Source organism: Budorcas taxicolor, chromosome 21 (assembly GCF_023091745.1).
Source record: "Budorcas taxicolor isolate Tak-1 chromosome 21, Takin1.1, whole genome shotgun sequence".
In the NCBI taxonomy this organism is placed as follows: domain Eukaryota; kingdom Metazoa; phylum Chordata; class Mammalia; order Artiodactyla; family Bovidae; genus Budorcas; species Budorcas taxicolor.
Genome location: NC_068930.1, coordinates 62,416,499 through 62,556,109, shown reverse-complemented (window position 1 = coordinate 62,556,109; position 139,611 = coordinate 62,416,499). Strand labels below are relative to the sequence as shown.

Here is a 139,611-nt window from a genome sequence, read left to right as displayed (position 1 = left end):
TTCCAATGAGTCAGCTCTTCACATGAGGTGGCCAAAGTATTGGAGTTTCAGCTTCAGCATCAGTCCTTCCAATGAACACCCAGGACTGATCTCTTTTAGGATGGACTGGTTGCGTCACCTTGCAGTCCAAGGGACTCTCAAGAGTCTTCTCCAACACCACAGTTCAAAAGCATTAATTCTTCGGTGCTCAGCTTTCTTTACGGTCCAACTCTCACATCCATACATGACTACTGGAAAAACCATAGCTTTGATTAGATGAACCTTTGTTGGTAAAGTAATGTCTCTGTTTTTTAATATGCTGTCTAGGTTGGTCATAACTCTCCTTCCAAGGAGTAAGCGTCTTTTAATTTCATCTAGCTACCATCTAGTGACAAGAAATTCAGAGAAACAAATCAGCATGCTTCTGTAGGTGGCAGGTGTCCCTCATGCCTTGAATTCTCCAGGAAAGTGGAGCCAATACCAAGTGACACCAAGGTGGGGCTCCTGCAAACTCTCTGCTCTTGGCCCCATGGAAATCATCTCGCAGTGTCTCAGGGAAACTGCAGCAGGATTTGCTGAAATGTTTGGAATTCTTGTCCTAAAGCTTAAGCAGGGGTGCAGGTGGGGGACAGACAGCGCCCTGCCTCTGGTCCCTCCTGTCCTCCTCTGGAAGGAGGGACAAGGCCCCTATTCCCAGGACAGTCACCTGTCCCAAGCAGCGCCCTCTTCCACCCCTGATTCTGCCCCTTCTTTCATTTCCTGCCCTTTGTCCTCCCACCCCACCCCAGCTTCACACTCACCGTCACTTTCCCCTTTCTTGTCCATATTCATTCTTTCATTCAAATCATATTTACTGAGCTCCAGACCCAGGACAAGGAGGCTGACAAATGTACTCTTTTCATGAGACTTATTCCACTAGGGGTCAGGGACAGAAAGAAGCAAATGTAGTAATAGCATTTAATCTGTAAGTGCCTACATACCTCCAAACTAAGGCACAGCAAGGGTAAATCACTCCCCGAAGGTCACAAGTAAGGTTTCCAACCCAGGCACTGGTCAGAGATCCTGCTCTTAATCGCCAACCTGAACTGCCTCCTCGGTTGATACAGATATGAGATTAGGGCTCTGTGCCATATGTCAGCCAAGGGAGGATGCTTTCTACTGTAAACTTGCCAATCATGGGGAGCAGGGAAAATAAAGTTCCTGAGAATTGCAGGTGAATTTTTATCTAAAATTGTATTCATTTAGTTACACTTGGCTGTGCTGGGTCTTTGTTGCTGTGCGTGTGCTTTCTCTACTTGCAGAAACAGGGTCTACTCTTCAGAGCAGCAAGAGTCGTGGGCAGGATTCTCGGGGCAGTGCCTTCTCTTTAGCAGAGCACGGATGTAGGCGCGAGGGCTCAGTAGTCGGGGTGCTTGGGCTTAGCAGATCCATGGCATGTGGAATCTTCCAGGAGCAGGGATCGAACTTGTGTCCACTGTCCTGCAACTTGCACTCTTCAATGCTGAACCAGCAGGAGAGCCCGGTGAGTTGTATCAAATGGAGGACTGTGGATTTCAAACATATGCAAGAAGAGGATTCTGAGAGGGAAAGTCATGCTCCTGCCCAAAACCAGCCCATGGCCTTCAATGTCCCATTAGCAAAGTAGTGGAGAAACCACAGCTAGAAAGAGACTGACTCACTTCCTCCTTGGACTCTCGGGGTTAGTTATCATCCATGGTGGGACTATTCAGCTGCCTGGAGGCCCCAGACTCACACTGTGCAGAACTTGCCACGCTGCTCTTCGTTCCCAGACACTTACCAACCAGGATAAACAGGGACCTGGGCAGAGAGGAGGGAGGGAGCACAGGACTCCACCCACAGCATCCAGGGCTGTGGGCACTGTGACCAGAGGTGAGTGTGGGAGGGGGCTCGAGCCCACCTTTACCATGAGACTTTGGGAGCGTCAGGTTTTGTCCTGAACCAGGATGCTATGAAACCTTAAGACTTCGACTGGGTGGGTAGTGAGCATCGGACAGAGATGGGGTGTTAAGAGGTAGACAGGATTCTGAAGGTCACGGAGCCAAGCAAAGTCATGATTAACTTCAAAACTGTTTTCTGAACAGATTAGCGGGGTGGGCTGCAAGCAGCCCACAGACTGTCATAGCACAGAGAGCAGGGCTGGGGCAGTAGAGAGGTGCCCGTCCCCTGGTCCTTCAGAAATCAGGAGAGCACTTCTGATTTTCTCCCTCTGTCTGTGAGAAAGATAGTGGTGTCCTTGGCTGTGCATCCTGTTTTCACACGGCCGCCAGGATGACAGCTAAAACCATAGAGAGCAGAGAGAGGAGCCACCTCTGACCTCACAGGGGTAGGATGAGGTCACTCTTAAGGGTCTCCCAGACCCAGGTCATTTCCGATTAGGTAGCACACAGAGGCTGCTCTGGCTCCTGGTCAGCCGGCTGGCATAGGCACAGGCATGGCTCCTTGCCACGCTTGTCCTGTTGCCCCCAGCACCCAAGGCAGGTAAGTTTCATTTCTCCATTTGTGCTCCTCCCTTGATACGACAGGGCCTGGCCACTAATGTCCTCCAAAGACACACCCTCTGAGGGCAGTGTCACCTCTAAGACAGGGCCAGCCCAGCGCCAGGGCACCAAAGGCACATGCCTTAAAAATAAACCATGCAGAATACACAGAGCCTTTAATACCAACATGACCTTTTGTCAGTGTACACTGAACAGTGTTTACTATATTCACATTTTGTGCACCCAATCTCCAGAACTCCTTTCACCAAACCCCAACATGAAATTCTATAAGCATTACACATAACTAGTCATTTCCTCCTCACCCCAGCTTCTGGCAGCCACAGTCCTTTCTGCCTCTATGAATCTGACCAATTTAAACTAATTTCCAAGTAAATGGAATCATGATGTATTTTTCTCTTTCTGACTGATTTATTTCAATTAGCATACGTTTCCCAAGGTTACAGAAATAAAAGCAAAAGTAAACAAGTGAGAGCTGATTACACTCCAAAGCTTTTGCACAGCAAAGGAAACTAGACGGGAGGTGAAAAGACAACCCTCAGAATGGGAGAAAATGATAAGAAATGAAACAACTGACAAAGGATTAATTTCCAAAATGTACAAGGAGCTCATACACCTCAATACCAGAGACACAAACAACCCAATCAAAAGTGGGAAAAAGACCTAAATAGACATTTCTCCAAAGAAGACACACCGATGGCTAACAAACACGTGAAAGGTTGCTCAACGTCGCTCATTATTAGAGAAATGCAAATCAAAACTACAAAGAGATATCACCTCACACCAGTCAGAATGGCCATCATCAAAGAGCTGAAAAGCAGTAAATGCTGGAGAGGGTGTGGAGACAAGGGAGCGCTCTTGCAGTGTTGGTGGCAATGTGAGTTGATCCAGCCACTATGGAAGACGGTATGGAGATGCGTTAAATACTAGGAATAAAAGCACCATGTGACCCAGCAATCCCACTCCTAGGCATATACCCTGAGGAAACCAAAATTGAAAAAGACACATGGATCCCATTGTTCATTGCAGCACTATTTACAATAGATAGAACATGAAAGCAACCTAGATGTCCATCGACAGATGAATGAATAAAGAAATCTTGGTACATATACACAATGGAATATTACTCAGCCATAAAAGGGAATGCATCTGTGTCAGTTCTAATGAACTCGATGAACCTAGGACCTATTATACAGAGTGAAGTAAGTCAGAAACAGGAAGATAAATATCATATTCTAACGCATATATGTCAGAGAAGGCAATGGCACCCCACTCCAGTACTCTTGCCTGGAAAATCCCATGGATGGGGTAGCCTGGTGGGCTGCAGTTCATGGGGTCACGAAGAGTTGGACACAACTCAGCGACTTCACTTTCACTTTTCACTTTCATGCATTGGAGAAGGAAATGGCAACCCATTCCAGTGTTCTTGCCTGGAGGATCCCAGGGACGGGGGAACCTGGTGAGCTGCCGTCTATGGGGTCACACAGAGTCGGACACGACTGAAGCGACTTAGCAGCAGCAGCAGCAACGCATATATGTGGAATCTAGAAAAATAGTACTGAAGAATTTATTTACAGGGCAGAAAGAGACATAGAGAATAAGCCAATGGACATGGGGAAGGGGCGGAGAGAGTGAGATGTATGGGAAGAGTAACATGGAAACTTGTTACCTTATGTAAAATAGACAGCAAACGGAAATTTGCTGTATGGCTCAGGAAACTGAATCAGGGGTTCTAGAGGAGTGGGATGTATCAACCTAGAGGAGTGCGATGGGGCAGGAGATGGGAGGGAGGTTCAGAGGGAGGGGATATATGTATACCTATGGCTGATCCAACCAGTCCCTTCTGAAGGAGATCAGCCCTGGGATTTCTTTGGAAGGAATGATGCTAAAGCTGAAACTCCAGTACTTTGGCCACTTCATGTGAAGAGTTGACTCATTGGAAAAGACTCTGATGCTGGGAGGGATTGGGGGCAGGAGGAGAAGGGGACGACAGAGGATGAGATGGCTGGATGGCATCACTGACTTGATGGACACGAGTCTGAGTGAACACCGGGAGTTGGTGATGGACAGGGAGCAACAAGCCTAGTCTGCACCAGGCGACCCTCAAGTCTCAAGGCCGGGTAGGCATGAGATGGGCAGGGAAGAGACAAGCGTTAGGAGGGAGTAAATGAGAGCCATTCCAAGACCTCGCTTTGGAAGCAGCTGGACCTGCACTGGGTCCTGCTTTGCACAGCAGAAATAGTGAAACAAAATTAAGGGTAAAACAACTAATTCGCTCTTCTTTCTTAAAGGGAAATAATTTGGTCATTTGCTTTTAGCAGATAATGTAAAATAAGTAAAATATATACACATATAAGAATATACAATAGTTACATATGTCATATAATAATGAGGAATATATATATATATATAAAAGTCTCAGGGGGCTTCCCTGGTAGCTCAGCTGGTAAAGAATCTGCCCGCAATGCAGGAGACACCAGTTCAATTCCTGTGTCAGGTAGATCCCCTGGAAATAGAGTACCCTCTCCAGGACTCTTACTTGGAGACTTTCATGGACAGAGGAGCCTGGCAGGATCACAAAGAGTCAGACATGTCGGAGCCACTAACTCTTCCATATATCAAGGACAAAAGAAGTAGTGTAGTAATACCACCAATTCTGTGAATGCCAGTGTGTCACCAAAGTCAGGCTCATCAAGGGTATTTCAACCCCTTAGTCGCAACTAAGGATTCCTCCCCTGGCACTGGTCAGAGATGGTGCTTTGATCGTCAACCTGCTCTGCCTCCTCAGTTATTACAGATATGAGATTAGGGTTCTGTGCCATTTGTCAGCCAAGGAAAAATATTTTGTACCATAAACCTACATGGAACAACAGACTGGTTCCAAATAGGAAAAGGAGTACGTCAAGGCTGTCTATTCTCACCCTGCTTATTTAACTTATATGCAGAGTACATCATGAGAAACGCTGGACTGGAAGAAACATAAGCTGGAATCAAGATTGCCGGGAGAAATAAAAATAACCTCAGATATGCAGATGATACCACCCTTATGGCAGAGGGTGAAGAGGAACTAAAAAGCCTCTTGATAAAAGTGAAAGAGGAGAGTGAAAAAGTTGGCTTAAAGCTCAACATTCAGAAAATGAAGATCATGGCATCCGGTCCCATCACTCCATGGGAAATAGGTGGGGAAACAGTGGAAACAGTAGAAACAGTGTCAGACTTTATTTTTTGGGGCTCCAAAATCACTGCAGATGGTGATTGCGGCCATGAAATTAAAAGAGGCTTACTCCTTGGAAGGAAAGTCATGACCAACCTAGATAGCATATTCAAAAGCAGAGGCATTACTTTGCCGACTAAGGTCCGTCTAGTCAAGGCTATGGTTTTTCCAGTAGTCATGTATGGATGTGAGAGTTGGACTGTGAAGAAGGCTGAGTGCTGAAGAATTGATGCTTTTGAACTGTGGTGTTGGAGAAGACTCTTGAGAGTCCCTTGGACTGCAAGGAGATCCAACCAGTCCATTCTGAAGGAGATCAGCCCTGGGATTTCTTTGGAAGGAATAATGCTAAAGCTGAAACTCCAGTACTTTGACCACCTCATGCGAAGAGTTGACATTGGAAAAGACTCTGATGCTGGGAGGGATTGGGGGCAGGAGGAGAAGGGGATGACCAAGGATGAGATGGCTGGATGGTATCACTGACTCGATGGACATGAGTCTGAGTGAACTCTGGGAGTTGGTGATGGACAGGGAGGCCTGGTGTGCTACGATTCATGGGGTCGCAAAGAGTCGGACACGACTGAGTGACTGAACTGAACTGAACTGAACTGAAACCTACAAATGGTGGAGGGCAGGGAAAATATAGTCCACAAGAATTGCAGGTGAGTTTTATAAAAAGGTGGACTAGGGATTCCTCACATACCCAAGAAGGGGAATCTGGGACGGAAAGCCATGCTCCTGCAGAAGCTCTGCCACTCATCCGTCCCATTAGCATGCAAAGGTGAGATCTACATGGCGCCAAGCCTGGGATGAGGGTGACTCACTTCCTTCTTGGACTTTTGGGGTCAGAGGTCATCTAGGGAGGAACTATTTAGCCGGCTGGAGTTCTCAACAGCCTCACTCTGTGCAGGGCTTCACACACTACTCTTTGATCCCCAACAGTACTAAGGAGGGTAAGCGGGGGCCTGGGAGGTGGGGAGGGGAGGGAGCAAAGGGGCTCCACTGTCAGCCTCCCTCTCCACTTCCATTGGGACCATTGTCTCTGTGACCAGAGCTGAGTGTGGGGAGGGGGCTAGAGCCCACGTTTACCATGGGGCGTTGGGAACCTCTGGTCTTGTCTTGACCCAGGTTACTACTGAAGTCCTGAGACTTAGACCAGGTGGGCAGTGAGCAGGGGACAGAGATGGGGTGTTAGAGGTGGCCAGGATTCTGGAGATCAGGGAGCCAAGCAAAGTCATTATTAACTTCAAAACTGTGGTCTGAGCAGATTAAGGGGGAGGGCTGGAAGTGGTCCATAGGCTGCAATGGGACAGGGGGCAGGGCTGGAATGGCAGACAGACGCCCCCCTGAAAGTCGCTCAGTCATGTCCGATTCTTTGTGACCCCAAGGACTATACAGTCCAGTGAATTCTCCAGGCCAGCATACTGGAGTGGCTAGCCTTTCTCTTCTCCAGGGGATCTTCCTAACCCAGGAATCAAACCCAGGTCTCCTGCAATGAGGGCAGATTCTTTACCTTCTGAGCTATGGGGGAAGCCCGAAATCAGGCAGAGCAGTTTCAACTTCACACTCTGTTTGTAAAAAGACAGTGGTGTCCTTGGCTCCAGATCCAATGTTCCCACACTGCCTCCAGGATGTCAGCTAGAGCCATAGAAAGCGGGGAAGCCCATGCCTTGGGCCCCCTCCTGCTAGAATTGCTGCCGGAAGGTGAGTGCCCTTGGGGAAGCTCCCGGGGGGGGTGGCCCAGAGCTTGGGATTCCCGGGTGGGCAGCGGGGGTCTGGGTTCTGGCCTGGGGGTGCCATCAGGTGCTCTGGGCCCATCAAGGCTCTTCCCCCTGGGCCTCAGCCTCCTGCTCTGTGCAGGCAGAACCCCCAGCTCTCCACTGGTGCTGGGCCTTCCTCTCTCTGTTGTCTCCCTGGTTCACCTCCAAGCACCCTTGACACCTCTCAGCTCAGCTTTCCCTGAGGTCCCCAACCTGCATCAGAGATCCTGGGGGCTTCAGGAAAGGGTGGAGGGGGCTGTGTGGGGTCTCTGTTCCCCCTTTGGCCCATGCCACAGTGTGCTCCCCCATTATTTCTTTCTTCCAGAGGAAGAAGAACCTTCCCAGTCAAGCAATCAGACCTCCTATAGCTCTTCTCCTGGGAAGCCACCAAAGAGACCACATCAGGGACCAGATGACTTTGGCTCTGACCCCAGAGATCCACCCAATTTCTACCATTATGCAGGTAACGCATCTCTGAGGACCAATCCACAGATCCTCACCCCACACCCACTGCTCAGCTCAACCTGCTAAGTTGTCAGTGTAAGGACAGTCTTCCTGATGGAATCTCTCTGACACACTGTCAGGAAAAAGCCACAATGTGCAGGAGATGAAATAAATGACACTCTAGAATCAGAGGGACCACACTTCAAGGTTTAGCTCTGCGTCTGACTTGCTGACTAACCCAGAGCCAGTCACTTGCCCTCTCTGGGCTTTTATAGGTTTGTTTTTAAGCACAGGAGTAGGATGAGGTCACTCTTAGGGGTCTCAGAACCAGGTCACCTCCAATTAGGTGGGGCAAAGGTGCTGCTCAGGTTAGATGCCTGACAGCCACCTGGCATAGGCTTGGGCATGGCTCTTTGCCAGTTACAGGTCACTGCCCATGATTTCCTGTTGCCCCACAGCACCCAAGGCAGATAAGTTTCATTTCTCTATTTGTGCTCCTCCCTTGATGCCCGAGGGCCAGGTCACTAATGTCCTCCCAGAACACACCCTCCAAGAGCAGAGTCACCTCTAATGTCGGGCCAGCCTAGGGCCACGGCAGCAAAAGTCACAGAGTTTTTCAAAGTCTTTCAGAATACACATAGCATAAAATTTACCAAAACAACTGGGCTTCCCTGGTGGCTCATATGTTAAAGAATCTGTCTGCGATGCGGGAGACCTCGGTTCGATCCATGGGTTGGGAAGATCCCCTGAAGAAGGGAGTGGCTGCCTGCTCCAGTATTCCTGCCTGAAGAATTCCATGGGCAGAGGAGCCTGGTGGACAACAATTCATGCAGTCAGAAAGAGTACACTGGACTGAGTGACTAACAAACACAACCGTTTTGTGTTCACAACTGAATTGTTGGTTTTTGTTGTCCGGTCACTAAGTCATGTCTGACTCTGCAGTCCCATGGACTGCAGCACGCCAGGCTTCCCTATCCTTCACTATCTCCCAGAGTTTGCTCAAACTCACGTTCATTGAGTCGGTAATGCCAGCCAACCATCTCATCCTCTGTCACCCCCTTCTCCTGCCCTCAATCTTTCACAGCATCAGGGTCGTTTCCAGTGAGTCGGCTCTTGAACAGTGGTAACCATATTCGTGCTACTGTGCCTCCCATCTGCAGAACTCTTTTCATCTCCTCATACTGGACCTCAATTAGACATTAACTATTGATTTCCTCCTGCCTCTTCCTGGCAACCACAGCTCCTTCTGTCTCTTTGCTCAACTAATCTAATCTAATCTCCATGTGAGTGGAATCATACAGCATCTGTTATTTTCTGACAGGTCTATTTTAGTTAGCATAAGGTTCCCCAGGTTCCTCATGTGTCAGAAGTTCCTATTTAAAGTTGAATGATATCCTCTCGGGCATCTATACCACAAGGTGATGATCCATGCATCCACTCATTGACACTTCGTTTGCTTCCCCTTGGCAACTGTGATTACTGCTGCTATGAACGTGGAGTGCAAATATCTCTTCAAGACCCTGTTTCCAATTTCTTTGGATCTATATCCAGAAATGGGATTGCTGGATTATATGGTTTTGTATCTTAAATTTTTTCAGGAACTGTCACTGTTTTCCATGTTTGTTGCACCATTTTATATTCCTACCAACAATGCACAAATGTTCCAGTTTCTCCACATCCTAACTTGTTATTTTCCATTTTTGTTTTTGTAATATAGTGGCTTTCCTGGTGGGTGTGGAGTGATTTCTCGTTGCAGTTTTGATTTGAATTTCCTAATGGTTACTGATATTAAGTATAGTTTTCTATTCTTGTTGGCCATTTGTGTATCTTTAGGGAAATGTCTATTCTGATTCTTTGCCCATATATTCTTTCTTTCTTTTTTTTGTCTGTGCTGCGCCTTCATTGCTACATGTGAGCTTTCTCCAGTTGCGCTGCACACTTGCCCATTTTTGAATCAAATTATTTTAAATCAAGTTTTCTGTTGTTGGAGGAATTCTTTATACTATATCCTGAATATGAACCTCTAAACAGATATATGTTTTGCCAATATTTTCTACCATTCTGTAGGCTGCCTTTCCACTCTGTTGATTGTGCCCTATCTTAGTGAATTAGGGCTGCTATAACAAAATGTGGTAAATCGGATGGCTTAAAAAAGAACAGAAACTTATTTTTCACAGTTCTGGAGGCTGGGAAATCATGTTCTAGGCACCAGTGGACTCTGTGTGTGATGAGAGCTCACATCCTAGAACAACCACCTTTCCGCATTAACCTCCCATGTTGGGAGGAAAAGAGGAACTCTCTTGGATCTCTTTTATAAGGAAACTGACCTCAATCAGGAGGGCTCTGCCTGCAAGTCTTAATCAGCTCCCATAGGGCCACCTCCTAACATCATCATTGGGCATTAGGTTTCAATATATCATTTTTGGGGGACACAAACATTCAGACCATAGCATGACTTAGGATGCCCGAAGGTGCACTTTGGATTAGTACTTCTTTCTTTGAACTCCTCCTTCGGTGCCTCCTTGATCCCAAGCCTGTGCCTGGCACAGGAGAAAGCAACAGTGAATGAGGCTTGGCCCTTGACCCGAAAGAACTCAAAATCCAGCAGAGATTTCAGAGAACCATATTGCCTTGTGGGAAATTTTATGGCAGCAGGAGCACAACTAATTCACACTTGGGAGTCTACAGGTGAAGGTGGCTGAGGACGACTGGGAAAGTATGCTCAGGGCAGGTTCTGGAAGATGTGTTGGGTGGCAGAGTCCTTAAAAACGTGCCTGGATTTGGCTGGCAAAAGAGTGACCATCAGGAGGCAGGGAGGTGGCTTCTATTCACTCCCTAGGATAGAAGCAGAAGCCTGATCATGCAGGGACCCCCTCATGCTCATGGAACAGGTGGACTTTAACTTATGGGCCACAGGGAGCGAAGAGGGGATTTAATACCTCCATTCTTCTTCCCTGTACCCAGCAGCCAACATCCTCTGTATTGTCCCCATCCCTGATCTTGGACAACAGTGGTGACTAGGATGGCAGGGGTAGAGCCAGAAACAGATTGGAGAGATGCAGCCACAAGGCAGAGATTGGCACCAACAGCTAGACAACGATGCTAGAGAGATAAGGAAGGGTCCTCCCCTAGAGCCTTCAGGGAAAGCCTGGCTCCGTTTATCCTTTGATCTTGGATCTCTGACTGGGAGAAAACAGGAGAGAATTAGCACAGTTCATGGTAATTCCTTCCTGCAGCCTCAGGAAACTAACACGGGCATGCGCTTTTATAAGCTGAAGGTTTGTAACAACGTAAGAGTTGGCAGGTGGAGGTTCACATTTTTAGCAATGAAGTATTTTTAAATTAAGGTATGCACATTGCCTTTTTAGACATAAGGCTATTGCACCCTTAGCAGACAAGGGTATAGTCTAGTTATACATAAATATAACTTGTATATCGACATAATTTTTATATGCACTGAAAACCAAAAAGTTCACATGATATTCCTTTTACTTTGGTGATCCGTACCCCGATCGACAGTATCGCCGAGGTGTGCCTGGACAGAGATTAAAAATCTCATTGTGTTTGATGAAACGGTGAAGGCTGTGTTAGTGTCAGAATCTGTAAAAGGAGGAGGTGAGAGTCTCCACGTGAGCGCTGGTCATTGATCATAGATAGGGATTTTTCGCTGGTGACCAGGTCTAGGGCAGCACTGTCTGGGAGCCCTTTCTGTGATGGTAAGCGTGTTCCTTGTGTGATCCTGTATGGTAGATGACCACTAGCCAGATGCAACTATTGAGCACTTGAGCAGTGGTCCATGCAACTCAGGAACTGAGTTTTAAGTTTTATTTCATATGAACTAAGTAAGATTTACCTTGCACACATGGGTAGTTGTTCCCATAGTGGTGAGCGTGGGCTAGGGCACTAGTCCCCAATATTTTTGGTTCCAGGACCAGATTCAGGGAAGATACAGGCAGGGAGGGGGAGGATGGTTTGGGGATGATTCAAGCACATTGTGTTTATCATGCACTTTATTCATATTATTTGTGGGTTGTGATATATAATGAAATCATTATACAACTCACCATAATGCAGAATCAATGGGAGCCCTGAGCATGTTTTCCTGCAACTAGATGGTCCCATCTGAGGATGCCAGGAGACAAGGACACCTGAAGTGTCTTACTTATGTCCAGTCTACCTTGTCATCTTTTGGTTACTGTTACTGCAGAAAACCCTGCTTCACAAAGATAGGCTGTCGGAAACAGAAGCAGGCTTTTCAGTGCTTTTGTGGCAATCTCAAGCTATTCTGCCTTGATTTTAATCTAGAACATATGGAGATTTGAAGTCATCTCAAACATACTTTCAAGGGCACTGTGGTTTGTGATCTCAAGCAGTTGATTCTCTTCTAGCAGGCACACAGTCAGTTCACCTGGCTTATGCACAAATGGGTCAGGGATCCATTCCTTCCCAGTCCAGGGGTCTTTTGTGGTTGAGAAGTAATGCTCAAACGCTGTTGGAAGCTGAAATAAGTGGACATGCACCAGTTGGGTGGAAAAGGCGATGGCACCCCACTCCAGCACTCTTGCCGGAAAATCTCATGGGTGGAGGAGCCGGTGGGCTGCAGTCCATGGGGTTGCGAAGAGTCAGACATGACTGAGCGACTTCCCTTTCACTTTTCACTTTCATGCATTGGAGAAGGAAATGGCCACCCACTCCAGTGTTCTTGCCTGGAGAATCCCAGGGACGGGGGATCCTGGTGGGCTGCCGTCTATGGAGTCACACAGAGTCGGACACGACTGAAGTGACTTAGCGGCAGCAGCACCAACTGGGAGAAAGACGACCCTGACCGAGCCTCTTTCCAAATCTCTGCTAATATTTGAAACATGTTAAAATTCCCAGTGTTCATTCCTCGCCTGCATAATTCCAGTTTGGCTCTAAATGCAGCCGCTTTACCTGGTGATGTGAACAGCTGTCATTCTCCCCTGAAGTGTCAGATTGAGTTCCCTGAGCAAGTTGAGTGTGTCACACAAGTAAGGATGTTTTTCGACACCTTCTGTGTCACTAAAATATGCGGCCAGTGGTGACTGCTTTTCTAAAAGAAATCCCTGGAGCAGCTCTCACAACTCAAAACTGCTGGCCAGTGATCTGCGTTTAGAGAGCTGTCTCATTTCTGTGTGTAAGAGAAGACGTTTGTGCTCTGCATCCATTTCCTCACAGAGCTGCATGAACAGATATGAGTTAAGGGCACGTACTTTTATGTGGTTGATAATTTTCATCACTTCCTGCAAACCGTTAAGTTCAGGTGACATTTTCCAGCTGGCAAACACTTCTCTGTGGATGACACAATGTGTAGACTCACATTCAGAGGTGACCACTTTGACCACTATAGTGAAAACCAGCATTCCATCCAGTCATGGCAGGCACTCCGTCCGTGCATATAGCAATGCAAAATGACCAGTTCAGCTTTCCTGATATGTAGTCATTCAGAGACTTGAATAGTTTTGTAGCTGAGGTGTTTGTCGGCAAGAAAAGGGCACGTTACACATTCTCGTGCACATCCTCCTGAAAAAATATCGCGCAAAAACAAGTAAAGTTGCCTTGTGGTCAGCATCAGTAGATTCACCAACCTGGGTTGCATACCACGGTGACTCATTAATCCTTTCTAACAGTTGGCCTCAATATGCCTGCTGTTTCACATGCCAGCTTTTGAACTTCAGCCTCTCCTAAAGGGGAACACGTGCCAGCTTTTGAATTTCAGCATCTCCTAAAAGTTCATGACAAATGACCTTAGCAGCAGGCAGGATCAATTCTTCACCAAAAGTAAACAATTTCTTACATTTAGCAATGCGGTTAACCACTAAGAATGACGCTCTCAGTGCAGATTCACTTGATAAAGTGAAGGCCTTCAATAATTGCTTCTGTTCTTCATGTTCACATTTTTTTTTATTTTGAAAAACCCCAAAGCCTTGTCTTTTAATGCAGGGTGCTTGGTCTCCATGTGGCAAAGCAGTTTTAAAGGTTTCAAAACTTCGTTGGGTAGCTGGTCGCCACGGATTATACAAAGCAGTATTGGAGAATGTGATCACCTGCTGCAATGAACTTGTACTTTAAGTAGCACTCTTGGTATTTTCTTTTAAATGTAGCTTTCCCTTCATTGCCCATCTTAGAGTCTTCTACAGTCTCATCATTGGGTCTTTCTCCATTTTCAAAGAAACCGTTCAGCAACATTTGCTTAAAAAAATTTTTTTTAAACTTATTTTGTCAAGGGTTAGCTTGTGGGCTTACCAAAACTGTGACTAAAACAAGTGCACAGTGCAGGAAAGAGGCAAGAATAGAAGTGGCAAATAAAACAGTGAGTGGGAGATGGGACTAAAATAAGTGTCGGATTCTGACTTCAAGCCTGCCACCAGATGCAGCTTAATTGGCCCTTGCCACTCACCGGTAGGGTTTTGATATGAGTCTGCAAGGGATTCATTTATTATGGTCCCTGTGCAGTCAAACCTTTCTGTTTGTGATCATCTGTGTTTGCAGCCTCTCCCGAGTCCTACCATCACCACCTCAGCTGCAACTCAGAGCATCAGGCAATAGACTCTGATAAGGAGTAGGCAACATCAATCCATCCCAAACACAGTTCACGGTAGGGTTCGAGCTCTTATGAGAATCTAATGCTGCTGCTGATCTGACAGGAGGTGGAGCTCAAGTGTTCATACGAACAAGAGGGAGCAGCTGTAAAGGTTTGGTGGCTCACCTGCCACTCAACTCCTGCTGTGCGACTGGGTTCCTAACAGGCCAGGGACCAGTATCAGGGTTGGGAACCCCTGGCTTAGGGTATGACCTTGGGTGTGTGTGGCATAGGATCCAAGATTCTTGGAAGTGAGGTGAGAACTGTAAGATCCGTTTGTTGAAAACATCCTCTGTGCAGAAATGGAAACTCTCAAGACAGGTCAGGTGTCCTGATGGAGAGAGATGTTGGTGAGCCAGAAGCTACAACCTTCCAGAAATGACTGGCGGATGGAGACTGCTTTTGCAACTTCTCTCCCTTGCCTGGGGCCAAGACTCTTTTTCGTGGGGAACTCTCTGAGCTCACTCTCACAGATCCTGAAATCCCTGGAACTGTCCCAGCTGTCCAAAATCCCTAGTCCCTGCCAGACCCAAGAGCTCTGAGCAACTCAATGTGGTCCAGGCATGCTCTGTCCAGTGTGGCCGGGGGCTCCAGCCACAAGGCAGGACATGCACAGGAAGCATGGTGCCTTCTAATGGGGGAATAAGGGATGCTTCCTGCAGAAAGTCACAAGTAGGCTGAGCCCTGCAGGATGGGGGGCTTCCACTCCAGCTGTAGCCTGGGATGGGCATAGGGTGTCTGGAAGATGAACAGACAGAACAGTCAAATATATTCCATTACAAAAAAGGAGCATGCTTTTCTTGATTTTTTTTTTTTTTAATGATACCAAAATGTGTTAAGTTCAAAGAGCAGCATGAAACCTTTTCAGGGCAGGTTCCTCTCCCCTCTGGAGCATCACAGAGCTCTGGACTCTTGTCCACCCTCCTCTGATTTCTGGAAAATCAGACTTCTCTGTAAAAGCAGAGGGAGCCACACAGGGCTGCTGTCTCCTGTGGTCCCAACTCCAGGGAACTCTTCTCACTGGGACAGCAGCAGAGACCCAGGGGAAGTCCAGCGCTGGGCACTCACAGGGGTTCTTTCTGTCTCCAGGCATGACGGCAGCTGCTGTGATTGGAGGAGGTAAGTCTCTTTGGGAAGAAGCTCAAGGCTCCATCTGCCCCTGTCCCTGGGCTCCTGGGAGCACCCTTCCTTGACCAAGTCCAAGATTGCCTTCAGCCCCAAGACCTGGGTGGGTAGGGCTGGGGTGGACTGGGAACAGAGGTTGAATTCTTGAGGTAACAAGAACCTAGCTAAGAAGGAACTGAAGGAAACCCATTCATAACACCCACTTCCAATCTCAGCTTCTCCCAAGTGCAGACTGGGATCCAGGCAAGTTGGAAGATCTGTCTGAACTCATGATTCCTCCCCAGAAAGCAGTGCCAGGGGCCCTTCCAAATGACTGTAAGGAATGTGTGAGCTGAGTTGTGTGGATTACTCAGAACTGCTCTGCCTACAACCCTCTAGTCATCCAGAAAGCCTAGTGGTTTCCTGCTGGGCCTCTGGCCAGGGTCCTCCCACACGGTGGCCAAAATTAAAGAAAATGAAACATTTCTGTCACACCAGCCACAGTCTCAAGTGCTCAGTGGCCACATGTGTCCACCGTGTGGTCGGCGCAGACACAGAAGGTTCCTGGCTGCAGAAGGTTCTATGCCTGCGCTGTCTGGAGATGTAGGGACCCTGGGGGGATGCTCACCGGTGGCCTCAGGGCAGTGGACAGGAGCTTCCACCCAACACCTTTTCAGAAGAGCAGCTCTGTCCTCATACTGTGGGCCTGTGGTTGCATGGAAGACACCAGTTTCCCACCCAAAGGAGACATTTGAAGACCCCTGCTTGTTTCAACTTTATTTCATAAAGGGCAAACTAAAGCCCAGGGAGGACTGCTGAAGCTTCCAGGGTCACAGGCAAGCAGAGTCAGGAACAGGCCTGGGTTCCAGGTTCTTGGAGGAGGATGGGCTGTTGGGGTGGGCATCCACCCAGTTGTGTCCACACCTACAGCCGTCCCTTGCCTCTGGCCCTATGGTCTGAGCGAAGAGGACCCCTCACCTCACCCCCCCAGGAAGATGTCAGGGAGGTCTGGCAAGCCTGTCCCTCGCAGCTAGCCCTGAAGTGTCTCTGCCCTTACAGTCGTGGCCGTGAGGGCTGTGCCTGAGTTGCTGGACACCGTGGGCTTCACCAGAACAGGAATCTCCCACTCCTCCTTAGCGGCCAAGATGATGTCATCAACTGCCAGAGCCAATGGGGGCGGAGTTCCCTCTGGCAGCCTAGTCTCCAACCTCCAGTCCAAGGGTAAGGGTCTCCCCGGAAGAGGCTGAGGAGGGCTCACAAATCAGCACAAGATTGATCCAGGTGCTAAAGAAGCAGACAGGCTTCTTCCAGCTTTGTGGTCCTCAGTGTCCCACTGGTCCTTTGTGTCCCCATCACTGTTCCCTCTTCTGGTTGGGTGTGGGGTGGTGGGACAAGGGGTGTGTCACTCAGGAGGCCTGCACTCCTCATCAACCCTAAAAAACCTGGTTAGGTGCCCACTTCTCCCCGAGCCCAGCCTGGTGCTGTGGAGGGAGGGGCAGCCCATCATTTCTCACAGGGTCTGTCCTGTCGCTGATGGACTGACCATCAGAGTTCATGTCCTCTTTGGGCAGCCATGCGCAGCCACCCCTCCCTGAGCAGATATCCTGGGGTCTCAGAAGTAGAGGAGGAAACAGGGGTGGGATGTTGGTGTCTAGGGCCTCCAGTCAGTCCTGGGGTCTCTGACACCCACAGTCTTGCGGGGGCTGCTGGGCCTGCCTGTCCTCTTGTGCTCTGACCTTCTCCTCTCCCCCAGGGGCAACTGGACTTTCCACACCAACCAACATCCTCCTGGGATCTGCTGGGGCACTTTTGGGGGCCTTGCTGTGGGATTCCTACAGCTCCTCCAGGAGGACCCAGTACTAAAGCAGAAAGAGGCTCCCATTCTGGAAATGACCCTCCAGGGCATCAGGATGTCAGTCTCCCAAATGACAAGTCCCCTGCCTCCCAAAATTCTTCAAAGAATCATAAGAAATAAAGTCGAGATGTGGTGACCTCAATAAGTGTCCGTGCTGCGTTCCAGGCAGGGTGCGGGGCACCTACGGGGCCCTGTGGGTGTTGGGTGTAGGGCAGGAACTCTGTAGGAATGAGCACCAAGCCAGAACAGGAAGCCATGTCCTTTCCCAGTCCTGCCACTCAGTTTTGACCCTGCGAAGATTGTGTCTCTTCTTTGAGCCTCAGTTTGTTGCTCTTCAGATGGGAACTTGGACCATATGTCTTCAAAGACCTCAGCCAGAGTTGCTAACGGCTTGGCCCTGGGGTCAGTTTGAGCCACTGACCCTCAGTTACCAGGCCCTTTATCCTCAGGCAGTATTGATCCCCTCCCCTCCCCACCCAAGGCTCTGGGTCTGGCTGTTTCATGACTCATCAGTAACACTGTCTGTCTGGCCTGGTGGCCTTTGGAGTGCTTCAGGTGGGAAGAGGATCTGCATTTCTCCAGAGAGCTCTGTCTCTGTTGTCTAGAGCTCAGTCCACTGGCCCCAAGTGAGACCACCCAGCACCTGCAAGGACAGACAGGTCTCCCCACCATGGGGCTCCCAACAGGCCGGTCAATGCAGAACACTCACTTCCTGGGACCCATTGGGTGCCTGGCCCTGGATCCAGTGCCAGGCTGTGTGTGTGTTAACTTGGCACCTGCAACCTGCCTGCCCATGTGGATACCCACACCAGGTTCTGGAAGACCTGCTTCCACTTAAACGTGAGTCTCTGATCCCAACCTGTTGGCTCCAGGACTCAGCCCAGGTCCCCTGTCTTCCCTCCTGCTCCTTCTCCACCGGGCTCTCTCCTTACGATGCTGCCTCAGCTCACTGCAGCTTCCAGCTGGCTTCAAGGGCTCCATCCCAGTCTCCTACGGCTGCAGTAGATTGGCGGGGTCCCTCTCAGCCCAGTGTGTGTAACACTGGACAAGCCTGACTCCACACTGGGTCTATTCCTTCAGCTCTAACTTTTGTTCTCTGTTGCCTGTGCTTAGTCATGCTGGCTTGCACCTTTGTAAAAGAACGTTTCCTGTAGCCTGAAATACACAGGACAGCCCATTCTCAAGGCTCTGACTCTTAATGATAGAAGACTTCTTTAAAAAGCTGCAGAACAGAGAATAAGGATTGTTTAGTTGGAGGTTTATAGGAACATTGTAACCAGACCTATGGGAATAGTACCAAGAACAAAGGCACCAAGAAGATTGCAACAATCAGCCACATCCCCTCTGCTTTTAGAATAAAGGAAGCCTGAATTCTAACTCTGGGAAGATGATTTTTTGGGACACTTGACTGCATCTTCTCAGTCTGTTGGTTTTCTGAATAAAGTCTCTTTTCATTGCCCCAGCAACCTGTCTCTCAATTTATTGACCCGTCATGTGGCAAGTAATATGAGCTTAGACTCCAAACAGGTGCAGTGTTGGTGGGCAGTTGGAGGAAAGCACAGATATAATGCAATTAAGAGACCTGTGGTCAAGGACAGAAATGAGCACGTTCCAGTGCCCTTTCAATGTACCTGTACAGTTCATCTCACTGAGAGCTGGAATTTATTATCCCTCCCTGAAGCCGGGCTGGCCTTCTGGAGGAAAACGAACACAGAGACCTAATGGAGGAGTCAGTTCTTTTTTCCCAGACAAGGTTCAGGAATGAGCCCAGCTAAGATTCACAAAGCCAGCCCGCTGCTGACTGCAGGTGTAGGAGGGAGCCCAGCTGAGACCAGGAAAGCCACATGCCTAAACTCCTGAACTGATGCTTCTAAACTGCGGCATTGGAGAAGACTCTTGAGAGTCCCTTGGACTGCAAAGAGATCCAACCAGTCCATCTTAAAGGAGATCACTCCTGGGTGTTCATTGGAAGGACTAATGTTGAAGCTGAAACTCCAATACTTTGGCCACCTGATGTGAAGAGCTGACTCATTTGAAAAGACCCTGATGCTGAGAAAGATTGAGGTCAGGAGGAGAAGGGGACGACAGAGGATGAGATGGTTGGATGGCATCACTGACTTGATGGACATGGGTTTGGGTGGACTCCAGGAGTTGGTGATGGACAGGGAGGCCTGGTGTGCTGCGGTCGATGGAGTCGCAGAGTCGGACATGACTGAGTGACTGAACTGAAAACTACTGACCCAGTGAATCACAAACTAAATACATATTTAGGGCAGGGGGCATTTGTTACCCACCAATAACTAACTGAGAACATGAAACAATGTATGTAATCCATTGAGAGATTCAAGCTTTATGACCTGGAGGACAGAGAAGGCAGAGTAATTGTAGTTATCTGGGAAGACTGCTTGGAGTAGGTGTTGCTTTATTTAAGGCCTATGTAGTTGTAAGTAATAGAATCTTGGTTATAACTGGCTCCGAGTTCAAGAGAATTTACTGGCTTCCGAACTGAACAATAAAAAGGTCATTTGGCTTCAGGCAAAGTGTGAATTAGCAGCTCAACACTGAATCCAAGGGGCTGTTTTATGCTATCCCTCCTCTTTGTGTTACCCAACGAAAGACTGTGTGCCCAAGGCACAGTGAGCTTAAACAAACCAAAGTGGAGTTTGGGGATTATGGCAGGGCCATGCAAGGGGAATGGGTGGCTCGTGCCCAGAAAAACCCCAAACTCCTCATAGGGTTTCAGCAAAGCAGTTCTAAAAGCGAGGTGAGGGAAGACATCCCTGAGCATGTGATTGGCTCTTGTACAGTTCTCTGATTGGTTTATGGTGAGGTAATAGGGCAGTTAACATCATCAGTCCTTAGGTGCCAGTAGGTCTATGGGCTACATGCGCGTGGTCATCAAGTAATTAATCTCTTCCATTTGGTGGTAGATTTTAGCTGCTGAAAACCTCAGGAAATATGCACGAGATACTATTGTGTACTTCAGAGAGGAACCTTTGTTGTTGTTTGGTCATTAACCACGTCCAATTCTTTGGACATAAACTGTAGCCCACCAGTCTCCTCTGTCCATGGGATTTCCCAGGCAAGAATACTGGAGGGGGTTGCCACTTCCTTCTTCAGGGGATCTTCTCGACTCAGGGGTCGAACCAGCCTCTCCTGCACTGGGAGGTGGATTATTCGACATGAACCACCAGGGAAGCACTCGGAGAGGGGCTACGGGGGTGGGCTCTGTCCCTGGGAGGCCCCATAAAGTCCTGCTGGGTTACATCTGCTTTCTGAGGTATCAGCGCCATCCTTTGGCTGCCACACTCCTGGTTTAATAGAGGCCTGTTTGCATGCTCTGGAGGTTATCTGCTTCTTTATTCTGGTCTTCCCCCTAAAAGGTATTTTTTCATGAACCTTCTGCTGATAAGCAAGGAAACTTCCTTCCCAAATATCTCTGGTAAATGTTCCTATAATATCCTAAACTGAATCATCTCTTTATTCCTAAACCAGTTACTTTAGCCCAAAGGATGGGATACGATGATTGGTTTCACTCATTCTGGGCTCACATTTGGAGGCTGGCAGGAGCGCTCAGGCCTCTGACAAGCCCAGGGTCAGGGCAGGGACTCTAGTACCTGAAAGAGAAGTAAGTTCCCGTTTCAAAGAGAACAGGGACACAGGACACCTGTGTGGCCAAAGACGGTGGCTGTGCCCTACAGACAAGACGCAGCTTGTCCTCTGTTAAAGGGCTGGTCCTTGTGGGAAAACTGGAGCAGCCTCCTAACCAGGCTTGTGTGTCTGTCTCTGCTTTTTTAAATACTCCCTACCTCTTCAGTGAATAGGGAAGAGCGTTATGGCTTGGAAGGTAGGCCATCAGCAGAATTTTGTCTTTTTATTTATGTTTATTTTTAATCCTCTTTATTGGAGTGCAGTTGTTTTAGTCCAGCTCTTTGCAACCCCATGGACTGCAGCACACCAGGCTTCCCTGTTCATCACCAACTCCAGGAACTTGCTCAAATTCATGGCCATTAAGCTGGTGATAGTTTCTACTGTACAGCAAAATGAGTCAGCCGTACATGCACATATATCTCTTTCCTTTCGGACTTCCCTCCCGTTTAGGTCACCACAGAGTATTCAGTAGAGTTCTCTGTGTTATACAGTCGGTTTTCATTAGTTATCTATTTTATACATAGTATCAGTGTTACCCAGTCCAAGCTTGTTTTGCTCACCTGGGACAGGTCAATAAATTGGAGATGAGGTGTTGAGGCAAGGAATACAATTTTCTTCTGAAAGCTAGCAGACCTAGGAAATGGCAGACTAATGTCTCAAAATAATCATCAAATGGGTCTGGATGCCAATGTTTTTACAGAACATAGAGCAGGGGGGCAAGGTGAGGATGTAAAATGAAAAGGCCATTAATCTTGCAAATATCTCCTGGAATGACCAGTTTTGGGGAGGACACATGTTAATTTATTTTTTCTTGCAGCTATTCATTCACAGGTAGACAGGGTCTTGTTGTCTTTCTGACCAAAGGCACTTAGGTTTTATGTTCAGGCAGAAGAGCAGGGTTCCCTGAGGCAGAACATTGAGTATGGACACTATCCTGTCAGTGAACAGAAGCAATGGGAAGCAAAAGTTAAAGAGACAGAGACAACAGATACAAGATTTTATTCTTCCCTGTAACATCAATGGTGAATATGTGTCAATCTCAGCGTCCCAATGCCTCTACCACCCCCTAGTCTTTTCACTTTAAATTTTACAAAATGGGATTGCATTGCTTGCTAATGAAAATTGACATTTTACTGCAAATGAATTATCAAAGTTGCAGCATTTTGATAATGGGGGAGGCTGTGCATGTGGCTGGGGGCAAGGGATAAAGGGGAAACCTCTGTTATGAACCTCAGTTTTGTTCAGAACCTAAAACAGCTCTAGGAAATAAGGTCTATTAAAAATTACCTAGTAAAAATTCACCTAATAATATATTCATTCTAATAATAAATTCACACCTGAGAAATATTAATCATTGATAAATGCATTCTGCTCTTAACAATCTAAATGACTGCAGACTAGGCTAAAGTTAATTTGGATCCAACAACCATCCTCTCGAATTTTCGCTGTTCCTGACTTCTGTTTCCAGAAATAAGGGCTGCTGCAATTGATAAGTACTTTCAATGCCCTTTTAAAGTGACTTCTGGGACTTCCCTGGTGGTCTAGGGGTTAATTCTCCCTGCTTCCACTGCAGAGGGAGCAGGTTCATTTTCTGGTTAGAGAGCAGATCCTGCTTGCAGCAAGGTGTGACCAAAAAAAAATTTTTTTTAAGTAAATATAAAGCAACTTCTCTCGATGGAGGATAGGTAGATAAGTAGAAGGACGAGAGATAGATAACTTCAGAGAAAACACTTAATGTAATCCTCTTATACGCCTTCTCATTGATAGAGTTCTGTTTTGACTCACACATATTGTTGTGCAGCTGGCCTTTTCCTGTTCTCCAGGTCTTTCCTGTTATTTTTAGCTGCTGCTTGGCATTCCATGATAATCATATACCATGTCATATTTACCCTTTTATCTATTTTACCAATATTTGTGTAGCTGGATCTTAAAAAAATAAAAAAAAACCTTTCCTGCTTTGGAAGAATCTCAACAGAAACTTCAAAGCTGAAAGCAGTGGGAGACAGGGACCCCCACTTCTGAGAGAGCTGCTGGCCCTGCCTCTTTGGGCTAACAATTCTGTGACTATCAGCCTTTAATACCCATATCCAGTCTGTCTAAGGGAGGGCTTGGGATTCATTGGAAAAGATGCTTTAAAAGCAAGTCCTTCAACCAAGGTGTGCTGAGTGCTGTGACACAGGGCTTAACGAGTCAGAGACATCGTCTTTGTGGAGCTTTGATGGGGGCCTGGAGCATCCCTGAGCTTTTTTTGGTCCTGTTCTTGGAGCCCCTGGGATAGGCAGTGTAAGAACATTTGAGACCTGTGATTGTTGGGTCCATCCAGGGCTGATCTCCGCAGTGAGTGGGCAGTGGAGGAGAGGCTGGGCTGTTGGAGTTCAGCTGTATGAGGAAGGCTGCATGTTCCTGAGGGTCACACAGAGGCTTGGAGAGGCGATGGGGCATGAGCCGTCTTCAAAAGACTCAGCCAAGAGGGTGCTCACCTCGGTATGGAGACCCAGGAAGAAATGGATGCAGCAGGGGCAGGAGGCAGGGAAAGAAAAAGGATCCAGAGAATTCAGGTAAAGAACACACTGAGAGGGCCCCATGCAGAGTCAGCCAAGACTCATCAGCTCATCTGTGAAACCCGGATAGTAGTATCTCTTCACGGGGTGGTTGTGAAGATGAAAATGCTTAATACCTGAATGCACAGTGCTTGGCCCAGAATAAGAGTCTGGCCCAGAAGTGTCCCTTTGTAGGAGCACTCTGCTGATGCTGTGTCATCTGTCTTTGACACCCTCTGGTGGGAGACATTCAAACTCCCAGCTGTTTGTAGGCTTTTGGACCCTGCTGCCAGCTGGGTTCACTTACCCACAAGGTCCTTGACAAGGGGAAGCTTCCCTGGGCCGGATATCTCTGCCTCTGTTCTCCACCACCGCCCTCCAGCCTTGCACCTGTCCTGGGCTCCCCTCCACCTCTGGGTGGTGCTGGCAACAGTTCTCTTCCAGCTCTGCCTGTCTGGTTCCACATTTGGTCCACGGGAAATTGTAAGGAGCTCTAAAGGGACAGTTCCCCCCACCCACCCACCTTCAGAGTAGTCCCCTTCCTTTCTCAGGAAGGCCTGCTCACCAGTTTCCTGCCTTTAGCCTTTGTAGACCCAAGTAAGACACATGTCGTTGCTTCCCTCAAATTTCAAGGGAGTCTCATCAAGCTTTCCAAGGGGGTCCCACTGAGGTCCAGCCGGGAGAACCATTCGCCCTCCTGTCACCCTTCGGACTTGGAGGAAAGCACTGGCCACCAAGCCTCTCTAGTTCTTTCTCCTTCTCCCTTTCCTCTCCAATCTCAACTCCTTAACTCATTATTCTACTTCTTTGAAAACTAGTTTTCTCGTTTCTTAGCATAGTGTTCCATCAGAAGTTACAGGTCAAGGCTCTTGGCACGTGATTGACACATTCCCTGTCTTTGAACCCCAACTGAAACAGCAATGAACATTCAATCAATTCCAAGAAAATTATGCATTTAATATTCATATGTGTTAAAAATATAAATCCATGCATTGCAATCCGCATGTGTGCTCAGTGTCCGACTCTTAGACCCCCATGGACTGTAGTCCCCCGGGGTCCTCTGTCCATGGAATCTTCCATGCTGGGGACCAGCCTCAGCAGAGTCCAGGGATACCCTCAGGATGGATGACGTTGGCAAATGAATGAATGACACAGAGAGACCAAGCTTCAGTAAGCGAGGCCCCTAACTTTATTTTCAAAAGGAACTTTTATACCTTGACCTGTACATAGAGGGCAATGAAAGATGCAAGTTCATACAGAGTCAGCCCAAACACTCCAGCAGTTTTGCCCTTATCGAATTCAGGATTTTTTTCTGCATACCTTTCCCATAAACAATGTTGTGTACATTATCTTCTGGCCTTGGAGGCCTGTGGACATTTTATGACCCTCTTTTGATAAAGGCTGCTCAACCAGAAAACTTATTTTCCCTTGAAGTGTTTTTTCTTTATATTTCTAATCTATGTCAGCCTCAGAAAGTATTAAACAGAGTTCCATTCTCACGGAGCAAAGGTGCAGGGAGTTACAACGAAGAAAGAGCCAATTAGCTCAAAGGTCTGATGTGGTTAATTCCAAGGCTACTACTTGTTTTTCTTACATTCCAACTATGTTAACTAATGCACTCCCAGGTGCACAATGGGTAAGGGATATGGGAACTTGGCAGCAAGCATTGGCTCAACAGTGAAATCCTACACCAGCACTATTCTAATAGTTTTTAACTCTTCGAAAGGCTCTATATTTTTAGAACGTTTTAGGCTTCCCGTGCCTCTCACAGTTGGGAGGCTGTGAACAATCACATGCATAGCTGCAAGAGTCTGGATAAACCTGCCAAGCAAGCTCAAGAGCCCTCAGAGGGGTTTGAATTGAAACACTCCTATCATGTCCAGGAGACTTATTAACTAAAGCCCTAAGTCAACTTTTTCCAGAAGAAGGTGATCGGGGATAGCCCCTGTTAATGTCAGAAGAGTTGATGAAAGACATAAAATAGTAAGACTGACAGATTCTGGTTTTGGGGTAGATGCTCGAGCAGATCCAGGGGGGCCCCTCGAGTCCTGACTCGCCTTGCATGTCAAGTCTCTTCCGCATGACCTTGTCATGGGTGGGATTGGCCCAGGGAGTCCCTCAAGTCCTGAGGCCTTGCTTATCAGGTCTCCTTTGCATGACCTTGTCATGGGTGGGATCTCCCGTGCTGCCTCCTGGCACTTCCAGGCAAGAATACTAGAGCAGGTTGCCATTTCCTCCTCCAGGGGATCTTTCCAACCCAGGAATGAAACCTGTGTCTCTTGCATCTCTTGCATTGGCAGTCGGATTCTTTACCACTAGTGCCACCTGGGAGTCCCTTGCCTGGGACTAATCAACCCTGAACTCTCAAGGGTGACTACCTGTGAGAAGGTAGAGAAAGGAGGAACATGAGAAGGGATTCTCAGGTCACATAAATTGTATCTGTAACATTATGAAGTCCTGATTCAGGGGTGGGTGAAGAAGTGTTTGTTTTTATTATCTATAGCTTTTCGGATGCCTGAAAGTATTTCATGTTCTGTAATATTTCATATTATATATTTAAATTTTAAGAATAAGGTGAAAAAGAGGAGAGCAATTGTCTATAACTCTTTCAACAATTTGTAATAAAGGCAGCAGAGAAATTAAATGGCACTTGGCAAGATCTTGGGAGCAGGAAGTGGTTAGACAGTTGATCTGTGTAGTAACAGTTGGTCCTTTGGGGAAGGTGTTTTCAAATGCAAGTTCATGGGCCCCAGGCATAGGGAGGCCAAACAAACCCAAACTTTGGAGTTTGAAGCAAAGAAAGGTATATGGCAGGGCAGTGCAAGGAGAGCGAGTGGCTTGTGCCCCCAAAACTTAAACTCCCTGAACGGTTCAGTGAAGTGTTTTTAAAGGCCAGGTGAGGGAGGGGTGGCCAGGGTATATGATCAGCTCCTACACAATTCTCTGATTCACTGATGGGGATCAACCCTTAGGCACCAGTAAGTCTGGGGGCTATGAGCGCAGGATCATCCAGTAGTTAATTTCTTCCATTTGGTGATGGTTTTAGCGTTTGAAAAATTCAGGAAATTAGCATTAGCTACTATTATCTCAGAACTTCGGAGAAGAGCTAAAGCAGAGGACATGGGGGAGGGATGTCCAGGAAGCATCCAAAGGGTTCTGTGGGCTTCCCAAGAGAGGAGAAAACCAGGTGTGACTTTCGTTTTCTGAGAAAATGAAAGCTATCTCATTGGCTGCCTGCATCCCATGGAAGGTATTCCTCTGTTATCTGCAGAGCTGCTGTAAACATCCTGCTTCAGATCTTCCCTGAACTCAGCGAAGCTCGAGAGAACCAGGTCAGGTCCACGTCTTCAGAAAGTCTGCTCCCCTGGGTAAGACAGGGAGGGGTGGGCAGGGACTGCTCCTTCCTGCGGCCCCCACCCTCGGGGAGCTGGTGGGCTCGGTGACTGTAGGGGAGACCCCTGTGGATGCACTGGGAGAATTGTCTCCTGTTCCTCATCTGGGCGGCTGCGGTCAGCGAAGCTGGGTCTCCAGAGGGAAGGGACTTAAACCTCCACCCGTCCCTGGGCTCTCGGACTCTGGGAGCAGTGAGCCTTGTCCGTGCCCGAGTGACCCTCAAGGCTTGAGGCTGGGTGGGGGTGAGATGGGCAGGCGAAGAGACAAGCAATAGGAGTAAGCAAATCAGAGCCACTCCAAGCCCATGCTTTGGAAGCCCCGAGACCTGTATCAGTTCCCGTGTACTTTGCCAAGCAAAGCTGTGTGACCTTGGATGAGTCCCTTACCCTCTCTGTGCCAGGGTTTTCTCATCATAACATGGGGATGATAATTTCATTCTTCTCGTTGAGTTAGTGAGGAGAGGGCATGAGAACAAGAACTTGACCAACTTGACCGGTGGCATATGCCTTAAAAACGTGATTGGTTCTGATTTCCTAAATCTGACACCTTTTAAATGGCTCCATGGAGGTTTAAGGGCATTCTAGAAGCATGAGTTTGGGGAGGAGGGAAGCAGACCACCTCAGGAAGTAAAAGCTCCTTCCACCTCCCCCATCTGCCTTCCCCTCACTCTGTCACCCCAACACCATGTCATTGGGCCCTTTCCAAGCCCGCATTCTCCGCAAGCTCAGAGCAGCCTCTCTACCCGCTGGAGCCCCTTGAGATTTTTCAGGGCAGTGGGCATGTCCCCAGTTCTGGTGTCCCTATCCCCCATCCAGGCTCCACTCTTTTGGCAGGCTTGGTGCTTGTCCATTTTGGTGCCATGGAATTCACCAAGGTTGCCCTCTTAGCCTCTAACCTGGCTTCCAAGATACTGTCTGCAGGGAGCCTGGCCAAAGTGGGCGGGGCGGCCTCCAGCAGCTACTTGGCAGGACTTCCTTCGCTGGGTGAGTGCTCCTGCTAGGGATTGGTGGGGGGCCGGGTGTGAGGGCACCAGGGAGCCCACAGGGTCCTGCTCTAGGAGACTTGGGCAGGGAGCGTGGCATCACCCTCAGCCCGTCTCCCTCCCCTGTCCTTCCCCTCGGGCATCTGCCCTGGCCTTCTGTCTGAGAAGGGCCACAGGGAGGCAGGACTCTGACATGGGGGACATGGGGGAGGTGGGGTGGTGGTACCGGGGATCTGGGTCCCTTGCCTCTCCTGTCTAGACTAAGGGACCTTGCGGCTGGGACCCATTCTCTGGCTCTCATTTCCCCGGGGACACACCCCTAGAATTCAACTCCTTTATGTTTTTACCCCAGTGACCAGCCAGCTTTTTGTAAGTTTGTCCTGCTAGATTTCAAATCCAGAGCATTGATTTGAACACAATCCTTCCACTCAGGTCCATTTCCTTCTTGCAAGCCTATCTTTGGTTTTATTAAATTAGTCTCACTTTTTATCTTGCCTTTTGCCTGCAATTCCCCCTCCCCAAGTCAACCTTCTAATATGTTGAACATGCATCTGTTTTTCATCTACATTTTTGCAAAATAGGTGTTGTTTTTTGTTTGCACGCGTTTTAATTTACGTATAGAAGAGTGCGTGGAATATCTCAATGTATTGGTATTCCCCACCCCCACCCCACCCTGAGAACTTTGTTTTTGAGATCCATCAGGGTCGATAGGTGAGCCTGTGTGCCTGGCTTCAAATTGCTACACAAAGTGCTCCCGTGCACATCTGCCATCATTCACTTCTCTGTGCCCTGTGGTGGACCCCCAGGATCACTCCACCTCTGCCAGTGCAAATAGTACAAGATGGAAGTGGGGGCGGGCCAGGGCTGCCTGACCTCTAACCTCGGACTCCTGCTCATTTACCCTCTGTTCTTTCTCAGGGCTCACGCTGCCATCCAGTGCTGCCCTGGCGGGGGCCACGTCTACCCTGGGATCCTTGGTGGGGACGCTGAAAGGCTCCTTCCTGCTCGGATCCCCCGCTGCGGCCCTGAGCACTTTGCCAGTAGGAGGTAACTAGCCCTGGGTGATACAGACCCCTCCTTGGGCTCCCACTCAGCACGGGAGTGGGACAAGAAAGTGAGGACCTTGGCCACAGCTGGTAATCCTTCCTTATGATCAGAAATAAGAGGACTTCTCAGCGTATGAGAAGCAATTCATAAGATGAAATAATCAGAACAACTATATTTTATCAAATACTGTGATATCCTAAGTTTAGCACTTGACATTTGGCAATTCATTTAATTCTCATAACAACCCCAGAGGAAGATGATATGACCTCTTATTTACAAGGGAAGGAACTATTGTCCAAGGTCCCTGGGTTGGGAGCTGGGGTGGGCGGCTGCATCTGAGCCTGGGATAGGAAGTAGAACAGAAATGCAGGGGCCCAGGCCTGGGAGGAAGCCTCCGGGCAGGGGAGGTTCTGAAAAGCCCAGAAGGGCCAGGCCCCTCTCTCCAAGGGTGACCACTGGGTGAGCCCAGCAGACAGGCCATCAGAGACACAGCACCCTCACCCCTGGACTGTCTGTGCTTCGGGGCCCAGGCACGCCACGGGGCCAGCCAGCTTGTCATCCTCTCTCCTCCCTAACAGTAACACTGAGCCTCAAACACTCTAATTGGCTCTCGATTCTTGAGTCTCCAGTTCCATACCCCAGTCAGGTGGCTCACTGGTCACTTTGTTGTTGTTTAATCGCTCGGTCACGTCCGACTCTTTTGCAGCCCCACGGCCTGGGGCCCACCATGCTCCTCTGTCCGTGTGATTTTCCAGGCAAGAATATGCAAGTGGGTTGCCATTTCTTCTCCAAGGTATCTGCCCCACCCGGGGATCAAACCCACATCTCCTGCATTGGCAGGCAGATTCCTTACCGCTGAGCCACCAGGGAAGCCCTGCTGGTCACGTAGGGTTTGATTTTCATACCTTCTTTACCTCCTTAACTGCCACCCCAAAGCTCTCTTCTTGGGAGGCTGGCTGAGCTCACTCCTGCACACCTTGCTGTGTTTAGAACTCCTGGTCCCCACTGGCCCCAAAGATCGCAGTCTTGGCTTCCGTGGCTGCCGTGGGCTAAGACCTCTGCCAGGGAGTTCCAGGAACTCTAGTTTCAGGGAACCATGGTTCTGTGCTGTGAATGGCTCCAGCCACAGGAAAGCAAGGATGGTTCTAATTGGGAGAGTCTGGGGCAGCCTTCCAGAGGAGGAGGCAACAGGTGTGGCCTTGAAGAATCAGGAGCTTTCAACGCGTTACAGCACTGTTCTCAAGTAGCACTCAAGCATTCAACAGTGTTTGCCCAGATTTCAGTCAAGTCCTGCAAAAGGAAACATGTCTCTCTAAGTGAGGATTGACTGCTGTCTGAATAGCTTTCTCTGGATGATAGGAGAAGGTCATATAATGCCTCTGACTTCCACACTCATGGACTTCCCTGGTGGCTCAGCTGGTAAAGAATCTGCTTGCAATGCAGGAGAACTGGGTTCAATTCCTGGGTCAGAAAATTCCCTGGAGAAGGGAATGGCTACCCACTCCAGTATTCTTGCCTGGAGATTTCCATGGACAGAGGAGCCTGGCAGGCTACAGTCCATGGGGTTGCAAAGAGTCGGACACAACCGAGTGACTCACATTTTCACTCCACACTCATAAAATACTGACCCTCTTTCGGATGAACTAACATCAGGGCCCAGAGAGCCACTTCTTAGGAAATCCCAGTTCTCTGGGTGAAGCAGCCAGGCTCCTTCCTTCCTGTGTCTCCCAGGCTGGGGCAGCCCCCTCTGTGTAGGTGGACTGTGGGCTCAGGGAGTGGAGGGGTGGTGGCCAGTGTAGGTCAACTCACAGAATGTTCTTTTGGTTTCCAGCCAAGGCTGCTGCAGTTGTGGTGGGTGGAGGTGAGTCTCTGCCAGGCCAGGCTCGCCCTTGTCTGTCCCCAGGCCCTGGGACTTGGGGAGCAACTGGCCTTGTACCTGCCCCAGCCTGCCCCAGGCCTCCTGTCCATGGTGGGGGAGGAGGTGCTGGAAAGAGAAATGAGACGTTTCCGTGGAAACTCGTGTGGAGGTAGCCCCAACGGGGGCCCAGGTTTCTTGCAGACCCTTTACCGTGTGACCTTGGATGTGGCTTTGAAATCCTCTGAGCTCAGCTTTCCTCGTGAAAAACACGCCAAGACTGCTCTCAGGGTTACCATGAGGATTATGTAGGATGACGCATATGCACAGTTTGGACACATGAGATGCACTGAGGAGAAGCCCAATGGTTCTGGCTTCCAAGGGCTCTGCAGTGATGCCACGGAGGCCCAGTGTCGGGACTCAAGTGGGGCTCAGAATGTGTTCCTTGCTTTATGCTGGGCCCTCGATAAGATTCGCTTAAAAATTTCCTCAGCAAAGACAGGAAGCTTGCAAATGTCCCCCTCCCCCTCCCCAGTTCCAGCATCTTACTAAGGCAGAAACTGAGGCCCTTCCCAAGGAAGGTCCTGCTGAGAGCCAGCACCGTGTCCCCGGCAACCCCACAGCCCTTGCCTCTGCTTTCCCCATCAGCTGCGGCTTCCCTGGACTCCTGACTGCTGGCCATGCCTCCTGGAGTCTCTCCCAAGCTCAGACTTAACCTTCTCCAGACTTCCCAAAGCCCCCAGGCTTGATGTCATGTGTGTGTTTGGAGAGGGATATCCATTATCCCCTCACCTTATCCTCTCCCTGTTCAGCTTCCACCGTGGTGGCTGTGCCCGTGGTGCTGGGCGCAGTCGGCTTCACCAGTACAGGAATCACCGCCTCCTCCTTAGCAGCCAAGATGATGTCAATATCTGCCATTGCCAACGGGGGCGGAGTTGCCGCCGGCAGCCTGGTGGCCACTCTCCAGTCCGTGGGTAAGTGTCCCCTGCGGGGCTTGCTCGTAGGGCTGAGGGAGAAGGACAGGAGCCTCAGTGCCTCTGGCCCTGACCTCAGCCCCAGTGAGCCCCAGTCTTCCTGTTCCTTGGTATTTCCTCCGTGGTCCCTCTCTCTCTCTGGGTTTCTCTGAAGCAGATATAGGAAGGAGGGAAGATGCTCTGGCCTGCAGCTGTTCTGGGATCAGGCTGACTCTGCCCAAAGCAGATTTTCTGGGTCAGCTGGAGCATCTCTGTCCCAGCTGGGGTTCAGCTTTCTTCCCTGGAGTGGGAGGCAGCTCCCAGCTCTTGACTTCATCACTGGAGTTCATGCCTTTGAGTATCTGCCTGCAGCAGCACTCCCGCAAACAGAGATCTTTGGGGGCTGGGGAAAAAGAGCAGGGTTCAGGGTGGGATCTCTGGGCCTGATGCCCCCCCCTAGCCTGCCCACCCCACTCTACTCACCCTCTGCTTCTCCCCCAGGAGCAAGCGGACTCTCCCTGTCATCCAAACTCCTGGTGAGCTTCGCTGGGTCCACCCTTGTGTCCAAACTGGTGGGCCTGTAACATCCCCTGTCGCTCCCTCGGCAGAGAAGAGGACCAGGTGGGGTCCTGCCCACCAGCCTGATGCAGTGAGGGACCCAGTCCTGGGGTGACAAGTGCCAAACGCTGCACCCCCAGAGGAAAATGAGAAATAAAAACAAGTTGTAGAAACAAAACAAAACGAGTTGTGCCGCGCCTCTGGGTCCCTTCCTTCTTGCTGGCCTGAAGTCAGCTGGGGGGAAGGCTCACCACGCTTAGAGTGACATGGTGTTGGGGTGCCCAGAGTTGGACTGAGTCTAAATGTGAAGACTGGAGGTTCGCCCTGCCTGGCTTAGGGCTGTGGGTCTGCATTTCCCCTTCTCTTGTGGGGAGTTCATTTAAATAAACTCCAAGGTCTCAGCTAGGGTGGGTGTTAAGCACAGTGCCTATGCAAAGTCAGGAATGGAATGGAAGGGAGCTTCCTCTTTGGAGCTTCATTGGCTGGCTCCCTGCCCATAGCTGTTTCCTAAGTGGCCTGCCTCAGGCTCAGAAAGCAAGGATCTCAGGATGTCACCGCTTCCTTCTGAAGTCAAGGCCAGTGCTTTGGCTTTTCTTCTCCCCCAACAGCTAGAGAAGAAACCTAGTTTGGCCAGCCAGTGGTGCTAGTGGTAAAGAACCTGCCTGGCGATGCAGGAGACATAAGAGATGCGGGTTCAATCCCTGGCTTGGGAAGATTCCCCTGGAGGAGGAAATGGCAACCCACTCCTGTATTCTTGCTGGGAAATCCCATGAACAGAGAAGCCTGGCAGGCTATAGTCCATAGTGCTACAAAGAGCCATTTATGACTGAAGTGACTTAGCACACCCGCCCTGATCTTTCCGCTTCAGGGCCTTGGTCCCGATCACCCTTCTCACCCCAGTATAAGGCCTCTTAGAAACTCCTTATCAGCACGATGGGTTCCATTCCAAAACATCAGAAAATTCACTTAGGGGTTGATTCAGTCCTCCTTTCCACGAAATCTTTGAGCATGTGCTGTAGGAGAGGCACTGGGCTTGGTGCTGGGGAATTTGGCCTTCCCGAGGCAGCACTCCTAGTTGGCTGGGTGGATGGACCCCAGGCATTGGTCCATTGACTTTGGCCTCTGATGACACCAGGAGCCAGCCCAGGGCTCTGGGCATGCCCAGAAGGAAGCACAGAACAGTACCCTCTTAGTCCATTCAGGCTGCTGTAACAAAAACACTGTCAAATGGGCAGCTTATAAACAATGGAAATTTATTTGTCATAGTACTAGAGGCTGGGAAATCAGAGATCTAGGCTACAGCAGATTTCGGTTCCTAAGTGACCGACTTTTCCCTGCGTCCTCGCATGATGGCAGGGGCAATAGAGCACTCTATGGCCTCTTTTATAAGGACGTTGTCAGCTTAAAAAAAGTCACAACCTAAAGGTTGAGAGTTGGGTTTTATTTGGTGGCAATTTTTAGGACTTCAAGCCCCGGAGACAGCATCTCAAGTAACTCTGAGAGAACTGTCCCGAGAAGGTGAGGGGAGGAGTCAGGTTGTATAGGTTTGTGACAGAGGGCAGGTAGTCTGAACATCAGAAGTATTGTTGTGAATTAAAGGAAACAAGATATCTCAAGGAATTTAGTGCTTTTCTGTGCATGGGGCTTTTCAATGTATGGGAAGATGCAAGAGTCTGGGCTCACAGCAATCATTTATTTCATATGCATCTCAGCTAGCTGGGGCCAGTATCCTGTGTTTTTCGCATCCCGGGTTCCTCAGTGCTCACTGTAGGGAGGGGCTGCAGCCTGAATGCGGCCAGACGGAGCAGGTATCCTTCTCCTTCCTAGCTGCCCTGGAGGGCTGGAATCGCTGATGACTGTGACATCCTTGTTTATTGATATGGCAGGAAATGCTCCATTTCTCAGAGGGGTACAAACATTCAGACCATAGTCAGCATACTGGGGAAGGGGAGCTTGAATTCTATCCGGAGGGTTTTGGAGAAATGCTGAAGGGTTTTCAATATGACAGTGACCCTATCATAGGACCGACACTTTTGAACACCCTCTCCTAGGAGCCATCAGCAGCCTGACAGGATCTCAGTTCCCAACAAGCAGAGTAGCCCCTGCTCACAGCAACTAGAGAAAGCCCCCAAACAGCAGTGAAGACCCAGCACAGTCATAAATAAGTAGAATCAAAAAACAAAAATTAACCACCTTATATTTAACAGCTTCTTGCCTTCTGAGAGAGCCCATACTCTGTCTATAGAATGTGTATCTCTCTAAATAAATCCATTGTTACCTATCACTTTGCCTCTTGCTGAATTCCTTCTGTGCTAAAATATAAAGAACCCGAGCTTCCTTAAGTCCTGAGACCAGGTGTGTGATCTTGATTAACAGACAGTGGATTCAAGTCCCAACTTGGGTTTTGGCTGTGTTTGAGTCCCGTCTGAGTTGTACAGTTTCAGTAGGGCACGAGGAGGCAGGGCAAATTCCCACTGTGGGAATCTAGCTAGGATGGCTTCCTGTCTTCTTCAACATGGCAGAGGACTACTCTTTGCTTCTGGCAAAAATCAGAGCCCTGGTCTTTGGCTGGTACATGATTCCCAACCAAGGACTGCATTCTCAGGCCTCTTGCAGTGAAGCCCTCATAAGACTGGGTCTGGCCAGTGGGAAGTGAGTGGAAATGTATGCTGCTTTCTGGGCATGCCCTTAAGGGGAGTGGGGGGCTCTGCCTTGCCCCTTGGCCTCTTCCCATGGGCTCTGCTGTGGTCAGAGGGGTGACCATCCTCTACCCTGCAGATGACAGCTGCATTTTAAGGAAGGCAGAGCAACAAGACCGCAGGAGCCTGGGCCTCCCTGAGCTGAACCACCGCTCTGGCTCGTACCTGACTGAGTAACAGAGAAAGAAACCTCTCATGTTTAAGTCAAGAGGGCTTCTTTTACAATAAGCAAATGTATATGCTCATGAACACAGGGGAATCTTTTGATTGCAAGTAATAGAGAGATCAATCCAATAAAGAGAGTTACTTTTACCTGCTACTTCTCAAAATCCCACTAAAAGAATAGGAAAGGACTAAAGAAAGGCTTAAACCCGTATCAACAAAGAGGCTGGGAGAGAAGAGGACAGTAACATAATTTAGGAGGTGGAAATCACACGGACCTGGGGCTCCACTTGGCAGCCCCAACAAAGCTGAATCTTAAGGTGTCAGTGGATAAAGGGAAAAAGAGGCAACTATGCCCTTAGGACCCCTCAGAGCCCTGGACATCAGAGTGGTGTGTGCTACCGCAGGTTGGCAGTAAGGTGGACTGGCAGCAAGAGGGCTGGCCAGAAGTCTATTTAGGAAGCAGACAGGCCCCCAGGTGGTCCCCTCTGGCAGACTCCTGGAAGTTTCGTTATTGGTGAGATGGAGTCCCTGGGCCAGGAGGCACCAGGAGCATCAAACTGAGAATGAGAGTCTCCTTACATGGGTTGAGACCCTCAGTCTTCCTCCTTGACGGGAACTGAGAATGCTGTAGCTAGCCTACAACATCCAAAACGGAGGGAGGAAGATTCTTCTTGGGAATCTGACCAGCCCCAAACAAGAAATTCCTCGTGTTCTAACATCTGGAAGGAGGTGCCTGTTGAAAGGTTCATCCGGACCTCGTACGGTCTCCAAGTTGACGAGAGCTGGCAAAGGCTGTCATGGTGTTGCCAGATTCCCGTCTCCTTGTCCACTAATGCTGAAGAGACGGAAAAACACGATCCAAAAGGATACACTCACCTCAGTGTTCGTTGCAGGACTGTTTAAAAGCCAAGGCATGGAAGCGACTGAACTGAACTGATACCATCTTCCATAGTGCCTGGATCAACTCACATTGCCACCAACACTGCAAGAGCGCTCCCGTTTCTCCACACCCTCTCCAGCATTTACTGCTTTTCGGCTCTTTGATGATGGCCATTCTGACTGGTGTGAGGTGATATCTCTTTGTAGTTTTGATTTGCATTTCTCTAATAATGAGAGATGTTGAGCATCCTTTCATGTGTTTGTTAGCCATCGATGTGTCTTCTTTGGAGAAATGTCTGTTTAGGTCTTTTTCCCACTTTTGATTCGGTTGTTTGTGTCTCTGGTATTGAGGTGTATGAGCTCCTTGTATCTTTTGGGAATTGATCCTTTGTCCGTTGTTTCATTTCCTATTATTTTCTCCGTTTCTGAGGGTTGTCTTTTCACCTCCCGTATAGTTTCCTTTGCTGTGCAAAAGCTTTGAAGGGTAATCAGCTCCCACTTGTTTACTTTTGTTTTTATTTCTGTAACCTTGGGAAACTTACGCTAATTGAAATAGAGTTGGACATGACTGAGCAACTGAACTGAACAAAACTGAAAGAAGCCTGAGTTCAGGGACCCTCACTTGCACTGCTTCTGTCCAGAATTCCTGAGAACAATTCCGCAGTATGCTAGCATTACAATCACTACTATTTGCAAAAGTATGATATTCTAAGACTAACTGGTTAAGACTGCAGACTCCTTCCAAATTGTCTTTCCTCTCCTGCCTTCCCTTGTTTCTGAATGACATTTTAGTTCTATTGGCATTTTAGACTGTAATTCTCTATTATATTTTTTAGAGTTTTTTCTCCCCAGTTACTTTAATTTCAAACCCCTAAATCCTAGATCTGTCCTTGGTTATATAGATTCATATTTGTCAACATGGGGAACTCTTCCTTAGGTATTGTTAAGAAGGAATTTGAGAGAAGGGGGGAGAGGTCCTTTGGGGGAGGGGACTAAGAGGTACAAGCCATTAGGTATAAAATAAGCTACAAGGGGGCTTCCCTGGTGGTCCAGTGGTTAAAGAAAAATGCCTATTATAAGAGTGAAGTAAATCAGAAAGAAAAACACCAATACAGTATACTAAACATATATATGGAATTTAGAAAGATGGTAACGATGACCCTTTATGCAAGACATCAAAAGAGACACAGATGTATAGAACAGTCTTTTAGTCTCTGTTGGTGACGGCGAGGGTGGGATGATCTGAGGGAACAGCATTAAAACATGTATATTATCATATGTGAAATAGATCGCCAGTCCAGGTTCGATGCATGAGACAGGGTGCTCAGGGCTGGTGCACTAGAATGACCCAGAGGGATGGGATGGGGAGGGAGGTTGGTGGGCAGGGTTCAGGATGGGGGACACATGTACACCCATGGCAGATTCATGTTGATGTCTGGCAAAAATCAGCACAGTATTGTAAAGTAATTAGCCTCCAAGTGAAAAGAAAAAAAAAAAAAAAAGAAGGAATTGACCATGCAGTAGTAAGGGAAGACACCGTTGGGAGTTTTACCATGTACGTATGTTTTTCTTTTGTTTGTTTTTGTGGTAAGAGTCACATAAAGTCAAACTTGCTATTTTAATTACATGTAACTGCATGTACATATCTTTTTCATTATTTAGTTTATTTCTTTCTGGCTGTGCTGAGTTTCATTCCTGTGCAGCCTTTCTCTCGTTGTGCTGCTCAGGCTTCTCACTGTGGTGGGTTTTCTTGTCTCAGACCATGGGTTCTAGGGCACGTGGGCTTAGTAGTTGAAGCTTGGGGGTTCAGTAGCCCTGGGCATGTGGGATCTTATCGACCAATTCTCTGACCAATGTCTCCTGCATTGGACGGTGGATTCTTAAACACTGGACCAGAAGGGAAGTCCTGGTACCTGTGTTTGTAACGTATGGTACTTGGAGCAACTTTGGAAGTGTGGGCAAAACTCTAGGTAATTTACGATGTCACAGACATAACTTTTACCATCTGAGTGAGAAAACAGAGTTTTTCAGTACCATGGCCACTCAGAGGACTTTGGATGTCAGATGTGTGGATTCCTTTATAAGAAACTCTAGTTGCCTATGGACAGCAGGTGGGTGTCTTGCAATTTAACTTGATTCTGACATTAACTAGAGTTAACCCCATGGGTTAAGGGCTCAAACCCACAAGATTGCCCCACTCGATGGCTCAGATGAGAGAGAATCTGCCTGCAATGTGGGAGACCCAGTTTCCATCCCTGGATCAGGAAGATCCGCTGAAGAAAGGAATGGCAACCTGCTCCAGGATTCTTGCCTGGACAATTGCATGGCCAGAGGAGCCTTGCCGGCTACAGTCCATGGGACCACAAATAGTCAGACAACTGATTGAATAACACTTTCACTTTTGGTCACAGTTGAGTGGAAACAGAGCTGGCTTCCTGTCATGGATATCAGTGTCCATTCTTACAGAGTTCTTGGCCCATATCCTATCATCAGTGGCTCTACAGATGCCCTGCACCCTGTCTGATAAATAAGAACACAGTAGGGACACTCATGAAAGGTCACAGCATCTTGTTTTTACTTCTTATGATTCTTTGAAGAATTTTGGGAGGCAGAGGGCTTTTCATTTTGGGGACTGACATCCTGAGGCCCTGGAAGGTCATCTCCAGCATGGGAACTGCTCTCTTCTTCAGTGCTGGATCCTGGTGGAGAAGGGGCCTTCTTTTTTGAACCCCACAGCCATGCCCCAATTGCTGACCCAACAGAGCCCAGGAGGATGTTGGATGATGTGGAAAGTCCAGCTGCCCCTGGGGGAGAGGAGGAGGTTAGAGCACAAGGGGACAGGCAGGCCTAGCAGGCCCTGCCAAGGCTGTAGGAGTCAGAAATCCCAGGACCATCTGGAGGCCAAGGAAATAGACATCCCATCTTTGTTGCCTGCTCTACTTCCTGATACCCCAGGATGTCTGGGGGGCTGCACATGGCTGCCCAAAGAGGAGACATGAACTCTGATGGTCAGTCCACCAGCCACAGGACAGGCCCTCTGAGAAAGGACAGGCTGCCCCTCCCTCTACAGCACCAGGCTGGGCTCAGGGAGGGGAGGGCACCTACATAGGTTATATAGGGTTGAGGAGGAATGCCGGCCTCCTGGGCTGCTCACCTCTAATCCCACCAACCGTATTCCCAACTAGAAGAGGGGACAGTGAGGGTGACACAAAGGACCAGGCCCCTGATGACCACGAAGCTGGAAGAAGCACAGAGGCCCTCCTTCAGGCTTGGCCTCGTGCCTGAATCCCCTATTCTCCTGCCCACTTACCCACGGACTGGAGGGTGGCCACCAGGCTGCCAGCAGCAACTCCACCCCCATTGGCCACGGCGGCCGCTGACATCATCTTGGCCGCGATGGAGGAGGCGGCGATTCCAGCCCCAGTGAAGCCCATGGCGCCCAGCACTACGGGAACAGACCCCACAACCAAGGCTGCAGGGAGACAGGAGATTTGGGTTTGGCCCATGGGACCGACTCCCTAGATCTCCCTGACGCCTTCCTGTGACATGAGGTGAGGGGTCCACTTTGCTCTCCTGAGAGCCTCGGCGTCCGAGGGAATGCTGTAGATGTGGACACACGTGGGTGGGGGGACCCCTCCAAAAACCTTAATCCCAGCCCTATTTGTGCCTCATTTCAGCTGTGTTCCTGGGAACCTCACAGTCCTCCCTGGGCTTTAGTTTGCCGTCTATAAAATAAAGTCAAAACAAGCAGGGGTCTTCAAAAGCCCCCTTTGACAGTAAACTGGTGTCTTTCATGCAAACACAGGCCCAGAGTATGCGGACAGAACTGCTCTTCTGAAAAGGTGCTGGGTTGAAGCTTCTAACCTCTGGCCCAAGACCGCTGGTGAGCCTCCCCCAAGATCCCTACATCTCAGATGGTGCAGGCATAGAACCTTCTGCAACCGGGAACCTTCTATGTCTACACCGTCCACATGGTGGACACATGTGGCACTGAGCACTTGAGACTGGCTGATGTGACAGAAATGTTTGATTTTCTTTGATTTTGGCCACCACGAATGACCCTCACCAGTGGGTGACCCTCACCAGTGAGTAACCCTCAAGAGTGGGTGACCCTCACCAGTGGGTGACCCTAACTGGGCTCACTAGATGAGCTCTAAGCATTACAGAGCAGTTCCGAAGAATCCACACAGCTCAGCTCACACATTTCCTATAAGCCTTTGCAAGAAACCATGCCCCAGCTTTCTAGGGAGAAATCACAGATTCAGATAGCTCTAACGCCTTGCCTGGGTTCCCACAGTTTGCACTCGGGAGAAGCTGAGATTGGAAGTGCGTGCTGTGAATAGCTTTGCTTTGGTTCCTTCTTGGCAAGGTTCTTGTTACCTCAAGAATTCCACCTCTGACCACGTCCACCCACACCCCTACCCACCCAGGTCTTGAGGCTCAAGGTAATCTTGGACTCGGTCAAAGCCAGACTCTCCCAGGCACCCAGGGACAGGGGCACATGGGGCCCTGAGTTGCTTTACAAAGAGACTCACCTCCTCCAATCACGGCTCCAGCAGTCTTGCCTGTAGACAGAAAGAACTCCCGTGAATAGTCAGCATTTGCCTTCCTCCCTTGTCCCTGCTGCTGTCCCAGTGGGAAGGGTTCCCTGGAGTTGGGATCACAGGACAGAGCAGCCCCTGTGTGGCTCTCTGCTTTTATGTAGTAGTCTGATAGTCCGGGAATCAGAGGAGGATGGACAAGAGTCCAGAGCTCTGTGACGCTCCAGAGGGGAGAGCAACCTGCCTTGAAACGGTTTCATACTGCTCCTTAACTTTAATACCTTCAGTATCATTTTCTCAAAAACAAAAGAAAGAAATCAGAAAAACATGCTAATTTTATTTGCAATGGAATAAATTTGACTGTTCTGGTTTGTTCATCTTTCAGACACACTAAGCCCTTCCGAGGATATAGCTGGAGTGGAAGCACCCTGTCCTCCAGGGCTCAGCCTACTTGTGACTTTCTGCACAAAGCATCCCTGACTCCCCCATCGGGAAATGTGTGTGCTGCCTTGTGGCTGGAGCCCCTGGCCACACTGGATTCCAGCAAGCCTGTACCACACTGAATTGCTCAGAGCTCTTGGGTCTGGCAGGGACACCTAACAGTGGCAGGGACTGGGATGTTCAGGCAGTAAGGACCAGGTGTTCCGGAGATTTCAGGAGCTGTGGGAGTGAGCTCAGCCAGCTCCCCAGAAAGAGCAGCCTTGATACCAGGCAAGGAAGAAAAGGTACAAAATCAGCCTTGGGCCCCCAGTCATTTCTGGGAGGTTGGTGCTCCTGGCTCACCAACATCTCTCTGTTCATCAGGAGCCCTGACTTGTCTTGAGGGCTTCCATTTCTGCACAGATGAAATTTCTAACAACCTGGTCTTTCAGTTCTCACCTCCCTACTTCCAAGGATCTTAGACTCTATACCACACACACCCAAGGTCATACCCTATACCTATGCTGCCTGCTATGGCAACCACTAGCTATGTGTGCTACTTAAATCTTGAAAGTGAAAGAGAAAGTCTTTCAGTCCTGTCTGATTGCTTATGATCTCATGGACTTTACAGTCTATGGAATTCTCCAGGCCAAAATACAGGAGTGGGTAGCCTTTCCCTTCTCCAGGGGATCTTCCAACCCAGGGATCGAACCCAGGTCTCCCACATTGTAGGCAGATTCCTTACCAACTGAGCCACAGTGAATTACAATGAAATAAACATTACAACTCAGTTTCTGGGCCACATGACCCAGTGCTCATTAGTCACACATGGCTAGTGGCTACTGTCTTGGATCACACAAAGATCATGGTCATCACTGCAGAAAGCTCTGTTGGACAGTAGGGCCCTAGATCTTGTCACTGACAAACATTGCCTCCTCCCTGCGATCGACTTCAGCACCCCTCTAGATACTCCCAGCTCCTCCTTTCACAGATTCTCATTCCAGTAGAGCCTTGAACAGTTCCTCAACCGCAATGAGATTTTTGATCTCTGTCCAGACACAACTTGAAGATGCTAGGGATTCGGTTCCAGGTTACTGCAATAAAGCAATTATCAGATGAGTTTTTAGTTCCCTATTGCATATAAAAGTTATGTTTATAATATGCTGGAGTCTACTAAGTGAGCAATGACCTTATGTATTAAAAAATGGGTATATCTTAAGTTAAAAATACTTAATTCTAAAAATATCAACCAGCTCTGCCAACTCTGGGTTGCTACAAGTCTTCAACTTGTTAAAAAAAAAAAAAAGAGTATCTGCAAACTCCAATAAAATGAGATTTGCCCACATTAGTTTCCTGAGGCTGCAGTAACTAATGAGCACAAGCTCTGTTTATTTTCTCATGTTCTCACAGTCCTGGAGGTTAGGGGTGTAGGCAGAGCCAGGCTCTCTCTGAAGACTCTAGGGGAGGACCTTTCCTTGACCTTTTGAACATCACTGTCTAGTGCTCGCTGACAGCTCCTGGCTCGTGGCTGCCTCACTCCGACCTCTCTGACTCCACCACTGCCACCCTCGTGGGCATCACCTCTCCTTGTCCAGGATCAGAGATGGGGGCAACACACAGAATGAGACACATCCGTTGGCTGCTGGGTACAGACAAGAGTGAAGGTGTTGGGGTCCCTCCTTGCCCCCTGTGCCCACAGGTGAAAGTTCACCTCCTTAGTGAGGATGAGGAGGCTCTCGTTGATCTGGCTTCTGCTTCTATCCTGGGGAAAGAACAGAAGCCATGCCCAGCCCTCAGCATTCAATCTTTTGCCTGACACATCCAGGAACATCTTCCAGGACTCTGCCACACATTCCCAATGTTCCTGAGCCACCTCCACCCAAAGACTCAATGTGAGTCTACTATGCTCCTGCTGCCACAGAATTTTCCACAAGGCAGTATGATTCTCTACCGTTTCTGCTTTTTGAGCATTTTAAAGTCAAGCGTAAATCCTCCTTCACTGCCATCTCCCAACATGCCAAGTACTGGCTTGGGAACAAGGAAGCTCTGAAGGAGAATTTCAGCAAAAGAAATATGAATGAAGCATATCTATGTGCATGCAAAGTCAGGTTATGATCTGAATGTTTGTGTTCTTGTACTTTCACCTGTTGAAACCTAATAGCCCATGTGATGGTGGGGAGGAGAGCTTCAGGGAGGTGATTCGGTCTTGAAGGCAGAGCCCTCTTGGTTGTGATCAATTTCCTTATGAGAGAGACTCCTCCACCCCATTCCCCTGCCAGTTCCTTTGTTCCTCCCAGCATAGAGGCTCACAGGGATGGCTGTCTAGGAAGTGAGCACTCAGAACACACAGAGTCTACTGGTGTCCTGACCTGTGACTTCCTAGGCTATACAGAAGTGAAAAATAAAGTTCTGTTCTTTTTAAGACACCTAGGTTATGGCATTTAGTTATAGCACCCATAATGATCAAGACATAATCCACACAGTGGAAAGGCAACCTATAGAATGGGAGAAAACCTTGGCAAATCATGTATCTAGGAAGGGACTAATATTCAAGGTATGGTAGATAGAATTCCTATGAGAGAGAACTCAAAGAACTCGGTTTAAGATTGGGCAAAGATTTCAATTAGGCAACTCCCTAAAGAGATCCAAACGGCTAACAGGCATATGAAAAGGTCCTTGAATTCAGTCATCACTGCTGCTGCTGCTGCTAAGTCACTTCACTCGTGTCCAACTCTGTGCGACCCCACAGATGGCAGCCCACCAGGCTCCCCCGTCCCTGGGATTCTCCAGGCAAGAATACTGGAGTGGGTTGCCATTTCCTTTTCCAATGCATGAAAGTGAAAAGTGAAAGGGAAGTTGCTCAGTCGTGCCTGACTCTTAGCGACCCCATGGAGCAGCACACCAGGCTCCTCAGTCCGTGGGATTTTCCAGGCAAGTGTACTGGAGTGGGGTCAGTCATCATTAGGGAACTGTAACTCAAAACCTCATGGGCAGAGGAGCCTGGTGGACTGCAGTCCATGGGGTCGCAAAGTCGGGCACGACTGAGCGACTAACACTAACTAACTAAATCAAAACCACAAGATACCACTTCACATCCATCAGGATACTTACTATTTAAAAAAAAAAAACAAAACATAAAATAACAAGTCTTGGTCAGTATGTGGAGGCGGTGGCACTCTTATGCACTGTTGGTAGGAATATAAAATGGTGCAAGAGCTGAGGAAAACAATATGGCAGTTCCTGAAAACATTAACATAGAAAATCATAGGATCCAGCAGCAATCCAATTTCCGGATATTGATTTAAAGAAATTGAAAACAGGGTCTTGAAGAGATATTTGCACTGCATGTTCACAGCAGCATTTTTCACAGTTGTCGAGAAGTGGAAGCAATCTAAGTGTCCATCGATGGATAAACGGGTCATCGCCATGTGCTAGAGACACACAAGGGAATACCATTCTGCATTATAGAGGAAGCTATGACATATGGGTGAACCTAGGGCCTTACGTGAAGTAAAATGAACCGCTGACATGGACATTAGATTACCTTACTCAAATTTTAGAAATAGAAAGAATTGTGGTTTCCAGGAGCTGGGAGCAGGAGGAGACAGAGAGTTAATGTTTAACATGGACAGAGTTTCCCTTTCGGGAAATGAAAAGAATTCTAGAGACCAGGTAGACAACAATGCGAATGTACTTAACACTGGTCACCTACGTGACAAACTCTCATCTCAGCAAATTAAACTCTGTCGTGTATTATCACCTGATTTAAGAAAAAACAAATATGTACCTTTGGTGCCCTGCCCCTAGGCGGCCCCACATTAGAGGTGACTCTGCCCTTGGAGGGTGTGTTCTGGGAGGACATTAGTGACCAGGCCCTGGGGTATCAAGGGAGGAGCACAAATGGAGAAATGCAGCTTACCTGCCTTGGGTGCTGGGGGGCAACAGGGCAGGCATGAGCGGTGAACTTTCATTGGCAAGGAGCCGTGCCTGAGACCTGGCCTGCCGGCTGTCAGGCATCTAACCTGAGCAGCACCTCTGCCCCACCTAATTGGAGATGACTCGACACAGAGACCCGTAAGAGTGACCTCATCCTACCCCTGTGCTAAAAACCAACCTATGAAGGCCCAGAGAGGGCAAGTGACTGGCTCTGGGTCACTCAGCAAGACAGAGGCAGAGCTAAACCCTGAAGTGTGGTCCTTCTGATTCTAGAGCATCATTTACTTCATTTCCTGTACACTGTGCCTTTTTTCTGACAGTGTGTCAGAGAGATTCTATCAGGAAGATTGTCCTTACATTGACAACTTAGCATGTTGAGCTGAGCAGTGGGTGTGGGGTGAGGATCCATGGATTGGTGCTCAGAGCCCCGTTACCTGCATAATGGTAGAAATTGCTGCCTTCCGACTTGGGTGGATCTCTGGGGTCAGAGCCAGAGCCATCCGGTCCTTGATGTGGTCCCTCTGGTGCCTTCCCAGGAGAAGACCCATCAGAGGTCTGGCTGCTTGACTGGGAAGATTCTTCTTCCTCTGGAAGAAATAATGGGGGAGCACACAGCAGGGCAGGCGGCTGGGGGAATAGACCCCGCACAGCCCCCTCCACCCTTTCCTGAAGCCCCCAGGATCTCTGATGTAGGGAGGGGACCTCAGAGGAAGCTGAGCTGAGAGGTGTCAAGGGAGCTTGGAGGTGAACCAGGGAGAAAACAGAGAGAGGAAGGCCCAGCACCAGTGGAGAGCTGGGGGTCCTGCCTGCACAGAGCAGGAGGCTGAGGCCCAGGGGGAAGAGGCTTGATGGGCCCAGAGCACCTGGTGGCAGCCCCAGGCCAGAACCCAGACCCCCGCTGCCCACCCAGGAACCCCAAGTTCTGGGCCACCCACCCTCGCGAGCTTCCCCAAGGGCACTCACCTTCCGGCAGCAATTCTGGCAGGAGGGGGCCCAAGGCATGGCCTTCCCCGCTCTCTATGGCTCTAGCTGACATCCTGGGGGCAGTGTGGGAACACTGGTTCTGGAGCCAATGACACCACTGCCTTTTTAGAAACAGTGTGTGAAGTTAAAACTGCTCCACCTGATTTCGGGCCTCCCTGATAGCTCAGAAGGTAAAGAATCCGCCCGCAATGCAGGAGACCCTGGTTTGATTCCTGGGTTGGGAAGATTCACTGGGGAAGAGATAGGCTACCGACTCCAGTATTCTTGGGCTTCCCTTGTGGCTCAGTAGGTAAAGAATCCACCTACAATGTGGGAGATGTGGGTTCCATTCCTGGGTTGGGAAGATCCCCTGGAGAAGGGAAAGGCTACCCATTCTAGTATTCTGGCCTGGAGAGTTTAATGGACTGTATAGTCCATAGGGTCGCAAAGACTCGGACATGACTGAGTGACTTTCACTTTCACTGCCTGATTTAGGCTGCACTAAGGTTTCAGGGGGGTATCTCTCTGCTGTTCCAGCCCTGACCTCTGTCCCACTGCAGCCTATGGACCACTTCCAACCCACCCCCTCAATCTGCTCAGACCACAGTTTTGAAGTTAATAATGACTTTGCTTGGCTCCCTGATCTCCAGAACCCTGGCCACCTCTAACACCCCATCTCTGTCCCCTGCTCACTGCCCACCTGGTCTATGTTTCAGGGCTTCATAGTAACCTGGGTCAAGACAAGACCAGAGGTTCCTAACGTCTCACGGTAAAGGTGGGATCAAGCCCCGCACACACCCTCAGCTCTGGTCACAGGGACAGCAGTCCTGATGGAAGTGGAGAGGGAGGCTGAGAGTAGAGTCCCTTTGCTCCCTCCCCTCCCCACCTCCCAGGCCTCTGCTTAGTAATTGTTGGGAATTGAAGAGTAGCGTGTGAAGCCCTGCACAGAGTGAGGCTGTTGAGAACTCCAGCTGCCTAAACAGTCCCTCCCCGGATGACCTCTGACCCCAAGAGTCCAAGGCGGAGGTGAGTCCCCCTCATCCCAGGCTGGGTGCCACGTAGACCTCACCTTTGCACGCTAATGGGAGGATGAGGGGCGGGGCTTCTGCAGGAGTATGGCTTTCCCTCTCAGATTCCCCTTCTTGGATATGTGAGGAATCTCTAGTCCTGCTTTTTATAAAGCTCAACTGCAATTCTTGTGAACTTTATTTTCCCTGCCCTCCATGATTTGCAGGTTTATGGTACAAAATGTTCTTCCTGACTGACAAATAGCAGAGAACCCCAATCTCATATCTGTAATAACGGAGAAGGCAGAGCAGGTTGATGGTCAAAGCACCATCTCTGACCAGTGCCTGGGGAGGAATCCTTGGCTGCGACTAAGGGAGTGAATTACCCTTGATGAGCCTTAGTTTGCCGACACCCTGGCATTCACAGAACAGGTGGTATTACTCTGTTTACTTCTTTTTGTCCCTTGAAGTGTTAGTTGCTCTGTTGTGTCTGACTCTTTGTGACCCCAAGACTGTAGCCTGCCAGGCTCCTCAGTCCTTGGGGATTCTCCAGGCAAGATTACTGGAGTGGGTTGCCGTGTCCTCCTCCAGCAGATCTTCCCGACCCAGGGATTGAACCCAGGTCTCCTGCATTACAGACAGATTCTTTACCACCTGAGGCACCAGGGAAGCCCTTCTGTCCCTTATCCCTGGTGGAATAAACCTTACAAATAGCATAGATTTGTCTGTCTTCTCCTGGGTCTAGAGCTCCATAAATATAGTTTGCATGGTAGAGCAAAGAAGCAGAGGAAAGTGAGAATGTCAGTGTGAAGCTGGGTCAGGGAACAAGGGGCAGAAAATGGGGGAAGGGGCAGAATCAGTGTTGGAAGAGGCCTCTGTTTGGGACAGGCTTGAGTGTCTTGGGAATGGAGGCCTTCCTGCAAGATGAGGACAGGGGGGACCAGAGCCAGGGCCCTGTTTTTCCCCCATCCCTACCTTTGCTTAAACTTTGGGACAACAAAGTCAAACATTTCAGCAAATCTGATCCAGCTTCGGTAAGCCACTGTGGGATGACGTCCATGGGGCCAACAGCAGAGAGGCTGCAGGAGCCCCTCCTTGGTGTCACTTGGTATTGACTTTCCCAGAATTCAGGACACAAGGAACATCCCCTACCTGGAGAATCAGGCCGATTGGTTTCTCTGAAATTCCTGTCACTAGAAGATAGCTAGAAAGACAGCCTATGCAACAGAAAAGACTGGTATCATCCGACCACAGGTGACATTATAAACACCATCCATCCCTGTCTCTTTGACAGGGTGTGGTGGTCACCCTGGGTCACAGTCTGGGACCCGGTCCCATCGGGGACACCAGAGGAGCTTGCAAACTGACTGGGTTCTGGATGCCTGGCTCCTTCATGACGATGCCTGGACGGGGTTTGGGGACCAGGCCCTGAGGGCACCACCAGCTGAGATCTGCCTCCTCAGCCAGATCTGGGCACTGTGGGAGGACCCCTATGGGGTGCTTGACCTGGGCAGGGTAACCTACCCCTTCATGTACTCTCTCCTCTTAGGCAGGGCCTGAGCCTCGGAGGGCAAAAGTTGTACCTTGGGACTTTGCTTTTCCTGCTTCCTTGGCAGGACAGAGAATAATCTTTGTTTGGTGGAGATTTACAGGAACATAGTGCCCTGACTTGGAGAAGGAAATGGCAACCCACTCCAGTGTTCTTGCCTGGAGAATCCCAGGGATGGGGGAACCTGGTGGGCTGCCGTCTATGGGGTTGCACAGAGTTGGACACGACTGAAGCGACTTAGCAGCAGCAACAGCAGCAGTGCGCTGACTGGGACCTGACCTCTAGAACAAGGGATCTGACATCAGGAAGGTGACAACAATCAACCACAGCCCTCCCTCATTTTTCCTAGGAAGAGGCTTTACTGAAAGCTTCCAGATTTCTGGATTTTTAACGCATGAGCCACCTGTCTCCTTCCTGGTCCTGCAAGAAACAGTCCTCTGCTCCAAACTGCCGTTTCGATATTGTTTGGCCCCACTGTTTGGGGGGCACACGGACATACATTGGGTTACATGACCTCTTCCTTGGGTTCTATAATTTGCCAAAAGGCTCACAGAACTCAGAAAAGCACTTTCCTTACTATTACTGATATACTACAAAGAGTATTAAAGGATGCAAGTCAACAGCCAGGTGGAAAGATACCTACGATGAGGTTGGAACACAGGAGTTGCGGTCCCCGTGGAGTCTGGGGTGCATCACCCTTCCAGAGTGTGGATGTATTATTGTTTCCCAATTGGCAAGTTCTCAGAACTCCATATTTTAGGGATGTTTATGGAGGCCTCATGACTTCCCTGGTGGCTCAGATGGTAAAGCGTCTGTCTGCAATGTGGGAGACCCGGGTTTGATCCCTGGGTTGAGAAGATCCCCTGGAGAAGGAAATGGCAATTTACTCCAGGCCTATTGCCTGGAAAATCCCATGGACAGAGGAGCCTCGTAGGCTACAGCCCATGGGGTCGCAAAGAGTCAGACACAACTGAGCGACTTCACTTATGGAGGCCCCATAGTGTAAGTGTGATGGAACATTAGCTTCATTTTTATCCCTCTCCTCGCCCTGCAGGATTGGGGATGGGGCTGATCATGGCTTGGTCTTTCTGGTGACCAGCTTCCATCCAGGAGCCCAGCTAGAATCACCCCATTAGAACAACGGATGATTCTATCACTCAGGAAACTCCAAAGAACATAGGAGCTCTCTGTAAGATGCACCTATCACTAGCAAAGTACAAAGGTTTTAGGAATTCTGTGTTAGGGATTAGGGTCAAAGATCAATATATATTTATTTTTTTCCTTATTATTTCACATCATCATAATATTTCATATTACTTCACATCACCTTCTGCTAAAAGAAAATGCCAAAATTATTTCCCTTTAAGAATAGCAAATTAATTGTTTTACTACTAGTATTAATTATTTTAGTAATCAGAATTAGATGCAGGTTAAATACTTTGTGATCAGAATATACGGGTGATGTACTTTCTTCTTTACTTGTTAAACATTCAAATAATGATAGATTTAAAGGAAGTTGCCAAGTTCGTGCAGAGGGGTCCTGAGGATCCTTCACCCAGTTAACTCCATTGCTTGTATATTATGTAATGATACTATAAGCTAAAAGCTAGGAAGCTAACATTGGTAGAAAGTGTGTCTATGTCATTTTACTACATGCATAACCACTATCGCCTCAAGATACGGAACGATTCCATCACCCCTGAACCTCTCTCTGAACCCTCACACTGAACCTCTATCTCCCTGGCCCAGCTTTTCTTATCCCTTGAAACCACTAATCTGTTTTATATCTCTATAATAATGTCATTTTAAGAATGTTATATGATATTTCGTGATGGGCTTTTCATAATTGATGTAAACCATTGTGTAAGTTATAGTGTGCAATGTGATTTAGTACATGCCTGTATTGCAAAAAGATTACTGCACACTGCCGTTTGTTTAGCCATTCACCTATCTTGGTTGTTTTTGGCTATTAGCTATTAAAGCTGCTATGAACTATCAACAAGTGGCACCTGACCAGGTCAGTACTCTATAACTTTTGGTACCAGGTTCAACCACAAAAGTGGAGTTGAAGAGTCTGTTCTCAGCTAGAATCAACTGCTCATTCATTCATTCATTCAACAAATATCTATGACTCACAAAGTCAGTCAGGCACTGATTAGACATTTTGGGGGGATGCCAAGATAAATCGGACGGGATTTCATGAGGAGTCTGCAATCTAGGAAGAAATATAAGACAAGAAAAATACATCTCTTTCTCTAATACAGAGCTACAAGTGCTATTCAGCACAGCAAAAGCTCTGGGAATCCTGAAGAAGATGTTGAGACAAATTCTTAGCCTCAATTATACTTTCTTCAACTGCAGTTACATGTTTGAAACAACATTCTGCAAGGAAATTATTACAAATTTCAAGTTAATTCAATCTCAATGCTCTCATAATTTGAACTACGTATTGAGTTAAGGGTCACAAAGCTGATTTTGAGACAACTTCCTTGCCAGGTCTAAGGCTCTCCAAGCAACCTACTTTGCAGAGTGAGGAAATTTGACAGCTATTGTTTTCTTCTCAGTTTGAAACCAGCTCTGAAAGAATGACATTTCAACATTGTATCCATAATAACCAGGAAAAGTTTTATTATGAAAAACTAATGCATAAATAAAAACTTAATCTGATGTCAGAATTTCCATCTCATGTGTCATTCATAACTTCTCCCATTTCCCCAGGTTAGATTTGATTCAGGCTCCCATGTGGAGAGGTTTCAGAAGGGGAAGGGAGACAGAATCTGCTCCTCACTTTTCTTTCCTCTACTTCCTTCCCAAACGGCTGCTTTTGGCAATGTCAGGGTCAACTGACTAGAGCCATGAGACATAAAGGTGCAAAAAGCTATTTTACTTCAGGTGGTACAGCATGTAGAGGTCTCCTGACTGTCCAATAGAGCTGTCTCTGTCAGGGAGAACATCCAAACAAAAGCTGCCCTTTTCTCTCCAAGGATGTTTGGTGGCTAATTTTATGCATCAGTTTGACTGGGTCATCATGCCCAGATATTTTTCACACATTAGTCTACACGTTTTTGTGGAGGTGTTTTAGATGAGATTAACATTTACTATCTAGACAGCATATTAAAAACCAGAGACATTGTTTTGCCGATAAAGGTCTGTATAATCAAAGTGATAGTTTTTCCAGTAGCCATGGATGGATGTGAGAGTTGGACCATAAAGAAGGCTGAGCACTGAAGAACTGATGCCTTCAAACTGTGGTGCTGGAGAAGACTCTAGAGAGTCCCTTGGACACTAAGGAGATCAAAACAGTCAATCCTAAGGGAAATCAACCCTGAATATTCATTGGAAGGACTGATGCTGAAGCTCCAATACTTTGGCCATCTGAGCTCATTGGAAAAGACCTTTAGTTGGGAAAGATTGAGGGCAGGAGGAGAAGTGGGTGACAGGATGAGCTGGTTGGATGCCATCACTGACTCAACAGACATGAGTTTGAGCAAACTCTGGGAGATAGTGAAGGACAGGGAAACCTGGCATGCTGCAGTCCACTGGGTCACAAAGTGTTGGACACGACTTAGTGACTGAACAACACCAAACATTTAACAAATATTTTTATTATTATTATTACAATTTTGTGGTGTGCTGGGTCTTCATTGCAGTACACCAGCTTGGCTATTGCTCCATGGCATGGGAGATGTTAGATTCTCAACCAGGGAGTCAACCCACATCCCTTGCATTGGAAGACAGATTCTTAACTACTGGACCACCAGGAAGTCCTAAATGACATTAACATTTAAATCTGTGGACTTTGAGCAAAGTAGATTCCCCTCCACTGTGTGGGTGCGCCCCACCCAAGCAGTTGAAGCCCTTAATACAACAAAAATTGACTTTCCCTCAGCAAGCAGGGATTCTGCAAGCTAATTGCTTTAGGATGCCTTCCCCGAGTCTTTAGCCTGCTGGACTACCTCAGCAGATCCTGGATTCTCTCAGTTTCCACAATCACTGTAACTCAATTCCTTAAAACAAACCTCTCTCTATATATGGTATTCTGTTGATTCTGGTTCTCGGGAGAAAGTGAAAATGAAAGTGTTAGTCCCTTGGTCATATCTGACTCTTTGCAACTCCATGGACTGTAGGCCACCAGGCTCCTCTGTCCATGGGATTTCCCAGGCAAGAATATTGGAGCAGGTTGCCATTTTCTTCTCCAGGGGATCTTCCCAACCCAGGGATCAAATCCAGGTCTCCAGCATGGCAGGCAGATTCTTTACTATCTGAGCCACCAGGGAGAACCCTGAGTAATACAGATGCTTTTGTTAGCTTTTTGGAGGCCTCCACTGAGAATCTCAATGTATCTTTTGGACCCCATAAGACAGCCCCCAAGTACCACCTCTGGGACCCTACTTTTAGCCTCTTTCTGGTGAGGTCCCTTTTCCCACCAACCAGCCACGGTTTGTCGAGGTTCTGTCACTACAGCCCTGCAATGCTCCTGAGGTGGGTAGGTGGCCCAGAGGAGAGAGGAAACTGTCCTACTATGGAGGGATATGCAGCCTCTCCTCACTCTGCCATCAGGGACAGCCCGTCTCTTGTCTTCACATCCTCTTCAGGCACCACTTGGACACAGACTATGCCACCTAGACTCTTGGGGATACACTGGCAAGTGCCCCCAAGGAATGAGTTAAGCTGTGTCCCATGGTGGCGCTGTGAAGGCTCACTTGACCTGAGCTTGGTGAATTCCCTCGTTGAAACTTTAGGACTTCCCAAGGACACCAGACACAGAGACAGTCTATGGGAAAAGTTTCCAGATCACCAGATGGTCTGGTGATCCCCAAGTGGAAAAAATGATTACCTACTGTGGAGCTGACTTCTCTGCATATAACAAAAGACCCAGTTTAGCTCGATGACTGGAAGCAGGCCCACCCTCCCCAACCATCAGTGAGCAACAGGCGGAGGCATGAAAACCTGGGGAAAATACAACCTCCAATACAGACTGGTTGGGTTGTAAAATGTTAGTCGCTTAGTCCTGTCCGAGTCTGTGCGACCCTACGAACTGCAGCTCGCCAGGCTCCTCTGTCCATGGAATTCTCCAGGCAAGAATACTACAATGGTTGAGCGGTCAGTTAAATGCTAAAGCATTTGCGAGGGTCCAGGCACACAGCCAATACGTAACACAGTGCGCTGAAACTAAAGCAAGAAGACAAGAAAACTTCCATTCCCGTGCATGAGCTAGCACAGAAGTCTCCCGGAAGAAGCAGGACAGACCTCACCTGTTGCGCTTGCTCCCTAATTCCTGGAGGAGGACGTAAAAGCGCAGCCCAATTTCGCGTGCCGGCGGCCCAGCACTCAGCCGCGCCGCGGCGAATCGAGTGCGGCGTCTAGAACGGGGGCGGGACTTCCTTCGCTGCGCGCACGCGTGCCTGCGTGCAAGCCCCGCCCCGGAACTGCGGCGGACGCTGCGGCGGCACGCCGGCGCTGCTTGTTCGGAGGCGTTCGGTGGGCTTCTGAGGGGGTCGTGGCAGGGTAGCCTCGCGGTGAGTGCCGGAGCGGGGTGGGGGCGGGCTCTCACTGCGGGCTCCTCCAGGCCCTCGGGTTCTGGGGACCAGAGAGGGGTGGCCGCCGGCCTTGTCAAGTGCCCTGGCCGACCCTGCCATGGGGGCTTCTTCTGGGGCCTCCGAACCAGCCGAGCGGACGTCAGGGCTTGGCTGGTTCGGCTTCTCCGCTTGATGCGCCCGTTCGAGCCTGAGACGAGGCGCTGGCGCGGCGCCGGGCTCCATAAGGAGGGACCCCCCGGCTTACCCCGCGAGTCACACTCCGCGTCCTCGCCGCGCCTGTGCCTGCCCCTCACGCCTACCCCCGTTGGTGAGGGTTGTCTGTGGTCGCGGATGCGGGGCGGAGGTGGACCTTCCCTGCGCGCTGGCGTGCTTTGCCCGCCGGGCGCAATGCTAAGCGGTTCTGAACGTGCGCCACTTTTTCGTCATGGCGTGACAATCCAAGGAGTCGCAGGCTCTCTCATCCCCATTTTCCAGACGAGGAACTGAGACTCGTGCAGATTGATAAGGGCCACCCCCGACCCAGAGCTGACCAGTGGCGCGTCAAGATTTGAACCGAGGTCTCCCTTTGTTTCCACGGAAGCTATGATTTTCCTCTGCCTTTCTGAAAAAGGGAGAACGTGGATCAAGTTCCAGTCAAATGAGTTGTGCATCAGTGGTTTTTAAATTACTTAAAATGTAATGATTAAAGCTGATTGGGTTTTAAGTCACTTGCCAACAGCCAGAGTGGTGACACAGGCATTTGACCTCTTGGGGTAAGATTGAGAGGGAAGAAAGCTTTGTGCACTCGGTAGAGCCGGCACCCTCCAGCGACCCCCTCTTAGATTCTTATTCTGGCTTCAGAATGGCTTGGGAGTGGTAGGCTTCACCCTCCACGCTTTAGGTGAGTTTACTTGTTGCATAGAACATTTTGTGATTTAGCAGGTAAATCCTTCCCACCTTTTTATAATATGAGAACTCGGAGGTTCAGGGAGGATTGAGCAGGACCTGCCAGGGGCACCCAGGCAGTAAGTATTGAGTCTGAAATCCACACGAGATCTAGCTCATCTGTCTTTGCTACACCTCCTGTGTCCTCTCTGTTGTAGGCCTAGCTGCGTGCTCTTGGGTACATTTCTTCCCTTCTGTGATCGTCTCCAGCTGGCAGCATCAGTGTTAGAGCCATCTTTGTGTCCTTACCTTTTTGTAAGACCTGATAGCTGCTTAGGAAATATTTGTTGCCTCAGAATCCTTTGCTTCTCAGTTGCCAATCTAATGGAACATTTTTTTTCCTTTTCAGCAGCCATGAAGTTGAAAGAGAAAAAATCAAGGCCGAAACCAACAAACTGTGGCAGATTTCAGAAGAAGGGAATCAAGGTTGTGGGGAAATGGAAGGAGGTGAAGATAGACCCAAATATGTTTGCAGATGGACAGATGGATGACTTGGTGTGCTTTGAGGAACTGACAGATTATCAGTTGGTCTCCCCTGCCAAAAGTTCCTCCAGTCTTTTCTCAAAGGAAGAGCCCAAGAAGAGAAAGGCTCAGGCTGTTGCAGAAGGAGAGGAGGAAGGAGAGCCTGGCTCCTCAAAGAAAAAGATGAAGTTGAAGAAGAGTAAAGATGTGGAAACTGAAGGAACTAGTTCCCAGAAAGTGTTTGAGGTCAAAGATACTGAGCCAGCGCCCCAGGGAGAGGGCACAGTTTGTCCTGATCCAGGGGTAGGGGAGATGGCATCAGAAAGCCCGGCCCAGACTGTACCGAAAAAGAAGAAAAAGAAAGGGAAAAAAAAATCAGAGCCTTCCCAGGGTACTTCTCCAAAGATGCCCAAAAAAGCAAAAACATGGATGCCTGAAACGCATGATCACAAAGCAGATGTGTCAGCTTGGAAGGATCTGTTTGTACCCAAGCCGGTTCTCCGAGCACTCAGCTTTCTAGGCTTCTCTGCCCCCACACCAATCCAAGCGCTGACCTTGGCACCTGCCATTCGTGACAAACTGGACATCCTTGGGGCCGCTGAGACAGGTAAGGGCATTCTTATCTGGCCAGGGTGAGATTGCTTCTGGATTGAGTTTGTGGCCACTAACAGGCTGGATGGTTGGGAGACTGGGGAATGTTGGGAACATGACCACAAAAGAAAGCACTGTTGCATGAAGACTTTAAGAAGTCAGCTAGCTCTGGGTTGAAGTAGCTCACTTCCTGATTGGTGCCCTATGCAGGTCACTTTATTTTTCTCAGCCCTGTAGACTGCATTATCAAATGGAGATAGGTGAATTCAGTACCTACATCTTTTGCTGTGTGCTGTGTACTTAGTCGTTCAGTTCTGTTGGACTCTTTGCAACCCCATGGACTGTAGCCCTCCGGGCTCCTCTGTCCATGGGATTCTTCAGGCAAGAATACTGGAGCGCATAGCCTTTCCTTCTCCAGGGAATCTTCCCAACCCAGGGATTGAACCTGGATCTCCTATATTGCAGGTGAATTCTTTACCACTGAGCCACAAGGGAAGCCCTCTTTGCTATGTGGGTTAAGGGTAAATGCTTACTAAATTTATACGTTTACATAATAGTAAACTGCTAACAAAAAGCAGTAGTAAACTAAAATTTACACAGTATATCGTAAGTAATCTGTGAAAGCGAAAGTCACTCAGTCGTGTCCTACTCTTTGCGACTCCCTGGACTATACAGTCCATGGAATTGTCCAGGCCAGAATACTGGAGTGGGTAGCCTTTCCCTTCGCCAAGGGATCTTCCCAACCCAGGGATCAAACCCAGTTCTCCCTCATTGCAGGCAGATTCTTTACCAGCTGAGCCACCAGGGAAGCCCCAGTGATCTGTCAATGGTAGTTTTTTTTCAATTCTTGAACCTTTTCTGCATGATTCGGGGGTAAAGTGGGACTAAGATCAGCCCTCTGGAGAAGTAGATCTTTATTAGTATAAGGACGTGTCTAATTCTCAAGAGTTGTCTACAGATAAAAAGGGCTGCATTGGGAGTTGGTGGGTTTATTGGCATTGGAAGGTTTTGAGTGTGTGATAACCATTGGGTAGATTTTATAGGCAAATTTGGGCAGGAGGTGACTGTTGGAACTAGGCATTGTTTAAAGATCCCTCATACCCTGGGCCATCTACGGCTTTGTGAAGCGATGATAGGTTGACACCCTGGGAAACTAAACTGCTGATGGGGGTAAGGAGCAAACAGACCTGCAACTATTAGTCCACCTTGACCAACAATAGCCATCAGACATGACATATGCTATGCAAGCCACACGTGCAATTTAAAATTCCCTAGGAGCCATATTAAAAAAGATTTTTTAAAAATGTGAAGATTAAATTTAACAATATATTTAACCATTACATAACATTTCAGTATTAATGTAAAATTATTAGATATTTTCTGTTCTAATTTTTATACTATTTTCAAAATCTGACGTGTATTTTGAACTTGCCACCCATCTCAGTTTAGAGCAGCCACATTTTAAGTGCTTGATAGCTGTACGTGGCTAGTGGCTACTATATTGTATGGCATAGAACTGTAACCAAAGTGGGGTGGCTGCTCGCCCCTCAAAAGCCAGTGAAGAGGCCAGGTTGGTGGAAAGGAAAGTTTGCTTTATTTTGGATACCAGCAATGGGGAGTTGGGGAAGACTCCTGTCCAAAGGCTGGCTCTCCCCCTGCCACCCCCATGACAACCAGTGGGCAAGAACTTTTATAGACAGACGGAGGGGGCTTCATGCAGAAACAACGCAGTCAGCTCTGACAGACATCTTGAACTTGGTCATTGGTAGTCTGACCAGCCTCATTTTGACTGTTTTAAGTTCAGTTAGTTTCAGCTCCAAGGTCTGTTTGTTTCAGTTTTCTGGAGGTCAGTCCTCAGAAATGTGGCAGCTTATGGGCTTTCCTGGTGGGTCAGTGTGTAAAGAATCCATCTGCCAAGCAGGAGATGCAGGTTTGAGCCCTAGGTTGTGAAGATCCCCTGGAAAAGGAAATAGCAATCTGCTTCCAATATTTTTGCCTGGGAAATCCCATGGGCTGAGGAGCCTGGGGGGCTACAGTTCAAGGGGTCACAAAAGTAGGTCATAACTTAGTGACTAAATAACGACGATGTCACGGCGACAGTCTGGTCATCATGCAGTTAACTTCTTTGATCTGGTGGGAGTTTCAGTATCTACAAGACAGCTCACAGGATGTGGCTCAGAATGTTAGCTACAGCTCTTGAAAAGCAACTAAAGGTCCCTAACTGTGTTTATTGACTAAGCTATTATTATCTAGTCTTGTTGGATTGCTTTCCTTTTTTTCTGCGTTTTCTCACTTCTTTCATTAAACTTACTGTTTGGCTCAAGTTTTTCCACAGACAGAAGGCAGGCAGAGGGTATGGTGGGGAAGAACTATTGGGTCCTGCTCTGTTTCAGAAATAGACCATCTAGAAACTTTGTGCCTTAGATTTCTGGAAGAGTGGTCAGGAAACTTGAGGTGAGGTCCTGTATAAAAGTCACAAAGATGGGAGAGGGAGGAAGCCCCGGGAAGGGGGAATGAAGGTAACAGTATTAAAACATTTCTTTAAAATACTTCACGCAGTGTGTTACACGCATTAGATTGATGAAAGTTCTCACAACCACTCTGAGATAGATGCCATTATTATTCCCATATTACTGAAGAGGAAACTCAGCGTCACAGGATAGACAGTGCCCCTAAAACTGCCCCACTGAAAGCGGTAGTGCTGGGATTCTAGACCAGATCTGTGTGCTGTTCAGCGCTGCTATAGGACTTGCATATGTGCAGAGAGGCCTGGAGGCAGAGGCCAGGTGTGAGCCACTGCGGCTAGAGATTGGCATTTGGGTTTATACCGCAGATCCTCTCAGGCTGTTTCTCTTGAGTGCTATGGATCCACAGGTCTAAGTCTCAGAGACAAACTGCTGTAGACAGACTGTTGCCAAAGTAGGTAATGAACTTACCCATCACCCCCAAAAGATATTTAGGCCCCTTAATAATCACGCCTTCCCTGGTCCCCTCCTTGTCCATCCCGAGATAACCTCTAATAGTCTTTTTATCACTATAGATTAGTTTGCATTTTCTGGAATTTTAAAATAGATCCTACAAATATGTAAATTTTGGGGAGGGAGAATCTCTGCGCTTTAACTCAGCATACTTTGAGATTCACCCATGTTATTGCAAATACCAGTGGTTCATTTCTTTCCATTGATAAGCGGCATTCCACTGAATGGATATAGTGCAGTTTGTGTTATCTGTGTTGATGGATGGTTATGGTCTTTCTAGTTTTTGGCATTTATAAGTAAAACTATCATAAATATTGGCATATCAGTCTTTGTGCGGATGTATGCTTTGATTCATTGGCTGAATACCTAGATGTGGAATGGCTAGGTCTTAAGGTAAATGTAACTTTTTAGTAGTTTTCCAAAGTGATTGTAGCGTTTTACATAATCACCAACTTACGAGTTTGAATTGGTCCATGTCCTTGCCAGTGCTTAGTGTGGTCAGTCTTTAATTTAATTTAGATTTAAAAAGTTTTTGGTGTTACTTCCTTGTGACTTTAATTGGTATTGCCAAAGTGACTAGTTAAGCAGCATCTTTTCAAGTACTTAATTGTCATCCATGTCATCATCTTTGGTGATGCCTGCTTAGTTCTTTTGCCTGTGTTTTAATTGGGTAGTGGTTTTATCACTGAATTCATTATATATTCTAGATACACCTCCTTCATCAGATATATGACGTGCATTTTTCTCCCCTAGTTTGTACCTTATCTTTTAGTTCTCTTCTGAGGAGCAGGAGGTATTATTTTGGTGAAGTTTAAATGATCTTTTACAGATTTGCTTTCCTGAGAATCTTTTGCCTAACACAAGATCACAAAGATTTTCTCCTACATTTTCTTGTGGAGGTGTTATTAGTTTAGTTTTAGGTTCTGTGTTTCGGTTCCTGTGTTAACTTTTGTGGTGAGAAATATGGATCAAAGGTTTGGTTTTGTTTCACATTGAAAGTGAAGTCGCTCAGTCGTATCCAACTCTTTGCGACCCCATGGACTGTAGCCTACGAGACGCCTCCATCCATGGAATTTTCCAGGCAAGAGAACTGGAGTGGGTTGCCATTTTTGCATATGGGTATCTAATTACTCCAGCATTGTTTGCTGAAAAACTACTCTTTCCCCACTAAATTGCCTCCACATCTGTTTTGAAAATCGGTGACGATATGGGTGTGGGTTAATTCTGGAGTCTTCTCTTTTCCTTTGACCCATTTGTCTATCTTTACTGTTTTCCCAACACCACACAGTGTTGGATAGTGTAGCTTTAGGTAAGACTTTGTGTAAGTCTTAAAGTCAGGTAGTGTAAGTCCTCCAACTTTGTTCTTTTTAAAAGTTGTTTTGGAAAAAAAAATAAAAGTTGTTTTGGCTGTTCTGGTGACTGCAGCCATGAAATTAAGTGACACTTGCTCCTTGGAAGGAAACTATGACCAGCCTCGATAGCATATTAAAAAGCAGAGACATGACTTTGCCAACAAAGGTCCGTCTAAGTCAAGGTTATGGTTTTTCCAGTAGTCATGTATGAATGTGAGAATTGGACTATAAAAAAAGCTGAGCGCCAAAGAATTGATATTTTTGAACTGTGGTGTTGGAGAAGACTCTTGAGAGTCCCTTGGGCTGCAAGGAGATCCAACCAGTCCATCCTAAAGATAAGTCCTGGGTGTTCATTGAAAGGACTGATGCTGAAGCTGAAACTCCAATACTTTGGCCACCTCAGGTGAAGAGTTGACTCATTGGAAGAGACCCTGATGCTGGGAAGGACTGAAGGCAGGAAAAGGGGATGACAGGGGATGAGATGGTTGGATGGCATCACTGACTGAATGGACATGAGTTTGAGTAGGCTCTAGGAGTTGGTGATGGACAGGGAAGCCTGTCATGCTGCAGTCCATGGGGCCGCAAAGAGTTGGACACGACTGAACTGAACTGAGGCCCTTTGCATTTCAATATGAATTTTAAAGATAGCTTTTCAGTTTCTTCAGAAAAGCCAGCTAGTATTCTGATTAGGATTGCATTGATTACAGAGCCAACTGAGGATGTGACATCTAGACAGTCTGGAATCTTCCAGTCCGTGAATGCAGTCCATCTCTCCAGTTTTTTAGGTCTTTGCTTTTTCTTACTGGTGTTTGTAGCTTTCAGTGTATATACTTCTGTTAGCTTTATCCTTAACCATTCAATATTTTTGATGCTTTTGTAAATAGTAATTTAAAATTTCCTATTTCTGTTGCTAGGAAGTAGAAGTATGCGTTTATTTATATTGATCTTGTATCCTGCAACTTGGTATGATTAACTGGTTTTCTGAAGATTACATAGGATTTTCTACAAAGGTGATTATGTCATCTGGTCTGGTTGCCTTTTGTTTACTTTTTTCTTACCACACTGGCTAAAACTTTTGGGCACCATTGCTTGGTCCCTGATTTGGGGAAAAATGTTCAGTGTTTCATCATTAAATATGATGTTAGCAGTAGGTTTATCATATTTAGCTTCTATCAGGTTGAGAAAATTCTCGTCTGTTTCTAGTTGGAGAAAGATTCTTACCAGGAATGGTGGTGGTATTTTTTTTTTAATGCCTTTTCTGCTTATATGGGATGCATACTTTTTTCATTTCCAATTTGTTGATGATGACAAACTGAATTTAGTTGCAATATATTATTCCATTTATACATCGTTGGATTTGATTTGCTAAAATTTTGTTGATTTTTAAATTTCTATTAATGGGATATTTATAGTTTTCTTATAATGTCTTTGGTTTTGAAATCAGAGTAATACTGGGCTCAGAATGACTTGAAGTATTCTCTTCAGTTTTCTGAAGGAGTGTGTGTAGAATTGGCGTTTTTCTTCCTGAAATATATGGTAGAAGTCATCTCAGAAAATGGGCAGCTCTAAGGAACAAGGTACTATAAGCAAGAACTCAGCTCGTTTTACTCTGAAAAATCATCTGTGAGTTTTTTGAGGCCTGTGATAAAAGCTTCTTCGTATAGAGATCACTTATTTCCTTCTGCCTGGAGCATTGTAATTTTGGAACCACTTTAAATTCTCAGCCTGAGGTATTTTGTTTCATTTTGTTTTTTGATCACATAGATGGGCTCCATATACATTCAGAGGCTAGTTTGAAAATGTTTAAGCATAGACAAAAGCTTTAAAGTTTCCTTGAAAACTAAGAAAACTTTCTTTCACTACCTCCTTCTTCACCAAAGAAACGTTCTGGGAACGTATTATACAGATTTCCATTTTTTACCCTGCAGTTTTATGTTCCTCCACAACAGCAACAAAACACTCACACCCGCAACTCATCTGTCTCTTCAGGTCTCATCGTTTGGCCACGTGTCTTCGTTATTGTTGGCCTGAGCTCTCGGTGCCGTCTGTCGCACGCGCCCTCAGGTGCCTGAGGACACGGGTGTCCTCGGCGCAGTGCGGTTGCGATGCCGGCGCAGGGTGGGAGGGGCTTTGCATTGGTCAGGGTGGCGCTTGGCTGTCTCAGGGTCCCTTATTCCGAGTGAAGAATGGAACCTCAGGCAAGAGTGTGTACCTCTGTTGATTCACACGGTTTTTGTTTGTGTTTTGTTCTGCTTTTAAGGAAGTGGGAAAACTCTTGCCTTTGCCATTCCAATGATTGACGCGGTGCTGCGGTGGCAGGTGAAGAAGAAGCCTACCCCAGCTCTAAGTAACACAGGAGCTCCACCTGGGCAGACCGGCAATGAGGCTGGAGCTGCGTCTGGAGCTTTGCCTGATGAGATTGGAAGTGAGGGTGAAGCACTTTCCAGTGAGGTTGGAGCGAAGACTGGAACACCACCCAGCCAGGCAGGAACCAGTACTGGAGCTGCCTGCTCAGACCAGGGGCTGCCGTCCTGTGATGGTGATGTTGACGCCGGCGAAGGACCCTCTTCCCTGATGAGGGAGAAGCCCATCCCCAACCAGGAAGGAGACCAGGTGGAAAAGCATGATGGAGAGCAGACCGGAAAGGGGAAGCGAGGGTTGGGGGGCAGCGCTGCGCCGCCGCGGCGTCCTCTGCTCGGACTGGTTCTGACTCCCACTCGAGAGCTCGCTGTGCAGGTCAAGCAGCACGTCGATGCTGTGGCCAAGTTTACAGGTAAGTTTAATTCATTGAGTAATGTTTCCTGAAAGCATCGCCGTGGCAGGGGTGGTAGAGGTGACTGAGCTGTGCCTCCCGCCCTCTAGAGGAAATTTGATTTGCCAGAGAATGAAGCCCGACAGAAAACTGTTCGAGTGACACATTCTTAATTCTCCCAAGGATAACACATAGCTAACGCTGTTCTAGCTGCATAAGCAATTAGTTACCTTACTGACTACAGTGGATACTTGGGACAGGGTTTGGCAAACCACTATTTAGGGGGTGGTTTGTTTATTTTTTTTCTGGTAAATAAAGTGCTGTCACGCCTGTGTATTTACACATTGTCTGTGGCCACTTTTGCACCACCACTGAAGAGTGGAATAGAGGCAGTAGTTGTGACAGAGACCATTTAGCCCACGCACGGGGCCACAACTGTTGACTGTTAAAAAAGTGTGCTGACTTCTGCTTTAGGGCATGAGCACTTAATTTTCTCAGGGAATTCCTTGGGAAAGGCTGCGTAGTGGGGGTTTCATTTCTATAGCAAAAGGCATGATTCTTTACCAAGCTCTTACTGTGTATGTGAGGCACTTGACTGAGCACTTCGCCTGCATGATCCTTTTTGTTCCTCCCACACTGGATACCTTGAGAAGTCCTCCACTGGAGAGAAGAGAACACTAGGCATTAGAGGAGATTGAGATGAATCTGCATTGAGGGGGATGGGCAGGAGTTCCCCCGGGAGAAGTGTCACAGCTGCTGGTTCCATCTCTCCCAGCACTGCGGTGTGCCACTGGTCTGCATCTCCAGAGCCTCGGATGTCACCATGCCTGGGTTCAACTCCAATGCTACTGTTGTGGGTGAGGGGAAAGAGTAGAAAAAATGAGGCTGAGGGAGTAGGCCAGGCCTAGATCATAGCAGACCCAGTAAGCCCTCCAGTAATGGCATCAGCAGGCCAGGCCAGCTCTTAGCACTCCCCTGGAGAGGGGAGCTGTGCCGCTGACTGGCAGCCTTTGCTAATCTGGGGGCACTGGTGTTCACGGTGGAAGAAATAAGCAATCAGACTAACACTGTCCCTCGTGTTGTGTGAACCATAGGCATTAAAACCGCTATTCTGGTTGGTGGAATGTCCACGCAGAAACAGCAGAGGATGCTGAACCGCCAGCCGGAGATTGTGATCGCCACTCCAGGCCGGCTGTGGGAGCTAGTTAAAGAAAAGCACCCTCATTTGAGCAACCTTCGGCAGCTCAGGTGAGAGTGCCTCCCTTTTCCCCCACTCCCTGTTCTGAACTGGGCCTGAGGTGAGCTGGCACAGTGCATCCTCCCTGTCACAAAGTGCCATCGTGGGGTACTAAGCCTTGGTACTAGGTACTAGGGACTTGGCCTTTAGGAAACCAAGCATGCGTGCGGGAGGTTAGTTGAGGGCCCTGGTGGAGGTGGTGAAAGTGGTGTTTGTCTTGGGTTGGGCGGGGGCGGGGGCCACTGGTGGAGTATGCCGTGGTGACTCCCCTTCCCTGCTGCTAACCTGGTGATCACGGGTCTGTCTGGATCTGTAGGTGCCTGGTGATCGATGAGGCTGACCGGATGGTTGAGAAAGGCCACTTTGCTGAGCTCTCACAGCTGCTAGAGATGCTCAGTGATTCCCAGTACAACCCAAAGAGACAGACCCTTGTTTTTTCCGCCACACTGACCCTGGTACATCAAGCTCCTGCCCGCATCCTTCACAAGAAGCACGCCAAGAAAATCGACAAAACTGCCAAACTTGACCTCCTCATGCAGAAGATCGGCATGAGGGGCAAGCCCAAGGTCATTGACCTCACAAGAAAGGAGGCTACGGTAGAGACGCTGACAGAGACCAAGATCCATTGTGAGACTGATGAGAAAGACTTGTATCTGTACTACTTCCTGATGCAGTATCCAGGCCGCACCTTAGTGTTTGCCAACAGTATCTCCTGCATCAAGCGCCTCTCCGGGCTCCTCAAAGTCCTGGATATCATGCCACTGACCCTGCATGCCTGCATGCACCAGAAGCAGAGGCTTAGAAACCTGGAGCAGTTTGCCCATCTGGAGGAGTAAGTCAGGCCTGTCCACAGACTGGCCATTGGGTCCAGGTTGCCAGAAGGGTGGGAAGCTCCCTTCTCTCTTGGGAGCCTTATTAATAGAAGGTAGCCCTCCAGTCTTTTTTTAAATTTTGCATAGCATGAGGCAGGTTCGCTCTCATCTAGTACATTTATTTTAAAAACATCCCTCAAGTGCTTTTGACTCTCCTCAAACTACACATGCATTATGAAACATCATCCAGTACATATTACTGAGTGCTTGTTTTGAACCTGCTACTGTTCTAGGGCCTGGTAATAGAATAGTGCATAACACAAAGTCCCTGCTCACAGGGAGTTTGCATCCATGTGGAGGGAAAAGTAAGTATATAGTTTGTCAAGTGGTGCTAAGAAGTAAAGTTACAGAGGGAGTTGAGCAGACTGGGGGGGTGTGGTCTGGGAGGCTTTTCTCATAAGGTGAGATTGGAGCAGAGTGTGGAAGAAAGTAAGGAAATGTGACTATCTGAGGGAAACCATTCTGGTCTGAAGTGTGCTAAGCAAAGACTTGGCGGATTTGGCATGTTTGAGCAGAAGCAAGGATGTCTACCTGTGTGACTGAGGGAATTAAGTGTGACTGAGGGAATTAAGTGGGAGGGTGATAGGAGACGAGGTCACGGACCTAGAATATTACCTTATTTAATTCACTTAAAGTAGTCTATGTTATTGCAGAGTGTGGCTTTATTGATTGTGGCCAGTGAAACCCAGGTTTGGATCCTGGCTCCACAGCCGAATAGGCATGTATGTATCTTGGGAGGTTAATATCTGTGAGCCTCAGTTTCTTCATCTCTCAAAGGGAGATACATACATAATAGTGTTATCTTGTAGAGTGTTAATAAGGGTTGCAGTATTTAGAGTACCCGATTGTGGTAAGGAGTTGATTAATGACAGCTGTTAGTTGTTATTAATAAGCTTTCTCTCTACCACAGTTGTGTGCTCCTGGCAACAGACGTGGCAGCTCGGGGCCTGGATATTCCAAAAGTCCAGCATGTCATCCATTACCAGGTAGGGACATCGGGGAATTTGTGGGCATCTCCCAGCATTGAGCAGGGGATTTTTAAAGCAAAGGTTGAGGGAGAGAGCAAGGAGAATTGTTGGTCCCAAGGCCTCATGCAACAGAGAATACCACTGGTGTCTGGTCAACTAGCTGCTTCCACTTACTATGGTGAGATTTATTCTCCAAAACCTCTTGACATTGTCTGATGTCAGATAGCCCCTCTCTTTTTGACTTGGGCAGGCTACATAATACTGGCAGGTTAGAGTCTTAGTTTCTTCCATGAAATGGGCATAGTAAAGTTTAGCATGTAAAATGATTACCCTGCTATAGAGAAAAGAGTGGTGGTTAAGTCCTGCAAGGTGAAATAGGTTATTATGTGTGAGGAGTTTAGAAAGCCAGGCGGCACTTCCTAAATGTTAGCTGCTGTTGATGCAGACATTAGTATTAGTGTGTGAACCTAGGGAAAATTTGCAGAGAGTGGTGGTTGGGGGCATGGGCTCTCGAACCTCACTTCCAGCCTTTGAATGCTTATTGGCTGCTGCTGAGTGGGTTAGCTTTTGGCGTGTTACTCAGTGTCTTTGGTTTCAGTGTCATTGTAAATTGGGAGTGGTGATGCTGCTAGCCACTTCGTGGGGTTACTCTGATTAAATGAGCTAATGCTGATGGATCACCTAGCACAGTGTAAGTACTCAGTAACTGGTGTAATTATTCCTCCTTTTAAATCCTTGCTTTCTTTTTTTTCCTTTAAATCTTCCATGCTTTTAACAGTCTTTAAGGGTGCCAGTGCAGTTGAGCAAATCTTTATTCTTCCTCTCTTTCGGAGAGTCTGGGTCAGTCTATGAGAAATATCCAGATGAACAAAATACAGTTCCCAGCCCCTAAGAAATATCAAATCCACTAGAGGAGGTTAGATGCCTGCAGCCATAATTTTAAGGCAGAAGATACTAGAAAGTGGCAAAATAAAGTTGGACAAAGAGATAACTTCTGGTGTGGGAGGTTAGGTTGGAAAGTGCTTTCTAAAAGATGCTTGGCATTTAGGGATGGAGAGGATTCAGGCATGTAGAGGTAGGGAAGGAAGGAGGAGAGAAGGTGTGGTAGTGGGCTGTTGCCGGGGAGTGAATAGAGGGGATATGTACTCAAAAAGGAAGTGAAGGATGTTTCACTTCTGGCACCATCATCAACCATGGGTAACAGTGCTAAGAGCACTGAATTAAAGTTGCCCATTCTGGACCATTTTAGTTCACTGATTCCTGAAATGTCGATGTTTACTCTTGCTGTCTCCTATTTGACCACTTCATTGGCCTGGATTCATGGACCTAACATTCCACTTTTCTGTGCAGTGTTCTTTAGAGCATCGGACTTTACTTCCGTCACCAGTCACATCCACGACTGGGTGTTGTTTTTGCTTTGTGTCAGCGTCTTCATTCTTTCTGGAGCTATTTCTCCACTCCTCCAGTAGCGTATTGGGCACTTACCAACCTGGGGAGTTCATCTTTCAGTGTCATATTTCTCTGCCTTTTCATACTGTTCGTGGGATTCTCAAGGCAAGAATGCTTAAGTGGTTTGCCATTTCATTCTCCAGTGGATCACGTTTTGTCAGAACTCTCCACCATGACCCATCTGTCTTGAGTGGGCATGGCTACAGGGCATGGCTCATAGTTCATTGAGTTACATAAGGCTGTCATCCATGTGATCAATTTGGTTAGTTTTCTGTGATTGTGGTTTTCATTCTTTCTTCCTTCTGATGGATAAGGATAAAAGGTTTGTGGAAGCTTCCTGATGGGAGGGACTGGCTTTGGGAAATCTGGGTCTTGCTCTGAAGGGCGGGGCCATGCTCAGGAAATCTTTAATACAATTTTCTGTTGACGGGTGGGGCTGTGTTCTCATTACCAAAAATGGTAGGGGTAATGGAGACCTTCTTCAAAAGGACTTATGCCAGCATGCTGCAGCTGCCAGGACTGTTGCAGTCAGTGCCCCTGACCCCACGGCAGGCCACTGCTGACCCACGCCTCCACTGGAGGCTCCTGGACACTCACAGGCAAGTCTGGCTCAGTCTCTTGCGGGGTCACTGCTCTTTTCTCCTGGGTCCTGGTGTATACAAGGTTTTGTTTGTGCCCTGTAAGAGTCTGGAAGTTCTGTAATCAAATCCCCCTGACCTTCAAAGTCAAATTCCCTGGGGGTTTTCAGTCCTTTTGCCAGATCCCCAGGTCGGGAAATCTGTTGTGAGCCCTAAAACTTTTGGAACAGTGTGAGAACTCCTTTGGTGTAATTGTTCTCCAGTCTGTGGGTCATCTGCTCAGCGGCTCTATGGTGGGGCTAGTGGTGACCTCCTCCAAGAGGACTCAGGCCACGCGCCGCACCTCCCAGGTCTGCTGCAGCCAGAGCCCCTGTCCCCATGGCAGACCACTGCTGCCCCGTGCCTCTGCAGGAGACACTCAGATCCTCAGAGGCAGGTCTGGCTCAGTCTCCGTGGCATCTCTGGGTCCTGGTGTGCACATGGGTTTGTTTTAGCCCTCCGAGTGTCTCTGGTGAGCATGGAATTTGATTCTAAACACAGTTTTGCCCATCCTACCATTTTGTTGGGGCTTCTCCTTTGCTCCTGGATGTAGGTGATCTTTTTTCAGTGGGATCCAACAGTCTCCTGTTGATGGTTTTCAGCAGTTAGTTGTAATTTTGTAGTTCTCGCAGAAGATAAGCATACATTCTTCTACTCCACCGTCTACTGGGTCTGCCTGGAGCACTGCTTTGGGAAAGACACTGAGCATTGCCTGGGCTCCGTGTAGAAGACAGCTCTTGATTAGTGGTGTGGGGCGGGAGGGATCACGAGCTCCCATGCCACGCTAGCTGTGGGTGACACACCCACTGTTTCTGCTTTGCATTGGAATGGTCATGAGAACCAGAACCAGGGCAGGGGGCAGAGCCTGCACAGTAAGGGGGCCAAACCTGGGGACGGTTTGGATGTGGGACTTAGGGAGGAGGGCTTAATCTCTCCACAGGGCTGGCAAGGTTTCTAGCTGCCTGGCTGGAAGGCAGGAGGGTCCCGCCTTGGGTTGTTGGCCTTGAGGGGACGAGTGGTGTTTGGTGACAGCCACATGTTGACCTCCCAGTTCTTCTTTGATAGGTCCCTCGCACGTCGGAGATTTATGTCCACCGAAGTGGTCGGACTGCCCGTGCCACCAATGAAGGCCTCAGCCTGATGTTGGTTGGGCCTGAGGATGTGATCAACTTTAAGAAGATTTACAAAACCCTCAAGAAAGATGAGGACATCCCACTGTTCCCTGTGCAGACAAAGTACATGGATGCGGTCAAGGTAAAAGAAGAGCTGGAAGCCCAGCGCTGACGAGGGGCGGGCTTGTGCTGCTCCCTGGCTTTGCCCTGGGATTCCTGGAGTACTGCTTTTGGAAACGAATTCCTAGTTTTGTGGAAAAAAGAAATGGAGGGCGCTGTTCCTCGAAGGACGGAGCAAAGGGTGAATGGCCAGAGTGAGGCTCTTTCTTCATGAGCCCTTCCTTTATTGTGCCCCTGAAACTTCTATCATCAGCCACCTCCCGCCACTGGCCAGTGCAGCAAGCGTAGCTGTCTGGACATCTTATGGGACGGACGGATGGTTGTAGGGCAGTGGGGTCAGTGTGTCTCACTGAGGCAGAAACCAAAGGTCTGTCACATCCCTGAGGCAGATGCCTGTAATTCCTACCTTTGGGGTTTTACTTAACTCAGTAAACATTCACTTGAGTGAGTGCTGCTGACTGTGGGCCGCAGCGTGTCAGGCAACAAAGCGGGGTGGCTGCATTTCCATAGGAGTCCGCTGGCTCGTGCGGCAGGTTGAAGTTCGGTGCAGAGGAAGCACCCTGGGCGGGTAGGGGGTTTAGTTTCCTCCAGGCCTCCTGCAGGCAGAGATGTGAGGAGACGAAGAAGGGATTCCAGGAACTGGGGGAGCAAAAAGCAAGGAACAGCTCGTTCTGTTGGCTCGTCTGGTTCAAAAGGAATGCCAGTTGTGTGAGAAAATGAGGTGGGAGATGAGACGGACAAATGGAGATTGCAGAGAGCCTCAGGAGCCACCAGGCTTCCTGTGGATCTTTTCCCCCACAAGATCTTACTTTTTTTTTTTTTTTTTTTTGGTGTTTCCTGTCACTGCGGTCGAACCCAGTATGCATAGGGAGAATCGAAGTGTTTTGGGAGGAGGATGACGGAGGGAGGCAGTCCTGTGACAGGTCTGTGTTAGCCATGTAGAGTGAGAGCTGGGCCCTGACTCGGCTGTTGGGGTGTTTGCAGGTCTTAGCTTGGCTGTGGAGGTCAGCTACGGTGTCTGGGAAACACGTTTCCCCTTTGAACACGTGTAGATTGGGAGTCTGACCAAGGTGGGCTGCCAGGAAGAGGGGCTGTTCAAGTTGGCTTGGAAAGCTGGCTTTTGAGGTTCGTGTGTACACACTCACCAGTCGTGATTACTTTAACCAGGAACCCAAGCAAATGCTTTTTGATGGGAGCTGAGGTGTCTCTCTCTGAGCACTGACGTCAAGATCTTTTTTAAAAACACAACTTAAATGAGCCTTTTTTCCCCAGAGGCCTGAACCCTCTGTCGGATGAATACTTTCTCTACCTTGCCCCTAGGAGCGAATCCGTTTAGCTCGACAGATTGAAAAAGCAGAGTATCGGAACTTCCAGGCTTGTCTGCACAACTCTTGGATAGAGCAGGCCGCGGCTGCCCTTGAGATTGAGCTGGAAGAAGAAATGTATAAGGGTAAGGAGCCGGATGGGCTTGAGGAAGAGTTCATTCAGCTTTTAGCTTTGGTTTTTCAACTTCTGTCTGTTGGAGCCTCCCCCACCACCATAGGTCCCCTCAAAACCAGCAGGATACCTCGTCCTCCTTTGTGAGAAGCCCTAATCTCAGATGAGCCTAAAGCCCTCAGCTGTTGCCATCATCCGTCTGGAGGCTATAGGTCCGTCCCTTGTGTGGAGAGATGGTGGAAGTCGGGGCAGGCTCTGAGACCAGACTGCAGGTGTTTGCTGCCTATTCTCTTAACTAGCTATGTGCCCAGGTCAGGTTACTCAACTCTCTTGTACCTATGCTGTCCTCATTTATAAAACTAGGGCATAAAGTACCTGCCTCATGGGGTTGAAGGACAGGGTGGCCCTGAGTGGTTCTCCTAAACCATTGGAAGTTAGCCAACACTGGCCTCTGCCGAGAACCTAGGAGCCCTGTCTCCCCAAGAGGTCCAAAACATTTTTTCATCACAAGTATTATCCATCAAGGGAAAGAAAATGCTCCTATAAGTCATAGTAAATGCCATCTATTTTGAATTGCGTTTCAAGGAGGAAAAGTTGACGAGCAGGAAGAGCGTCGGAGACAAAAGCAGATGAAGATCCTGAAGAAGGAGCTGCGCCATTTACTTTCACAGCCACTGTTTAAAGATGACCTGAAAACCAAGTATCCAACTCAGTCGGGCAAGCTACCCGTGCTCATGTCTGCCCCAAGAAAGGGTGAGTCCGCGCTGAGCTGCCTTTCCAAACAGAAGAAGAAACAGCAGCAGCCCAAGAAGCAGCCGCAGGAGCAGCCTCGGCCGAGCACAAGTGCAGGTTGACCGCCCCGGGCCAGAGTCAGCTGCGACCGCACCGTGGCTGTGTTCTCCGGCTATATGGAAACCTTCCCACCTTGGATCTCACCCCACTGTCAGCTCTGCTTCCAGAAATCTCCCTCTCTTCCACACCACCCCTCACAGCAGGACAGACCTCATACAGATTCATGTTGTTTCAGAGTAAGAATTCTGTGTGCCAGCTTATATATTTCTGCATTTCAGTGCTTACAGGCTTCTTGTATGTGTAACTTGATTTTCTCAATTAAAAACAATGGTCAGAACCAACGCGTCACCTTGAGTTTCTGCCAGAGTCGGGGGACCCCGTCCAGTCCTTGGGCTGCAGCCTGCACAGTGTGGATGGAGCAGAGGCGGTGAGTTTCGCCGATCACGATGAAGTCATTTCTGCCTGGGTCCCCAACGTGTGTTCCCGCTTTTCTCCATAACAGAATCCTAGCAGCTCCTTAGCTCTTTGTGCCTCACAGCTGTTGTCTTGCCTGAGTCTCCTTGGGAGGTGGGCAGGGTAGAGATTGCTGCTCTTGGGTTCCTAGAGAACACAGCTTCCTTAACCTCACTGAGCCCCTCGTGGGGAAGCCAGGAGCAGTGTGCAGAGTCTGACCGTGAGGCGTGCAGGCTCTGGCTCTGTCCAGTCTCCGGCCTGGTCTCACAGCTTCCCTCCTCTGTATGACAGAATGGTTGCTGCCCACGCTGTCACACCCTCGTTCCTTTCCCCCAGCCTTCGTCCCAGCATTTCCCTTGGCCTGTTTGCCTTTTCCCATCCCTGAGCAATGCTGGCCCCTGAACCCCAGGAGGTGAGGAGTTCCTCCTGTGGACACCCACAGCACTGGCCACACTGGGATCTGGTATCTTGCTGGGCTCCCTGAGAGCAGAAGCTGCTTTATTTCCCCTTGCAGCCCTTGTGCTTAGATCCGGGCCTGGTGTAAATAGGAGCTGAGGGAACATGTGACCTCCTGGCACCACCGCAGCTTCGCCGTCAGTCTGGGTGAGTAGCCACAGGCATGGGAGAAGCAGACGTTTCTGCACAGCTAAGACTGGGCTTCAAAACGTGTTCCCTTGGCCTCGTAGTTGGCAGCTGTATCCCCATAGCCCCTGTAGGTAACTGCAACAGGGTGTTGGCCTGAACTCAGATGCAGGTATCACTGGGTGTTGCTTCGGTACTTTTTATCGCTTTAATTATCATTTAGTTTCCATCAAGACCCTGGGACATAAGTGTTAGTACCGTTTGTTGTAGTTGAGAAAGCTCATGCTGAGTGGTTAAGACTTGCTCAGAGCTAGGATTAGAAGCCTGGGCATTTTCTTGTAGGTCAAAGGCAAGTTTAGAAAACTGCGTGGTGGTTAATGTTTTTTTGTATGCTTTTTTTTTTTTAAGTGTTTGTTTGTTTTTGACTGTGCTGGCTTTTGTTGCTGTGCATAGGCTTTCTCTAGTTTGCAGCGAGCAGGGGCTCCTCTCCAGGTGCAATGCACAGGCTTCTCATCCTGGTGGCTTCTCTTGTTCTTTCGCGGAGGAGCCTGGGCTCTAGGCTGAGGGGCTTTAGTAGTTGTGGTTCCCGGGCTCTAGAGCACAGACTGGTTGTGGGGCATGGGCTTAGTTGCCCTGCGGCATGTGGGGCACTGATTTTCCTGAACCAGGGAAGGGACCCATGTCTCCTGCATTGGCAGGCAGATCCTTCGCCACTGAACCACCAGGAATCCCCTGCTTTAAAGGATGTCTTCCCAGCATCCCCAGTGACGTGGAGGAGAATGTGAAGTCAGCTTCTGAGTGACAGCTGTCAGAGGACGGCAGGGGCTCTCCCATCTTCCAGATGCCAGCAGTGGACGCACAAGCAGACTCAAGGTCCCGCAGCAGCTCCTGGGCCTTGGGAGGCCTAAGGACACTCGTCACAGGCCAAGGAGACCCACTGATGTCCTTTGACATCCTGTCCTTGCCCCCTAGCAGATTCTTTTGTGGTGGGGTAACATGGTAAAGAGCTGGGTTTTAAAAGATAGGGCCGGCCTCCAAGGCAGTTTTGCTCTTTGACCCAATGAGGTGAAGCTCTGGCGAGGCCTGTGGTTCCTTTGGCACTTGCAGCCCAGCCCAAGGACAGAATTTCCTGAGCGGCTGGACCTTTCACTCAACGAAGACACTCCTGCCCCTGCTGATCCACTCACACAGACAAGCCCCATGGGACGGCAGTGTTGATCTTTGGTGCGGGCCAGGTACCGACTATTAAGAAGCCAGGACCAAAAGTTGTTATGGAAACCATTTTAATACTAGAAAAGTTTTTAACCAATTGCCCGAGGAAGCCGTAGGGCCTGGCCTAGCTCCCACAGAACCAGGGGCCCCTGGGGACCCACTCACGGAGCCACAGCCCGTGCCCCTGCCTCTGCTCAGCATGGCAGTGTGTTTGGTCCTTCAACTTCTTCCCTCTGCCCAGGAAACTACAGAACCACCACCAAGGTGGCTTTTTCCCGTCTTGGGGTGTTCTGCCACGTCCCATTGGGAAGGGTCTGCGGGGGAAGCATCCCACTTATAGGGCACTCACTACACGTCAGGTTGTGCAATTATTTTCATACATAATCTTGTTGCACTTGAACCAATAATTCTGTGATGTGTTGGTAACTGTCTCCATTTCACTAGTTGTGGGAATTGGAACTCAGGGGGAGTGAAGTGACTTGGCTAAGGTCATATAACTAGTTAGTGACAAAGTCGAGATTTCGAAACCAGGCAATCTGGCTCCAGAGCCACTTTGTGCTTAAAGTAGGAACCAAAAGCGAGGGCAGTTCTGTTGCTAAATAGTCACACTGATTTATAAAGTTCCCTTTGGAAGGAAAGTAACACATACGCAGTTGTAAAGACAAAGCAACTTTCCTTCCAGCTTTTGGTCTGCAAAGAGAAGGCATCGTGGGGTGGGTGCATTACCCAGGAAGTGGGATTGCCTACCTGCCTGACTGCTGTAGCCAAGCAGGGTAACGTCCGTGTGTGAGTGAGTTTTTAACTTTGTGTTCCTTAGAGTTCCTCTGAATTCTGCCACTCCTTTCCTCCACGGCGCTTTCCCTTCAGAAGCAAGATCTGAGGGCGGATGTGAAGGGAAGAGAGCGCTGCTTTGGGTTTGGCCAGTGGTTTTGTGAAAAATGGGAGAGCAGAGGGCAAGGTCATGAAAACAGCCTGTCTCTCTCAGGTGTTGTGATTCTAAACTGATAGCATCTCTCCTGAGAAGAGGGTCCCCCCCCCCCCCCCCCCCCGCCACAAGAGCACTGGCAGGCCTGGAAAGGCACAGACACACCCCGAAGGGAATTTCTCCAGCCTCTGCTGAAGAGAAAGCTTCGCTTTTGGGGATGGTGCACAAACTACAAATGCAGTTAGGAAGCAGCCACTGCTGATCATACTGTGCCCGGCAGCCCGGCCCGAGACCCAGGACGCCTCTCACAATGGCTCCGAGCAGCCGAGATTGAGCTCGGTGCCCTTCAGTTTGGAAACAGGGATCATGATATTCACAAACCATGTAACGCATCACCCCACTCTGACAGTGTACTTGTCACAGTGTACTTCTCCCCAGGCCAAGGTGGGAGGGGCAGGGAGGGGGAACCACTGAACCAATTCAGAGATCAGGGTTGGATTTACATTCCTGTGAAGAAGGGACAAGCACTCAGCTTGAGCCCATGGGTCCACATTCCAGCCCAGGGCAGTACGGGCCGTGCCTGGGATTAAAAGCACCCTGACATCAGTTTTCACAAAGGCAGAAAATGGACACAAGAGTGCCCTTTGTATACAGGGACTGGGAGCAGGCTTGTTACCCAGGTCCCGGTGCGGTCTGGCTGTCGGCAGACACTGCAGTCTGACACTGAAGCACCAGTAGATTTGAATAAATCCCTGCAGATTGGAACCTTTGAAGGCCTTCGATTAAGAAAGGCAATTCCACACCCCTGCATTCTCCCTTTCTTCCCAGAGGGGAAGACAGCTTGCTGGCAGCGGCCGCAGCCCAGCCGGGGCTCCTTGAGATCCTGAGGCAGTAAGGTGAGCAGCTTATTAAGGGCCATGTCCAGACGGATGAATGAGGAGGCTGGCAGGAGCCAGGGCTCTTGGCTACCCGGCAGCTCCCACAGCGGTGGGCTCCCCCACTACCACCTGCTCATCTCCGGTCTTTCCCACCTAACCTCTAGCCAGCCCATAAGAGGGAAGGGAGAAAGAAGCCAAAGACAGCCTCAAAGCGCTTGTCTGCTCTGCTCAGCTGGAGCCTGGCTGCATCGCTAGATCCTGCTGCCAGGGTGTGTTAGGGATGACGAGACAGCTTCTTGGTCCTCCCGGACCCTCGTCTTGCTCAGTGTCTGTCTGGGTGGGGCTGGCGGCAGAACCCTGCAGGGCTGCCCCCCAGAAGGCAGGCAGTCCTGGCCCTGAGGGAGGTAAGGGGCCCGGCAACTTGGGCTTGATGCTGATGGCTACAGGCCCCTGTCTAGACTTTGGCATTAAAGTCTTGTTCCTCAAGTTCGCGGTGAGAAAGCACTCCATCGTGAATGTTTCGAAGTACACTGGAGATCTTCAGGTTGGCCTCAGTTCACCACCTCAAGTGCAGTCCAGCAGCTGACTGGACTTGATTTTTTATAGAACTGGTAAGACCTTGAGCTTGAGCTTTTCCTCCCCTGCAGACAGGCACTGCCTCCAAGGAAAATAAACCAAAGGACATTTTTTTACCCAAAAACAGAATGTCAACACTGGCAGGAACCTCCTCCAGATGAAGATTTGGACCCAGAGATGGGTAGTGACCCGTGCAATGTCTCAGAACTGGGGGTAAAGCCAGTTCTGGCGTCCTTGTCCAGAGTTACAAAACACTGGATCCTCCGTGAAAATAAATATTAAAAATATTATCACCAAGTTACCAACAGTCCATAGTGAGTAGGCCTTATTCCCAGTGCCTTTGCCCCAAAGGCAGCAACGTTCTCTTAACTATAGTCTAAATCACTTAAAAAACTGAAAAGCCGTAATGTTCCATTCAGAATGCAGTCCCGTTAGGTGACAGGCTCCACTGCATGGCCTAGAATTAATCAATGTTTATCGGCTGCATAAAGGATGTTGTAGTGGGATGTTTTATAGAGCAGGTACACGGAGGGGGTGGCAGCCTCGGGGAACACGTGGTGGTTCAGGGCCGTGTCCATCTCGTCCACGTACTCCACCTGAAGGGCGATGTTCAGGGCCTGGGACAGGGCTGTGATTTGGATGTGGTCACACTCCATGGCCATGGGCTCCACTTCCTGCAAAAGCCACAAGGAGAAAACAACCCAGCTGAGGATGCAGGCCCAGGAGAGGACAGGTGAGAGGTCCCACCCTGGCTTTTTGCCCAGTTGCAGAGCTCAAAACCTCTGCAACTGTGCGATGGTCTCCACAACAGGCCTTGAGGCAGATGTCGACATACGCATTTTCTAGAGAAGGAAACGCAGGCTCAGTGAGGAAGGAACAGACAGAAGTCACCAGAATTAAAAGGTTTGAATCTAGATCTTTTTGATTCTGGTCCCCTCGTATGTCAGAAGAACACACTACTTGAAGAATCTGGAGAGGAGAGCAGGAGTTTTTCAGCTTGGGCTTTCTAATGCATAAGGAACCTCAGAGCAGAAAGGGACTCTATCATAAAGGGTATTCAAGCTTAGGTGCTTAAAGAGGGCTCGGTGAGCAAGTGAGCGAGTCAGTGGAGACAGGCAGAGATGGTGACAAGCTGGCTAGTGAGTCCAGTAACTCAGGCAGCTGCCACTTAGCTCCTGCTGATTGTTGCCATGCAAGAATAAAGCCTGGGGAGCTGGATCTGATTTTTCCAGAGAAATCCAGACATCCATATAAAAACTGCACAACGTTTAAATGGTTGGCTGTCCTTTCAGGTGAACACCACACATCATAAAATATGTCCTGGAGCAAAGATGACTCTGGGGTTGCTACTCTGTCATTTTGTAAACAGTCCAGTCCAAAGGCCCTTTGATGAGACAGTCTGAGGCTCAGAGAGGGAAAGTGATTTGCCCAAAGCCACACAGCTCAGGCAGCTGAAGGACAACCTGTTCAGTTTGCTAATCTAATCTAATGCTCTGAATTGCCATGTAGACGTGACCCCCCAGCCCCCTGATAGGGAATGTTGGTGTTAAGGTCTCTTAAGGAGAGAGGGATGAGAGCAGAGCCCAGGGCTGGAGGCCACATCCCAAGCCGGGGCCCCGAGGACCTACATGAGCGCAGAAGTCTTTGATGTCCATCTCCTCGTCAATGAAATGTCGGAAGAAGTCTGCACGGTTCCTGATGAAGGCGGAGGTCAGCAGGCGCAGGAACTGCACGATTCGGTCTGAGAAGCTCTGGTCGTTGAACACCTTCAGCAGGCTGGACACGGAGCCGTCCTTCTCCACCAGCTCTACCACACTGTAAAACTGCACCCCCAGGCCCTCAGCTGGGGGCCAGGCAGGCCCTGCCCCTCCCTCCACGAACCTCGCTCCTTGAAATTTCCACCTTGAAATCCTCAAGTTGAGGCCCCAGAATCAATCCATCAGAGATCTCGCCAAAGCTAAGTGACAGGGTTAGAGACACTCTGTAGTGAGTCCCTTGGCCCCGAGTCTCCCTCCTCACTGCCATGACTGCGATTCTTACAGATTCAGAAGTGAGAGTCCTCCAGCCCCGCACCGCCCTCACTAGTGGGGTCAGGGGGGTGAGGTGGGGAGGCTGGGGAAGTTTCCAGCCTGACAGCTACCGTTCCAAAGGAGGTGCCTCCTCCCAGAGGAAGGGCAGGGCCTTGGGCTCCCTGGCCTCTCGATGTCCCCACAGGCAGGAAGGAGCCCTCAGTCTTCTGTCTGCTCTGCCAGCCCTGAGGAAAGCTGAGCCCCTCAGCCGTCGTGCCTGGGGTTAACTCACAGCGTTGAAGAAGTTTCGGAAAGTGTGCTCCTCGAAGCCAGCTGCCAGGAGGTCATTGGGGGTCTGCAGTACACGCTCTTTGAACCTGAAGGGGAAAGCCAGTGCTTTCAGGGAAAGGCAGGGGCACCTCTGTGACCGTCAGCTGTCATCTCACTCCCCACTCCACCCCCACACACCTGAGAGTCACCAGAGGTGGGTCATACACCCATTTCGCAGATGAGAAAATTGAGGTACCACCCATTCCAAAATATATTGATTCTATCTTCCAAAGGTCTCTTGACTGTCCCATGGTTCCTGGGGCAGCAATACCATCTCTGGCCTGACGACACCCAGCCTTCCCTCCCTCCTGGTTCCCACTCCACAGGGACTGTAAGAGTGACCTGCCGCAGCCTTCTCCCTCAGGTCACAGCTTCTCAGCACCGGGGTCCCGGAAGGGCCCCTGCCAAGCTCACCAGCCACATCTCCAGTCCAGTCCACAGCCTCCCTCATGCCCTACAGCCACTCCCCCTTCGCATCTTCACCCCTTGACATCCACTGTCCCCTCGGCCAGGCACGCTCTTCTCAGAGATGGGCTGGATGTAAAAAACATTGTTTTTTTAAAAAAACAAGAGTCTCATCTCTGCTCATGAGGTTATCATTGTCTGTTGTGGGTGGACGGTGGAAATACAACCTGGACTATAGGGTATGTTGCATACGTCTTCCCTACTCCCTGTTCAGTGAAACCATGATGGTAGCTTGAAAACAAAAACTCATGACAAGAGGATTTAGACCACAGAAATCAACTCACAAGACAGATCAGGCCTCCCGGCCAAACGGCCATTAAACCTTTGCCAGCACTGACCTACCACAAGATCTGGTCCAGGGACCCCTCCTCTTGTCACCGCTCCCACTGCAGGCCGCCTACGGGCACAGCCCTGTCTGGGACCTGTCCTGAGCCCTGGGGACGGCGAGGAGCTGCCCCAGGACACGGAGTTCAGCAGCAGAGACGAGACAGTCCAAGGGACGGTCCACAGGAGGGAACACCTTCCACACAAGAAGGGCCGAGTGGAGAGGCTCGGGGGACCAGCTGGCTCGGGCCTACCTGCAGCCCGGCCCCTGGGAGGGGAGCCCAGGCTCCAGTGAGGATGCGGCGGGGGTTTTCATGAGAGACTCAAGGCACAAGGAGAAAGGCCTGGGCGGCATAGGTGCCCGGTGGGAGGGCGAGGGGAGGAGAGGCTGGTCTGAAGCGGAATCATCTCATAATCTGGAAGCTGAGGCACTTTTACTTTTGCTGAAAGGCAGCCTGCCCCTGGCTGGGCCGGCATCTCAGCCCGTTTTGGCCAGGGCAAGTGTGGGAAGGAGCGCGTGGCAGGGGGTTGCAGCCCTGCTGCTAAGTCGCTCTCTGGCTTTATAAGGCTCCCCTTCTGTGCAGGGTGGGTGATGGGGACAGGTCTCCACGGGGGGCTGTGAAGGCCTCTCTGGCCACTGTTCCCGTGAGGCTGACATGCACAGCTTGGCTCTCGGCTTTCCTGCCTGCAAACCTTCCCATCACTGGCCACATGCCCATCGCATCCCCATGCTCATTCCTCACCAGTTCCTGCGGGCCTCACAGTGCCAGCCCTGGGGACACAGAGACACATGGGCCCAGTCTAGCGGGGGACAAACACTCAGGACAGGACTCCTGCCCCGACGAGGTGAGGGAGGGGAAGGAGGATAGTGTCCGGACTTAGAGTGTAGATCCCCTCTTGGCCACACACTTGCCTTGCGCAAGTCATGTAACCTATCCGAAGCTCAGTTTACTCACCTGTAAAATGGGGTGACACCAGCCTGGTACTTCCCACTGGACCCCACCTGGATGGCTCCCAGGCATTTCAGACTTGGCAACCTGGAGCTCCTGATCTCCCTCAGCCTCCCTGTGTGGCACGGGCTTCTCAGTCCTGATAACTCAGGTCAAATGCCCAGCACTCAGCCTCAACTCTCCGCTCACGTGCCCCACTCCAGCCACGAGTGGATCCTGTGGTGCCACCTCCACCCGCTCAGGCCGCCTCTACGACCTCTCCTCTGGGCTCTCCTAGACCACGCCCCTGCTGCTCTCAGACGCCATCATTTGTGCGTGTGCCTGGTTTTCCCTGGACACAGCAGCCCGCACGTCAGGCCTTTTGCTCTGCCAAACCCTCTGTGCCTCTATCTCATTCAGGCCAAAATTCGAGGTCCATGAGGCCCATGAGGCCTTACCCCACCTGCCCCCGCTATGTCTCCAACCCCTACTTAAAACTGCAGCCCCTAGCCCTGGACAACCTGGCTGCCTTTCCTGCCTGGTTTTCTTCCTACAGCGCTTCCCCCATCTGACACACCAAGTACTGCCCGTGTCCCCTGTCCCTCGTTCCCGGTTAGGACGCAAGCTCGACAGGAGGAGCGCTTTGTCTCTCCTGTTTGCTGCTGCACCCCTGGGGCCCACAGCACAGTCGGCATGTGGCACCCACTTGGGTGATGGCTGCAGGGAGCAACGGTGCCCCAGAAGGAGGGTAGAGTAGAAACCCGCTCAGCAGAGGAGTCCTGGCACCAGGGTCCACGGATCAACCCCATGTGCTCTGTGACCCGCGGCCACTCTGCACTCTTCCCTGGTGTGTGTGCAGGAGGGCATCTGATGAGGAAGCCTGGGATCTTCATGGATCCTCTAAGATCCTGTGAGACCTCCAAGGTTAAGGAAGCGGGTCTCAACATCTTGCTACTACTCCTTGTTACCCAGCAGCACCGGCGGCTTCTCTGGGAGCTTGTGAGAAATGCGGAGTCCCCGGCCCCAGCCGTACAGAACTGGAATCTGCATCTGAAGAAGATCCCAGGGCGTCTGCACAAATGCTGATGTCTGAGAAGGCCCGAATGAAGCCGAACCCCAGGGGTCGAAGGGAAGATCATGTCCCAGCTACAGGACAGAAGGGCCTAGGATGGCATCAACTCCAGATCCAGGCTGATCAGGTAGACGCCTGGGTTACACACACTCACTTCCAAGATCAGCTAAAGCGATCCAGAACAACGGGCAATGCTTCTTTGTTTTCTCCTTGGAGTGAGGCTTCAAGAACATAGCCAAGGCAAAACTCACCTCACCCAGGCATACTCAGATCAGAGAGTTGAAAATACCCGCTGGGTCATTTGTCCCATCCCCAGCCAGCCCCTTGGCTGCCCTCACTTCCACCACGAGGGCCACTGGGCATCCCCTCGATGTCAAAGCCGCCACTCACTCCCTGGGCTAAGCAGGCTGCGCTGAGACCAAACCCTCAGGGAGGTTCAGGGCCAATCGACGCAGCAGAAGCACAGCCCGCCCAGCATCCCTCACGCAGCACTCACTTGAGGATCTCCCTGCTCTTGCCCAGCAGAGACTCCAGGTAGGAGTAGCCCAAGGCCCGGTAGAAGCAGTTGCCATCCCCCTTGGTCTTGCGGATGGCAGTGAACCTTTTGCTGAGTTCCTGCAGGGGACAGAGGAAATGTGGGCATCCGCACCAAGAGCACCCCTGTCGAGTCCTGTCAGGGGTGGGGTTCCACCTCCCCCAGGCAACATCTGCTCCCTCCTCTCAGACTGGAGGCCCTCCATGGTGTCCCAACTCTCATCCCACAAAAATAAAAATATGTGGAGTGCGACCTGCGGGAGGCACTGTGAACGGGGAGCCGTGCCCCGCTCTGAGGAGCCTACAGGCTAGGGGGATGATGGGTGGTTGGACGACTGTCACAGGAGGACAGGGGATGCACCAGGGTGCCGCGGAGCAATGGCATCAACACCAGACTTCAGCAGTCCAGGAAGACTTCCTGGAGGAATCGCACCGAGAGAAGTGGTGTGCCTGGTGGGGGCAGCGAGGGTGCATGTGGCTGTGAGGTGGGCCAGGAGGCTGCACAGGCAGTAGGAAAGGCCTCCTCGGACATCGCCAAGCAGTCTGGCCAGTCCTCCAAGCGGTTCTTAAGAGGTGTGGCGTCCCCATGGCACCTGCTCCAGTTCTGCTCTGAGCTGTCAGCTTCCGCCATGGCTGCCTCCCGAGCCTGCCTACGGTCAGGATTCTGACGGCCCGGTGTGGTTTCTAAGGGATCAGGGAGTCCCTGCTCCCACCAGGGTGGGTGGAGCTGACGGCCCCCTAGAGGCAGGCTGTAGGGAGGGGTGTGCTCCCTGGAGAGCCAGCTCATTTCCCAGAGGATGAGATGTGCAGCCCAGCTCTCACTCCTGCCCCAGGAAGGGCTCCCGGCGGCCACAGGAGACAGTCCTGCCCAAGTGCAGGTGGCCAGAGGGCAGTAGGGGGACACCCAGGTTCCTCCTAGTCCCGTAACCGTTCCTGCATCCTTCAGCCATCTCTCCTTTGTCAGAGTCCAGCCAGAGTGGGCCTTCTCACCAGAGAGCTGCTCACAGAGTAGTTACAAATACTACTTTTATGAGCTGAGGCTGTTTGGCCCAAGTGCCGGCTCCTCCACGCATGCGCGGTAGAATTGTGGGCCAGCCATTTAATTTTTGTAACTTGGTTCCCTCCGCTGTGAAATGTGGGTAATAAAAGTCCTGACCTTGCAATCCTGTAATGAGGTCAAAAACTGCTGGTTGTTTTTTTTTTTTTTGCAACTAAAGGATTTCTCACTAAGGTAAATATGCTCAACACTGCATTATTCTGGGAGGCCTTTACTTTGTCCAGGAACCTGGTCCAAATGCAAAGCCTTTTTACCTTCAAAGTGGTACCTTTGTCTCTGCTCCCAACTCCAGCCCATTTCATCTAGGCTCCCCTCCTCCTGACCCTCTGCCTTACCTGGATTTTCCTCTGGTAGATTCTGTTTTCAGGATGATCCCGAAGAATTGATAGAATGTCACATTTTTCTGATATTAGGTTGAAAGATGTTTCACTCTGAAAGACAGAAAAAAGGAGCAAAGCTGTGACAATTTCAAAAGCAACTGCAGGACTTTCACCAATAGAAAGCCCACCGCGTGCTGGCTGCAGGATGTTACCTTCCCTGGACAGAAGCACCTGCGAGTATGTGACTAGCAGCCCAGAAGCCAGGGTCCCCGGCAGGAGTCAGGGTCAGCCCCATCGTGAAAGGCGTTATCATCTTGTAAGTTCTTTCGTTTTAAATTTTTTGGAAATATTTACTTAGTTGGCTGTGCTGGGTCTTAGTTGCAACACATGAACTCTTAGCTGTGGCATGTGGGATCTAGTTCCCTGACCAGGGATCGAACCTGCTACCCTGGCATTGGCAGTGCAGAGTCCTGGCCCCTGGACCACCGGGGAAGTCCCTCATCTTGTAATTTCTGAACTGACTCATTTTATAGACTATAATACATCGGTGCACAAAAATAAATGCAAAATGGTTTAAAGACTTAAATGTAACACCCGAAACCGTTAAACTTCTAGAGGAAAACACAGGCAGCATACCGTTTGACGTTGGTCTTAGTTGTATTTTTGGGGGGATCTGTCTCCTCAGGCAAGGAAAACACAAACAGAAACAAACAAATGGGACTGCATTAAAACAAAAAGCTTTTCATCCGGGAATCTGTTTCCTGTCTGTGTAAACTCGCCTCTTCTGAACATTTCACACAAATGGAATCATATGATTGGTCTTTTATGACTGATTTCTTTCACTTAATGTATTTAAGGAGCATCCATGTTGTACCACATATCAGTACTTGTTTCCTTTTTGTTGTCAGATAATATTCTATGGTATAGTACACCATATTTTGTTCCATTTATCAGTTGATGGATTTTGGGGTTGTTTCCACTTTGGGGCTATTATGAATAAAGTTACTATGAATATTCCTGTTTAGAAAAAAAAAGTTTTTGCACAGCAAAGAAACTTTCAACAAAAGGAAAAGGCCACTTATTGAAAAGAAGAAGATATTTGCAAATGATATATCTGAATAAGGAGTTAATACCCAAAATATATAAAGAATTCATACAACTCAACATCAAAGACACAAACAACCCAATTGAAAAATGGGCAGAGGATCTGCACAGATACTTTTCCAAAGAAGACATATGGATGGCCAACAGGTCCATGAGAAGATTTTCAACACCGTTAACCATCAGGGAATCAAAACCACAATGAGGTATCACCTCACCTCTGTAAGAATGGCTGTTTTCAAAAAGACAAATGACAAGGTTGGTGGGACTTCCCTGTGGCTCAGCTGGTAAAGAATCTGCCTGCAATGCAGGAGACCTCGGTTTGATCCCTGGGTTGAGAAGATCCCCTGAAGAACGGAACGGCTCCCTACTCCAGTATTCTGGCCTGGAGAATTCCATGGACTGTACAGTCCACAGGGTCGCAAAAAGTTGGACACAACTGAACAACTCTCACTTTCTAACAAGGTTGGTGAGAATGTGAGGAAAAGGGGACCCGGGGTGCACTGCTGATAGGATTATAAGCTGGTGTAGTCATCAAGGAGAACAGTGTGGAGATTCCTCAGACAAATTAAGACAGAACTATCATATGTCATTCCACTTCAGGGTATGTATCCAAAGAAAACAAAGGCACTCTTTAGGAAAGATACAAGCATCACTATGTTCATTGAAGCACTATTTACAATAGTCAAGATATGGAAGCAACCTAAGTGCCCATCAATAGATGAGTGGATAAAGATGTGGTGTGTAATATGCAATGGAAATATTCAGTCACAAAAAAGAATGAAATATTTCTCTTTGCACCAGCATGGATGGACCTAGAGATCATCATACTGAGGAAGTTAAAATAGTGAAAGACAGTATTACATGATAGCACTTGCAACGTGGAATCTAAAGAAATGAACAAAACAAAAACAGGGTCACAGATACAGAGAATGAACAGGTGTTTGCCAGAGGGGAGGGGGTTGGCGGGGACGAGAGAAACAGGTGAGTGAGATTAAGAGGTACAAAACAGAAGAGATGAGTCACGGGTATGAAGTATACAGTGAGGGGAGTATACTCAATAATTACGTAGTATCTTTGGTGACAATAACTAAGCTTACCATGGTGATCATCTTGAAGTATAGAGAACTAGTGAATCGTTATGTGGGGTAACAGGAACTAACATAGAGCTGTAGGTCAATTATACTCCAAAAACAAACTCATAGAGACAGAGATCAGATGTGTGGTTACCCGAGGCAGGGGTGGGATCACAGGGAACCGGAGGAAGGTGGTCAAAAGGTTCCAGTTACAAACTTCCAGCTGTAAGATAAACAGGTACTAGGGATGTAATGTACAACATGATAAATATAATGAACAGTTGTCTATGAACGTTGTTAAGAGAGTTTAATGGCACCCCACGCCAGTACTCTTGCTGGGAGAATTCCATGGACAGAGGAGCCTACAGTCCATGGGGTCACAAAGAGTCAGACAGGGACTGAGCGACTAACACAAGAGAGTAAGTCCTAAGCATTCTCATCAGAGGAAAAATCTTTTCTATTTTTTAAATTTTGTGTCTTTACAAAGATGAGGGATGCTCACCAGACGTGCAATCATTGCATGATCTACGTAAGTCAAATCTCTGTGCTGTATACCTTAAACTTACGCACTGCTGGATGTCAATAACACTGGAAGAAAAAAGAATATAGTAACTCAAGCCTACTGAGCCTCCATACTGCAAGGAGCCTCCATACTCCCCTTGTCTTCTCCTGACCTTCCTGTCTCACTCATTCATTCCTTCTTCTATTCATCCAACAATACCCAACCAGTCTGCACCAAGCACTGTGTTATTCAGTCGCTCAGTGGTGTTGGACCTGGAAACACAGAGGTTAGACCATCTAGCACCACCTACTAGTGAAAGTTCATATCACAGCCCATCTCTGGGTGGAGGTCAGTTTCCACCCAGAGAGAGAAATCAGGACCTCAGTGGCACCCCACTCCAGTACTCTTGCCTGGAAAATCCAATGATGGAGGAGGCAGGTGGGCTGTAGTCCATGGGGTCACTAAGAGTTGGACACAACTGAGCGACTTCACTTTCACTTTTTACTTTCATGCATTGGAGAAGGAAATGGCAACCCACTCCAGTGTTCTTGCCTGGAGAATCCCAGGGGCGGGGGAAGCCTGGTGGGCTGCCATCTATGGGGTCGCACAGAGTCGGACACGACTGAAGCAACTTAGCAGCAGCAGCAAAGAGTGGAGAAGTCATCTAATGGCAAAAGGAAGACCCAAGGCCAGGGGAAGGGTAGGACCCATCTGTTCTAACAGCTAATCTCCCACAGGCTTGTCTCTGCCTCATGTTTTTCCTGCTCAGACGAGGGTTCAGGGCAGTGGAGCTGCACCCCCGTCTGCAACCCCCACTCCCTGCCCCGGGAAAGGCTCTGATTTCATCAGGAATATGATGTTAAAATATAATGTGAAAGCCACTTGTAGTTTGTAGTTAAAATAAGTAGCCTTGATGAGAACCTACTGTATGGCTCAGGGAACTCTCCTCAATGCTCTGTGGTGGCCTAAAAGGGAAGGAAATTTTGAGCATAACCTTACTAGCGTGCGAATGAGCACAGCTTGGACAGTCGCTTGGCCAGTCTTTGGCACTGCCAAAGAATAAGTCCCATTATTTACCTACCTACGTCAGTAAAAAAAAGTCTTGTTTTTTACACACAGCTGACTTAGAATGCTGGCTTGGGTCTTTTTAAATGAAGGATGATGACAAGGGAGCACAGCTGTATTGAACACTCGCACTTGGACTGCCCCCCCCCCCCCAATAAAACCCAACAAACGGTGAGGGAAAAGGCACAAACTCAGTTCTATTTGATGAGCAGTTTCTGAGACAATGTCACTGGCAGAGTGGAAAGCAGTATAAATGAATCCTAAATACAGAGCGACAAGTACTGGGTTGGCCAAAACTTTGTTCGAGTTTTTATAACATCATATGGACACACCTGAACGAACTTTTTGGCCAACCCAATATTTCAGATGGTAGAAAACTGCCAGTCAAAATGAGAACGTGAAAGGTGGGTCAGGAAGGGCACCCACAGGCCTCATACCAGGGAAGCCTACCTGGGTTTTCCACTCGCCACAGCTGTATCATTTTTGCAAAGTAAACAGCAAGTTTACTTAGGCTATTTAAAACAGTCAATTTAAAAGGAAAACATTAAACAGCAGTTTGGGGGTGGGGAGGGGCTCACACTTAGGGTTCAAGAGACCCACCGTCAGCCCCAGGCGTTTTGTCAACTTTCCCCCTTTATCTCCCATCCCTGTTCCCATCCTGCCACCCCCCACCCTTTATAGGTATTCCCTATGTCTTTCAATGTGTCTTTTTAAAAATACCAAGTTGTTTTATGTATGCATGCGTTTTAAATGTGCAGACAAATTATTCTATAGGTATCGTGGCCTTTTCTCTTCATTCAATACTATTTAAGATCCACCCTTTTTGACAAAGGGCGCTCAGGTTGGTTGCCCTGCCCAGCAGTGGAGCCTTGAGTTGGCTCCAGCGCCCCCTCGTGGTCCCAGGTGTGTTTACAGGGCCACTGGGAGGGGTGAGTGAGTTTCTACTTTGGCACTTTCGGAGTCCCCGCCTGGCACGTCCAGGGTGACTCAAGTCAGCCCAAGTGGCCCCCGCCCCACTTACCATAAGCATGGCCCTCGTCACATGGCTGGAAGAACAGCCTCAGCTCACTGGCCCATAAACCAAGTACAGTACTCTGCATTTGACGTTAGCTGACTGTAATTGGTGGTTTTTTAAATCGTGGCCAAAAATTTCCAGGGTGTTATGGGACAGGGACTGGCCTCGCCTGACAATGTTGCGTCAGACCTCATCAGGTCACTTAAAAGGATTTTAGCCTTTAGCTGCTAATTTGCAAACAGGTGCTAATGAATTAGGTCAGGCAGATAGCACCTCTACTCTGAAACAGTTTTGAGCTGCTAAGCGGAAGAATATATTTCAAAGTGGAGAAGGATGTTTCTCTAATCACTGACTCCTCCCCAGAGACCCCGGGAACTAACCAGATGCACTAGAATGGGGGCTTGGTGTTTAGACCAGATCTGAGTCCTTGTCGGGGTCCTCTCATCTCCTACCTTTGGAGACTATAGAACCAGCACGTCACCACCTACTGGGGTCCTGCTGACCCTGCCCTTGATCCCCACCCCGCGTCCAGACACCGCCCACCTCCAAATGGAGGGAAGGCAAGTTCCCCCCTGCTTCCCTCGGTTTTCTCGCCAAAGCCTCTACACGTCTAGAACCTGTCCACATAGCCCCAAGAGTTCCTCAACCAGCCTGAGACTAACGAAAAACCAGGTTGACCCCAGCCCTCCACCTCTACCCGCATCCACGGATCCTGCTCCACGGGGGCGGCATTTGAAGTCCCGAAGGCTTCTGGTAAAGATGTGACCCGCCAGGGCCCAAGGGAGGGCCCATTGCCAGGGCGATGTCGGAACTCGCGCCCCCCGCCCATGGGAACCCCATGCGCCCAGCACTGTGCGAGTACCTCCAGGGACCCCCCCCAGGAGATAATGGGGTGACAAGGAGCTGCGGGGCAGGGAGGGGCCAGGCTGAAAGGACTGGGCTCTGGCAGCTCGGGACCGCAGACCTTAAGGCTCTGACCCACAACATGTGTGAACCACGCGCACCCCCTGCCCCTCCAGTGAGTTCTCCACCGGCCCCTCCTGGAACAGGTACAGCTCAGGGTTGGAAGCCAGCCCCCGTGAGCTTTCAGGAGAGGTGATACGAAGCTCCACGGGGACGGGGTCCCTTGTCACTTCTGTCACCGTACTCCTGGAACAGCTGCTGGTCCCCAGCAGGCACGACGTACCCACTGATTGATGCGTTACCTTTGCTGGGAGGTCACTGTATGCCAGGTGCTGGGGATAATCTCACTTAAGCCTCACGGTAGCTCTGTTTTACACATAGAAACTGAAGCCCAGAGAGGTCAAGCTGTTGGCCTCAAGTCACACAGTGAAGCGATTCAGGAAGAAACTGGGACCCTGGTCCCCCAGCACATTAAAGGTATTCCACAGACCTGGTGTCTTTCTGGCCCTCTCGCCCTCCATGAAGAGAGCCCACCTGGCCCTCACGTGTGCTCTGTCGTCACTTCCTGATGGCTCCTTAATAGCCAGGCCTCAGGCTCACGCCTCTACCTACAACCCCCCTCTACCTACAACCCCCCTCCCCCACCCATGATGTATCCTGCGGTGCCTCTGTGGGCACCCCTGGCCCAGGCTCTGAGGTGCTGGTGGGCCTCTCCTGGGTCCACCCTGGGGCCTGGTGAGCAAGGCCAGCCCTTGGCCTGCCCGACCTCCCTCTGAGGCTGCTCTGCTGGCGGGGCTGACCCCGGGCCGTGACTCAGCCTTGTTAACCAGGCCCAGCCTCCCAGAAGCCACAACTCAGTGCATGGTCTGACCTCAAGCTACCAAGTCCTCCGCAGCAGGGGCCAGAGCCTGCAGCCTCACCACCAGTGGGGCAGGACCCAGAATGCAGTCCGCCGCCCCTCTCAAAAGGTCCCTGTCATTTCTAGAGGCTCCCCGTGGCTCCAAACCTGGCCTTGCCTGCCTAGTGCTGGGGTCTCCATAGCAGGCTGTTTGCAGGGGCTGGAAGGAAATGCCTTTTAATCTGATTTTTACTGGAGTATGGTTGGTTAACAATGTTGTGTTCGTTTCTGCTGAACAACAAAGTGAATCAGCCACATGTTTACATATATCCCCTCCCTCCCACAGCCCCCACCCCCGCCTCCACCGCAGGTCATCACAGAGCACCGGGCGGAGATCCCTGTGCTAAACAGCAGCTTCCCACTCGCTATCTGTTTTACATATGGTAGCATATATATGTCAATTCTATTCTCCCAATTTGCTCCACCCTCCCATGCTCCCCCACCACCCCATGACCACGTGTTTGTTCTCTATGTCTGTTTCTATCCCTGCCCTGCAAATAGCTCATCAGCACCATTTTTCTAGATTCCGTATATACGCATTAATACACAACATTTGTTTTCCTCTTTCTGACTTACTTCATTCTGTATGACAGACTCTAGGTCTATTCACATCACTGCAAATGACCCAATTTCATTCTTTTTTATGGCTGAGTAATATTCCAGGGAATGCCGCTTTAAATGTCTACTTTAGGGTATAATCTACGATGTAGCAACGTATGGAATAATCAAACACTTTTACTGATGAGCGATCAAAAGCATTTGGAGGCCAAAGATGTAGGGGAGTGCTAGTCCTAGGGCTCTGAAGTGGCTTCCTACTGCTGCTGTAACCAATTAGTACAAACAGCGATTTAAAACAACAGGATTTAATTACATTTCTGGAGGCTCAGGGGAGAACCCACTTCCTTACCTTTGTCAGTTTCTAGAAGCTTCCTGCATTTCTTGGCTTATGATCCCTTCCACCCACTGTCACACCTCCTTCTCACTCTGCTTCCTGCCTCTTCCTTATAAGGATCCTTGTGATCACATCATTGGACCTCCCTGGGTAATCCAGAGTGCTCTCCCCATTTCAGGACCCTTAATTCACCATACCTGCAAAGCCCTTCTGCCATGTGAGGTACCCTATTCATGGGTTCTGGGATTAGGATGTGGGTGTCTCCGGGGTGCTATTACTCAGCCTACCACTCACATGCCCCATCTCTGCTGTTCAGCGCAGGAAACAGGGAAGACCCTACACCTGAGTCCCTATTGCCTCAGGTCACAGTTATTGGCTGGCCTTGCAGACAGCCCGAATTCAGATGCTGGTCCTCTCTCATCTGACACCTGGACTCTTAGCATCCTCCTAACCAACCCTCAGACCTTCACCTCCCGCCCTGACCTCTCCCTAGAGATCCAGCCTCAAACACCACCAGCCACCAGGATGTCTGACCATGATCCCCGAACTACTGCGCCCCTAACTGCCTTCTCCCTCCACCACTGCATCCCCTCCAGGTGTCACCAGATCCTCAGAAGCCCCTCTACCCAGACAGAACTCACACTAAAGACATGGGAGGACTCTTCCCCTCCTCTCTTCCTGCTTCAGCTCTGCTCCTGTGTCTGGCCAGAGCTGCCACCATCTGCCCCCAGGGAGGTGGCACCAGCGTCTGCCCAGTGGACCTCCTGGCTCCCACTCCCACTCCCGTTCTCACCGTCACCCACAGCACCCAGCACAGGCTCCCACAAAGCGAACCAGTTGAGGGCGTGCCCTTCCCCAGTTCCCTCCAGTGGCTTCTTTCACTTGGGAAAAGACTCAGCCTTCGGATGACAACCGTCATCTGGCCTTGCTCCCCTCACGCTCCTGAACTCCAGCCCCAGTGACCCTCCTAGGTTCCTCCAACAAGACGCACGCATTTCCACCGCAGGCCCTTTGCACATGCTGTTCCTGTGCACGGACAGATCCTCTGCCTCTGTGCGTGTGTAATCACCTTCCTTGACCATCTTGTCAGAAGTTGCCCCTCCCCCAACCCCTACTGCCTTAACTTGTTTTATGTCTTCAGTGGGTTCTCTAACATATACTTTCACTTGTTGACTTGCTTTCTGTCTCTCTCCCTCCACAAGAATGTCAACTCCATGAGAGCAGGGACTTTGCTTGCTTGTCATGACCAGATTCCCCAGTGCCTGCCACACAGTAATGCTCCCAAAATGCAGAATGAGTGGATGACGGAATAGATGGGTAAGCTGGTCTCTGACTCCAGCCTGACCACTTTTGGCCCTCTGTCCGCTTCACTGCCAGAGAGACCATCCAAATCAACCATCTCTTAATTGTCAAAAATACATTATGGTCCCATCCACCACCACATTTGCAGACTAAAACCCAAACCCCATGGCGCAGCATGTGAAGCCGTTTACAGTACATTCTGAACCCTCCCTCCCAGTTTTTCTAGATTCATCTCCCCTCTCTCCATACAGACTGCTCACCATTCCCAGAATATCCCACTCTTAACCATGTTTCCAGGCCTGTAAGCACATATTTCCAGGCCTGTCCCACCCTGACTGGAATACACAATACCCCAAATGCTTCCTGAAAACTCCTACACATCCTTTAATAACCCATTCAAAAGACCCCTTTGTGAAGCCTTCCTTGACACTCACTGCTCCCTTAGAGTGTGTGGGTTCCTGCTGTGCTCCCCAAGCCCTTAAGCTTCTTAGGTCATGACTGATAGTTCAGGAATTGCTTGTGTCCAGTTCTGTCTTGTCTCATGCAGTGAGTTCCTAAAAGAGGGCAGGCCCTTGTCTTTCTCATCAATGCCCAGCCCAGCGTGGGGCTGGACTAGGGACCCTACTGGGGGCTTGTTTGAAAAACCAAAGAACAAAGCACAGAAGGGCCCTGTGGGTTTGCTGTTCACATCTGACCCTCACTCTTCACTGAATGTTAAATGCCCTTTGAGCGAGCATGAGGCCCCTCACTACCTGCAACCTCCATCAGTGGCAGCCCCCAAACCTTGTCCTCACCCAGGCCACTGCCTTCCCAAGGGCTTCTATGTCTTCTACCTGGGACCCTTCCCAAGCTCAGTGACTTTGAAATGGATACAGAAAGAAAACACTATATGTTCCAAAGGCATTCTCCTCTGCCCACCACACACACACTCACCATCATCCATACCACACAGACTCAAAAACATCACCAGTGGGCCCAGCACGGTGCCTGGCAAACAGTAGGTGCTCACTAAATGCTGAATGAACAGACGAGAACACACCCTGCACTGCCTCTGCTCCACCCCCTCCCCATGATTCCCAGACAGACGTCTTGTTTGGTGAGTTAATCACTTCATTCTTCTCCAAGGCACCTACGCTGCCCGTCACAGGGCGCGGGCTGGTGCTCTGACTCTACCTGCCCTCTAATTTCTCTTCTCCTGAGTCCAGGGCAGATGGGAGGCTGGAGTCAGAGGCCCCACTGTGCACCACGAAGGACAGAAGATCAGGGCCCAGCCCCACCACCCCGCCATGCTCTCAGCTACCCAGTGGTGACTGGAAGGCAAGCCAGCCTCGGCTCCAGGGTGGCTAAACCCATTATTACCCCAGCCCTGGCCACTCCCTTGTGGGCGATGCAGAAACACCTCCGTGCCCTTCCAGGAGCAGAAGAGCCAGGTCAACCCTTAGGCCCTGCCTGGAAACAGGAAGTGGGTGTTTCCAGGCGCTCCAGAAGCCCTCAGCCACACCCAGCTGGTTTGTTCAGGACCGGCCGGGCCACCCACGCCACACTCAGAACGTGTCAGACCGTGACCAGGCTTTGACCTGTGCCCCAAGCCAGCGGCAGCCCTCAGTGGTCAGTGACCCATTTCCTTACTCAGACCTAGGAGCGAGGAGGCTCTAAGAACCAGGCCCCTGTGCACACCCATTTCCAGGATTTTGTTGTCAGAAGGAAAGCCACGGCCAATTATCTGAACCAAGCGCTCCATGTGCATCACCTCACGTGATCCTCACAGCAGCCCATTATACAGGTGTGCAAAATAGTGCTGGGGAGGGGAAGCGACCAACCAACGCCTCTCGGGTTTCCAGGGGGTGGAGGTGAGATCACCTCTCAGGGCTGTGACCACAGGCCAAGCCACCACTCCTTATGCGTTCCAGGCTCCCTGGAGCAGGGGGGTCAGATTTGATCAGTTTTAGGCATTCATCACACTGAGTCCTCTGCAGATTGCCTGTGCCCCTGTCTCCCCTCACCCCCAAGATGGACTGATGTAGTGATACAAAGGAATAATTCCTGGTGGCTCAGATGGTAAAGAATCTGCCTGCAATGCTGGAGACCCAGATTCGATCCCTGGGTAGGGAAGATCCCCTGAAGAAGGGAATGGCAACGCACTCCAGTATTCTTGTGGGGAGAATTCCACAAACAGAGGAGCTTGGCGTGCTGCAGTCCATGGAGTTGCAAGGAGTCGGACACCACTGAGCAACTAACACACACACACAGAAATACAAAGAGCACTGGCCTGGGAATCCAAGTCCACCGTGATCAGTCCCAGCCCCTCCCTCTCTGGGCCTCAGGGTCCCCGGCTGCGCAAGCCCTGAGTTTGGCCTGGCTCAGAGGGTGTCTCGGGGGCCGTTTCTGGCCCCTAATTCACGTGCCTCACAACTTGAGACAGTCTCTCCACGTGGGTCCTAACTGCAAAGACCTTCTGTTGACAAGCAGGACAGAGAGGATGTCGGGCTACCCGTGGCAACCCCAGGTCCACTCGTGGGGCTTGGGAGTGGGGAGGTCTCTAATGGCTGAGCCCTCGGGTGGGTGCGGCAAGGAGCTGCGAACTGGGGGGGGGGGGGGGGGGGGGGCGGGGGGGGAGGGCTAGTAACGAAAAGGAGGGGACCCTTAGCCCTGGAGCCTCCCTGTCCCCGCTGTTGGAGCGGCACATGGGAAACCAGGGACTAACGCGCCGGGGGCGGGGATCCTGGGCGCTGGGTTGGGTTCTCGTCGCTGACCGTCCACGGGAGCCTTCCAAGAAAGGACCGGGACCCCCCAGTATTCCTGGGGGACCCGAACGCAGCGGATTTAACACTGAGGGCTGAGCCTCGCGCCGGATCCCCCGTCCCGCGAGTGCACATGCGCCCGGGGGGCGACCCCGCCTACCGCGCCCCCTTCCCACCCGTCCTTCCCCGCTTTCCCCTTAGACCACTGACCATAGTGACCGGAGCCGTCGGGCCAGGTCCCGCCCCAGCGAGGAGCGATCCGGTGCGGGAGGGCGCCGCGGGAGCCACTGGCTGGCTCCGCCGTTGGGTCGGGCGGCGGGGGCCTCGAGGGCGTGAGGACGAGCGGAGAATACACCCGACCGCTCCGCAAACCAGAGGTTAGACCTCCACTGTGTCCCAGCAAGACACACGCCCCGCGATTGACGTCTGAAGCGGGCAATCAGAAGCTGGGCCACAGGACGTCACAGAAAGTGGGTGGGACTTCACGCGCCTTCAGCCTATGCTTTAGGGTCCATTTGACAGGGTACCGCCTCCTTTTAAAGACACAGAAACCTCTTTACTAGCAAAGGAGCCCAACCCAGAAAGCCAAGTCTTCGTTTGTGCAGGCTGAAGGACTTTTGACCAAAACTGCAAATTGAAGTCTTCTGAAAGATTGTCTGTGCTATGTGCTAAGTCACTTCAGTCGTGTCCGACTCTTTGCGACTCTATGGACTGTAGCCCGCCAGGCTCCTCTGTCCGTGGGATTCTCCAGGCAAGAATACTGGAATGGGTTGCCATCCCCTTCTCCAGGGGATCTTCCTGACCCAGGGATCGAACCCAGATCTCCTGCATTGGCAGTCAGATTCTTTGTTTGCCCTGGTTAATTCATAATAAGGTCGTATAAGTATAGTTTGCTCAAGATCAGAGGACAGGTGCTTAGGGAACATGAGTTCAATAATATTAAGTTACCAGCCTGCACGTGTAGCTTCTAAATAATATTTTACGCACTTCCAAACTCATGAATCAGTAGGTTGCCAGGCCACCCAATTAATGTTTGTTGAATGACTGAATTTCTACCATCGTTGATTCTGTGCCTCTGGAATTGTATGGCTATATATGAGGCACAGACCACGAACCAGGCTTGGTTGACTCACCCTGTATACAAGCTCATTATTGCTGAACATCAAACAGACGAATATGTATCATTCAGAACGAATATGTATCATTCAGAGATTCAATCACTAGTCCTTGACTGCTGGAAGACAGTGCCTTGCGGGCGGGGGCAAGGGGCTCCAATGAATTGTATGTACCTCTTTTATAAGTATTAATACTTCCTAGATTGTGTATTAATTCCCCCACCCCACTCTTACACATCTGCCCTTGGTACCAGGCTAGGCTCTCAGGTAGACAACATCTACATCTTCCAAGTGCATATCACTTACTCAGTGGGGAGTCTGGGATCAATCAAGACTCAAGGAGAAATAACAATAAAAGCTATTTTTCTTTGAGCACTTACTATGTATCAAGCACCATCCTAAACTCTCAACCTATATTATCATAATTTCCTCACAACTAGTCTATGGCGGTAGGTTCTATTATCCCTGTTTTACAGATGAGGAAACTAAGGCATAGAGAAATTAAGCTACTTGCCCAAATTTACCCAGCACATGGAAGGATTCAATCCTGGTCAGCCTGACTCCAGAGCTGGGTTTGAATTTGTTCTGAGGAGCAATGCATGTGCTTTCAGGGGCTGTGTGCTCCGCCATGCCTTTTCTTGCATGTAGAGTTTCTGCTCTGTTTTTTTTTGTTGTTGTTGTTGTTGTTTTTACAGCTAAGGAAAAGCCAGAGAGGTGACAGGCTCAGTGCAGGGCTCATCTAGGAAGATGCTCAGCTGGGATGAAGCCCGGATTCTGACTCCATATCCAGTGCTCAGGGGAGACTGTGTTAGGCAGGCTTCACTTGGTGGAGGAATGATTGAGCTAGGTGTGGCTCCTGGGGGTGTGGGCAAGGAGACTTTGCTGAGAAGAGCAGGGAAGGGTCTGTGAGGGCACTGCCTGGGGCCTGGTCTCAGGCTTAACCCTTGTCAAGCCCACATCAGAGTCATTTGGGGCTTCCAAAAAAAGGGCTTCTAAGAAGGCGCCCTCATGCTGGGTCATAATAAGCCCTGAGCCCTTGTCCCATCTCCTCCTCTCCCTAGACCACAGCAGCTCCAAACCAAGCTGGCATTGGCCTGCAGAAGGAGCACAGGTAACCCTGGGGCCAGGCTGGCTCTAGACCCTGCCGCTCATGGCTGTGTAGCCTCAGGTGACTTCCAGGGCCTCCCTAAGCCACTGACTCCTCACTCAGTGAAGGAGTTGAACAATTTAGGCCATTAAACATAGATGAAAAAAATATTTTTAATAGTGAAGCTTTAAAACAAAAACACAATCTTACACAGAATCTCAGTACTATGTGTAATGGAAATTTTCCTCAACTGGGTCTTGAATGAGCAGAAAAAATGTAATCTCTTTAGTCTGTAAGTAATCAGACTTTTCTCTTAAGAGTCCCTTGGACAGCAAGGAGATCAAACCAGTCGATCCTAAAGGAAATCAACCCCGAATATTCATTGGAAGGACTGATGTTGAAGCTGAAACTCCAATACTTTGGCCACCTGATGCAAAGAGCTGACTCATTTGAAAAGACCCTGATGCTGGGAAAGATCGAATGCAGGAGGAGAAGGGGATGACAGAGAATGAGATGGTTGGATGGCATCACCAACTCAATGGACATGAGTTTGAGCAAGCTCCGGGAGATAATGAAAGACAGGGAAGCGTGGCGTGCTGCAGTCCATGGGGTCGCAAAGAGTCCGACACAACTTAGCGACTGAACAACAACAAAATCTGCTTAAAAGCAGGGGGAGGGGAAGGCTTCCAAATAGTTCAGCCATTTTCTTTCTTTCTTTTTTTCTTTTAAATATCTACTTAGTTATTCTTTGATCTTCATCGCAGGATCTTTTGTTGAGGCATGCCAACTCTTCGATCAGGGATTAAATCCGGGCTCCCTGCATTGAGACTAGAGTCTTAACCACTAGACCACCAGGGAAGTCCCTAGCCAGTTTCCAGTCTGGGTTTGAGTTGAAATCGTGAACGGTCCTTCTAGGGGCTGCCCTGTGTTCTTTCTGGAATGAACCTGCTCCACTTCTGCTTATCTCCTCTCTCCCCCACTTCCCCACGTCCTCAATACATGAGCTTAAGAGGCTAGCTTCAAGTACCCGGAACCCTCCTCTAGGCCTTTGCTCCTCCTGGAACATTCTTTTCACAGGCTCCATTTGTCACAGTTCCCCATCCCCACCCCCATCTTTCAAATTCTGGCTCCTCCTCCACGAAGTCGTCTCAGATTTCCAGACTGGTCATGAATTCCTCTGAATTTCCACTGCATCGTCTCTGTCCTGCTATGTCCTTATCCTTTCCAGCTGTGAGTTGGAAGGAACAGCAGGACATGTAATTACAAGTGTGAGCAATGGCATCAAGTGTATTTCTGTCACGACTGCCATAGCATCACTCCTTGTGGAAGGCATTCCTCTCTGTTTCCTCATCTGTAAAGTGAGGGTATCCATACCCATCTCAAAGGGCAGGCAGGAGGACTAAATGAGATGATCTTGAAAAGTACTTGACACCGCACTCGGCATCCAGTAAGTGCCCCATATACGTGGGCCTTGCCTGGTGCTTACTGGGGCCTGAGTCTTGTTCATCTTTGCCTAAAGGGGACAGACAGGGATTTGCATGTAGTAGGAAGGAGCCTCAAGGAGGTTTGTGTCTTTGCCAGAAAGCGGGGTCATCTACCCTCTCCCAGGTTATTTTCCCGAGACTGTGGTGGAGAGTTCTCAGGCAGCCATACCCCTGTCGGCAGGAGCTGCTTCAGCGCAGACCCACTTTCTGGTGCGTGTTGCCGTCGTGCTGTTTCATGCACTTGGCCTTCTCTGCTCTGTGAGCGGCAGGCAGGGAGCTCTACAGGAAGCCCAGGACTCCCGGGTTTCCTTGCAGGATGTCAGCACCATCGTCCTGGCTGCTCCCTGCCCCTACCTCTTGCATTAGAGCCTGCAACTTTGAGCTGGAAAATCTGAGATACAAACATGCGTGCTGTGTCGCCGCTGGGGAAGATCAGAAAGAATCAGATCCCTCCTCCCTTCCTCCACCTTCGGGGAATAGAGCTGTGGTCCAGCCTAGGGGTCAGTGGGCTTCCCTGGCTCCCATTCTGGGCGTGAGGCTGAGAAAGAGGCCTTTATTGTTAAGAAAAGCTCTTTCCAGAAAGGACAATGGGACTTGAGGGAATTAGGGTATGGGGAGTAGCGCCTGGTTGAATAGAGAGAATTTTCTGGAACTGGGGAAGTGGTGGAATTAGGTGTCCCCGAACAAGGGGAAGCCAAGCACTCCTCCCTGAGAGGAAAGTCCTGCATGCCTGGGGGAACGTCGGACCCTGGCCTGGCTGTCCAAAACTCCTTTGGTCCCTCTCTTCAAGACACCTTGTATGTTTGGGCAAAGACTGTGACCACCGAACCAAAGGCTGCTCGCTCAACATTCGACTACGATTCACTGCCGTGAACATGCGTGCGCAGTACTCGCTGGCCTCACGCAGCTCCCTCTCTGGGGACGGTGGGGGGTGACTTCTGGCTCTCAGCCCTGCATCTGTTGCCCTAACCACAGAGTGTCTACAGGGTTGGGGGAGGGCGGGAGGGAGCCCCTCAGAAGGCAGATTTCATTTTCCACCAGTCCTGGAGGTGGGACACTCAGTTAATTTTAGGAGGAAAAAACAAAACAAAACAAAAAAACAAAAAGAATGTGGTGTTTCTTGTACCCGCCAGGCTGCTCGGGCTTTTCAAATGAAAGGCAAGAAAATCTGTTAGAGGGATGACTTTACAAGGCTCAGTTATACAACATAACAGCTCACTTTCCAGTTTAAACATCACCCGCAGCCTTAGGAGGCTAGTAGGTAGGCCAGTTTTCCAGCCAACTGCTCATTTGTGGGTTCCTCCCAGGCCTGGGTTTTGAAAGCTGTTTCTTCAGTTTGGATGGCAAAGGCTCTTATCTCACACAGCCTTATGAGCTGAGCAGGGAGCATGCCCAGTTTCCATGGGAGGAGAAAGGAGTGGGTGTGACTGGCAGAAAGCCAAGACCACTGGGGGGGCAGGGAGGTGGTCCTGGGCTTGGCAGGAGCTGCCTGTCCTGTCCCATCCTCACATCCCCGGGGCAGAAAGCCTGGCTCCTGAAGGAGGCTGGAACATGTCCTGACCATGCGACCTGGGGCAGGTACAGGACTTCTGTGATGGGCAGCCTCTAAGGGCCCCCAACAACCCCACCTCCTGTGTTCATGCCCTTGTGTAATTTCCTCCCTGGGAGCATGGGCTGGACCTAATGACTTGCTTGTGACAGGGTACAAGAGCAATGGAGTATCATTTGAAACTAGGTTACCCAAAGACCATAGCTTCTGTCTGGCCCACTCTCTCTTCTCTCTCACTTGCCATGTTATAAACTGCCCTATGGGGAGGCCCATGGGGCAAGGAACTGAGAAAGACCTTCAGCAAACAGCCAATGAAAAACTGAAGGCCTCAGTTCAACAGGCTATGAGGAGTTTCATCTACCAACAGCCATGTGAATGAGCTTGGAAACTGATTCGCCTCTGGTTGAGCCTTCAGATGAAACCACAGCCCTGGTTGAAACCTTATTGAAGACTTGTGGAGAGATGCTGAGCCAAAGGACCCAGCTAAGCCATGCCAAGATCCCCAACCCACAGGAATAATGAGGTAATAAACATCCAAAAAGAAAAGCTACGACCAACCTAGACAGCATATTAAAAAGCAGAGACTTTTTAATTACTTCGCTGACAGAGGTATATCTAGTCAAAGCTATGGTTTTTCCAGTGGTCATGTATGGATGTGAGAGTTGGACTATAAAGAAAGCTGAGTGCTGAAGAATTGATGCTTTTGAACTGTGGTGCTGGAGAAGACTCTTGAGAGTCCCCTGGACTGCAAGGAGATCCAACCAGTCCATCCTAAAGGAGATCAGTCCTGAATATTCATTGGAAGGATGGATGTTGAAGTTGAAATTCCAATACTTTGGCCACCTGATGCGAAGTACTAACTCAATTGCAAAGACCCTGATGCTGGGAAAGATTGAAGGTGGGAGGAGAAGGGGACGACAGAGGATGAGATGGCTGGATGGCATCACCGACTCGATGGACCTGAGTTTGAGCAAGCTCCGGGAGTTGGTGATGGACAGGGAAGCGTGGCGTGCTGCAGTCATGGGGTCGCAAAGAGTCGGACATGACTGAGTGACTGAACTGAAACTGAAAACATCCCTTGCTTTAAGCTGCATTTCAGGGTGATTTGTCATGCAGCGTTAGATGACTAATACAGTCTCTCTTTGTCTCAGCCTCAATCTGCTCCTCTAGGAAGTGGGGTTAAAGATACTCACATCTCCGGGTAATCGTGTGGATGAACTCAGATTCCTCAAGACCCCACTGGAGGCAGAGTAGATGTTTCATAGCACTATCCCTCGCTTGGACTTTAGTCACACAAATCAAAGTCTAATAGCAAACTATGCAAGTGCTGGGAAGGAAGAGAACAGGGTCCTGTGGGGCCAGTAGCTGCAGCCCTGGCCTGGCCTGGCCTGGGAGAGGGGAGGTTTTTTGGAGGAGGTGAATTTTGACTGAGGTCTGAAGGCTGAGTTGAAAGAGGGTTCATTTATCCTTCTCTTCCCTATCCCCTTGTCAGTCTATTTTGTAGCATTTTGTGGTTTCCTATCCTAGTACGTATCACAGTTCATGACTGCTCATGGAGCAGGAAACGGCGGCCCACTCCAGTGTTCTTGCCTGGAGGATCCCACGGACAGAGGAGCCTGGTGGGCTGCCGTCCATGGGGCCGCACAGAGTCGGACACGACTGGAGCGACGCAGCAGCCGCAGCAGCATGACTGCTCATGTGTCTCTGCCTTGAGGGAGCTCTGAGAGGTGAGGACCGGGTCACACGGTAGAGCAAGTACGTGGCACAGTGCCTGGAACATAGTAGGTACTCCAGAAAACTGCCCTGCATGAAGAAGTAGGCTCAAGACCAAGGGACAAAGCATTAGTGGCAGACGGAACAGCGCAGGTGACCGTCTGGGAGGGGCCCGTCAGGCTGGAGTGAGGAGCGTGGCACAGGTCAGCTTGGAGAAGGAGGTCAGGACCAGATCATGTAGGCCTTGAGGCCTCAGGAAGGGGTTTGGCTTCAGGGCAATAGGGAGCCATAGAAGGGACAGGAGGGAGAGTGGACACAATCAGATATGCTCTTTTGTGAGATTGGTCTGGCTGCTATGAGGTGAATGGGGTTCAAGAGGGCAGCAGTGGAAGCAGAAGCCTTGAAGGTCAGAGACGAGAGGGCCAGGAAAGAGTGGGCCATATACAGGGACAGAAGGTGACGTGGACAGGACCTGCGGCGACTAGACGTGGGGCGGCAGGAGAGAGAGGGTCCAGGCTGATGCCACGACAGTGCAGCCTTGCGTTAGACCGAGCAGAGCTCAGCGCCTGAGTGAATCCCCCAGGACATGAGAAATGGAGACGTTCAGGGCTCTGTGATCCTGGAAACTCTTGAGGTCCCTGGTGAGCAACGCCCAGAAGAGCCTGGCCTTGGAGGGAGCTGGCAAAACTTCTTGAAACTCGATCCTGTGTTTACAGATGATGGAGGTTGTGTGGGGAGGTGCAGGTCTCAGGGGTCCCTGAGTCCCGCCAGGCAGAGCTTGAAGAGCGGATAAACACGGAGCAGCTTCCTGGATCATCTGCTTTCCTCAAAGATTTTTACAGGGAAGAAAACATGATATATATATAAAACAAAGTATTACAAAGTAGAAAGCAAATTCACTCACATAAAAATTTCACATGAAAATGCAAAAGTGTGAAGATATTTGGTTTCCCTCAGGTCCAAATACCAGACCCCTGAAAGTCTGAGTAAACTCTTCACCACTGGATATTTGGGCGGGAAGCGGGGGAGGGTTCTTGACTTTGAGTGTGAAAAGTGCTCTAACTCTGATGGCAGCCAGACTTCGGCTCTGCCACCAGATTGCTGTGTGACCTTGAGTGAGTTACTGTATCTCTCTGAGCCCAGGTATCAGTTTCAGTTGCCCTCGAAAGACCTGTCACTCCCCAACTTCAAGCAGTTGTTCCTCTCAGACTGGCTTTCCAGCTCTCCCAAGTCTCACCTTTTTGCCACTTGCTGAAGGAGGATTAACATTTGTTCATTTCCTAAGTGGCAGCATTTTGCCTAGAATTATTTCTTATATGAGATCACAGGAAACAGAAAAATGAAGTGAATCATTGTAGAAATTAATAACTGTAGGTATACCCACTCTCCCCACCTTATCTTATGCAAGCATTGATAGTAAAATCCAAACTGTATAAAGGTCTTAGATTAACTCTTTTTTTAGATCAATTTTTGAAATCTTTTAATGTGATGTGCTACACTATTTGGTATGAAAGAAAAAAAGAAAGAAAATTTGAAAGTTCCCAATAGATATCATAAGATCTTATTTTTAATCAGAACTTCCCATAAATGAGCAAGAAGACATAAATAGACATTTTACTGATGAGGGTGTAAGGCGGAAAATAAGTATACAAATAGATTTTCCACAGCATTAACCAGTGGGTTATGCAAATTAAAATCACAGTGAGATACCATGATGTGCCTATTAATTAGAACAACATTAAAAAGAATGACTCCACCAAATAAGAGGATATAGAGAAGTGGGGCCACTCACTTACTGCTAACGGGAATGTAAAATGGTACAGCCACTCTAGAAAAGAGTACTGTGGTTTCTTACAAAACTAAAATTGTATTTACCAAACAACCCAGCAACTGTACTCTTGAACATTACATCAGAGAAATGAAAAACTTTTGTTCATACAAACGTGAAAGTGAAAGTCGCTCAGTCGTGTCTGACTTGTGACCCCGCGGACTATATATATTAAAAAGCAGAGACATTACTTTGTCAACAAAGGTCTATCTAGTCAAAGCTATGGCTTTTCCAGTAGTCATGTATGGATGTGAGAGTTGGACTATAAAGAAAGCTGAGCACCGAAGAATTGATGCTTTTGAACTGTGGTGCTGGAGAAGACTCTTGAGAGTCCCTTGGACTGCAAAGAGATCCAACCAGTCCATCCTAAAGGAGATCAGTCCTGAATACATTGGAAGGATGGATGTTGAAGTTGAAACTCCAATACTTTAGCCACCTGATGTGAAGTACTGACTCATTTGAAAAGATCTTGATGCCAGGAAAGATTGAAGGCAGGAGGAGAAGGGGATGACAGAGGATGAGATGGTTGGATGGCATCACTGACTCAATGGACATGAGTTTGAGACAGCTCTGGGAGTTGGTGATGGACAGGGAGGCCTGGCGTGCTGCAGTCCATGGGGTCACAAAGAGTCAAACACGACTGAGCAACTGAACTGAACTGAACTGGACTATGCAGTCCATGAGATTCTCCAGGCCAGAATACTTGAGTGGGTAGTCTTTCCCTTCACCAGGGGCTCTTCCCAACCCAGGGATCGAACCTAGGTCTCCTGCATTGCAGGCAGATTCTTTCCCAGTTGAGCCACAAGGGAAGCCTACAACAGGTGAATGGTTCAACAAATTGCAGTACATCCATATCATGGAATGTTACTCAGCAGAACAAAGGAACAAACTATTGACTCACAAAACAACTCACTTGACTCTCAAGGTAATTGTGTGAAAAAAATTATGAGTGAAAAAAAGTCAACATCAAACAGGTTATATGCTGTAAATTTTCACCTGTATAACATTCTTGAAATGGTAAAATTAAAGATACAAAACATGGCAGTGGTTGCTAGGTGTTGTGGTATTAAGTTGGGGTGGGGAAGAGTTTTTTATTATGGCTATAAAAGGGTGGCTGGAAGAATTCTTTGGATGGGATTTTTCTGTATCCTGACTGTGGTGATGGCCACAAGAATCTACATGTGTGATAAACTGCGTGCAACTGATTACATGCACATATATATTCAATGAAGGCCTGAAAAACTGGGTGAAATCTGCATAAGTTCAAGGGCTGTCTCAATGACTGTTTCCTGGTTGTTACATTGTGTTCCAGTTATGTAAGACAGCTACCACTGGGGGAAGCTGAATGAATGGTATGCAAATATTTTTGTATTATTTCTTACAAATGTTGTAAGAAATGTCTATAATGTCTCAAAATAAAAGAGTTTTTAAAACAAATCTTTTAAAAGAACTTCCCAAATCCATCCCATAGAGCTGGTGATAATCTATCCAGCTATTGTGAATAAACTATTAACAGAAATACACACACACACACACACACACAGAAGGCCTATCATGTTTTTTTATTCCCTTTCCATTTCATCCATCCCAACTCCATACATTAAAGGCCAGTGAGGACTGAAAGGGCTCTGTGGGCCAGTGTGGCTTTGCTCACTCCAGAGCAAGTCTCTGCTGGCTCCAAAAAGGCAGGCACTGTCACTGTCTTGAGTGGGGGTACTGGCTGTCCTGAGGCCCCCTCCTCCCTCATCCCTTGGAACAGCCCAGGGTGATGGCCTATAGCATTCCTATGATCTATGATATTGTGCAGAGAGGAGAGAGGGAGATTTCCCCTGAGAATTCCCTTGGAGGACTCATGAATCCTTGCCTGGTTAGCAAGTCTCACCCCGGGCGACTGGTGGGGAGACAGCTCACCCTGGATGGTGGCATGGCCCCAGGTATCCATCAGCACTCATGTATGGGACATGGATGACCCTGATGGCCAAGTGGTAGACAAGATCCCTCTGCCTTCCAAAATATCCCTCACTCTGGGCTCCTACGCAGGCCTTAAACTTCTTTTCTCTTAGAGATTCACTCCTTTGCTTAAGACTTTCTTTCGTTTGTTCATTCATTCACTCAGTGGGTATAAGAATGTATTCATTCAAAACTTATTTCCTGACACCTATTCTGTGCTAGGCTCCACACCCGGTGCTAGAATATGTCAAGACATGACTTTTCATTCTGAGAACTTCTCCTTCAGGTGGGGAAGATATAAATTCAAACAATTAAATGATACCTTTAAGGAGGTAGTTACTCTTGAGAACCTTGTACAAGGGGATAGCAACCCAGAGGTGGGCTATGGGGCAGGGGCAGCTGGGGAGGCTTCCTGGAGGAGGTGAGGCTGGAAGAGGATGGAGGAGAGGGGTAGGGAAAGGGAGTCAGGGCAGAAGGAACCTCCCTCGAAGCAAGGACCGCTGTGGGAGCCCAGGTGGTTGATTGGCTGGCTAGAGACAAGGCTCCTCTCAGTTCCCAGACGCCCCTCCCAGATCCCAGCAGAACCACGAGTCACACCTTCACCGGAGGGGAATGCAACCTTGCCTCAGAACAAACTAGACCAGCGCTTGGCCATGCAGGTGGATCCTGGGAGGATCTTGTTAAAATGCAGATTCTCTGCCTTTCTCACAAGCTCCCAGGTGACTCCCGGGATGCAGGTCCCCGGACCACACTTTGAGTAGTAGGGATCTATAGTAGCACACTCTCTTGATTCCACCTGGGAACTTCATTTCACCCAGATCTGAACTGGAGCCATTGGCTGCTGCCCTCTAGGTCATGATTCACACCTTCGTAACATAACACCCACCCGTCCCACCAACTCTGGAAGGAGAGAGATGTGGGGCCTGCCCCTGGGCTGTGTGACCTCAGGGAAGCCTTCAACCTCTCCGAGCCTCCATTTCCTCATCTGCAAAATAGGATAGTCGTTTTCACAGGGTGAGTATGAAGGCTGCGTGAGCAATGATGAGCTTAGCAATGTGCGTGGCACACAGCAGCGACCAGTGCATGTCAGTGCTTGTACCTGTTCTTTTTGCTGCCAACGTTTCCAGTTATACTGTTCCATCTGGAGCCCAGTGGACTTGAGTTAATGTCCCAGCTCAACCGCCGAGCGGCTGTGTGACCTCGGACAAGCCACATAACTGCACCAAGCAGCGGCTGCCCCTTCTGTAGAATGGAGTTGGGAAACTGCCTCTTTCTAGCTCACAGGTTGTGGGGAGGACCCAGTGGTCTGCAAGCAGCATCTCGGTACCACACCAGGAAGTTCTGACCACGGGGAGAGCCAGCAGGAAGCCTAGCTGTCTAGATTTACTCAGACATCCCTGCTTGTCCAACACGGAACACCTGCTCTGTGCCCCCTGGTAGGCACAGAGATTTAAAGGTGAGGGTGATGCCACTCCGGGCCTCACATCTCCCCACGCACAGGGCTGGAGAGCAGCCTGGGGACCTGGGGCTGGGCATCCTGGCAGCTGGCAGCCAGGACAAGCGAGCTGTGGCACCAAAGGGCAGAGAAATGGTGCAGTAGCCTCTGAAGATGCCTAGTAAGATACAGGGACATGCTGGTACTAGGTGGGCTTGGGTCTGAAGACGTTTGAGAGTTTTTTTGATTTTTAATTGGAGTATAGTTGCTTTACAATGCTGTGTTGGTTTCTACTGTACAGCAAAGTGAATCAGCTGTACGTATACCCATAGCCTCTCTTTTTTGGATTTTCTTCCCGTTTAGGTCACCACTGAGCACTGAGTAGAGTTCCCTGTGCTACACAGTAGGTTCTGAAGACATTTAAAATGTTCCTGTAGTCTGGCCAGCACTTATAGTCTTGGGTACAAGCCTCAGAGTAGCCCAGCCGTTCCTGGACCAAGAACAGGGCTGGGCAGAGCCTGAATCCCCAGGGTGATGAGCTGGGAGTGAAGGCAGAAATGCCCAGAGCCTTTTTTCAGCTGGGGCCATGGCAAGGAAGCCTCCTCCACAATTGTCCTGTTACCCGGTCTGGTCAACTTCCTTACCTGAAGAATGGAACTCAGTTTGGGACACCAGATTTTTAAGATTAGATAGAGACCATTCAGAGAATGGAGCCACATTCCAGAAAGCAGAATTGCTGAACTTGGAGAAAGCAGTATGCAAGGGCCAAGAACCCTGTCTTCAGAGACTTGATGAGAGTCCTGTGGTTGAACCACCTGACAATCTACTTTGTGAAATGCCAAGAAGAGTTGGTTTCCAATTACTTTAATCAACTTTTGAATAAAGTCCCCCCCCATTATAAAAGTTAACCATGCTTATTGCAGAAACTTTGGAAAATATACAGAAGTATAAAGGAAAAAATGAAAAACTAGAACCTTCCAATCCAGGGTTCACCATTTTTAACATGGCAGAACAGAGTTTCTAACTCTTTTTTGACAGTTCAGTGGTCCTCAGGGACCCAATTCCTGACCAGCAGGTGGACTGGCTCCCCATATGCTGGTGATTCTTGGATTAGAGACAGCATGGAATTTGAAGAAGTGTGCAGGTATATCTGACAGCTACTGCTGTGACACTGTGTAACAAACAAACTCCCACTGCACTGGCTTACAATTATAAGCATTTATTTCGTGTTCAGGTCTGTGGGTTCAGTGAGGAGTGAACAGTGTCAGTGAATCTAAGCTGCGGGTTGGTCTATGTGGGCTCCATGTGGCTTTCATCCCTCCACAAGCAGGGGGCTCCCACAGGCTCAGAAGGCCCACTGCACAGTCAGTGTTAAGCCTCAGCTTGTGTCATAATCCACTAACATCCCATTGGCCAGACAAGCCACATGGCGAACCCAAAGTCAAGAGGTAGAGATGAACACTGAGTCTTTGGCAAGAGTGTGGATGCAGATGCCCTCTTGGGGTGGGAGGTGGGGCACTTATTCACTCTCCTGCACCTGGTGGGTCTAACACTTCCCACCCCCTCCCCAGGGTCAGGATCCTCCCCTGTAGAAGCACTGCTTTGGCCCTTTAGTCTATTTCCCTCTTTTACGTATATAATTTTTAGTACACGTGTTTTATTTTTTAGTTGCTAAGTCATGTCTAACACTTGAACGACCCCGTGGACTGTAGCCCGCCAGGCTCCTCTGTCCATGGGATTTCCCAAGCAAGAATACTGGAGTGGGTTGCCATTTCTTTCTCCAGCATTGGGTGTATGTTCAACTTTTTAAAAAATGCTTGTTTTCTTTTTCCACTTAGCTTTATACCCTATAGATAATTTCCTTATATTAAATATTTTTGAGAACATGGAATATAATGGCTACAGAATTATAAAGTCATAAAGTTTTGCATGACTGGTTGAACTCTCCCTCTGAGATATTGAGGTTTTATTCAGTTTGGCTGCTATAAGTAGCAATGTGGTGGACATCTTGGTACAGACACTGTTTGTACCAGGTTGGTCATATGGTTGGTCTCTAGCCATGGAAGGTACCCCACCTCACTAAAGCTCAAAAATTTGACCAAGGCCTGGAAATGAGAGCATGGAATCTCCCCTAGTCATAGAGATTCATTCAGAATGGAGAGGGAGCCTAGGCTTGGCCAATCAGGGATTTGTTTAAAGAGTGACACCTGACCCAAGGTGATCCAATCAGAGTAAAGCCTGGGACTTGCCGGGGGTTTACTGGGAGGAGACACTCTCTCTTTTCCTCTGACTTCAACTTTAAAGGATGCATGCCCGAGGTTGTTGGGAGCTGTTTTGTTTATGCGGAGCCTGAGAATGAAGCCAAGATGCAGGAGAGCAGAGCCCAGAGACAGACTGGCTTCTGTGGCCACTGGGCCCCTGATCAAGCTGTTCCCAAAGCTTGAGAATTCCTGGACTTCTTGTTTTATAAGCCAATACACTCTGTCTTTGGCTTAAGCCAAGTTGAGCTGGACTTTGTCATTTTGAACCAAATAGCTCTGGTTTCATTCACTTAAATTTTTTGACTTAGAATTGCTGAGCCAAAGGACATAAACATTTTGTAAGCCTCTTAAGACCCCTTTTCAGAGCACTTTCCAGAGAGTTTATACAAACAGCATTGCAGTGTTGGAGAGTCTATCTTACATGCATAGTGTACTAGCTAATATTTTTTTGATGGGCAGAAGTTATAAGGTGTGGACATCCCTGGTGGTCCAGTGGTTAAGAGTCCACCTGCCAATGCAGGGGATACAGCTTAGATCCCTGGCCTGGGAAGAGTCCACGTGCCACAGAGCAACTAAGCCCGTGTGCCAGAGCTCCTGAAACTGTATGCCCTGGAGCCTGAGCTCCTCCAGAAGAGAAGCCACCACAGTGAGAGGCCCTCACACCGAAACTAGAGTAGCCCCTACTGCCACAACGAGAGAAAGCCTCAGCAGCAGTGAAGACTCGGCATAGCCAAAAATCGGTAAATCTTTACTTAACCACATCCACAAAGACCCTTTGAAAAAAGAAGTTATAATGTGCAGTGTTATTTTCAGTCAAGAGAAATATCTTTCATGTTTGCAGGCCATTTTTATTTTGTGATTTATGTTTTGTCCATTTTGGGAACAACTGATGTCATTCTTTTTACTCGAGTTCTTTAAATATCAAAAACACTGATCCTTTTTCAAATTTCTCAGCATCTCCTTGATCTCACCCCCTCCCATTTTCTTTTCTTTAGACATTTTGCTGTGTTCTGAGGTAGATGCAGCTTTCACTTTAATGTGGTTGAGCTATTTTCAGGTATCACTACTGGTTGCTTTGATGCTTCCGAGAATTCTTCCGGACTAAAGGTAGACGTGAAGCAGATTTTCTTCTTTTTGACGTTGATGTACTCAGTGTTTCACACCCTGTGATTGGAGACCAGTCAGCACTGGAATCATCTGGGATGATTGTTAAAATAACAGATTTTGGGGGCCTCATGCCAGAATTCATAATTTCTGAGAATAAGCCCTGTTTAGCAAGTGTCATAGGTGGTTTTAATGAGTATTGTCATTGGAAAACCACCTCTCAAAGGAATTGGAATATACTATAATATCTGGTGGGGAGAAAGACATAACTTGATCTTTCTGTCAAATAGCCAATTTTCTCAGCTCCAGCCATTAGCTAATAGTCTGCCTCTTCCTGAATGGTCTGTAGAAAGAATACTCTCACACTTAAAGAAAATTAAAGCTGGAATTTGACGTCAGGTACAAAGAGCTCTCAGTCTTAGAAAATGTCCAAGCCCTCAGGCTCCTGGAGTCTTGGGGTCTCAGGGTCTGGATGTAAAGTCAGATGAAATGAAATTTCATAAGGTACCTGAAACCACTGCTTTTTCCCTCCAAATGCTCTTGAAGGCCTTTCTCCAGCTAACTTGGAATCCAGGAAGAAAGTGCTTTGAAGGGTCAGGGTCACGGCTGAGAGAGCTTTCTCAAAAGAGAGCCTTTTTTTTTCTTTTTTTTTTTTTTTACAAAAAAGCCCAGCGAAGATAAACTCCCACGCTCTAGTACATGCCATAAGCCTGGGAGCACAGGGCCCTTAAATGCAGGGCCCAGTTGTCAATTTCATGACCAAGGTCCGCCCAGGGGAGGCTGGGAGTTTCTAGGAGACTCGGATGCCTGCTGCACACTTAAGAGTAGTGACCAGGTCACTGTCACACCAGGCCTCTGTTCTGATGGCCCTCCTCCGCAGGGAGCGTGTCAAACATCTGAACTCGACCTGTGAACACATGCATAATGTGTGCACAGCGGGCAGATGGCAAGGTACAGAAGGAAAAGAGCTCTTCACAGAGCCCCCAGTGGGCAAAGCCGGAGGACTGTGCCCTGGGCCCCTAACAGGGTGTTATGTCCAGGACCTCTGGGGAGGTCATATAGGGTGGGGATGGCCCTCCCAGAATGCCAGGACCCCATCATGCTTGTCCCATTGTACAGATGGGAACTGGAGTCCAGGCAGGGGGCTTGGTGTTCCACGTGGAGCAGAGCCCAGCTTAGGCATTTGAGATTTGTCATTCCTCCAAAGCAGCAGTTCCCAAAATATGGTCCTGGGACCAGCAGCATCAACATCACTGGGGAGGTTGTCACAAATGCAGACCCCAAGGCCCGGCCACTCCAAGACCTGGCCATCTCAGGCTAGCTGGGTCAGAAGCTCTGGGCATGGACCCATACTCGATCCTAAAAAGCCTTCCTGTGCAGATTTAGGAATCATTGGCTTAACAAGTGCCCACATGACATGGGATCCCATTACATGGGATCTCCCACAGTACAGGGAGATTAATGAGATGCTTCAGATCTCTTTGGAAAGCAGATGATGTGGGGAGAGAAAGAAAGCAGAGGGGAGTGGATGTGAAGGACTGAGTGTTCCTGTCCCCCGGCACTCCTGTGTTGAAATCCTCAGCCCAGTACGATGGTGTTGGAAGTGGGGCCTCTGGGAGGTGATCAGGTGAGGGCAGAGCCCTCATGGATCGGATTAGTGTCCTTATAAAGGGACCTCAAGAGGCTCCATCACTCGTTCCACCCCCTGAACCAGAAGTGGGCCCTCACCAGACCAAACCTGCCAGCGTCTTCATCGTCGACTTCCAGCCTCTAGAACCAGGAGAAAAACATCTGCTGTTTAAGCCACCCAGCATATGGTATTTTTAAAAAGGTTTGCTCATTTATGGCTGTGTTGGATCTTCGTTGCTGCCTTCTCTAGTTGCAGCCTTATTTCATAGGCTTTCTCCAGCTGCGGTGTGTGGGCTCCTCACTGCCGTGGTTTCTCCTGTTGGGGAGCGTGGACTCTAGGTGCACAGGCTTCAGTAGTTGTGACTCACAGGTTCTAGAGTGCAGTCTTCGTAGTTGTGGATCACAGGCTCAGCTGCCCTGCAACACGTAGGATCTTCCGGGACCAGGGATTGAACCAGTGTCCATTGCATTGGAAGGTGGATTCTTAACCCCTGTACCACCACAGAAGCTCTGGCATATGGTATTTTATTATGGCAGCCAGAATGGACAGAACACTCCCATATATGTCCTCCAGACCTGAGTCCAAACCTCACAGTCCGGCCTTTGGGACCCCACATGGCCCCCCAGCCCACCCACCATCTCAGACTGCCTGTCAGATTCTTCGTGCTGCAGCCGAAGGGGAAGCCCTCTGCCTTGTGTTTCATTCACTTCCTCCAGCCCTCCCCTCACCTCTCTCTTCTGAAATCTGGCTCAAGCTTTACCCGGGATGTTCTCTTGGCTCCAAAGGCCCAAGAGTCAGAAACTCGAAACGATGCTTTCTCTGCAGCGCCCTCACCCTTTTGGTGCAAACTGCTCTTAAGACCTGACCCGACATCACCTCCTTTCTTATATTCAGCTTCCCTAATTAATTTAGTGGCCAGGTCCTACTCAGGGGCCCACCCCACCCTCCCTCCCTCCGAACCTCCCGTCATCTCTCCCAACAGTACTTGGAGAACATCAGTGCCGTGTTGCTTATTGAAGGAATTGCATCATCTCTTCTGAAACTCCCCCATGAAAGGTAACTTGCTGACATGCCACTGTTTGCTGCAAATCAGTTGCTCTGAACTTTCAACATTTACCTAAGTCAGTCAACACCAGCAGATCCCCGGGGCTGCGGTGGCCACTAGGATGATTTTACTCCCGTGGCTCAGTGACACCGAGCCAGTGCATCCATGCAGAGCAAGTCTTTCCAACCTTGACCTAAGAACTTCAGACTGGAACAGGGACTCCCTTAGACATCCTCACACCCAATTTCCCACCCAAGGTGGGAAAACCAGCCCCGAGAAGCGCATTGCCTTGCCCTGGTCTCCCTGAGAATAGCACTCATGCCAGGAAGCTCCGGGACCCTTGGGTGGGCAGTAGGCCCTGGCTTGGTATCCAGCTTTTGGGAGCCAGTGATGAGATGTCCCCCTGCAAACTGAGTTCCCTCCACCCTGCTGTGGGTCAGGCCAGCTCCCATGCATCCTATGGCTCTGGGCGTCTCCTGTGACTCCTGTGTTCCCAATAATCAGACATTTATCCAAAGCTCCCTGGTCTCGAACAGATCCACTCACAATAGTGAGAAATGCATCCCTCACTTCCGGTACAGATCTCCAGCTTGGTACCTCCCACCTGGCTCCTGCCTCCAGCTCGGGACCTTCCCCCCGACCCCCTTCGCTTGTCCATGGTCCCAGGCAGGCCTCACCTTGATCCCTGTGCTGTGCTGTGCTTAGTCGCTCAGCCATGTCCAATTCTTTGCGACCCCTTGGACTGTAGCCCCGACAGGTTCCTCTGTCCATGGGGCTTCTCCAGGCAAGAATACCAGAGTGGGTTGCCATGCCCTCGTCTGAGAGATCTTCCCCAACCCAGGGATCGAACCCAGGTCTCCCACATTGCAGGCTATTCTTGACCATCTGAGCCACCAGGGAAGCCCAAGAATACTGGAGTGGGTAGCCTGTCCCTTCTCCAGGGGATCTTCCCGACTTGCATTGCAGGCGGATTCTTTACCAGCTGAGCTACCAGGGAAGCCCCACCTTGATCCCTATCAGTCCCCAAATGTGGGGAACAGCGCCCCCTCAGCCCCTCCTGGCCTCAGGATCCAATTCTGCTCTCTCACTGCCCCGCCCCCGCCTGCTGGCCACCCACACTCCCTCCCCACCCCTCTGCCGCCGCCCCCACCCCCCAACCCAGGAGCCCAGGTGGGTAAAGAAAAGAGGCCAAGCAGGTAGGGATTTGGTCGTGATGCTGGCAGCCTGGAGGCCCCGGGCTGCCTCAGCATAGGCTGAAGCACTCTGAGGTCTGGGTGCTGGGGAAGAGGCTCCTGGGGGTTGAGTCTTCACTCGCGGAATGTTTCCTGAAGGGCCTGGGGTAGCTTCTGAGGCCCTGGTCCTTGGGGTTGTTTGCTGTCCAGCACACAATGGGTCCCGTGAGCAGTGAGACGAATCTCACAGTCTCCATTTTGTCCAACATGAATTCCTGGAAGGAAAAAGAAATCTCTGGCACCTGACTGGGCGCCGGCCCTGGACGCCACTTCCCAGACACCAAACCACCACCAAAGGTTGACCTGCACGTCCTTTCACAAGGGCCCCAACAAGGATGTGGTATTAATGCCAACTGGCAAGTGAGCAAACTGGGGTTCAGAGAGGTTAAGTGGTTTTCCTGAAACAACACAGCCCAGCAGTGGCAGAGGTGGATGGCTGAGTCCAGGTCCTTGTGTGGCTTCCTGAATGCGGTTGCCTCTTCTCACCACTTCCTCCAAGGAGCCCACCCTGACTGCCCACAGCCCCTCTCTCTCTCTGAGGGGCACTCACTTCTTAAAGGCCCGGTGACTTTTATTTCCTCTACCTCTAACTCTTTCCCGGGCATAAGAGTGTGACTATAAGTCTTGACTGATTGATTGCTGAGGGAGATCCTTAGGACCCCTTGACATCACTGGGTAATTTCCTCCTTTTTCTTGGAAAGAAGATGAAATTAATGCACTGTGAGTATAAGAGCAAATGAGCCCTTTCTCAAATGTTCATTAGTGTCCAACATGAAGGAGGTATACCCCAGGGGATGCCAAATATGTGGCGTTCAGTGTGAGCTGTGCCACGGAGCAAGGTGGTCCTGATACTGCCCATGGCATTCTTGTGAGAAGTTCTTCTCAATTAAGACGCAGCCTCACGCACTGTGGACCATCACTGCTGGACAACACAGGCCCTGGGACTTGCCCACCCTCCCCCCAGTGTCCTGATAAATCCCATGGACAGAGGATCTTGGTGGGCTACCGTCCATTGAGTTGCAAAGAGTCGGACACGACTGAAGCAACTTAGCAGGCGGCAGCAGGTCCCAGAGGCACTAACAATCCTGAATTCAAACTAGTCCACTGAACCTGCCATGAATGAGGAAAGCAAGTGACGGCTTAGGATGAAGCCAGCGCTGAAGGGGAAATAGGGGAGGGTGGAAAGGACGGTCCCTGTGGTGCCACTGAGCCTTGGTCACACTGAGCCTGAAACCCACACAGATGTTGAAATTACACACAAAACAAGACATGCTGTTACAAGAGTCAAATAACCTCAAAAAGAAAAAAAAAAAAGGAAGAACAAAGCTGGAAGATGCACTTCCCAATTATAAAACTTACTACAAAGCTACAGTGATCCAGACAGTGCGGTATTGGCTAAGCACAGATGTGAGGACCAACGGAATAGGATTAAGAGTCCAGAAATAAACCTTCACATTTGCAGCCAGTTGATTTTTGACAAGGATGAGGAGGCAATTCAATGAGGAAAGAGTAGTCCTTTCAGCAAATGGTAACAGGACAACTGAATATCCTTATGCAAAATAATGAAATTGGACCCCCATTTGATACCATATACAAAAATTAACTAAAATTACATCCCAAACCTAAAACTACAAATATCTTATAAGAAAACTTAGATATAAATCTTCATGACCTTGGATTAGGCAATAGTTTTTTAGATATGATGCGTAAAGCCCAAGTAACTAAAATAAAAATATGTACATTGGATTTCATCAAAATTGAAATCTTTGTGCTCTAAAGGACATCATCGAAGTAAACAGACAACCAGTAGAATGAGAGAAAATATTTTCAAATAATATATTTGATAAGGAACTTATATTCAGAGTATGTAAAGAATATTTACAACTCGACAATAAAAAAGACAAATAATCCAGTTTAAAAAATGGGAAAAGGATCTGAGTAGACATTTCTCCAAAGAAGATATGCAAATGGACAATAGACAAATATTCATGTTCCACATTATTCATCATCAGAGAGATTAAAATCAAAATCACAATGAAATACCATTTTATATCCACTGCTGCTGCTAAGTCACTTCAGTCATGTCTGACTCTGTGTGACCCCATAGATGGCAGCCCACCAGGCTCCCCTGTCCCTGGGATTCTCCAGGCAAGAACACTGGAGTGGGTTGCCATTTCCTTCTCCAATGCCTGAAAGTGAAAAGTGAAAGTGAAGTTGCTCAGTCGTGTCCGACTCTTAGCGACCCCATGGACTGCTGCCCACCAGGCTCCTCCGTCCATGGGATTTTCCAGGCAAGAGATCCACTAGGATGGCTAAATTATCAGAGACAGACCATCGAGTGTTAACAAGGATATGAAGACACTGGACGTCTCATACTTTGCTCACAGGATTGTAAAATTACACAGCCACTTTGGAAACCAGTTCCTCAAAACGTTAAACATAGAGTTACCACGTGAATCAGAAATTCCACTCCTAAGCATTTACCCAAGATAATTGAGAAAGTTATGTTCACACAAGTACATGGCCATGGGGACTTTCTTGGTGGTTCAGTGGCTTAGACTCACTCCCAAGGCAGGGGGCCCAGGTTTGATCTCTGGTCAGGGAACTAGATCCCACATGCTGCCACTTTAAAAGATCATACATGTTGCAATGAAGATCAAAAAATCCCCCGTGCTGCAACTAAGACTCAGTGCAGCCAAATAAATAAATATTTTTTAAAGAACATGGGCAATAGAGGCATATTTATAAGAGCCACCAAATGAAGACAACCCAAATGCCCATCAGTTGCCTCCTGGATAAACAAGAGTGGTCTGCCCATACAATGGAGTATTATTCAGTCATACAAGGGAATGATTTATATAATGAAGACATTATGCAAAGTGAAAGAAACCAGACACAAAATGTATCATTTGGGGGAGTAGCAAAAGGATTCAGGAATGAGATACTACGAATGATGGTGCAGTTCTGACTGTACTGAAAAGAGTGAAGTGAGCACTCTGAATGGGTAAATCTTAGGGCACTGGAAGTATATCTCATTAAAGGTATTATTAAAACTAAAACAAGGTATGCTGTCATTGGTGGAAGCCAGTCTGATGACCTGACCTCCACTTTTGCAGCATCAGCATTATGACTGATGGGGGTGTGGACGACTGATGGGGGTGGGGACCCTGGGTGGGGACCCTCCCAGTGAGAAGGCAAAGCTCAGCGGACTTGAGGAGACCCTGAAGTTTAAGATGAGGACCGCTCGGTCCTCATCGGGAGCTTATCAGTGCTCATCGGGAGCTCATCAGTGCTCATCGGGAGCACTGAGGCTCCCTTAGTCACTGAAATGTCCCTCGCTGTGCAAATATATGACCACATCTGTGAGCATCTTGGTGTGTTGGTTTGCAGGTGTATCAGTGTAAGTTTCATGGATATTGCAGGGTGTTCGGCGAGACCATATGACTATGTATATGAGTGTGTACCCCATGTGTGTTTGTGTGTGTGTATGTGATGTAACAAAGTGGGACTACACATTAAGACCAGGCAGGGCAGGAGTTCCTTTATAACTCTCTGACCCAGCACCAATAGGTGCTCACTACAAGTTTGTTGAGAGGCTAAAAAAGACCCCAAGACCCACACATGCAGGCACCATGCAGCCAGGGAGGGAAGGGCCAACAGGGCAGCTCATCACGGACACACCAGGAGCCGAGGCCCAGGACAGGCTCAGGTCGAAGCCTGCCTGGGGAGCACAAGTCCTCACCTGGATCAGGTCAAGCTTGGAGAAGAGGCCCATGCCCCTGGGCACAGCTTGGGCAGAGCAGCAGTGCTGGACCATGTCATTGATGGTCACTTGCACGTAGTTGAGCAGCTCGTTCTGCAGGAAGGCGAGCAGGCTGGGGCCCCCTCTTAGAATCCCCTGCCCCCTCTCCCCACCTTGCTCAGGCCAGATAGGCATCCTGGAGCCAGCCTTCTCATCTCGGTCTGTGCTCCACACCCAAAGGGGCTGGGATGAGTCCCTCCACTCCCCGGAGCCAGAGTATCCTCCCCTGCAAAGAGGGACACAGGATGGACTGGCTCTCCAGAGGGTCCTCCCGGCTGGGGACACCTGAGGTCCACACCCAATGGACGGGCTTGTTTGGGGGGGGACGTGGAGGAACACAGGGCTCCTCACTCGGGGCAGCTCCAGAGTCCCGCACTTCAGGTCTTCAGAGTCATCAGCTGAGGCTTCTTTGCTTCCCACCTTAAAGAGAAAGACCCAGAATAGGCTCTGTAAACTGTGGCCGATCCAGCTCCCCCTCAGGGCTCCTTGGCTGGGAGTAGAAGCCCATGGACTCCAATGCTTGTGTCATCCAAACTAGTCTCCCACGGGGCCCGAGAAGGTCCCACATTCACCGACTGCACCCTGCCCACGTGGGGTGTGCCCAGCACTGCCCTGTTCCCCAGCCTGGCTTCCCCACCTCCTCCCAGCAAACCCCAAGGCTAGTTGGGTGCAGACTCTGGCATGGGGAGGACCCAGGAGGTGTTCAGAGGGTAACTAGTCCACATTCCCCAGCCCAGAAAAGAGAAGCAAAGGATTAAACCCAGAAATCTTGGCCCCTGACTTCAGTTCAGTTCAGTCGCTCAGTCATGTCTGACTCTTTGCAGTCCCATGGACTGCAGCACGCCAGGCTTCCCTGTCCATCACCAACTCCCAGAGCTGTCTCAAACTCATGTCCATTGAGTCAATGATGGCATCCAACCATCTCATCCTCTGTTGTCCCCCTCTCCTCCTGCCTTCAATCTTTCCCAGCATCAGGGTCTTTTCCAATGAGTCAGTTCTTCACACCAACTGGCCAAAGTATTGGAGTTTCAGCTTCAGCATCAGTCCTTCCTATGAATATTCAGGACTGATTTCCTTTAGGATGGACTGGTTGGATCACCTCACAGTCCAAAGGACTCTCAAGAGACTTCTCCAACACCACAGTTCAAAAGCATCAATTCTTCGGTGCTCAGCTTTCTTTATAGTCCAACACTCACATCCATACATGACTACTGGGAAAACCATAGCTTCAAGTCCCTTGACTTCAGCCCTGACTTATTCTTTCTGAGCATCACTCTTCTCCAAGGTGAAATAGAATATGAATAAGAATCACATTATTTAGGAGTGCACATGCCTGAATGGGGGCATCCCAGCTACCTTAACGGCCTGTGGCCTCAGCATCTGCCTCATCTTAGAGAAGCCCTTTGACAACTAATAGCCACCAGATCAGAGCAGTCAATCCTAAAGGAAATCAACCCTGAATAGTTACTGGAAAGACTGATGCTGAAGCTGAAGCTCCTCTAGTCTGGCCACCTGATGCGAAGGACTGACTCATTAGTAAAGACCCTGATGCTGCGAAAGACTGAAGGCAGGAGAAGGGAAAGACAGAGGAAGAGATGGATGAATGGCATCAGCGACTGGATGGACATGAACTTGGGCAAACCCTGGGAGATGGGGAAGGACAGGGAAGCCTGGCGTGCTGCAATCCATGGCGTCACAAAGAGTCGGATACAACTGAACAACAACAACAAGCCACGAGGGAGAAGTGGGTAAGCGATGTGTGTGTGTGTGTGTGTGTTGGGGGCTGATATTATGGAGGAGGCAGCAGCCCCCAGCTCTTGCCCCACCCCCACCCCGCCCAGAGGACTGAGCTCACCTCACAGCTGCCCATGTCTTTCTGGTGGGTGACCCCGTGTTCCAGCTGCTGCCACTGCTCCTGCTTGCGGTGACACCTCCTCTGCAGCTGGCACAGCCGAATCTTGAGGCGCTACGGTGAGGGTGGTTGGGTCACTTCGGTGCAGCAGACCCTCCCCAGGGGCATCTGCACTGGGCCTGGTCCAGGAGCTCAGTGCTCAGGATGGTCTGAGCAAGGATGGGGGTGGGGAGTGGAAAGTTCGGGGATCAGAAAGTTCTGAGGGGGTCAGAGCCATTCAAAGCACCAGGAGACGTAGGGGAAGGTATGTCTAGGTGTTCTCTGGTGGCTCAGGTGGCAAAGAATTTGCCTGCAATGCGGGACACCCAGGTTCGATCCCGTGGTCGGAAAGATCCCCTGGAGGAGGGCATAGCAACCCACTCCAGTATTTCTTGCCTGGAGAATTCTATGGACACAAGAGCCTGGCAGGCTACAGTCCACGCGGTCGCAAAGAGTCAGACATGAAAGAGAGAAAGTGAAGTCGCTCAGTCATGTCTGACTCTTTGCGACCCCGTGGACTGTAGCCCACCAAGCTCCTCCATCCATGGGATTCTCCAGGCAAGAATACTGGAGTGGGTTGCCATTTCCTTCTCCAGGGGATCTTCCCGACCCAGGGATCGAACCCAGGTGTCCCACATTGCAGGCAGATGCTTTAACCTCTGAATCACCAGGAAAGCTCTACTGAGTGACAAACACTTTCACTTTTCAGGCCGACTGGGGTTTGAATCCCAGCTCAGCTCCTAGAACCCTGTTTCACTCTCCATAAGCAAAACCACCTGTCTGGGCCCTTCCAGCTGCAGGGGCTGCTGGGAGGGCCCTGGGTCAGGGATAAGGCTGTGAAGACCTCTGGGGCACAGGCTGCGCTGGGCACACTCCCACACCAGGCCCCGTGAGGCTGTTTTGGGGGACTCAGGATATACATGACTCCTCACTTTTCTGAGCCCTAGTTTCCTTACTTTGAAAATGAGAAAAATAGCCTGCCTGGGACTAAAGTGCAACACTTAGCTCAGAATTAATATCAATATTTTAATGCAATGTTTTTTAAAATCAAAGTTAATGCAAAAAATAATGTACGATGAGCAAAATATTAAAATTTTCAATAAAGTTGGGGTCCGATATTGCACTTGCACACCTCACTCACCTCCCCTAGTCTCAGCTCTAGGAATAGAAGCACCTACCTTGGGGAGCTGGGGTGAGATTTGAATGAGATAAAGCATGTTAAGTGCTTTTCACAGTGTCCCTTAACTCAGCAGGGGCCACAGGACTGGAAAAGGTCAGTTTTCATTCCAATCTCAAAGAAAGGCAATGCCAAAGAATGCTCAAACTACTGCACAATTGCACTCATCTCACATGCTAGTAAAGTAATGCTCAAAATTCTCCAAGCCAGGCTTCGGCAATACGTGAACCGTGAACTTCCTGATGTTGAAGCTGGTTTTAAAAAAGGCAGAGGAACCAGAGATCAAATTGCCAACATCCGCTGGATCATGGAAAAAGCAAGAGAGTTCCAGAAAAACATCTATTTCTGGTTTATTGACTATGCCAAAGCCTTTGACTGTGTGGATCACAATCAACTGTGGAAAATTCTGAAAGAGATGTGAATACCAGAGCACCTGACCTGCCTCTTGAGAAACCTATATGCAGGTCAGGAAGCAACAGTTAGAACTGGACATGGAACAACAGACTGGTTCCAAATAGGAAAAGGAGTATGTCAAGGCTGTCTATTGTTACCCCGCTTATTTAACTTCTATGCAGAGGACATCATGAGAAACGCTGGGTTGGAGGAAGCACAAGCTGGAATCAAGATTGCCGCGAGAAATATCAATAACTTCAGATATGCAGATGACACCACCCTTATGGAAGAAAGTGAAGAGGAACTAAAGAGCTTCTTGAAGAAAGTGAAAGAGGAGAGGGAAAAAGTTGGCTTAAAACTCAACATTCAGAAAACGAAGATCATGGCATCTGGTCCCATCACTTCATGGGAAATAGATGGGGAAATAGTGGAAATAGTGGCTGACTTTACTTTTGGGGGCTCCAAAATCATTGCAGATGGTGATTGCAGCCATGAAATTAAAAGATGCTTACTCCTTGAAAGGAAAGTTATGACCAACCTAGACAGCATATTAAAAAGCAGAGACATTACTTTGCCAACAAAGGTTCGTCTAGTCAAGGCTATGGTTTTTCCAGTGGTCATGTATGGACGTGAGAGTTGGACTGTGAAGAAAGCTGAGTGCCGAAGAATTGATGCTTTTGAACTGTGGTGTTGGAGAAGACTTCTGAGAGTCCCTTGGACTGCAAGGAGAGCCAACCAGTCCATCCTAAAGGAAATCAGTCCTGGGTGTTCACTGGAAGTACTGATGCTGAAGCTGAAACGTCAATACTTTGGCCACCTCATATGAAGAGTTGACTCATTGGAAAAGACCCTGATGCTGGGAGGGATTGGGGGCAGGAGGAGAAGGGGACAACAGAGGATGAGATGGTTGGATGGCATCACCGACTCAGTGGACATGAGTTTGGGTAAACTCAGGAGCTGGTGATGGACAGGGAGGCCTGGTGTGCTGCAGTCCATGGGGTCACAAAGAGTGGACACGACTGAGCAACTGAACTGAACTGAACCTCCTCAAAGGAAAAAAAAAAAAAAAAAAAGATAAAAAGATAAAAGATGGTGTAGGTTTTCAGTGCTACCACTAGGGGGCAGAGACTGGCTGCAAACTCCAAGCCAGGTCCTTGAAAGAATCAACCAACCCGTCAGCCTCTCTTTTCCTATTTTCTCCCTCTCCACATCCCTATCCTCTGTCCTCTCGTGTCTCCAAGCCCCAGCTGCAGCACAAAAATTCATCATGCCATGCCTTTGCCGGGAAGTTTCTTCTGCATGGAATGCCCATCCCTTGGGGTGAAAGTTGAATTTATTAGAAGATAAACCAAATATGAGAGAGATAACCTCTGGGGGCATTTACTCTGAGACAGTTTCTGTTCGGTGTCTCACAACTGCCTACCAGCTAGGTTGTATTGCACCCATTTCACAGTTGAAGAAACTGAGACTCAGAGAGGGTTGTGCCCAGGGTCATGCAGCTAGTCAGAGGCTGAATGGGAATTTGAACCTCAATCTGTCTGAATCTAGCATTCCTGACTTTTCTACCACAAAGATTACTTTTTAAGTATAAGCTGAGTGTTCCAGGGGAGATACCCAGCAGAAGCGGAGGGAAAGGGATTCAGAACAAGGCTCTGGAGTGACAGCCTCACCCAGATTCCCAGCAGCCCACCCCTGCTCTAAGCCTCCTGGGGTGCAGAAGGCGGTGGGTGCCTACACCCTAGTTCTCTGCCCAGGGGGATGGGCCAGGCTTCAGGCAGCTGTTACCGGGATCAGAGCCCTGTGGCCCTCCTCTAGAGACTCCAGACTCTTGTGGACGGCCTGGTTCATCTCGAGGAAGGCCTCAAGACGCTTCTGGATGTCCTGGCTGACTGCGAAGAGCTTCCCGTAGTGCTCCACCATGGCCGCCACCGGGGTTTCCTCTGGCTCCTCCCCTTGGTTGTAGCCTACGGAGACAGTGCGTGGCAGGATGGGTGGGCACAGAATGCCCAGCGCTTACCAGCCCCCTGCAGTGATGCTCGCAAGGTGGGTGGCAGGGGGACTGCTGTCAGCTGGAGCCCTAGAGTTGAGAAGGCTCCATCAGCCACCTCCTGTCCCTTCAGGGGAAGCCTCAGCATTTGAAAGGCTGCAAGGATTCTGGATTGAATGAGGATTCTGGATCGCTGTCAAATGAGGCAGGAGACTCCCCACGCCCTGCCCCACCCCCTGGAACCCGAAGGAGAAACTGCTGGCTGGGGGAGCCTGCAGGAAGAGGACAGGGGTCGTTGCTGCCCTGAGCGAACAGGCCCCAGCCTTGGTGTTTGCTCCTTCTGGGTGGGTTGAACAGGATTGCATGGCTGAATTAGGAGGACCCCAACCTCGCAGGCTGCTGGCAGCAGCCGTGGGCGCTGGGTCCACATTAAGACCTGTGCTCGGCCCGGAGCCCTGCACCCCTTCTTGGCTCGGTGCTCAAGGCTCTCTGGTTCTGCTCAACCTTCCAATCGCACCTCCCAGCAGCCCCTGCCAGGCCCTGGTGTTCCAGCACACTGGAACTCACCAGCCCCAAACCCACCACGCGGGGCTCCAGCCTACGTTTGTGCTGTTTCCTTTGCCTGCAACGCTGGTCCCCTTTGCTGAAAAACTTTGAGCTCCATGAGTGGCCCCCTCCTCCAGGAAGCCTTCCCTGACCTCCAGGGCAGAGTCCCTGGGGCTCCCACAGCTCAAGAGCACTCAGCACAGTGGCTCTGAAATCAGATAGACCAAAGTCTGAGACCCAGCTCCACCACTTCCTGGCTGGGTGACCTTGGGTAAGTCCCTTAACGTCTCTGAGCCTGGGTAACACAGTTCCCAGAAGCTCCTATGTGTATGCCTGCTCAGTCACCCAGTCATATCCAACTGTTTGCAACCCCATGGACCGTAGCCTGCCGGGCTCCACTGTCCGTGGGATTCTCCAGGCAAGAATACTGGAGTGCCATTTCCTTTTCCAGGGGACCTTCCTGACCCAGGGATCAAACCTGCGCCTCCTGCATCTCTTTCTTTGACAGGCAGATTCTTTACCACTGAGCTACCTGGGAAGCCCTGGAACCTCATAAGGAGGAGTTATAGCTTAGCACAGAGTAAATATTTCATAAACAATAATAGTTATTTTATTATTGATGGCACAATAATATGATAATAATATGATGATAATAATACAAATATGTAACTATGACTTCCCTTCCCTTTCCTACCAAGTTTCCAGCACTGATCACAGTGGATTCTGGTGCAAACCACGATCAAACGAAACACAGAAATCCATTTCAGATGTCTGTAATTTTGGCTCCTAAGAGCAAAACCAAGACAAATGAGATAATAACAATAGCTGACATTTCCTGGATGCTAGCTGAACATCAGGCACTGCGATTTGGGGGTGGCCAGAAAGTTCATTCGGGGTTTCCCTTAAGATGGTACAGGAAAACCTGAGGGAATTTTTGGCCAACCCAGTACATGATGATGAAATGTGATCCAGGCCACAGAACTCTCATTGTTCTCACTGTACAGAGACGCTGAGGACTTGCCACACAGGTCACACGGCTGGTGGCCAGGCTGGCTCGACCACGGTGAAACAGTCCTGTGGGTTCCCATGCAGCAGGTGAGCTCGAGGTTCACTGGGGTCACACGTCCCCCGGTCCCGGGCTGGGAGGTGGTCGCAGAGAGGACAGGCCTTCTGCGAAAGCTCTATACGTACCCTTGGGGATTTTCTCAAGGACCTTGATCAGATAGTCTTCAAAAAGCTTGTGCTTCTCCACCTCCCTCTTCAGCTTCCTCTGCCTGTAGAGTGACCCAGATGTGAGGACGTGGTGTGGAGACCCCCAGGCCGTGACCCCTGGCAAGGGCCTGTCTCTGGAGCTGTGTGGATCTGGGCTGGACCAGTCACTGTCCCCATCAGTGGGCCACTGACTGCGTCTCTCCACCCCCATTTTATTGCTGAGTAAACTGAGTCATAGGTCAAACAGATGCCTGCTGTCAGGCCATAAGAAAGGAGACCTGGGGGAAAAGCAAGGCTGAAACTTTCTGGCGTGGGGTCTACGGAGCCCCTCCTGCAGGCTGAGCAGGTGGCAGATGGCCTGAGTCCCCGCTAGCCGATGATCTGGCCAGGGGTTTGACCTCTCTGCCTGGGTGGGCCATGTGTAACAGGGGTAACTAGTTCCTCACAGGAAGGTGGGGACCAGGTCTGGGACGCCCAGCACATCTGAGGTTGGGGCCCCAGCAGCCCCCAGAGGGGAGATGGCCACATGCGACTGCCCAGCCATGCTTGACAGTCAAGGGCATCACCAAGCAAGATGAGTCTCCTGCTCTGGGCCCATTCAAGGTCAGCAGTCAAGGGCAACGGGCAGAGGGGGACAGGGCCATGGTAGGTATCTTTGAGTGACCACTGAGTGCCCCAGGGCAAGCCACTCTGCATCTCAGACCCTATTTTCTCATCCACACCATCCTGAAAAATGCAAGAAAGAATGGTCTTCCCCTCTGCAAATACCATGTGGGGTGAGCCACAATGCTAAACATTGTTGGGGTTGGAAGCCCTGTGAGAGTATGATGGATGGGTTGGACCTTCTCTCCAAAAAATCACTCACAGATGCATCCTTTTGCACCCAATTCAGGCTTTCGTGGGCAGCCTGATATGAAGGGCCTCTCTGGGCAAGGACCCAGGGCGTCTGCTTGGAGCCAGGGCAGCAGCCTCGCACGTTGATTTTGGAAAGGCTGAATTGACAGGTGCATGGGGATGGCCACCCACAGCCCTGCCTTCATGCTGCGAGACTGAGCTTGTGCAGGGCCTGGGACCAGCCAAAGCCTGACGTCAAAAAGGGAGAGTTATGCGCCCCCACCCCTCGCTACTCACAATTCAGCTACCCCTCCTGACTTACTCCCAGGCATCCCCCACCCCCTGGCCATTTCCTTGCCCTTGAGGAATTTTTCCATTGCTCCCTCAGGCATTTTTGCTCAGTCCCAGCCGCTTAGTCCACCGTAGGTGGCCCTGGGGCCGGGGCCCGGGGCACAGCGGGGCTCGGGACAAGTCGTACTTGGCCTGCAGTTGGCAGAGTTCCTGGAACAGCACCTGCAGGTCCCTGTCCTTGTTGCCGGAATCACTCGGGCCAGCCTCCTGGCCTGCATCCCTGGCCGCCGGCATCGCCGCCGCACCACCTTGGGCGACTTTGGACGATGGGGCCACGTGGGCCAGGCAGGAAGGAGGTGGGTGTCCACGACAACAGTCAAGGCAGTAGCTTTCTCTTCCAGTCCTCCTGATGGTCCTCAAAAGTCAGGTTCCAGTCTTGCTTCCTAGAAAAGGAAACCGAGGTTCAGAGGGGACCCCTGTGACCAGCTCGAGGATGTACAGCAGGGCTGATTTGGACTCCAGTTTTATTAAATTCAAAGTCTGGGGCCTTTGAGCAGTGCCTCCAGCTCTGGAGGGACCAAAGGTGCCATTCTGCAGTGGCACCATCATCATTGTCACACCATAATGGGGACCGTCAAGACCCATGGGCACCAAGATGCCTGGGACTTCCAACATGTGCTGGCTTCCAAGAGAATTCAGGAAAGAGTCCAAGGGGGTAGAGCTGAGGCAAGCTCAGAGAGTAGCCCACAGAGGGAGGAGGCCCCTTTGTCATCTGTCTCTCCCCAATCATCCTGTCAACCATTTATGCATTTAACTGACATCATATACTCTGAGCATCCACAGAGCTAGACCGAGGTAGACACATGGAATAAGCTCACGGTCAAGCTGGGAAGGTGGCCTAGTTAACAGGCAGTTTCAACACAGCCTTGCAAAGAGTTCCTGGGCCACTCACCTAAGTCTGGTTTGCTAGCTACGGCTAAAAGAAGATGATCTCCCTAAGCGTGACATTCACTGGCCACCTGCTGGGCCAGGCCAGTGCATGGGAGGAGCAGGGTGAGAAGGGGTGGGTCTACTGGGTCAAATTTTCCAGCCCCCAATGTCAGACAGGGGTCCATGAGCACACGGAGGAGGAAGAGGCCTGGCTGACTCACTCGACAGCTCCGGGAGCACAAAGCCATCGCCAACCTGTGACATCACAATGCTGGCTTCCGTTCTCATGACGTTGTCTATTGCAGGATTCACCTGGGGGTGGAGTGGAGGGCCTGATTCCCTGAGGTCCTGGGGGCCTTTTGCTCCCCGATTCAGTTCCCCAGGGGAAGGGGTGGAGAGGCGTTGGTGACCTCAGGGTGGAGGGGGGTGAACTTGGGCTATTTTTACCCTTCTTTCAAGGCTGATCTTCTTGATACCCCTACCTTGCAAGCTTCCCAAATCCTACTGGCTTGTCCTGGGACTCCTCTTTTTGCTTCCTTTAACCTGATTCTGGGTAGCTATAGCTTGGGTACCTCCCTAGGTGGGATAGTCAGCAATCATGGAGAGTTCAGCCCCTCTCTCCCCAGCCCCCTCAAGGCTAAGGATGAAGCCTGGCCTGTGGCAGGGGAGGTGGGGGAACAGAAGGAAACTTCTGGACCTAAACCTGGTCCTGGCCCTGCCCCTGCCTAATGCTCAGCCCTGTGACCTGGTGCAGGGCCTCCATCACTGGCGGGGACCTGGGCATGGTGCCTGCCTCTGATACACCTGTTCCATTCACTGCCCAGTTGTCTGGCCAGGCCTTCCCCACTGGAGGCCCCATTCAATCAGAGCGGGGGCTCTGCAGAGGGCAGCCTGGGAGGGTCTCGCCTGGGAGACCATCAGGAGGGGCTGCAGTGAAGGCAGAGGTAGGGGAGGGGCTCTTCAGGTGCGGAGACAGGACTGGGCTTGAGGGCAGGGTGTGAGGTCAGGCCTGTGGCTGGAGCTGGGCAGGGGCTGGGGCTATGACTAAGGCTGGGGCAGGCTCTGGACCAAAGGTTGAGGATGGGGCAACGGCCAACCCAGAGGAGCTGGGCTCGTTGTTATTCTGGGACAATTCTCCAGCTTGTACTCTTCAGCATTCCCCTCATGACTCTTCATCAGCAGGCAATGGGTTCGGTCTTGGCTGGCAGAGGAGTCCCTGAGCAGATCCCAAGGGAGCTATCTGACCCTCCATGGTTCTGGAGCCCAGAAAGCATTTGTTGAGACCAACTGAGAAACAGAGGTGGACCTGGATCTGGCCTTGGGCTCAGATGAAGGGTTGCTGGTACTGAGGGAGAGAAGCCCCGGGGCTGCCCAGAGGGTCAGAGCCAGGCCTAGGGGTGGGGGCTTGTGTGTGGAGGAGGGGTGGAGGAAGTGCCCCCAGTTTTGACAGTGTCTGAGATGGTTCTTAGGCTTCCCAGTTGGTGCTAGTGGTAAAGAACCCACCTGCCAGTGCAGGAGACATAAGACATGTGGGTGGGATCCCTGGGTTGGGAAGATCCCCTGGAGGAGGGCAAGGCAACCCACTCCAGTATTCTTGCCTGGAGAATCCCATGGAAAGAGGAGCCTGGCGAGCTACATGGGGTTGCAAGGTCGCAAATAGTCGGACATGACTGAAGCAACTTAGCACGCATGTATGAGGTGGTTCTTGAAGATAAGAATGAATGAGGACGGACCTAGAGGTGATTGTAACAAGTGGAGTAAGTCAGAGAAAGACAAATGGCAGACATCACTTACATGTGGAATTAAAAAAATATACAAATGACTATTTACCAAACAGAAACAGACTTTCAGACATAGAAAACAGAGTTAGGATTACCAAAGGGAAAAGGAGGAGGAGAGGTAAATTAGGAGTTTGGGATTAACAAATATATACTACTATATATAAAATAATAACAAGGCCCTACTGTCTAGCACAGGGAACTCGACTCAGTTCTTGTAATAACCTCTATTGGAAGGGAATCTGAACTAGAATAGATACATATGGATAACTGAGTCACTTTCCTGTATACCTGGAACAAACAGCATTGTAGATCAACTATACTTCAGTTTTAAAAAGAAGAATGAGTGAGCAGAAGTAAGGTGGAAAGGGCTTTCCTGCAGAAGGACCGGCAGAGACGAATGTTCAGAGACACGTAGTGGCAGACATGGGCTGTGGGAACAGGAGGTTTAGTCACTCAGTAGCGTCTGACTCTTATGACCCCATGGACTGTAGCCCGCCAGGCTCCTCTGTCCGTGGGATTCTCCAGGCAAGAATACTGGAGTGGGTTGCCATTTCCTTCTCCAGGGGATTTTCCCGACCCAGGAATCAGACCCAGGTCACCTGCACTGCAGGCAGATTCTTTACCAACTGAGCTACAAGGGAAGCCCTGTGATGACAGTAGGAAGATGCTTAAAAGCTGAAGGTGAAGGTCAAAGCCGGGATATGTCTGGGGAAGTTGCCAGCAGGATCCAGAGCATCTCCACCAGGACCTTGGGATGCCTGCAACAGAAACTGACAGGGCCACTCTGGACAAAGAGGACATCCGTAAGAGGCTGTGAGGGATTGCACAGAATCAGAAGAAAGGCTGGAGCCAGGTTCAGAGAGGACCAGGTCCCAGGGCAGCCCTGGAGATCCAGACAGCAGGAACTCAGGGTATAACCTCCCAAATGAATCCTTCCAACCTCTTTCCATAAGCTTCTCTATCCTTAAGAGGCCAAGTTCTTAGAGAATGTGCCCAATTGGCTGAGCCTGGGTCATGTGCCCGCCCCTTGGCTTGACTGACAGTCACATCATGGGCTCTGCCATCGGGGCTGAAGGTTTCCCGGGGCAAATCCTGAGGCTGTTGACTCTAGAAGGGGAAATGGACACTGGGCAGGGCTCACTGCACAGAGGCTCAGAGAAGATGGAATAAGGAGTATGGGCTTTATCCTGAAGGCGATAAGCACCTAAAGGAGAGGCCACGGCCACACTGCCGTTTCAGAGCCTGCGACGGGCTCAGAGTGGAGGGGAGGCGGGCAGGCCAGCAGTGGCAATGTCTAATGCTTCCCGCACACTTGTAAGCACTTCCCACATGGGGGACCATTTAACTGCTATTTTGCAGATGGGGAAACTGAGGCCCAGAGAGGTTAAGTAAGTTGCCCATGGTCTCACCATTGGGAAATTGCTGAGCTATGAAGTTGGGATTCTAGAAGCATCTGGAAGGTTGAGTTTTGCTGGGACATGGGGTCCTCCATGTCCCAGGAGGGGAGACTGAGGGAGGCGGCCCTGGGGGAGGCTCCATCAGCGCCCCCACCCCTGGGCGTTAAGCCTTCATTTATTAAGGGCACATGACTGACCCGCCTTCTGCTGAAAGCAGCTGCTGGAACAGCCTCACCAGACCCTCATCTCTTCCCAGGCTCACCCTCCTCTGTAACCTCATCTCCCAGCAACACAGGGCCCTAAACCACTTGACCCAATATAGCCATAGGCAGGGGGGTTGCGCAGGTGGTGGGACCATTCACTTCCCAGGGAGGAGTTTATCTTTGGCCTGAAATGTCCCACCCGTGAACAAGACTGGGAGACAGGCTGCATGTGGCTCCAGAGATATTTCTCCCTGTCTGGCCATACAGATGGGGCTTCCTGGATGGCTCAGAGGTTAAAGAATTTGCCTGCAATGTGGGAGACAGAGGAGACACAGGTCTGATACCTGGGTCGAGAAGATTCCCCTGGAGAAGGAGATGGCAACCTGCCCCAGCATTCTTGCCTGGAGAATTCCATGGACAGAGGAGCCTTGGGGGCTACAGTCCAAAAGGTCAAAAAGAGTCAGACACGACTATGTAGGGCCCCACAGAGCCCTATAGAAAGACAGCCGCAATTTCCAGGGCACAACACCTGCTGTGGTCTTACTGCTGCCTGGCTCTTGGCCTGGAGTCTCTGTTTGAATTCTCAGCACAATCCTTGCAAAAGGTGGAAGCATGGCTCCGTTTTGCGGATGAGAAAACTGAGGATCAATGAGGAGAAGTCACTTGCCAAGGGCACATGGCTCATAACGGGTAGCAGGGCTGGCTGTGCAATCTGTGGGACCCAGCACAACAGGGAAAAGCTGGGCCCCTTACTCAGAAAATTAAGAATTTCAAGACAGCAACGGCAGGCCGTAAAACCAATTGGGAATCTTGGCAGCATGGGCCTTGCACAACTGCATAGGTCCTGCTCAGGATTCGGACCCCGGTCTAAGGGGTCCAGAACCTGTTTTTAAACTCCCACTTCCTTCCAGACCACTAAGCTGCCCTGAACCCTATTCCCCTGACACCACCACCCTACCCCCGGCTCCCCCCAACCCTCCCCCCGCCCGCCCCGTCCCTCTCCAGCGATCTACAGTGACCAGGAAAGGAGTCAGGAGCTTACCTCGGGGCTGAAAGGAACTTCAGAAAAGTGGAGATCAAGGTGAGGGAGGCAGGAAGTGCCGAGGTTCCACCGCTGTGGAGGAGCCCAGGTTCCAGACCTCCCGGGGCAGCCTCTATCTCTTGGGCTTCCAGAGAGAGAAATTCAAGGTCAAGCTGTCTATTATAGACAGCTGTGAGCCTGCTTCAAGGGCAGAGCCACAATTAAATGGCAATAGAATCCCCTTTTGAAAAGCTTTAACAAGGACAGTGGGGCTGGAATTTGACCCCAGGGCTTGAGTCTCACAGCACAGCAGAAGGGAATGGCAGATCAGGCCTCTGCCCAGAATTCCAGCCCCGCCTGCTCTGCAGCCCCCAAATGCCCCCCAACAGGGACAAAGCTGGCCTTCTGCATCCAGAGGTGATGACGCCCAGAACGCAGAGTGAGGCTGTGGAGCCAGGCAGTTCAACCAGCTGTGTGACCTTAGGAAAAGTACACAACCTCTCTGAGCCTCATTTTCCAGAAATGCAAAGTAGAGACATTAACAACCTAGGATTAAATGAAATAATCCGTATAGAACATGTAACAGCATCTCATTTTGGTAAAAATAGTGCTTGAGCATGTGTGTGTATGTGTGTGTGTCTGTGTACAAAGAGGAAACTCTAGAAGGATAGGAATAAGCTTTTAGGAGCTGATTAATATTTTGGGTACAGAGGATGAGGGGAAACCTTCCCCTAACTCTTTGAGAAAAGCAAGCAACTCTACCTGGTTCCACCAGCCTGAGTTTTCCTTCTCGCCCCCTCCGGAAGATCACAGTGGCAGTGCCCGCCTGGCACAGGGTGCTTGTCTGAGAGTGAGTTTTCGCAGAGGGAGGGCCTGAAGCAGCTGAGCCCTGTTGCTGGGGCTGGTGCCAAGGGCGGCTCCAGGGAAGGGGCGGGGAGTGTGTGTAGCTGGTGGGGGGTGAGGAGGGGTGACGGGTGGATGGGGGGGTAGCGGGGGGTGGGTGGGGGCGTAGCGAGCATGAGGCAGACAAGCATAGCGGTTCTGCCAGAATCTTGCTAAGACCCTGCACTGCTTAGACTCCCCACCCCCACTGAGACAGACTCCCAGTTATGTCCCTAACCCTCCCTCCCACCCTGGCAAACCCAGAGCAGCCCGGGCCCAGGAAGCCATGTAGAGGCTGCTCCTCCTCTGAGGTCCCGGCTCCAGCCTTCATCCTTGCTCTGCGTTCCCCCAACCCAGCCCCCTCCCAGGAAGGTCTCGGGTACCAGAGCTGGGGCAGCTCGGGCCCTCCTGGGACAGAGGACAGGGCACTGGCTGGGGCCCCAGGGCCCACCAGGGAAGGCTGGGCCTTTCAATGTCCCTGCCATGACATCTTGGCTCCCTCCACGCCCCACATCCCCCACAGCAGCTCAGAGGAACTGCCCTCCTGAGAAGAGGTGTGGGAAGGGCCTGCTCCAACCACAAGAAGCGAGGGCTGAGTTGTTGTTTAGTCACTAAATTGTGTCCAGCTCTTTGCGACCCCGTGAACTGTACCCCTCCAGGCTCCCCTGTCCGTGGGATTTCCCAGCCAAGAATACTGGAGTGGGTTGCCCTTTTCTTTCTCCAGGGGATCTTTCCTACCCAGGGATTGAACCCACGTCTCCTGCTTGGCAGGCACATTCTTTACCATGGAGCCACCTGGGAAGGCCACTAGGGCTGAGGGTCACCCATTAATTATTTCCCCTTTGTCCTAGAACATAACCTTCCCCAGGAAGAGTCTTCAAGGCAATCTGGGGAAACACTGAGGTACAGGGGACAGAAAGGCCTGGGCTCAATCACAGCTCCTCCATACTCCAGCCTTGTGACACTGGCAGGTCACCTCTTTGCTCTGAGCTTCAGTAATGGGGTCATCTTAATGAGGCCCACTGGATCTGCCTTCAGAACCACTCAGATTCATCCACTGGCCCACACTGGTCCAAACCCCCATCTCTCTGACATGTACCAATGCAGTGACCGTCCCTGCTTGGCATCCTACTTCTCTGTCTCCTGAAAGCCAGTCTCCTCCCTGCGGCCAGAGAGGGTTCCTTCAAGTGCAAATCCCCTCTGCCCGCTTCCCTGTCTAAAATCAGTGTGGTGCAGATAACTGCTTAACCACCTGCTGCCCAGGGTGCAGAGCCATGACCTGTGGTGCCTGCCAATTTCCATGGTGTAAATACTCCCACCGTGGCTGATTTCAAGCTACTAATAGTTTAACAACAGGCAACAATCCTGAAGATTTAACGGATGATTGTCAGGAGTGGGCATGAGTCGTCTGCAGCACACCACTGCTTACAAACCTTCCAGTAATTACAAAAGAAGTTTAAAGCCTGGAGGACCGGGTCCCCAGTGATCTGGTCCACTACCTTGGCCATTTTCCCCACATTGGTCTTCCCCTGGCTCACCCCAGGGCCTTTGTACCTACCTGTGGTTTCCTCTGCCCAGAGCACTGTTTTCTCAGCTGTTCATAATATCCGTACTTTCTCCTTCTTGCCTTTTTGATCTCAGCTCAGATGCACCTCTCAGAGTGGCCTCCTCTGACCATCTCAAACCCTCCTGAGTTCAGCTCACCTTTGGTCTCACCGCATTCTTGTTCTGGGAAAAAATGGAAAATGGGGAAACTGGGGAAAAAATGAAGCAGTGGCAGATTTTATCTTCTTGGGCTCCAAAATCACTGCAGAAGGTGACTGCAGCCATGAAATTAAAAAATACTTGCCCTTTGGAAGAAAAGCTATGACAAATCTAGACAGCATATTAAAAAGCAGAGCCATCACTTTGCCAACAAGGGTCTATATAGTCAAAGCTATGGTTTTTCCCGTAATTGTATAAGAGTTGGACCATAAAGAAGGCTGAGCACAAAAAAATTGATGCTTTCAAATTGTGGTGCTGGAGAAGACTCTTGAGAGTCTTTTGGACAGTGAGGAGATCAAATCAGTCAATCCTAAAGGAAATCAACCTTAGGTATTCATTGGAAGGACTGATACTGAAGCTGAAGCTCCAATACTTTGGCCATCTGATGTGAAGAGCCAACCCTTTGGAAAAGACCCTGATTCTGGGAAAGATTGAGGGCAGGAGGAGAAGGGGGTGACAGCGGATGAGATGGTTGGATGGCGTCACCGACTCAATGGTTTGAGCAAGCTCTGGGAGACAGTGAAGGACAGAGAAGCCTGGCATGCTGCCGTCTATGGGGTCACAAAGAGTCAGACATGACTTAGCAACTGAACAACATTCTTGCTCTGTTCTATTTTGGTCTTGTTACTCTGGGTTGTCTCTCTCCTCACTGGAATCTGATGTCCAGCAGGACAAAGAATGGTCCCTCTGGAATCTTAATGTCTAAAAGAATAGTATACCTTTCAGGTAGCTCAGTGGTTAAGAATCCGCTTGCTAATGTAGGAGACTCGGGTTCGATTTCTGGGTCAGGAAGATCCCCTGGAGAAGGGAATGGCAACCCATCCCAGCATTCTTGCCTGGAGACTGCCATGGACAGAGAAGCCTGGAGGGCTACACTCCATGGGGTCCCAAAGAGTTGGACTTTGAGACTGAGCACAGACACAGAGGAGAATAGTACCAGACACACAGTAGGTGCTCAATAGATGTATGGACAGCTTTGGACACACATCTTTGGCTTTAAGTCATGGCTTCCTCACCAGTCACATGCATAACTATCGTCACTTAATCTCTCTGGACCTCAGCTTCCTCATCTGTAAATTGGGTATAGCAGCGCCTGTGTGATGGAGCTGTGAGAACCCAGAGTACAGTGTCTGTTATTACCAGGGTCTCAGAAAACGGGACCAGCCTCTTCACTTGCATATATCCAACCACACAGACTCAGTCCCTCCCAAAGTCACCTTGTCCACCTCTGGGCCACTCTGACTGCCAGAGCATCTTCCCTTCCTCACACTGAGTCCTGTGTCTCCTCATTAACTCCTCATAGGGAGTCTTGTGTTTCCATAACCACGCTGTGAATGTTGGAGCAGACTGATGCCACATTTCAGCATGGCACTGAAGGCAGATGTGACATCCCTCAGTAGCTCCTCTCCAGTCACGGGCTGTCCTGTCTTGGCACGTTGCCTGACCTCACTGAGCCTCAGTTTCTTCCTCTGTGAAATGGGGTTAACATACTACCCACCTTATCTGTAGTTGTGGGGATTAAACTAGCTGATTTACACATACACTTGGGCTTGCCTTGTAGCTCAGCTGGCAAAGAATCCACCTGCAAGGCAGGAAACCTGGGTTTGATCCCTGGGTTGGGAAGATCCCCTGGAGAAGGGAAAGACTATGCATTCCAGTATCCTGGCCTGGAGAATGCCATGGACTGGATAGTCCATGGGGTTGCAAGAAGTCTCACACACCTGAGCGACTTTCACACGAACCCCCCACACAGAAAGCCACTGTTATTACTCTTACTCTGCCTGGCATGGGTCCACTCCCAGAGCCAGAATTTGTGCCATTTTCAGGTCCACAGCCATTTCCGGTTAAGGCCAGGCCCTCTCTTGAATGCTCTGCAGCCAAGCTGGCAAAAGGGCCCATTCTTTCTGGGTCACCCACCCCCTCCTGCACCCAGCTGTCAGAGCCGCCCCCTCACAGTGGACCAGAGGAGTCTCAGCACTTCCCAAACTCTCCAGGGATTACCTGACCCTGGGCAGCCACGCCATCATTCAGCTTGGAGTCGAGGCCCCCAGACCCTGGGCCATGAGCTGCCCCATGTGAGGGCTGAGTCCCCAGCTGGGACGACTTCTGCTGGCTGTCTGGGTGCTTGGGGGTGTTCCAATGTCCCTAAAAATGCTGGCAGTGGTAGGTGAATGGGGCGAAGGAGACCAAGCTGGAGCAGCGAGGAGGAAGGAGGGTGGATATCTGAAAGCAGGAGGAAGGGGCTCAGGGAGAATCAAGTTCTAACCTGGCTCCACAGTTTCCCCATCCCCGGGACTATGAATACAGTGAGCCATCACACTCCTGATTACTTCACCTGCACAGGCCTAATGACGGCTCCGCATCCTGGGCTGAGAATGGAAGACCATTGCCAGGTAGGTCTGATCTCATCACAGGAGTCCCAGAAAGGCAGAGCATCTTCTCCAGCTGGTGGCAGGGGAACAAGTCTGAGAAACTTCAAATCCATCTGACTCCCTGCCCTCTCTCTCCAAGCGTGCTTGTCCTAGATGCCAGCCCCCTCGGGGTTCTGCTGTGAGCTCAAAGCTGAGGCTGAGAATTTGGCCATGTCACTACTGACAGCCAGGACCTGCTCATGGGAACAGTGACCAGGAGGGCATCTGTGCATGGACTTGGGGGCATTTTAGGGGCTGATGCCATGCGACTGGGGAGGTGTTGGGGTCAGTCTCCTCATCTTTAGACTGCGTTCTTGCCCTTAGGGAAACTTGATGCCACCGCAATAGGAGAAAGAATCAGCCCATAGCTCCACCCTTATGGCAGAAAGTGAAGAACTAAAGAGCCTCTTGCTGAAAGGGAAAGAGGAGAGTGAAAAAGTTGGCTTAAAGCTCAACATTAAGAAAACTAAGATCATGGCATCCAGTCCCATCACTTTGTGGCAAATAGATGGGGAAACAGTGGACACAGTGGCTGACTTTATTTTTCTGGGCTCCACAATCACTGCAGATGGTGACTGCAGCCATGAAATTAAAAGACGCTTGCTCCTTGGAAGAAAAGTTATGACCAACCTAGACAGCATATTAAAAAGCAGAGTCATTACTTTGCCAACAAAGATCTGTCTAGTCAAGGCTATGGTTTTTCCAGTGGTCATGTATGGATGTGAGAGTTGGACTGTAAAGAAGGCTGAGCACTGAAGAATTGATGCTTTGGAACTGTGGTGTTGGAGAAGACTCTTGAGAGTCCCTTGGACTGCAAGGAGATCCAACCAGTCCATCCTAAAGGAGATCAGTCCTGGGTGTTCATTGGAAGGACTGATGTTGAAGCTGAAACTCCAATACTTTGGCCACCTGATGCGAAGAGTTGACTCACTGGAATAAACCCTGATGCTGGGAAAGATTGAAGGCAGGAGGAGAAGGGGACGACAGAGGATGAGATGGTTGGATGGCATCACTGACTCAAGGGACATGGGTTTGGGTGGACTCCGGGAGTTGGTGATGGACAAGGAGGCCTGGTGTGCTGCGATTCATGGGGTCGCAGAGTCGGACACGACTGAGCGACTGAACTGAGCTGATAGCTGCGTCTATGCAGGCAGAGTGTAAGTGCTTCAGACCCAACCTATTCCTCTAGTCAGGGTGACTGGAAATGCCCGTGATCTGAGGGACACATTAGTCCACCAATTTGGGGCCCTGTAAGTGGGATCACCAGATTTAGAAAGAAAAATACAGTGCACCTCGTTAAATTTGGATTTCAGATAAACAACAGGGAATTGTATCGTGTATCTTATGCAATAATTGGGACTACTATACTTAGACTGGGTTTCCCTGGTGGCTCAGTGGTAAAGAATCTGACTGCCAATGCAAGAGATGCGGGTTCGATCCCTGGGTCAGGAAGATCCCCTGGAGAAGGGAATGGCAACCCACTCCAGTCTTCTTGCCTGGAAAATCCCATGGACAGAGGATTACATGGGACTGGTGGGCTACAGTCCATGCAGTCACAAAGAGTTGGACACGATTTGCTAACTAAAAGAACCACATCACTTCGACTAAAGGAGTATTTATTGTATGTCTGAAAGTCAAGTTTAACTAGATATGCTGTGTTTTATCTATAAGATACAGGAGGCATATGCCAAAGGTTGAATGAAGAGGAGCTGATGAAGGGACAGAGAGGCGGGCAGGGTCAAGGGCACCAGGACAGACTGAGACACCCAGGATTCTGGAACAGTGGGAAGCTGGCACCATCCCCGGGAGGAAATGATGACCTGGAGCCTGGTGAGAAGCCTCCCAAAGAGCCACAGCCACGAGCCCAGAGTCCCTGGGAACTTGTGCCCAAAGCAGAGGAGGAGCTGGACAAATAGACACCGGACCTCTCCCCTGTCCCGCCTGCAATGTGGGAGACCCGGGTTCCATCCCTGGGTTGGGAAGATCCCCTGGAGAAGGGAAAGGCTACCCACTCCAGTATTCTGACCTGGAGAATTCTCTCTAGTCCATGGGGTCACAAAGAGTTGGATACGACTGAGCGACTTTCACTTCACTTCACTCCCCTGTCCCGCCCACCTGGCCTCCCATAGGCTGGACCCTGTCAAAAGCCAGAGGGCAGGGGGCCTTGGGTGATGCCCTAGTCAGCCTGCCAGGCACTGCAGGGCAGAGCAGGGATCTGAGAGCAAAGGAGCAGTCAGTACACTGTGGGCAGGAGACCAGGGCTTCTTAACCCGCCCTGGGCTCTGTCCCCTTGATGAGACTTCGAGCGGACTTTCCCAGCAGGCTGGGCAGGACGGGGCAGAGTCACGGATGCTATACACAGGCCCCCGGGCCTCCAGAAAGAGGCCCCACGTGCAGGCCAAGCAGACGTGGGCAGATGTTCACAGGGCCCTTGCCCCATCAAAGCATGGCTCCAACTGGCTCCAAGCTTACCAGGGTCTCTGGCCCTTTGCGTCCAAAGCTTTTCCCAAGACTTTTACCAATTTCAGGACCTCTGTTCCCCTGCCCTCCAAGGCCCCTGCTCCAGGTTGGCTACCTCCACCCAGCCTGGACACCCCCTGCCCTCCCCCCAGTAGGCTCACTGTCTACAGTGCCCACCATTCACCACTCGGAGCCTGACTGTCCTTCCTGGGAAATACAGGCAG

The 139,611-nt window shown here is 49.8% G+C and overlaps 6 protein-coding genes across 13 annotated transcripts; 3 read left to right on the top strand and 3 right to left on the bottom strand.

The window, feature by feature from the left end:
• The first annotated feature begins 7,337 nt into the window (after nt 1-7,337).
• LOC128067029 (interferon alpha-inducible protein 27, mitochondrial-like) lies at nt 7,338-17,478 on the top strand. Its single transcript, XM_052660157.1, has 5 exons — nt 7,338-7,410; nt 7,792-7,929; nt 15,601-15,630; nt 16,675-16,836; nt 17,369-17,478. Exons 1-5 carry the CDS (start codon nt 7,338-7,340, stop codon nt 17,476-17,478), a joined length of 513 nt encoding a protein of 170 aa, XP_052516117.1.
• A 10,435-nt stretch (nt 17,479-27,913) lies between these two features.
• LOC128066907 (interferon alpha-inducible protein 27-like protein 1) lies at nt 27,914-32,501 on the top strand. Of its 2 annotated transcripts, XM_052660028.1 has the most exons (5): nt 27,914-28,037; nt 28,955-29,083; nt 30,915-30,944; nt 31,751-31,912; nt 32,393-32,501. In XM_052660028.1, the coding sequence occupies exons 1-5, from the start codon at nt 27,914-27,916 to the stop codon at nt 32,473-32,475; spliced, it is 528 nt and encodes a 175-aa protein (XP_052515988.1). In that variant the 3' UTR covers nt 32,476-32,501. The 2 variants fall into 2 exon arrangements, with proteins under 2 accessions (XP_052515988.1, XP_052515989.1); XM_052660029.1 differs by lacking the exon at nt 30,915-30,944.
• Nucleotides 32,502-38,751: 6,250 nt separating this feature from the next.
• Nucleotides 38,752-53,955, bottom strand: LOC128066760 (interferon alpha-inducible protein 27-like protein 2). Of its 4 annotated transcripts, none has more exons than XM_052659859.1 (6): nt 53,859-53,955; nt 46,053-46,174; nt 45,524-45,676; nt 40,728-40,757; nt 39,503-39,664; nt 38,752-38,996 (listed from the first exon to the last, which is right to left on the bottom strand). In XM_052659859.1, exons 2-6 carry the CDS (start codon nt 46,123-46,125, stop codon nt 38,767-38,769), a joined length of 648 nt encoding a protein of 215 aa, XP_052515819.1. In that variant the 5' UTR covers nt 46,126-46,174; nt 53,859-53,955; the 3' UTR covers nt 38,752-38,766. The 4 variants fall into 4 exon arrangements, with proteins under 4 accessions (XP_052515819.1, XP_052515820.1, XP_052515821.1 ...); XM_052659860.1 differs by having other exon boundaries at nt 46,053-46,170; nt 53,859-53,912; XM_052659861.1 differs by having other exon boundaries at nt 53,864-53,880.
• A 77-nt stretch (nt 53,956-54,032) lies between these two features.
• On the top strand, nt 54,033-74,330 carry DDX24 (DEAD-box helicase 24). Of its 4 annotated transcripts, none has more exons than XR_008201230.1 (12): nt 54,033-54,127; nt 55,422-56,141; nt 62,716-63,228; nt 64,302-64,455; nt 64,761-65,276; nt 66,227-66,302; nt 69,416-69,604; nt 70,903-71,032; nt 71,605-72,047; nt 72,147-72,238; nt 72,779-72,867; nt 73,545-74,329. XR_008201230.1 is itself a non-coding variant. In XM_052659700.1 (9 exons), the coding sequence occupies exons 2-9, from the start codon at nt 55,427-55,429 to the stop codon at nt 71,871-71,873; spliced, it is 2,562 nt and encodes an 853-aa protein (XP_052515660.1). In that variant the 5' UTR covers nt 54,037-54,127; nt 55,425-55,426; the 3' UTR covers nt 71,874-72,140. The 4 variants fall into 4 exon arrangements, 1 of the variants encoding a protein (XP_052515660.1); XR_008201229.1 differs by having other exon boundaries at nt 54,037-54,127; nt 55,425-56,141; XR_008201231.1 differs by lacking the exon at nt 54,033-54,127 and adding an exon at nt 54,929-55,028 and having other exon boundaries at nt 73,545-74,330.
• A 2,574-nt stretch (nt 74,331-76,904) lies between these two features.
• OTUB2 (OTU deubiquitinase, ubiquitin aldehyde binding 2) lies at nt 76,905-112,252 on the bottom strand. The gene is made up of 7 exons (XM_052659541.1): nt 112,237-112,252; nt 95,133-95,398; nt 83,493-83,588; nt 82,063-82,181; nt 78,739-78,823; nt 78,066-78,260; nt 76,905-77,111 (listed from the first exon to the last, which is right to left on the bottom strand). Exons 1-7 carry the CDS (start codon nt 112,250-112,252, stop codon nt 76,905-76,907), a joined length of 984 nt encoding a protein of 327 aa, XP_052515501.1.
• A 2,164-nt stretch (nt 112,253-114,416) lies between these two features.
• CCDC197 (coiled-coil domain containing 197) lies at nt 114,417-132,699 on the bottom strand. The gene is made up of 9 exons (XM_052659539.1): nt 132,633-132,699; nt 131,892-132,015; nt 126,726-126,981; nt 125,393-125,475; nt 123,454-123,632; nt 120,063-120,173; nt 118,559-118,627; nt 118,148-118,261; nt 114,417-114,620 (listed from the first exon to the last, which is right to left on the bottom strand). Exons 3-9 carry the CDS (start codon nt 126,830-126,832, stop codon nt 114,417-114,419), a joined length of 867 nt encoding a protein of 288 aa, XP_052515499.1. The 5' UTR covers nt 126,833-126,981; nt 131,892-132,015; nt 132,633-132,699.
• Between the last annotated feature and the right edge of the window lie 6,912 nt (nt 132,700-139,611).

What these genes read in the sequence shown, in the direction of transcription:
- OTUB2 (XM_052659541.1), bottom strand. An exon ending in AAGAGCAGGGAGATCCTCAA is followed by an intron (nt 78,824 to 82,062) that starts GTGAGTGCTGCG and finishes TTTCCCCTTCAG; the next exon opens with GTTCAAAGAGCGTGTACTGC. An exon ending in TCCGAAACTTCTTCAACGCT is followed by an intron (nt 78,261 to 78,738) that starts GTGAGTTAACCC and finishes CTGGGGGTGCAG; the next exon opens with TTTTACAGTGTGGTAGAGCT.
- LOC128066907 (XM_052660028.1), top strand. Translation starts at nt 27,914, where the DNA reads ATGGAATTCACCAAGGTTGCCCTCTTAGCCTCTAACCTGGCTTCCAAG. An exon ending in GGCAGGACTTCCTTCGCTGG is followed by an intron (nt 28,038 to 28,954) that starts GTGAGTGCTCCT and finishes GTTCTTTCTCAG; the next exon opens with GGCTCACGCTGCCATCCAGT. An exon ending in GAGCACTTTGCCAGTAGGAG is followed by an intron (nt 29,084 to 30,914) that starts GTAACTAGCCCT and finishes TTTGGTTTCCAG; the next exon opens with CCAAGGCTGCTGCAGTTGTG.
- LOC128066760 (XM_052659858.1), bottom strand. Translation starts at nt 49,301, where the DNA reads ATGCACCCCAGACTCCACGGGGACCGCAACTCCTGTGTTCCAACCTCA. An exon ending in TCCTGTGTTCCAACCTCATC is followed by an intron (nt 46,175 to 49,251) that starts GTAGGTATCTTT and finishes GTTTCTAAAAAG; the next exon opens with GCAGTGGTGTCATTGGCTCC. An exon ending in GCCAGAATTGCTGCCGGAAG is followed by an intron (nt 45,677 to 46,052) that starts GTGAGTGCCCTT and finishes TATTTCTTCCAG; the next exon opens with AGGAAGAAGAATCTTCCCAG.
- CCDC197 (XM_052659539.1), bottom strand. Translation starts at nt 126,832, where the DNA reads ATGCCGGCGGCCAGGGATGCAGGCCAGGAGGCTGGCCCGAGTGATTCC. An exon ending in GCCACAGGGCTCTGATCCCG is followed by an intron (nt 120,174 to 123,453) that starts GTAACAGCTGCC and finishes CCCTCACCGTAG; the next exon opens with CGCCTCAAGATTCGGCTGTG. An exon ending in GGACTCTGGAGCTGCCCCGA is followed by an intron (nt 118,262 to 118,558) that starts GTGAGGAGCCCT and finishes GCCTTCCTGCAG; the next exon opens with AACGAGCTGCTCAACTACGT.
- LOC128067029 (XM_052660157.1), top strand. Translation starts at nt 7,338, where the DNA reads ATGTCAGCTAGAGCCATAGAAAGCGGGGAAGCCCATGCCTTGGGCCCC. An exon ending in CAATTTCTACCATTATGCAG is followed by an intron (nt 7,930 to 15,600) that starts GTAACGCATCTC and finishes TTCTGTCTCCAG; the next exon opens with GCATGACGGCAGCTGCTGTG. An exon ending in AGCTGCTGTGATTGGAGGAG is followed by an intron (nt 15,631 to 16,674) that starts GTAAGTCTCTTT and finishes CTGCCCTTACAG; the next exon opens with TCGTGGCCGTGAGGGCTGTG.
- DDX24 (XM_052659700.1), top strand. Translation starts at nt 55,427, where the DNA reads ATGAAGTTGAAAGAGAAAAAATCAAGGCCGAAACCAACAAACTGTGGC. An exon ending in AGCAACCTTCGGCAGCTCAG is followed by an intron (nt 64,456 to 64,760) that starts GTGAGAGTGCCT and finishes CTGGATCTGTAG; the next exon opens with GTGCCTGGTGATCGATGAGG. An exon ending in CAGTTTGCCCATCTGGAGGA is followed by an intron (nt 65,277 to 66,226) that starts GTAAGTCAGGCC and finishes TCTCTACCACAG; the next exon opens with TTGTGTGCTCCTGGCAACAG.